Genomic DNA, 144,179 nt, shown 5'->3' with positions numbered 1-144,179 from the left:
ATATATTCTTGATACACATGCTTGAACACTCATGTGCATGGTATCTAACAAATCTTTCTTTTTATTCCTTCTTGCAGGATCTTACAAAGGATACTACTAGATGGAGCTCAATCAATAGAGATTTTGATATTTTTGCTCAAAATAATGAAGCAGTCACCTACATTTTTTGTTTATCAATTTCTTGAGAGACTTTATTTTAGTTTGTAATCATCAAATGAAATGAAAAGTATCCTTCTTATTAAGATTGTTGATCTTTTTCTTGTTCAAACCTTTCAATTGTGATTTATAGTTTTGTTAGCATGAGATTGTGCTTTTTTAGTTTGAAAAAAACTGTCAAAGATCCAAGTCTTTTTGGCTTTACTTAAGTTATTAATTGTGAAAGATCCAAGTCTTTTTTCTTTACTTAAGTTATTGATTGCCTATGTAATAGTCCTTAAAACAATATCGGATGGCTTTCTTGCTCCCATGTCTCACATTGGTCTTTAGGTAAGACAAGTGGTGACCTTGAAAGTATGGTCTCATATCTCGATCAAGTGAAGAGACATGAAGCTTAAATATCACTACTATGTATCTAGTGTTAAACTCCATCGAGACAAAGACTAGATAGCCAAATTGCAGTCGAGTTTAAGTGAAAAATCCATTTGAGCTAAGGTAAAACTTATAGTGCCTCATTTTTCTAGGATTCTACCCCATCAAGGAAGTTATAATCTAGCACAAACCAATTAAGACTCTTTTGGAGCCTAGATAGGACAATTCGTGGAACTTATGAAACTTATTATTGAGTTAGAGTCTAGTTTAGATAAGCAAAAGATCTTCAAACCAGCACTTGGTCTTACTATTCAATATTCAAAGTCCCTTGAGGCTAACAAATTACATACCCACTTGTAACCTAACTAATGAGTAATTATATAGATCTAAGCAAGTATATATAATGAGTCTTCAAACTAATAATCCAAGGGAAGAGAGTAGCAAGGTCCACTACTTGTCCAAGCTCAGCTCTAGACAACATAGAAAGATGCTAGTTCTACTAATTGTCTAATTATAGGCATGGAGAAATGATAGAAGGTTGACCACTTGTCCAACCTATCATCTCTAGTAAGATGGGAGGTTTGGCCTTAAGATTCACCATGTAACCAACCTATACATCATTGTATTATGAAGAGTAAAAAAGCAAAGCTCCACCACTTGTCCAAGCTAGTTCTAAAATCCACATGGAGATAAGCAAGCTCCACCATTTGTCGAATCTCTCTTCCATTAAAACATGAAAAAACTCATCTATGTTGTACAGGGGGACTTTTTTCCAAGGTCCACCACTTGTCCAAGCTAGGATCCCTAGTAGCACGAGTGGTTTGGTCTCAAGATACACCACTTGTACACTCTATGTCATTATATTAAGAAGAACTATGTATTAAGGTCCACCACTTGTCCAACCTATAAGGTTATATCTTAAATGGTATCCTTTCTCACCACTTGAAATGCCCATGATATGTTTTACACGGGGGTTTCATTCCAAGGTCCACCACTTGTCCAAGCTAACTCTATTCAAACATAGAGAGAAGCAAAGGTCCACCACTTGTCCAAGCTAACTCTATTCAAACATAGAGAGAAGCAAAGGTTCACCACTTGTCAAAGCTAGGCTCCGTTGAAGTATGGAGAGAAGTAACCTCCATCATTTTTCCAAGATAGGTGCCATTCAAACATGGAAAGAATCAAGATCTACCATGTCTCCGAGATTCTAGGCTCCATTGAAACACCCTAAAACCATGATATTTTGTACATGGGGTGTTTACATTCAAGGTCTACCACTTCTCTAACGTATTATACCTAGTAGCATGAGTGATTTGGTCTTAAGATTCACCACTTATCCACTCTATGTCATTATATTAAGAATAACTGGGTGTTAAGGTCCACCACTTGTCCAACCTATAAGGGTATATCTTAAATGGTATCCTTCACCACTTGTCAAGGTCCATCACCACTTTTCCAACCTATAAGGTTATATCTTGAATGATATTTTTCCTCATCACTTGTAATGTCCATGCTATGTTTTACAAAGGGGTTTTGTTCCAAGACCCACCACTTGTCCAAGCTAACTCCATTAAAACATAGAGAGAAGCAAAGGTCCACCACTTGTCCAAGATAGGCTCCATTGAAACATGGAGAGAAGGATGATCCACCATTTCTCCAAGATAGGTTCCATTGAAACATTGAGAGAAGCAATCTCCACCATGTCTCCAAGCTAGGCTCCATTGAAATACCCTAAACCCATAATTTTGTACATGAGGGGTTTACATTCAAGGTCCACCACTTGTCCAACCTATTATCCCTAGTAGCAAGAGTGGTTTGGTCTCAAGATTCACCACTTGTACACTCTATGTCATTATATTAAGAAGAAATATGTGTTAAAGTCCACCACTTGTCCAGCCTATAAGGTTATATTTTAAATAGTATCCTTTCTCACCACTTGAAATGCCCATGATATGTTTTACATGGGGGTTTCATTCCAAGGTCCACCACTTGTCCAAGCTAACTCTATTAAAACATATAGAGAAAGAAAGGTCCACCACTTGTCCAAGCTAGGCTCATTGAAACATGGAGAGAAGGAACCTCCACTGTTTCTCCTAGATAGGCTCCATTGAAACATGGAGAGAAATAAGCTCCACCATGTCTCCAAGTTGCTAGGCTCCATTGAAATACCCAATACCCATAATTTTTTGTACATGGGGGGTTTACATTCAAGGTTCACCACTTGTCCAACCTATTATCCCTAGTAGGTTTGGTCTCATGATTCACCACTTGTCCACTCTATGTCATTATATTAAGAGGAATTAGGTGTTAAGGTCCACCACTTGTCCAACCTATAATGTTATAGCTTGAATGGTATTTTTTCTCACCACTTGTAATGCCCATGACATGATTTACATGGGGGTTTTGTTCCAAGGTACACCACTTATCCAAGATAAATCTATTGAAACATAGAGAGAAACAAAGGTCCACCACTTTTCCAAGCTAGGCTGCATTGAAACATGGACCTTAATACCAAATTATTTCTAGTAGCATGAGTGATATTTTGTACATGGGGCGTTTACATTCAAGGTCCACCACTTGTCCAACCTATTTCCCTAGTAGGTTTGGTCCCAATTTCACCACTTATCCACTCTATGTCATTATATTAAGAATAATTGGGTATTAAGGTCCACCACTTGTCCAACCTATAAGGTTATATATTGAATGGTATTTTTTCTCACCACTTGTAATGCCCATGATATGTTTTACATGGGGTTTTTGTTCCAAGGTCCACCACTTTTCCAAGATAACTCTATTTAAACATAGAGAGAAACAAAGGTCCACCACTTGTCCAAGCTAGGCTCCATTGAAACATGGAGAGAATGATGCTGCACCATTTATCCAAGATAGGCTACATTGAAACATGGAGAGAAGCAAGCTTTACCATGTTTCCAAGCTAGGATCCATTGAAACACTCTAGGGGGTTTTATTTCAAGGCCCACCACTTGTTTAACCTATTATCCCTAGTAGCATGAGTGGTTTGGTTTCAAGATTCACCACTTGTACACTCTATGTCATTATATTGTGTTAAGGTCCACCACTTGTCCAACCTATAAGGTTATATCTTAAATGGTATCCTTTCTCGCCACTTGAAATGCCCATGATATGTTTTACATGGGAGTTTCATTCCAAGATCCACCACTTGTCCAAGCTAACCATATTCAAACATAGAGAGAAACAAAGGTCCACGACTTGTCCAAGCTAGGCTCCATTGAAACATGGAGAGAAGGAACCTCCACCATTTCTCCTAGATAGGCTCCATTAAAACATGGAGAGAAGTAAGTTCCACCATGTCTCCAAGATGCTAGGCTCCATTGAAATACGCAAAACCCATGATATTTTGTACATGGGTGATTTACATTCAAGGTCAACCATTTCTCCAACCTATTATCCCTAGTAGGTTTGGTCTCACAATTCACCACTTTTCCACTATATGTCATTATAATAAGAGGAATTGGGTGCTAAGGTCCACCACTTGTCCAGCCTATAAGGTTATACCTTGAATGGTATTTTTTCTCACCACTTGTAATGCCCATGACATGCTTTACATGGGGGTTTTGTTCCAAGGTTCACCACTTGTCCAAGCAAATTCTATTGAAACATAGAGAGAAACAAAGGTCCATCACTTTTGCAAGCTAGGCTCCATTGAAACATGGACCTTTTGGTCGCAAGATTCACCACTTGTCCACTCTATGTCATTATATTAATAATAATTGGGTGTTAAGGTCCACCACTTTTCCAACCTATAAGGTTATATATTGAATGGTATTTTTTCTCACCACTTGTAATGTCCATGATATGTTTTACATGGGGATTTTGTTCCAAGGTCCACCACTTGTCCAAGCTAAATCTGTTCAAACATAGAGAGAAACAAACATGCACCACTTGTCCAAGGTAGGCTCCATTGAAACATGGAGAGAATGATGCTCCACCATTTATCCAAGATAGACTCCATTGAAACATGGAGAGAAGTAAGCTCCACCATGTTTCCAAGATGCTAGAGTCCATTGAAATACCCAAAACCCCTGATACTTTGTACATGGGGGGTTTACATTCAAGGTCCACCACTTGTCCAACCTATTATCCCTAGTAGCATGAGTGGCTTGGTCTCAGGATTCACCACTTGTCCACTCTATATCATTATATTAAGAAAAATTGGGTTTCCATATCTAAATGGATCTTTGCTTGGATAAGTGGTAGACCTTGAGACCTAAATACCCATTCTACACTAGAGCATTGGTTAAGCCTTATACACTTCAAGCATACCTTTAACAACAAGTAGTAGTTATTAGTTGACTTAAGTCTAGTTGAACTCCATGGTATTGAGACTAAGAGAGAGTGTAGCATAAAAAAGAGTCAGGATTTTAATTTGACTTTCTTTCTATTAATGAGTAGATCATAGATGGATTTTGGTATCTAATAAAACCTTAGGGTAGACAATGTAAAAATCATGTCTATTGTTGTGTTTGCATTAAGTGTTCTTGTTCTTTAATTTCAGAACCATTACAGAAAAATGGATTAGCTATATGCTGGCATAAATTGAAGAAAACTATTGAATTACCCATCCAACCTCCTCCAAGACCTTGTCCAAGGAATGAATCACCTCCTTATCACCTACCACTTGCTTTCAAGGACATCAAAAGAGTACTTATCTTGGATCTAGAGGGGTTACTTCTCAAGACAGTTGAAATGAAACATGGAGATTCTATGCCATCTTGGGCTCAACACATGCAACTTGTGGAGGACAAAGATGAAGTTTATCATGTGGTGCGACCAGACGCACAAAGTTTTTTGGCTTTTTGTGCTGAATACTTTGAGCTATGGATATGGAGTTGCTATAACTTAACAAGGGTGCAACGCATCACACAAAAGTGTTTTCCTGAGCAGTATACCAAGTTCAAGGTGTTTATGAGTAACAAAAATTGCCAAAATCCAAATATCATGTTAGGATTTACAAGGGTTTATCACAAAAATTTGAGTGATATTTGGAAGATATTTGAGGATTTGGATGCAAACAATACCTTAATTTTTGATGACACTCCATATAGGGTGATGTGGAACATGCCAGGGACATATCTTATATTTCCAAAGATGTGGAGGCAAACTTCCGAGCAACTTCAAAACTTCTTGCAGAGAACCATAATTCCATGGTTGGTAGGATGGTTGTATGCAAGAGATAAGAGAGTCTATACATATAACACAATTGTAAATCAGTATAGTGATTCTGAGACAAATTATGTCCTTGGTGTGTACTTGTCAACACGAAAGCATTGAATAAATATGGCTATAAGATGCTTTTTTTATTCTAGTGTGTATCTTTCAACATTTGTATAATTTGATATAGTCTTTTTTTTTTATATAAAAGGTGTGTCAATTTTATGAACACTTGAATGGAGTGCACCCTACTCTAAGGGGACTTCAATGTACTATTGGAGTGCATCCTATTGTAAGGGGACTCTGATGTATTGCTAGAGTGCACCCAAATTTTTGGGGACTCATTTTTTATTTGATTGGGGCCTATGTTGGGTCATATAGTAAAAGAAATTCATTTTTTGTCAATTCATATCGAGGTTGCATTTATTTGGAACTATGAAAGAATTGATGTTTGATGTCAAAATAAAACTTGTAAGTGTGGATCAGAGAATTCATGGACTTTAAATATGTGAGAGGGATCTTTTTCTTGGGCACAAATGTTTGCTTCAAGAATTTTGTCATTACATACTTTATGTGAAAGAGTTTTAGAACCTAAAAGACTTTGAAAACAAAACTATGGAATCTAAGTGCATGTATTCTTGAATGGCTTGAAAGTTGATGTATACATGCATGTCGCCTTGATGAAGATTTAGATCTGACAAGATGGAAAGATATAATTCTTGGACGTTACCTTTGTCAATTTGGTAATAACATATTTAACTTTCTTTTAATATGGGTGGAAAATATATTATTATGTGCATTTGGAAAATATATTATTATGTGCATATTTAACTTTCTTTTAATATGGGTGGAAAATATATTATTATGTGCATTTGGAACCTAATTGCTTGACCTTCAAACCAAGACTCCTATGTTATTTTTTCATATACTTTTTTATACTGAATTAAGATTGTGGATGCAAGGTCCACCACTTGTTCAAGCTAGATCTAAGAAAGTATATATACTGAGTCTTCAAACTAGTAAACCAAGGGGAGAGAGAAGCAGGGTCCATCACTTGTCCAAGCTCATCTTTAGAAAACATAGAGAGATGTTATGTCTACTAATTGTCCAATATAGTCATGGAGAAATGATAGAAGGTTGATCCACTTGTCCAACCTATCATCTCTAGTAAAATGGGAGGTTTGGCCTTAAGATTCACCATGTAACCAACATATACTTCATTGTATTATGAAGAGTAGAAAAGAAAATCTCCACCACTTGTCTAAGGTAGTTCCAAAATCAACATGGAGAGAAGAAAGCTTCACCATTTGTCCAAGATAGGTTCCATTAAAACATGGAAAACCTCATATATGTTGTACATGGAAGCTTTTTTCCAAGGTCCACCACTTGTCCAAGCTAGGATCCATTAAAACATGGATAGAAACAAGGCTCCACAACTCGTCCAACCTTTATAGCTGCGAAGTGTACCGGTTGTCTAAACTAGGCATGGGAAAATAATAGAAGGTCCACCACTTATCCAATATATTATCTCTAATAGCATGGGAGGTTTGGTCTCAAGATTTAGGAATTGGATGACCTGTATTTCATTGTATTATGATGAATTTGGTTTTAAAGTCAACTACTTATCCAAGCTATAAGTTTATATCTTGAATGGTATTCCTTCCCATCACTTAGAAAACCAATGATATGTTGTACATGGGAGGGTTTGTTACAAGGTCCACCACTTGTCCAAGCTAGTTTCATTGAAACATGGATGAAGACAAGCTCCACCATTTGTTAAAGCTAGACTCCATTGAAATCTAGAAAATCCATTCTATGTTGTACATGGGGTTTTTGTTTTAAGGTCCAACACTTGTCCAAGCTAAGATCCATTGAAACATGGAGTAGAGAAACACTCCACCACTTGTCCAAGCTAGGCAACATTGATAGTAGTTGGTTTATTTTGAAGATCCACCACGTGTCTAAGCTAACTCTATTGAAACATAGAGAGAAGCAAAGGTCCACCAACTGTTCAAGCTAGGCTCCATTGAAACATGGACAGAAGCAAGCTCCACCATTTCTCCAAGATAGACTCCATTGAAACATGGAGAGAATCAAAGGTCCACCATTTCTCCAAGCCAAGATCTAGTTGTCCAACCTATAAGGTTATATCTCAAATGGTAATCTTTCTAATCACTTGGAATACCCATGATATGTTTTACATGGGGGTTTTGTTCCAAGATCACCACTTGTCCAAGCTAACTCTATTGAAACATAGAGAGAAGCAAAGGTCCACCACTTGTCCAAGCTAGTCTCCATTGAAACAAGGAGAGAAGCAAGATCCATCATTTCTCCAAGATAGGCTAGCATGGATAAGTGCACCTTGAAACCAACCTTCCTATGAGGCAATAGAGCATATGCTACATATTTTATGTATGCCCCATGCCTCAAATTAAGAAGTTATAGATTAGAAGTGGACCTTGCTTAAATGTCACATGCAATAAATTAAGGAAAAATAGCCAAGTGGATTGTATTCCTCAATGGATCCTTGCTTTCACAAGTTGTGAACCTTGAGTCACTTTTACATTAACTTGGACAAGTGGTGGACCTAGAAACCAAGCTCTCCATGTTGAGATAAGTTGTAGGTAGGACAGTAGAACATAGACAACGATAATGGATGCAATATACTCCTCTCCTAATAATCCAATTGATTGAAACCATGATATTTTAGTTGTTTTCATTGTGTATTGTATGTGCATAAAGTGGAATGAGACCTTAAGAAAACTCAAATTTTTGACAAAATCTCTATATTTTATACATGATATATTGAAAGTTGTCCAACCTGGGAATTGGGATTTTCCCACTTTACCTAATATGGTCTTATAAGGGAAACAATAACTGTCTGAACACTAACTGTTTGTACAAAAAAGAGACACAAAAGCGTGTCTGTGTCTCACAAAGCATATAGATGAAATCTGGTCCACTAATGACTAGGCGTCGCAACCTGCACATAGGACAACTCACAAAATTAGTATTGATATTACTTCACATATACTGACTTAATTAAATCAAATCACACATATTAACGTCTCACCTCAAGCGATCAGCGAGACTGTAAGGCCTCCCAGTCTACAGGCTCTCCTGAAGCTTCAAGATCATTCAGTACTTCATAGATACCTCTTCGATATCCATCTGACTCCTCCTCGCGTGATGGAGCTCAATGCATCGCAAGATTCTGTGTTTATACAAAAATCAAAGTAATAAGAATACATGATTCATCGCGTTTTAAAAAACGCCATAGTTAAGATTGGATTAGAAACTCACAAACTCATAGCGAAAGGTGTCGAAGCCTCCGCTGCCAAGATGAGATGTCCCCCTAGTCATCTGTCGTACCTACGCGGCCTCATGTTGCTGTCTGAACCGTGTGGCCGCTGTCCGCTCATCCTCCCTGATCTGCAGCCACGTCTCGTGTGGGATGCCCGAAGGCTTCGGCGAGCCGGTCCTGAAAGCCTTCCGAGCTGCATCTCGTCGATGTTTGATGGTGTCCCGTGCAACACCCTTGATCCACCGCGCCGAAACAACGGAAGAACCCGGAGCAGGCCGGTACTCTCTCAGGATGGTCTCCACTATGTAAGTGACTTTTTCCTTTTCTTGTTGATCCCAAAACGTCAGAATGCTGGTCGAAAATTGCAGCTCCACGAGCTGGCGAATCCGCTGTCGCATCTCAGTCCCGACTCTATCCATGTCAACAGAACCATCTCCCCATAGAGTATAGAGCTTGGAGGCACTAGGATCGTGTGCCCCCCCAAGGTGTCCGAGGTGTGCCGAGAGGTGTGCCTGGGTAAGACGGGGGTTGTTAGCGAGGAGGGGTCGAAGCATCTATGGACCCTCCTCCACAGCAACCACCACCTCCACCTGACAATCGCCGAGATCGGCGAGTGCCCTTGTGCTGCGGAGATGAGGACGTACCCGCCTCTGCCCCACCCCTAGGTGTCGAAGCGACCGTGATGGGAGAAGAAGGCGTCGTATGTCAATTTGTTGTGTTTTGAAATGCTTTCCATGCGACCACAGTGCCATGTATGTATGATACTTCCAGTCACATCCAATAGCCAGCTCTTCCTCTTCTAGAGATATGGGTTCTCCGATCTGTCGAGCTGCTCTCACTGTCTTGTCCAACCATGCCATTGTAGGGAATTCAGGTAGAGGAGCGAGATAGTCTGGCAAGGGTAAGCCTCTAGTCATTCGACTTCGCCTGAAATCCTGTCGCTCTAGATTGCATCTCTCTTTCTCTTCTTCGTACCTTTCAAGCCATTTTTGCATCGGCGCTGAATTTAGTACACAGAACTTCATGATCTTTTCTTGCATGGCCAGGTTCATTTTCTTTGGCACCCCTTGTCCTTGCGGCTCCTCTCCCACCAGTCTTGCATCCTCCTCATCGCTCCACAGTTGAGGCATTTTTGGGTCGAAAACGGATAGAAATTCGGTTGTCAATACAAGAGACTCTTGCACCAGCCATCCTTCTGCCATGCTCCCCTCTGGACGTGCTTTTTGGTGAACAAAGCCCTTAAGTGTTTTCATGAACCGCTCTAGAAAGAACATCCAACGGCTGTGGACTGTACCTGCCACTACAACCTCATCTACTACATGGAAGAGCAAGTGCATTTGGATAGTTAGGCAGCTCGTGGGTAGATACTTCTCAATCATGCAAACTGCCTCAATAGAGTTAGCCCTTACGATTGCAATAGATTCCTCCCGTATCTCCTTGGAAGAGATCCACCGCACTAGCTCTGAAATCTTGTATATGCAGGTCCGCACTTCCTCCATTAAACACCCCTTGATCGCAATTGGAAGAATGAATTGCAAGAACTTATGCTAGTCGTGCAATTTCAACCCTGACAGTTGAACGGTCACGAGTGAATGCTGTCTTGAGACATCGCATATATCTTGTTGGCATCCTGAACTCTGAAATCACCCTTTTCACTTGTTGCTCTTCGTTTTTTAGCAATACCCATGGCGCTCTTGGAAGTTTTGTTTGACCAGCTGCGTTGGTGAAAGGCCACAGCTCTGGCATCTTTCCAATTGACTGCAAATCATCTCGTGAAGCTCGATTGTCTTTCATTCCCATGATTGTCTTCTAGAGGAGCTCTCCCACATTCTTGAATATATGCATTGGATCCAGCAAATGGTTAATTAGTATATCACCCCAGTACGGCAACGTATGGAGAATGGACAAACGTTTCATTCCTGGAACAGGTTGCCCCTCATGTTGCTCCCATCGGCGACGCTACTCTTGTACATGCATAGGATGACATTCGACGCGACCAAGCTGGCCTTCGCGCAATTGATGGCCATCTGGAAGATAACGGTGGTGGCCTTGATAAATTGTCTTTCGAAGAGAGGTAGAATAGCGCACATCCAAAGACTACCCGCAAATTGGACATGCATTGTATCCCAAAGTTGTTAGTCCTGCATATATCAAAGCATGAATCAGGCCAAGGCAAAGGGCTTGCGAATAGCGAGAATTTTGTAAATCAATAACCATTACCAGAAGCTTCTCCGTATCCTGGCCAATCATGCATAGTCCACATAAGAAGTCCATGGATCCTTGCATGTTGTTGTCCTACTGGTTCAACCACATCTGCTATGTCGATCCCATGCCATAACTCCTAGAGCTCGTCAACTAGTGGAGCTAGATAAACATCCATGTTTTTTGCCTTGAACTTACCAGGTACAATCAAGCTTTAAATCAAATGACCCTTCTTGATAGCAAGCCACGGCGGGAGGTTGTAATTGATAAGGCACACAGGCCAAGTGCTCCATGACGAGCTTCTCAAGACAAATGGATTGACTCCATACATTGCCATGCCCAAACGCAAATTGTGTGGTTCACTCTTAAAATGTGGCCAGGTATCTTCAATGTGCCTCCAAGCCTTCGAATCAGTGGGCACCCTAAATGTTGAGTCAGTGGATCTATTCGTAGAATGCCACCGCATCAACTTTGCAATGGAACCACAACGAAACATGCTTTTTATCGTAGGAATAATAGGGAAATGCCGCAACACTTTAGCTGGCACTGTCTCGCCAACTGCATCTTGTTTGTAGCGCATTGCTCCGCACTTAGGACACGACAGACAATCTGCGAATTCATTGCGAAAAAGAATGCAATCATTTGGACATGCATGAATCTTGTTGTAGTCCAAGCCAACTGAGGTCAGAAGTTGCTTTGCGTCTGACCTGGAGGGGGGCATTTCATTGCCAGCCGGGAGAAGTTGCTCCCGCAATAACCTGTTTAAGCCACATTAAATTAAAAAGCTCTCTGAGCACATCACCGTTGCAATCGGAAAATCTCTTTTGTAAATTACGTACCTAAACAAAGCAGTGACGCTTGCATCTGACCACCCGTGTACTGACTGAAGATTCAAAAACGCCAGACAAGTACGAAGCACATATATTTTGGCACCTTCATAGATTGGTTGACGTGCCAACTTCCTCAACATGTCTTCAGGAGATAGGTGCATGGCTTCTGGTGCTGCTTAGTTCGCATTCTCCTCACTTGTCTGGAAGAAGGCATCCAGCATCTCCTCCATGCCGTCATCTTCTGTCTGTAAGCCCTTTTCTGCTGCCATCGTGGCTCTATATTGGTCGGACCTTCACACATAATCTTTTCTCTCTCTCTCTCTCTCTCTCTCTCTCTCTCTCTCTCTCTCTCTCTCTCTCTCTCTCTCTCTCTCTCTCTCTCTCAGATGTAGGTGCTATGTTGCAGAAATCAATGCCCGTTCCATAGGAGTCGTATCGCAGATTCTGTAAGGTTTCTCTAGCAAACTCTCCGTACTTGTGCACATGCTCATTACATATCCTACGCTTGCGCAGGATTTGATACTTGCAGAGCATGCAATATTTTCCTCCATGTTAGATGATGACGTTGCCATCTACAATGATTATGAATGTTGTTTTAATATATATATATATATACTCCTCACAATGTAAACTACCTCGCATTCTCTAGTCTTGCCCAATCTCCGTACACCTCGGTCGAGAGGTGTACGGAGATCAGGACCACTGGGTCAAAATCTCGTCTTTATTGGTCAAATCCTATATGGGTAGACACATACGTGCACTCCCAGGTGTACATGGCAATGCATGTAGCAGGAAAAACCCCTTTGCCTCTTTTAGTTCCATAGTTTCTTCTCTGTCTACGAACCCACCTGCCTCCATTCCGAGGTAGACTGTCAGAGAAAGCTTTCCAATGCCGCACTTGATGAATCATATATTAAAGGATGACCATTTTTGTAATGTTCCGTCTGTTTGCAATTTTTTGCACAGGTTTTTCCAAGGATATTATGCCCATTCTGGTGTTTTTTTCACCACATGCACAAGCCATGGAAGTTCTCAGCCCAATGAAAGTTTTCTACCTGATTATAAACCGGACGGGGCCTCCATGTTCAAGCCAGAAGATAATGTGGAGATGGATGAGCAACTTGAGAAAGATTCAGAAGCCTTGCATGGTTCTTGCTCAAAAAAGCGATCTCGATCTCTCTTTCTCTCTCGATCTCACTCTCGCTATCTCCCTTTCTCTCTCTCTCTCTCTCGATCTTGCTCTCGCTATCTCTCTTTCTCTCTCTATTTCCTTATTTTCCTATCTCTCTCTCTGTCTCGCTCTTCACTTCCCTACCTCTCTCTCTCTCTCTCTCTCTCTCTCTCTCTCTCTCTCTCTATATATATATATATATATATATATACATAACTCTCTTTCTCTCTCTCTCTCTCTCTCTCTCTATATATATATATATATATATAACTCTCTTTCTCTATCTCTCTAGCTATTTCCTATCTTTCTCTCTCTCTCTACTTACCTCTCTCTCTCTCTCTCTCTCTCTCTCTCTCTCTCTCTCTCTCTCTCTCTCTCTCTCTCTCTCTCTCTCTCTCTCTCTCTCTCGCTCTCTACTTCCCTATCTCTCTACTGATCGAATGAGCGATTGAGCTAGGGAGATCTAGACGTCCACGACTGCGGAGGACTACACAACATCGACAGAGGCTGCATCAGAGGATCTAGCTAGGTCACTTTGGCTCGACATGCATAACGCCCGGTCAAACTACTGACCATGGAGGAGATTGATGAGATCCGCCAGCGACAGCTGCTGAATCTCTTATGATCTACCTATCCCAGATAGCTGGTTTAGCCGTTTAGTCCATACCCAGCAGTTTAGGATTCCATAATATTTTATTTTGTCATCTTCTTACTCTAACTTTGTATCAGATCCATCACATTGTAACTTTCTTGTCTCATGTCTCATATGTCACTTTAATATGACATTTCATTTCATTTCTTTCTTTAATTATTTTTCTTTAATTTTAATTTCCTAAGCATACATTAATTCTCTATCTCTCTCTCTCTCTCTTTGATTACCTACACACACACACACACATTTCTCTCTCTCTCTCTCTCTCTCTCTCTCTTTCCTACACAGACACACACACACACTTCTCTCTCTCTCTTTCCTACACACACACATCTCTCTCTCTCTCTCAGAGTTATGGAAGGCGTTTCTGTAGCAGAATTTCCGAAGTGAATAGGTTCAACAAAATTGATTCTCATCTCCTATTTTACATACAATGTCTTCCGGCACTCGCAAGGGTTCTTCTTCTTCAACAAGGTCCACAACCATTGTGGAAAATGATCCAAAATCTCCTAAGTGTGGAGATAGCAACACAACCACCCAACCAACGACATCGGAAACCATGATCATGGCGTACTTGGTATCATTGCAAGAGACCGTAAACAAACAAGGCGAAGACTTACGAGCACTTGCAATGGAGAATGGCACACTAAGGGTACTTGTGGTTGAGAATGAGAATCTCAAGAGGACACTTGAGATGCAAACAACACGTTTGATGCAACTTGAAGAGGAAGTCAAGGAATGTAAACGCTCTCTTGTGGACTTGAATGCTTTGAAGGAGCGGATGAGCAAAGTAGAGCATGACCATGTATTGAAAGAGGAGAAATTTGACACTATGAGCCGGGATGTATGCGACATGAAAAATGTATGCACAAACAAGTCTTGGGCTGATGTATGTGGTAGCAATGTGGTTTGTAATTCCTCACTCATGCAAGCTATGGTTCAAACAAAGAATGTTGAGAATGTGGATGTGGAGGAGTTGAAGGAACGGGAGCGACGTTCCAAGAACATTGTTATTCGTGGAATTCCCGAAGAGAAGTTAGAGACACCTCCTTCTCTTGCCATTGTTATTGAAGATTTCTTCAAAACCCACTTTGGCATGTCCGGAGTTATGGTCTATGGAGCACATAGAGTGGGGAAGCAAGGAGCTCCTCGCTCGGGAGAACGGCCAATTGTATGCACCATGCCGGATGAGACCAAGCGAAAGATTATCCTTGATAATAGTTGGATCTATTTGAGGGATACAAAATGTTTTGTATGTGAAGATCGCACTATTAAGCAACAAAATATGCGTCGCAAGGCATATGAGGAAAAGAATAATAAAAACAAGGAGATCTCTCACGAAGAAAATGTGCCCAAGGAGGAGGCAAGTCTCTCAAGCAAATAGGGATGCGTGACCTATGAGACCGAGTTACAATTGAAAATATGCTTTTGGAATTGTAATGGATACCCATGGAATGCGGGGGTTGGCATTGATGAACTAACAAGCAAAGCCGATGTTGTACTTCTTGTTGAAACTTGGGAGCATGATACACAAAGGATTAACGGCTTGGAGGATTACAATGTACATTCATTGATGTGGTCAAAGAATCTCAAGCAACGAAGAGGACAAGGAGGGTTAGCATGTATGGTTAAGAAAGGATTGGAAGATTTTGTATCAATTGTGAAAGATGACAAGTACAAACGTTATGTATGGCTGAAAATTATGACACCAAAAAGAGCACCCATTTTTGTAGCCGGTTGCTACATTCCTCATCATGATTCTCCCTTTTATGCTTGCATGGATAGAGATCAACCATTTTCTGATTTAGAAGAGGACATTGCTTATTTCAAAGGTGAAGGTGATGTTATTGTATTTGGGGATATGAATGCTCGCACAAAAACATTGCAACATGATACTCAACAATTTGATATGCCATACATTTCAAGGGAGTTGGAGGAAGTTCACTTGTATGATCGTACTTCAATGGATGAGAAAGAGCCGGATCACTATGGAAAGTTACTTTTACACATGTGTAATAGCACGGGTATGCTCATTGCCAATGGTGTATCTTTGTGGAGTGGAACCAATGGATTTACATGTAGAAGACATAATGGGGATAGTGTGATTGACTATATGCTACTCTCTGAAGCCATCATGTATCGCACAAAGAGTTTTATGTTTGGTCAATGGACCCCGGAATCCGACCATCGCACCTTATGTATTGACCTTTCATGTGGAGAAGAAACTAAGCATGATAATCTCAGCCAAAGGAAAGAGAAGTTATCACTATGTATGGATTTCAAACGGGCACCAATGTACATTGAAATGGTTGAGCAAAAATTATGGATGACAAAGCTTCAATGTGATGCACCATTGGAAACTAAATGGGAAGCTTTCAAGAAAGCTATTTGTTCTTGTGCGGAAGAATGCTTTTCCATAAAGCATCTCCATGGTATCAACAAAGATAGATCACGCAAAAGGTGGTTTGATAAAGAATGTCAAGATGATCGAAAGTCCTTGATAAAGCTTGATGCAACTATGGACAAAGACAACTATCAAAGTCATTTGCATACATACAAGGCATTGATTCAAAAGAAGAGAAGAAGATGGGAAGTAAAGCAACAAGAATTTCAAGTCCAAGAAAAGGCACATGCATGTGGAAGATTTTGGAGAAACTTAAGAGGCAAGCGGGTTGAGAATTTTGGTAACTTGAGTCTAGTGGATATGTACACACATTGTAGGCAATTATATGAGCAAGAAAATACTGAAAAAATGCCATTTTATGGTTCACTCCCATGTATGCCATCTTTTTTTACTATTGAGGATGTATGCGGTGGGCTTGAAAAGTTGGCCACTCGCAAAGCGGGAGATCTTCAAGGTATCAAGCCGGAGATGATCAAATGGACGAGAGATTTTACCCATGAGTGGATGTGTGATATGTTCAACCTTGCACTTCAACATGGTATGCCTTATGATTGGAGTACTAATTGGGTTAAGCCTTTGCATAAAGGAGGGGATGTAAAGAATGTAAGAAACTACCGGACTATAATGATTGGGTCTCTTATGGCAAAGTTGTTTGGGTGCATAATGGAGATGAAATTGAGTGATTGGGCTGAAGAGAATGACAAGCGTGCAAAGGGACAAGCGGGTTTTCGTCGATGCCATAGCACCATTGATCATCTTGTCACTCTTCGTGTTCTCATGGAGGAAAGTCGGTTGAAAGGCAAGCGATTGTATTGTTGTTTTGTAGACTTTAAGAAAGCCTTTGATATGATTCCACGTAACAATTTGTGGAGAAGGATGGAAGAACTCCAAGTGCCAAGTGAGTTTATGCTTGCAGTTTCTCGAATCTATGAGAAGGTGATTTGTCAATTGCGCATGGGAAGAGAAATTTCAGAAATTTTTGTAAGCACTATTGGGGTTAAACAAGGATGTCCATTGTCACCAACTCTCTTTGGTCTATGCATCGATCAATTGGAACAAATGGTACTTGACTTTATGCAAGAAGAAGGCATTGAAGAGGTCACTATTTGCAATGCGGTAATCATGCTTTTGTTGTATGCGGATGATGTAGTGCTTCTAGCACACACTTTAGAAGATGCACAAAAGCTTATGGTTGTCCTTGAGAACTTTTGCTTGCATAGTGGGCTGATTGTAAATGAATCCAAAACAAAGGTTATGCTTGTGAAAACCAACCATAAGGAGAAGCCATGCATTGTGTACAACAACGAGACACTTGAAGTTGTTGAGAGCTTTAAGTACCTTGGCCTTGAGGTTCCATCCAATCACAAGTGGCATGAATGTGCTATGCGTCGTTTGGAAGCGGGAAAGAGAGCATATTATGCATTTGAGAACATGTGTAATGCAGGAAACATCAAGTGTTGGGTTCTCAAGAAGTATCTTTTTGATGCATTGGTGACACCGGTTCTTCTTTATGGAGTTGAAGTGTGGGGCGGGAGCATCTCAAAGTCTACTTGGAAAGAGTTTGAGAATGTCCAAAAGCGTTTTCTTACAAACTTTCTCCAAGTTAAGACACAAACACCATATATGCTCCTACTTCTTGAGTCGGGATCTCTTCCAATTGAGGTTATGGGCATGGAAAGGGTTGTGGAGTACATGATAAAGATGCGTCAAAACCCCTCACATCGACTTCCTACAATTGCATGGGAAGCAAGCAAAAAAGTTCAAAAGACGCATAAAAGCAAGATCTTGAGCACGGGATGGATGCAAGACATAAAGAAGTGGTTTGGGAGATGGGATGCATTACACTTGCTACATGATGCTTCAATTGACTCTCAAGTGAATGAAGCTTTTCTACAACGCCAATGTATTACGGCTTGGGAGAAATCCGGTGGGTCACGCTTCATACATTACACCACCTATATTGCCCCCAACTACAAAACCATGTTCTTCGCTGAGAGAGGAAACCGTACTCACACTTACATGCTTGAGCCTATTCCCTTGTCCGCGATACGCACTATCGCAGCAATTCGGCTTAGCTCCCATTTCCTTCGATGCGAGATAGGGCGTTGGGGCAATGGAGAAGAGTCAAATCGATTGTGCACATTATGCTCACTGCAAGTTCGAGAGTCTGAGTACCACACACTACTAGAGTGCTCAGCTTTTGATCACATCCGAACTTGCTTCTCTCACATTTTCAGCCATAACTTAGACCTACACACTTTCCTCTCCCAGCCAAAGTGTGGGCTCTCCATTGCGACTCTCATCACTACAATTTTGGAGCATCGAGAGTCACTCATCAGTCATACACATACTACATCACATGTAACTTTGGTCCCATAGGTCATATTTGACCTCCGAGGACGATAATAAAATCTATCTATCTATCTATCTCTCTCTCTTTCCTACACACACACACACACACACACACTGCTCTCTCTCTCTCTCTCTCTCTCTCTCTCTCTCTCTCTCTCTCTCTCTCTCTCTCTCTCTCTCTCTCTCTCTCTCTCTCTCTCTTTCCTACACACACACACACACGATGTAGAGAGAGAGAGAGAGGAGTTGGGGGGGGCATAATACCTGCGCAGCAGGTGGAGGCCAAGATTTGAGCAGAGCGCATGCGAAAATGGCTCTTGCTGCTCGCGGGTTTCGCTTTTTTCCCCCAAATTGTTTTGCGTCGCTATACGCGTCGATATACGCGTGGGAAATAAAGCCTTTCCACGTGTATATCGACGCACATTGCGACGTGTATATCGACGCCCGCTAATTTTGTCGATATACACACGTCGATATCTCCATGTAGTGTTGTAGTGACATCAAGGGAAAGCTGTATTGAAAATTTTGGCTGAAACAGAGGAAAAAATACATCCTACATGTAGGAGGTCTACAGGGTCATTTCTTGGACAAAATTAAACAGTGGACCTACCAGGAGGTTCTAATTGACTTAAGGGTTTCAAAACTTCTTCCAGAAGTGAAATTGGACTTTGTCTGACCTTTTGACAGAGCAAAGATGGAATTAAGACTTTACCTCTATACTGATAAACACTTGGGTGGTGTACAGTTCCAGATTAGTAGACCTAACCAAGAACATCCGAAGTGTATAGAGTACAGTAGTGTTTGAGGTTAACCCACCAGTTATATCAATCATTACTAAGACCACCTTAGTGGTTAAATGCTCTGATTCGATTGCCGAAATTAAGCTCTTGTGTACACGTGGTATATTCAACAGCGAGGCAAGAAGTTGAGCGGAAATTGATCCCTTGCCAGGTGAGTGGGTGGATTTGTGATAAATTGCATTGCTAAGTTTGATGAATTTAAGATCAAGAAGACAAATTCCTAGAGACCAAAAAGTGGCAGGTGATCAGTGTAGCTTAGTATCCATTGAAGAAAGTGTAACCCAGGCAAGGCTAGATCCATTAGCCCCAATCATTTAGGAAGGTAGTGATACTGACACTTCATTAGATAAGTCCTTCTTCATGATGGGTAGTCAACATCCAGGAGGTTTTTCCGATGAAGGACTAATGCTAGGAGGAAGTACCTCCCAAAACCCTTTGAACGATGCCAAGTTCACTATAATCTTCTTAGAAGGAACAAACTCTAAGGGAGCCCTAGTTTATTCTGTTAAGTATGGAGCCTGATTTACCCTTGTAATTTTCTATGGTAAAAGCGTACATTTGTAAGGCCCCCATTATGAGGAGAAGCCATCGTGCGTGAAGGAAAATCACTCATCGGAAACCAAAATTCACGGACAAGAATTAGGGGCAACTTTAAAGGCCGGAATATTCTTTTTTGCCAGAATATTATGGCCGGACAGCGGCCGGAAAGTGGTCGGAAAACAATCGGTTGGTTGGCCAGTGGCCGGTAGTCAATGGCCGATGGCCGGTGGCCGGTGGCGGAATTCAAAAGCGGACTTGTCTTCTCAAGGGCGGCCACACATGGGCGGATTGGAGGGTCCGATTTGGACTTATTCGCACAAGGGCGGCTACACATGGCTGTCTCTCATAAGAGAGGGAAGTCCTTTTGGCCTATAAAAGGAGGCCATTTCTATACACATTTCATAGTGTGAAGTTGATGCAACAAGGTGAGTGTGAGGTGGTGAGAGTGAAGCAAGGCGGGAGCTCCATTAAGGGCATAATCCCTTTGTAAACTACTTATTGTTTTGAAGTACTAAAGCCATTGAGTGGCTGCTTTCCCGTGGACGTAGCCCACATTGGGTGAACCATGTATATCGTGTGTACTCTCTCTCTCTCTCTCTCTCTCTCTCTCTCTACTCTATAATCTCGTGTATATAAATCTGTCCCTCCATTAAGTAATCTACTCAATTATCTATTTAGCTACGTCTTATTTCCTAACATATTCTACCTATCGGGGACGCAAGTGTATTTGTATAGAGGAAAGACCTTCTCAGAGACTGGAGATAATTCGAGTCTATGATGATGGAGATAGATTCCGAGATGAAAAGGGGAACCACTATCTGATAGTTAGTAGCCCTGAGGATTACAACAGATATAGAGATAATATGGCAAAAGGAAAAATGGTCTCAGAGGCTCAAGAGCCGCCTCCAAAAATAGATCGACCTGGAGCTCTTTTTATGTATGATAAAAAAACAACCAGGGTCTCTACCTATAATGAGAATGTGGAAATTTACAAGCATGAGAGTGAGGGAGTAGTCTCTTATTTTTGATGGAAATAACCCTACCCAAATGAATTAAGCAAAGACAAGGTTCTTTACTTGTTATCTTATGAAATTTCTATGGGGAAGGATATCATTTTTATTAACAGGTACGGGAGAGAATACAAACGAATTCTCCCAGAGGAGGTAGAAAAGGCAACAGTTCCCGCCTCCTAGATCATGTCGTCCCCGACATGACAATAGAGCTGCTTCTTCAGTGGAGGCTTTTACACATCTTCAGAAGAGACATATTGTGCATGCTTCGCTAGTAATGTAGGTCCGAATATTTCTGTATCGATGGTGAAGAAACCGGTGTAGAAGGCTTCTTCAAAGGCCTAGAGATGGTACGAGGGCAAAAACATTATTCGCTGGCTGATAAAGGGCATGTATCACCTCATGGGAAGGCTGAGCAGACAGTTCATATCACATATATATGTGTCTTGGAAGAAGAATATGTTGTTTGTTGCCTGTCTAGATTTAAAGGTTTCAAAAACTGCTAGAAGAGTTTTATAGATTTTCCTAATCATGATGCAAGAGAGGTCAGGCGAGCCAGTGAACAATTTAATGGTGCCCGTTAGGGTTTTCACCATGTATTGCTCACTCATTCTCTCGCCTGTCTTCAAGCCTAGCAGCTTTGGGTAGTTGAGCCACGTGGGGTGGCTTTTCTTCAGTAGCTCTTGTTCTTTCCAGGTCTGCATCCTTGGTAGAGGGCAAAAGCTACGGTTGTCCCAGATTCTTTTAGGCACCTCTACCAGATGAACTAAATACTATGGGTATTTAGTTAGCCATGCCTTTCTCCATTTAGGTTGAGAGTCCACAATAAGCTTAACTCCTTCTGGTTTGGAGATATCTTCTTTGTATAGTGGCACTATTGGCTCCTCTTTAATCCGCTTGTTTATTGTAGCAGCTTCATACTTGAGAAGAGGATATGGGAGAGAAGGTTGTAGCCATTCATGTCGAACGACATTTGCATCTAACTTCTGGATGGTCATAGACTTCAATACCCTATGCTCCCACTCCATTGCTTCTCTGGCCGTGTCTTTTATTGCCTCTTCTATTGCCTTTTGTAGATTTTCTTCTTCTTCTTGTGTCAGATCCCGGGGCTCTTGGGATGGTCCCACAAGAATGTCCTCTTGCATGGTAGTGTGCATTGGATCTGACACATTTTCTATGTCAATTCCTTCCATTGCTGCTAGCCCTGTGCTCAAGTGTGGCTCTTTAGTCTGCTGTTGGCCTTTCAGCTCATCTATCTGCTTCTGATATTCTTTCTTTTCCTGTTGAACTTGATCCCCCATGTTCACTAAGAGGTCGTTCAATTCTGCATTGGCTTTTTCAGCCTCTTCTAGCTTCCTCTTGGTGTCTTCATTTTTTGTTTGCATCCTCTTTAGATCCTCGTCCATCTTCTTTTTCAAGGCTTCTAGCTCATCTTTCATGGCCTTTTTCTCATCTTCCAGATGGCTTTGCATTACTAGGGAGCCCTCGGCCAGCATCAGTCTTTGTCTCTTCTCTAGTGTCAACTCTTTTTGGAGTTCCTTTATCTGTTCTTCATATATATCATTCTCTGAAGTAGTGCTAGTTGATGTAGCAGCTCTAACTCTGGCCGGAGATGCCCTTACCCTCTGGATGGTCTGATCTTTCACTTTCATTTGATCTTTTAGCTCTATAACTTCATCCTAGATTGCCTCATGCTCTAGCTCAGCTTTTTCCTTAACATTCCTCAAAGTTTCCACTTATTTGGACTCATCATCAAGCTCGAGGGTCAAGTTGTCCCTTTCCTTCTCTGCATCTATTAGTGATTTGCTGATTGTCTTGTACTCCTCCTCTGATCTTTGAAGCTTTTGTTCTGCTGCCTGACTCTGTCTTTCCATCTCTTGGCATCTTTTTAGTGCCGCTTCCAGATCAGCTTGCAGCTTGGCTTGCTTCTGTGTGTTCTCTTGGTCCTGCTTTTGCAGCGAGTCCACCTCAGCTTTGGTTTGAACTTCATTTGCTTTGATATTATCAATTTCAATCGCAGTGGCCATAGACCTTGCTCTGAGCCGAGTGAGTCTTTGTATTACTTCATCCCAATCATTGGTTTGTGGATGTAGATCCACTGTATCTGTGGCCATTTCGTTCAATTCCACCAATCGAGGGCTCCGCATATATTCTTTGGGTCTAGTGTTTGACAATTTAAACGCTGCATTAGATGCCTCTTCTTGAGAGTATCCCCAATAGCTAGTAGATCAAGAAATATTCTATAGTTTTTTTCTTCTGGATCTGGCTTCTCATCTTTTGGTTCAACTTCTGACTTCTGCTCTTCCTCTTTGTTCTTCTCTTCCTTGAAGTCTTGTTGCCCATCAGATTTGTCCAACTCCTCAGTTTGTTGGATTTGAGGAGGACTAAGAGGAGGTGGTGATGGTGGAGGGCTGGATTCTCGGCTTGATGGTGGAGTTGGTTGCTTCTTCTTGAAATCCCGATCCACCTTTGTTTTCCTCTCTCTTTCTTGGCCTTCCTGCTCTTCTAGCAGGCTGCCGTCTCACATCATCAACCTCTTCTTCGGTAAAAGATATATTTGGGATATTCTCTGCTGTAGCATTTAAGATATCAAAATTCTTGATATAATCTTCAAACCGATCCCTTTGAGTCCTTCGAGATGATCCAGACGTAGCCTCAAGTGATGGCTTCCATAACTCGCTCAGATCCCCTTTTAGCGCTCTCTCAGCTCTGAAACTTTCCATTAGTCTTTCTAGCCTTGCTGCTTTCTGTGACTTTGTTTCGTCTACTGGCACCTGTAGAGTTTCTTTCTTTCCCTTCTTGGGCTCTGGCAGCTCTTCTAGCAATGTCTCTAAACGACGCTTCAACCTTGTGGCTACCCTTGGAGCGTTAGGAGGCTCTTCTTCTTTGTCTTCCTTCAGCTTGAGCCAATCATTTTAGGAGGGAGGTAGAGGCCAATTTCCCTTAGCATGCAATGCTCCATAGATGACTTTGGTTATCAACTCACCAGGCACAATATAAGTGGTATTTTTGGTCCCCATCTTCACAAGGTTGTCGTGAATGTAAGCGGCATAGTTTATCTCCTCCGGTTTTCTCTTCTGCATCGCCCAGGTGAAAGTGGTGGCACATTAGGAAAATTTTGAACTCATTTTTGGGCCTTTTAAAAGTGCCACATCATCAAAGCTGTACAAAAGAAAGCAATCCGGTAGACCCCTCTAAATATTGCGTAGAACCCCATGATATGACCTATCATTGGAAAGTTCTTGAAAAATGGATTCTAAAGAGCCAAGGTCCAAAAAGTTTGGATGACTTCTATGAAAGTTATGCCATTTTTTTTCAATCAACCAAGTTTTGTTACCGTTACGGTAATCTAAAATCACCTTTTTTTAGATCTACATGAAGGCAATGTCCAATACATGCATGCTATATATCAATAGATAGCATTTGAAGAGTAGATTCTAAATATCCAACCTCCGACAAGTTTGGATCTTATTTGCAAAAAATTTACTGATCCCCACGTTTTGAAAGCTATGCCACATCAACAATTCTTACAAGGCCCATTTTTGAGTCCAAACTTTTCCTAATGATAGCTCCAAGTGGCATCTTGTATTTCTGTGGCCGCTTGGTACACATGTGGAAGCACTGGTTGTATAATTGGCTCATGATAGCCACACGTAGGATGTCTATTTTGTCTGATTTTGATGAAACTTGACAGGCTTGTGACCCTTGACCTATGCAAGATGGCTATGTACCTGGAATTAGGTTTGGACATCAAAAAGTGCAATTTTGAGCAGATTTAGGCTTTTGGCTCACAATTTGGGTAGGATGTCCTATATAGGTGGAAAATGATATTCAATTGGGTTGAAATTTGATATATAGGCTTCTTATACCATGTAAGGGACTCCCATGAAGTCAATTCCTGCACAGAAGGTCAATATGACACTAGAGACATGCTACGCGTAGGATGTCTACTTTCTCAGAATGACTTGATTTTGGTTCTGTGGGTAGCCTTTAGCATGTAGAACATGGCCCTGCTCTTAGATTTTGATTTGGATAAGCATTGGTGTTGTTAGGAGCATGTGTAGTGTTTTTAGGCTCATAAAAGTGCATCTTTGAGGTTTTGGGGGCCAAATGTGATGGGTCTAGCTTGAAATTTGATACATGATCTTTGTGAAGATGTTATTAAGATATCTGGAACTCAAAAACACCAGTTGGAGGTCAAAAAGGACATTTAGACATCCTACGTGTAGGATGTCTATTTCATAAATTTTCATATATGACCACACAGTTAGCTTGGCAATGTGCTAATGAGTATATTGAGCAAGTTTCATGTGATTTGGACTAGTTTTGGTAGGTCTATGACCCATTATTGCCTCTATGCCCTGACTTTCCATTTTTTGATGCATATGAGGTCAACTCTTGTCCAAATGTGATGAAACTTGATGGCTAGCATGTATAAGCTGTGTATGAGGTGAGATATTGAGTTTGGTGTCCAAACATGGCCTTGAGACATCCTACACGTAGGATGTCTCCTGATGAATTTTTTATGAGAAATGCTACTAGTATATGCCCCGAGCCCCCCTCAGTCCCCTTTAAACCCTATTTCAATAAAAAAGTCAAAAAGATAGATAGAAACTCCCTGTTTGGCTTTCAGAGCCTCTGAGTCATTTTCTAACCCTTGGAGTGCTTTTTGGCGATGAAATTTCTTGATGTTAGTCTCCATAGCTTCATGGTTCCTTGGGGATCCTTGCCATATGGTTTTGTTGGCTTTGGCTTCACCGGAGCTCCGTTTGGCAATTTGTCGCTCTGGAAGCGCCCATGGTTGCGTTTACATGTCGTCGATGACTTGTGGTAGTGTACCACCATAGGACTTGGTTGTTGATGGTCTAGGAAATCCGCACGTGAAGTTTGGTGGCAAACGGATATCTGGTTTGGCCATGAGAGCTAGTTGACACTTTGTGTGTCTGATGCCGTTTCTGAATCTTAGTCCCGCTTCTGGCTGCCTTATGGCCATGTGGGATATATAGCCTTGTAGAGCATGTCGAGATGCTTCTACCCATTAGTTTTGGTAGCATTTGGGCGACTTTCCACCGATTTACCACTTGGTGGCCTCTTGCAGGGCTCTAGAAGTTAGGGTTTTTTCCAATGGTTTTTTGCCGCCTTTGTGTATTCAAGAGTGGTCTCCTATGCTAGGGAAAACCCCCTATGAAGCCTTATTTCTTTTGGGTTAGCCGTTAGGTGGCCACCTCTACCTGTAGGTCTCTACTGCTCGTTTTCCGTGTGAACCCTACACTAGTTTTCGCGACAAAACATCAAACATACGCGAAAAGCTTAAGGTGTTGAGCCTACCTCTCATATCTGGAGCTTGGCAGGTGGTCATGCGCATCGTAGAAGCAGCTGGAAGTCCGGTTCGCTCTAGGTGGCAAGAGCTCTCTCTCAAGAAGGAAATAGTAGAAATGAGCTCTACGTGAAGTGAAAAAATCTTATAATGGGGGTCCCGAACCACTTTCTATGAAATTTGACATGTGCTCCCAACTTCTTGCAAGATGCGGTTTAGGCTTAAAAAGTTCTTGATTTGGACTCCGTTGCCCAGTTTTCGAGAAATTTGACGTTTCGGTCAAAATCTGGCCAAAACACGCCTTTCGCTCCATTCACATAATTGCACCCCCATTGTACCATAGGTTGTCCTATAGTCACTGATTATCCCCATATTTTTTGTTTCTCATTACGATCGTATTTCACTTGCTTTTTGTATTTTTGAAGTTTTTCTATCGATAATTAGTAAAATTTAAAAAAAAAGCAAAATAAACCCCAAAAATCCCCAAAAATCGTAATAACTCAAAACAATCACCGTAAAACACTATGTACACTCACATGCAATTTTTATAGCCAAAATTCTACGTTTTACCAATATTTTGCCCAAAAAAAGGCTATTTTTACATATATACACACACCTAGGGGCCTAATTTGGCGTTTGGCTCCATATACTTGTAGATTGGTGTTGTATAAGGGCATAAGTACTTAGGTTAGTCGAGAAAATTTTGCAATCAAACGAAAACCTTTCAATATAGTCAAAAAACATGCCCTTTTTTGCTCTTTTCACCTTCATTGGGTCCGCATTGAGAATGCCTCCCCCCCTCCTAGTCGAACTCCTCCTAGATGACAAGGTATTGCTTTGGGGTATATGCAGTGCATGGGTTAAAAATTGTGCTAATGTGCGGCCTTGTAAGGTGGCCCTATTTGATGCATACTTAGCCAATGCATGGAAAAATCAATGATGTGCGACAGAAGGGAATAAGCAAGATGCTTACTAGCATTCGACATCAAGGTTTTCTGTTTGTTGTTGATTGTTTACGGGTTTCCATGATGGATGTCCATATCATAGCCTTCAAGCATCAACATAAATATCAATACCAGGGAAGCAACTCGGATGAGGCATGGAAACTCACTAGGGTGTCAATCCTAACGAAGTGAACTCGAAGAAATGCAACTACTAACTCTACAAGCAAATCAAACGCACTAAAGCCAAGTAATCTGCCTATGTCCTTCTACACAGCTCTACAGCCATCACGCCTGTTTACCATGCAAAACATATCGGATTTGCACAAAACTTGAAGGGAAGCTACAGGGGACTATCAGGAGCATATCCTATCACTGTCAGAGCATGCTGGATGGGTACATGGATCACGATCGTTCATCTCAAAGTACCCAAAAAAATAAACGAATGATCCTAAAGGGTCGTTTTGGGGTCCCTAAAGCCTCTCCTAGGGTCAAAACAACATAAAATACGCATATAAACACTCAAAACAGCGATTTAAGGCCACAATGGTTGCGTTTGATACCTACACCGAATCTTGAATGCTTACACTTGAATGAAAGAGCAGAGTAAGAAGAAATAAATAAAACTGAATTTGGATTACCGTAGCCACAATAGTGATGATTACAAGTTGGAGCCAAGAGGTCACTCCCTGTGCGTACAACAATAGTCACTTATCTTCCAAAAAATAATCTCTCTTTCCCACTAACCTTAGTGTATTATATACCTAGGGCTTTCTAAAGTGGCCGGTGGCCAACTTCTCATGGATCTTTACATACATCATTGGAAAAATTACATCTTTGACTTAGCGTTGACATAGACGATTGTTATTAGGCTTTTATAGGGTTTTATGTATTCTCGACTCTAACTCTTACCCCAAATCTGACTGGGATGTGATTTACTTATCCTCCTCCTAAGTACAGAAATGAAAGAACATAAGAAAATTGAATCAAACAAAACAAATAGGATAAAAAATGGATGATGGATTAGTACTCAATCAATACAAAGAAATTTGAAGAGAAAAAATGCTTAAAGCAACCTCACTCACAACTTCTTATATCTCTCAAGAGTAGATCTAGCTAGTCCCCCGACCCTAGACTCCATTAAGCACTAAACCCCTGTCTAAATGATTCACTGAAATGTAAATGGAATAGAAATTATCTTTTCGAACAATAAGAAAACTCTGAATACGCACTCAGTCACTCATCACCTAAGATTCATTCCCCGGCAACGGCGCCAATGTTTGCGGGTCGCCGCGACGGACGTCCATAGCATAGCTCTCAAGCATCAACATAAATTTATCGATACAGGGGAAGCGACTTGGATGAGGCATGGAAACTCACTAGGGTGTCAATCCTAATGAAGTGAACTCGAAGAGATGCAACTACTAACTCTACAAGCAAATCGATCGCACTAAAGACAAGTAATCTGCCTATGTCCTTCTACACAGCTCTACAGTCCTCACGCCCGTTCACCATGCAAATCATATCGGAATCGCACTAAACTTGAAGGGAAGCTACAGGGGACTATCAGGAACATATCGTATCACTGTCACAGCATTCTGGAGAGGTACAACGATCGCGATTGTTCATCCCACAGTACGCAAAAACAGTAAATGAATGATCCTAAAGGGTCGTTTTTAGGTCCCTAAAGCCTCTCCTAGGGTCAAAACAACATAAAATACACATATAAACTCTCAAAACAACAATTTAAGGCCTAAACGGATGCGTTTGAAACCTTCACCGAATCTTGAATGCTTACACTTGAATGGAAGAGCAGAGTAAGAGGAACACAATGCAAGAAACAAAACTGAATTTGGATTACCGTAGCCACAGAAGCGATGATTACAAGTTGGAGCAAAGAGGTAGCTCTCTGTGCGTAACGCAGTAGTCCCTTATCTTCAAAAAATAATCCCCCCTTTCCCACTAACCTTAGTGTATTATATACCTAGGGCTTTCTAAAGTGGCCGGCGACCAACTTCTCATGGACCTTTACATACATCATTGGAAAAATTACATCTTTGACTCAGACTTGACATAGGCGATTGTCATTAGACTTTTACAGGGTTTGATGTATTAAACATCGGAAAAATAATGTGACCACATCAAAACTTTGGCCGGCTGACTCAACGGCGCCTTGTCTAGGTAGGCACTTGTATGTTGTTATCACCTCCAAACACTCCCCCTTCGTAGCTCATGTCGTCCCTTGACACGACCTTGTGCAGTCTTGTCATAGGGTTGTCTTTAGCTTTGTCTTCAAGGGAAGCCCGTTGTCGTTGATGACGCTCCCCCCTTCCTTGAGTGATGCATAGTTGTCATGTTGTTGATACATGATTTGAGCTTTGATTATCAAGGCAACGTTTCTTTTTGTTGTGCATTCGCCTCTTGGTTGTCAATCTTAGTTGCCGTAAAGATGGATGTTGAAGTGTTTGATCATGTAGAACTGATCCTCCTTGTGGCGTGGACTTCATGATTGATATTCATTCAAGGTCCATTGTTATTTGAGCTGTTTGCAATAGGTCACCAACGTTGAAGCACTGTGTGAGCTATTTTTGATTTTTGTGGATAGCTCGCTTGCTAAATTTCTCATTGCTTGATGTTGTAGGCCATTCTTTGACTTGCCATTGTTGGATGGAGCTTTGTTGTCCCCCTTGAAGATAAAAGATGCTCTTGATAAGCATATGGAGACCTGCTGTTTTTGCTCCAAGTTGTTGTTGATGGTTTTGGGTAGCCCTTTCCTTATTGTTGATGTAGAAGGAATATATATAAGAAGTTGATGATGAGGTCTAGATTAGGGTCTTAAAACCTGTATGACCAAAGGGAAAAAACCCGGTGGGAAAAAATTGCCTTTGGTATATGCTCTTATTGTGGTTGAACACTTGGAATTTGAGTACCTGTTCATGCAAGGTGAGTGCTTGGGAGAAATAAAGTAAGAGTGTGTAATGCGAGTGCCAATTATGGGACACTCTATATGCTTATGAGAAGTTTTCAAACAAAATCATGTAGTGTAAAAGATGGAGTTGATGGGTGCTTCAAGGAACAAATGTAGCACATGTGACATCAAAGGACATCTCAATAGCTTGCACGTTTCCAAGAAGGGTTTTCGATGTAGAAGCTTCTCCACTCATTCCTCACTATGCGTAGTGCGTGAGTGTCTTTTGGACTCTCTTCTTCACTTTACCAAACTTAAAATACATAGACTTGGACTCTTATGCTCACCTATACCAACATGAGTGACACAACATAAATATGCTCAACTCCTCCACCTTGAGCAGTACCTAGAATAGCTAAGACTCTTAGACCACATAGAATATTACTTGAAGCTTTGGGACTAATGCCTTGCTCCTTTAGTGGCTCAGCTGCCCGACTCTTGAATTTTATGCCATGTATTTTTAATGGCGACTTAGACTTACCTGTTCATGGCCTAAAACCCAATGCCATAAGTTCTTGAGATTAAGGCCTCTATCATTGCTTTGGTCTTTGAATGCCACCATTTTTTCGAGTAGGTTGGCATATTTTGGCTCCTCTTGACTTGCTTGTTGTATGTTGATACTTCTTTGCAAAACAAGTTTTTCAACTCTGATAGGGCTTGATGTAGCCGTTGCATTAATTTCCATGAGAAGCAATTGTCGAGATGTGTGGGTTCTCTGTGATTGAGTTTCCACTAGCAATTTTGGAACCCATCTTGTTTTGGGTCCTTGTGTGACCGTCTTTGGCATTTTATCTTCTTCTACAATTTGATGGACACAAGGCTTTGGTATCCAAACCTGATGATTTCCGTTGTAAAAGCCTTGCTTTTGTAGTAGAAGACGAGGGATCCATTTTGAGGTTGTTTCTCCCTTGGTCGTGCTTAGTCCCCATTGGCTCTTTGTTGTTTTTGATTGTCTTTGTGTGGGGTCCTTTGCTACTTGGTTGGTCTTAGTGGCTCTAGGTTGAGCAACTACTTTGGGTAACCATATTTGGGTGTTACCTTCATAGAATCCTTGTGCTTCAAGTAGCTTCACTGGAATCATCCGCTGATTCACCTGTTTGTGTTGGGTATCTTTGTTGAAGTCTGATTTCGGTACCCAAACTTTTCGCGTTGCCCGCTTGGAAGGTCTTTTTGTTTGCCTTTTGTTGGTGTTCTTTCGCTTCCCTGAGTATTTTTTATTCCATTGATAGCACGTCTTGTTCCTTGTAGAACTCGTTGGTTGAAGTGGGTAGGTCCAGGCTGTTACTTTAGGCTTTTTGGCCCAAACATTAGTGTTTCCTTGGAAGTAGCCTTGAATAGTGATTGACTCATTCGATGCTATCCACCCTGTCACCTTTTGTTGTTGTGGTTGAACCCGTGTTTCATGTATCCAAACTGGGTCTTTGACTTGGATGTGCTCTTTGGATACCAACACCTTCTTGACATACTTCGGCTTCTTCTCGATGATTTTCTGTGATGGAAACTTTGGTTGATAGAGTTTTTTCTTTGGTTTCCATTGCATTGTTGATGGTGTGGCTCTTGATGTAGAGGCTTCGTGGGAAATTTGATGGAAGCTTGAAGATAAAGTCGTCTGGCGAGGTTGATATACTGCAATGTTTACCTTTGCTTTACCTTTTTCCGCGATGGTTGGCGATTTCTTCTCTGCATGGATTTGAGAAGCTTCATGGAGTCTTACCGTTGTTGTTGTTGAAGCTTTTGATTGTTGTTGAAAGAAGATGTTCCTCCAGCTTTATGTCAGGACTAGACTCTCTTTGATATGATGGGAGTTGATTATGTGGAAAGTATCTTTATACTCCCCGATACTCAATTTGAGTACAGCTTCTGCCACTCCAAAGCTAGGAATCGGCATTTTTGAACTTGTGTAAATTGTTTCTTCTAGCTCATTGATTGGTGGCTTTCCCATCATGATCCACGTTCCATAAGTCATTAGATTCTTTGTTGCTTCTGGATCTATCACAGCTAAACATGTGATTTTGAGTCCTGTTTCTCCGCATATGCTGAATTTGATCACCCTAGGAGACAGTCGATCTTCTTCTCTGTCCTTGTTCTTGTCTTGATCTTTCACTTGTTGAAGATTTGTTGTTGAACTTAAGATCTTTTCTCCTTCATTTACTTTCATTTGCACTTTTTCTGGAGTCGGCTTCTTTGAAATAGCTTTTGTCGATTCTTCAGGTACGTCAATGATGACATATTCTCGTTGTTGCTCTGCTTTCTTCATGTGCACTTTGGAATCATGCTCCATGACGTAGCTATTTGTTTCACCTTTTCTGCCTTCACACTCACAAATCTCGTTAGCTTCCTTCAACACCTTTATCGTAAATACGGGAGTTATATCATACCCTTCCTCATCACAAAATTTAGTCGGGGTCACCTCATTCACACACACATCAAGAGTCGCCAGTATTGGTCCCATCCAAAGGGTTCAAATAATTGTTCTGGAAAGGGTTCTGGTATGTAAGCTTCATCGTTCATTGATCTTTCTAGGATGCAGTCCTCCTTCACTGAGCTTCCACACTTCGAAGCACCACACATCCAAAGTTCTTGTTTGGTTTGTAGCCACGCAGGTATCTCTTTCCCATTGACTATAGAAGAGTCAATTTCTTCTAATGGAGTTCTATTCACATCTCTATAGCTATGGTCTTTTATGCTTATTTTTGTGGTGATCTTTTTATGTCTCAAGTAGATATAGTCATAGACCCAATCTTGAACCATCTTAAGTTGACGCATGAAAGGCCTTCGTAAAATGATATCAAAATTGTTCCCTTTTCCAAAATCTACTATTGCAAATGTATGTTCATATTCAATTCCACAAGAAGTCACAATAATTTTCTCTAATATACCCAGAGTTTTTTCCGTGTATCCATCTGCAAGTTGCAGCTTCATTCTAGTTTTCCTAAGCGTTACTCTACCCCATTTTTTCCAAATGTCTTTTGTGGCTATGGCTACTCCAGCCCCACTATCAAGTATAGACGATGTTTTAACTCCTTTGTATTCCACAGGTAAGGTGGTGTTTCCTTCTTCTCCTTCACAATATTCCCCCACCTTGTTTATTGGCATAGGTTTAGCGTTTGCACTTTCTTGTTGAGTTTGGTTTGATTGTTCATTTGAGGGTAGATCTTGAAGAGGTATCTTTAATCCCATCTTCCCCAAATTGTTGCCTACTTCATCCCATACATGTGGTATAATCTTAAGGAGTTCAGATAGAGTAATGGTGCACTGTATTGGAGCTGACATCAACTCTTGTATACTCTTTGTATCCATCATCTTGGATATGGCTCTCCTCTGAGATGGCACCACTCTAGTCTCTGAGCCTGCCTCATGTTCTCCTATGTATGAGGGTAAGGTCTTTAAGGACTCTGGTTTGTTTTCAATTGAAACTTCCGTCCCTGCATCTCCATTTAGAGATTGAATGTCTCCCTGATAGAATTCATTCCCTGTATTGACCTCAATTATGGGTGCAGATTGGAAAGTCGCACTTCCATCTTTTGCACTTCTAATTGCTTCCCACAATTCATTTGGCCATGGCTCATCTATCTCTGGGATAGGTGCCATAAATTGTGATTTTGACCTTGTATCATTAGTGGTGTTGGCCACTACTCGATCATCTAGTTGAATTTCTAGGTTGTTGGTTTCTTGTGTTGCAGTCTTTGCTTGCACATCCTTTTGTGATTTTAGCTCAATGTTTCTTTGAGTTAATGTTTCAACAAGCTTTGTCTTAGGCATTTCAAATCCAACACTTTTTGGTTTTGTTTCTGGAGGTGAAATTGGTGCTTCAGGCTCCATCATTGCCTGTGTAGTTTTTACCAATTCCTTACACATTTTCAACCTCTTAGTCTCTACCTCAGCATGATGATATTTCATCCCTCGTTGCTCTAGGGTTTGGTTGGGTTTCAATCTAGCCTCATATGCTTCCAGAGCAGCGTCTAACGGCTCTAGGACTTTTTCTACCAACACAGATCCTCCGGAAGACGCCTTCCTTGGTTTCTTATCGCTCACCACCATTTTTTTTTTCCGTTCTTGTTTTAACTACTCCTTTGTCTCTTGTAGTGCAGTTTGATTTGTAATTACTTTTGCTTTAAATCTGTCTCTTTTGCCTTTCCAGGATTTTCTCCCAGTCCATACTGACACACTAGTTGTCTCCCCTTGTTTGGGTTGTTGATCTTTCTCCTCATTAGCTTGGTCCTCAGCATTTTCTTTTGCTTGGGCTCTCGTCACTACCTTCACAGGAATTTTGGGTTCTGCCTCTGATCCATTTGGAGAACGTAACACTCCCACAACATTCATTGTTGTTTTCCCCTGTTTGTTTGGGTGTAATGGACAATTTGGAACAATGTGTGTAATGGCACACTCCGAAAAATATCTAATTATCTCTACACGAGAACAATTCTTGGCCCAATGATTACCTCCACACTTGTAGCATGGTCCATCTTGTTGAGTCACTGGTGGCACAATTGATGGTTGTTCTTGCTTAGCCAGACTGGTCTTTGGTCTACGCTCTTGATTGGCTATGAGCATCAGAGTGTCCTCATTCAATGAATAGAGTTTTCTCATAGGCTCTTGCCCTAGCCTAGGTTGTGATACCTCAGCTCTTTGTGAAGCCCTTGATACAACCCTATTTTGAAATAATGGATAATTTGGTAAAGGCATTTGTTTTTCTATTTGATGTCCAAATAGTATCCCCCTCGTGTAGGTTTGATTATAGTAGCACTCACTCATCTCATGATTGGTCCATTTTTGCTCAATAGCACACAATTTTATTGGTTGTGCTACTTGCACTCCTAGCTCATCTAGGTTGGTCATTAATTGAGACATAACCAATTGCCTTGTGTTGTTTTCACTAGATGCTAAAGAAGCATTATCCATAGTGATCTTTGTATCACCAATTTCCTCGCCATAGGCTTTACAATTGTCAACTAGGTATAACGCTTCTCTCGTGACTTGTTGAAAGGAAATACATCCTTTTAAGTGAACTCTCGCGACTTGTTGAAAGGAAATACATCCTTTTAAGTGAAAATCTTTCTTGAGAGTTTCATTTTTCAAACCCTCTATGAAGAGAATTGATAATCTTTCATCCTGTGGTAACTCGCGTTCCGGACATCTCTCTATATATTGTTTAAAGCGTAGCGATGCTTCCTTTACTCTCTCATCTTCTTTTTGCTTGAATGCATAGATTTGGGACAATGTGTTATTGTTGATTCCCCTTTTAGAGAACTCCACAACAAATTCTTGCAACAGATGTTCAATGTTTGAGAAGGCATTTTTGTCCAACGGTTGGAACCAATTCAATGCTATCCCTTGCAAGGTTAAGCCAAATCCATCATACTGTGTATGAAAATAAAATACTTGTTCGGCTCTTAACACTTGTTTGAACAAGGATGCATGTACGTATGAATCCCTTAATCCATCATACTTCTTCTTGAAAAATTTGGCCAATTGATATAGTCTCATTAGTTTTGGTTCAACCATGTATCTTAGCGTGTTTGGGTCTCTCACAAAGACATCCCTCGTTCCTTCTTCTCGTCTTGGAGCAAATCCTGGTGGAATCCCGTTCGAGACATGTTTTGGAAATGTTGATAGATTTGTAAGTCTAATTGGTGGTCTCTTCGTTCCACTCAATGAGGTAGGAGCTACACTCCCGTGAATAGCTATTCTGAATGTTTGAGGTCCATTTGATTCCATAGTTTCAATGCTAGCTTCTTGCAAATCAGTCTCCAAAAACCTTGGTATGCTTACACTCGGTTGAAAGTAGTAAGCAGAGATTGGAGTACCCATGTCTGTTTATCTTTCTAGTTCAATTGGGCTGATAAGTTTGTACTCTTGTCCATACTTATCTACCATTAGAACTTGCACTCCCTAGTCATCTGTGTATGTGAAGGCATAGAGGTTTTTGTAGTTTGTCAACTCTTCAATGATGGAATTTAAACATCTATAGAAGTTGTTTTGATCCCCAATAAGTAACCTATAAAGGCCATCATAAGTGTAATATGTTAGAACTCTCGTGGCTTCATTGGTTTTGATGAACCTCACGTTGGGTTTGTTGATTAGAGGATGCTTCTTCTCTAAGTCTCTAGCAATTTCCACTTTTGCTCTTTCAAACTCCCGCATTTTAGTTGATTGGTTTGGCATCCAGTGAGCTACATGATCACTTGACAAATATCCATGAGCCCTGCCTTGAGGTTTGCCTTGATATGATTGATAAGCCTCATGGTCTTGTCTCAACCCTCTTGTTATAGGTGTTGCAGTATTTGTGGTTGTTTGTGTAGGTGTCATAGCTGTGAGTTGAGTGGGAAACCCTAATGATGGATGAGCTGTCATGATTAAGCCTTCCTCAATACTCTCAAGATGGTCCTTGATAAGAGGTTCTTGCCACTTGGCAATGGCACCAACTCCCATGTGTCGTTTGCTTCCAATGCAGCCATCTCTTCATTCATTGCATCATCCCAATGCACATTTCCAACTACATCCTCAAAACATGTGGGCTACACATCCTGTATCACCTTAGCCATGGTGATGCACTAGATACCCATCATAAGTCAATTTCTGAACTGGATTTTTGACTCTGTTAGATCTGCGCGGTCCTGGGTCACTCCTTTGCCCTCTAGCATCTTCTTGTACTTTCCTTACACCAGGTGTCCTGACAACCGGAATTCCAAATTCCTCATCAAGACTTTGTTCAGAACCATCTAAATCCATGTATATATTTGAAAAACCTGATGATGCATCAACCATAAAGGGAGGTTCATCAACCTTTTCCTTTCCTTTTCGTGATGCATTTCATGTACCTGCTGGTGGAGTAACCTGCGTACGTAGTCTACCATTCCATGGCTTCTCAACAGAGCCACAAGAAGAGGACTCTTGTGGTCCACTCAAAACCTATGACTGTTGCCTCACATTTTGTACAACCACATCATCTTTTAGATCAGCCCCTATTGTGCCATGTGCATTACTATACCAGCTGCTCATCGCATCAAAGATTACATCTCTGCTCACTCGTAATTCTCGTATAGTAGGATTGTAGCACCTGTACCCCTTTTGTTCAAAAGAATATCCCACAAGAATACATTTCTCTGCTTTAGGATCCAATTTCCTACGCAACTCATCTGGTACATGCACGTAAGCTATGCAGCCAAACACTTTCAAGTGTGCCAAATTAGGCTTTGTACCTGTAAACTTTTCCTCAGGTGTTTCATCATGCACCGTAGCTGTAGGTGTCCTGTTCATAATGTACAGAGCTGTATTTACAGCTTCAGCCCAGAAATGATGAGGCATGTTCTTCTCATTCATCAATGCACGTGCAACCTCTGCAATGTGCCTGTTTTTTCTTTCTGCGACCCCATTCTGTTGTGGAGTATATCTGCATGTAAACTGCCTGCATATACCATGCATTCATAGAAAATCTGAAAAATCATTGGAGAAGTACTCTTCCCCTCCATCTGACCTCAACGTCTTGATTTGCATATCTGTCTCCTTCTCAATCATGACTTTGAAGTCCTGAAAGTGACCAAACACTTCACTTTTGTTACGCATGAAGTAGACCCATACTTTCCTTGTATGATCATCAATGAAAAAGACATAATACCTGCAACCATGTATACTTGCAGTATCGGTTGGACCCCAAACATCTGTGTGCACCACCTCAAGTGGCTTTTTACATACATTGCGCTCATGTGGAAATGAGCCCTTTGACTGTTTTCGAAACTGGAATGTTGCACACACTTTATGCATACCATCCGCCTTGAATTTGGGCAAACCTTTTACAATCTGTTTTGATTGCATGCTGTGCAATCTCTTCTCATTGACATGGCCAATGCGTTTGTGCCAAATGTCAACATCAGCCACAACACCTGTGTCCTGTGCAAATAATGCAGCTTTTACCTCAAGCATGTCTACATTCAGCGTAAACATTCTGCCCACACATTTGCCCTCTGTGATAAGCTTATAGCCATTCTGGAAATCTTCTACATAACAGCCATTCGGATTGAAGCGAACCTGCAAACCCTGCTCAACCATTTGTCCAACAGAAACAAGATTCTTTGTAATGTTTGGGACATGAAGTACATCTGCTAAGTACTTTGATTTCCTACTCTTTGTATTTAGAGGTATGTCCCCTACATGATCAATGGGGTGAGCTGTGTCATCTCCTGTCTACACATAGCCTTACATATCTGGTTTGCGCATATCTCTAAACCACTCTCCACGAGACGTCATGTGAATAGAGACACCTGAATCCACATACAAAACATCATCTTGGGTGGAACTATCTGCAGTCACTGTATTCATTACATGTTGTATAACAAACATGTGCTTGCTTTTGCTGTCATCTGCATCTCTGCTAGTAGATGCATAGTTGCCCTGTGATCTCTTTCCACTTGCTTTTCCCTTTGGACAGTCACGTGACATGTGGCCTTTTTCACCACAAGTCCAACATTCTCTGCTATCTGCAGTATGTTGCTGCTTGCTTGATCCTGCACCACGACCTCTTTGATTCCCCCTGCCTTGAGACTGGTTTCCCCTGCCACTTGTATTGTTTTGATTTGATTGACCTTCTCGAGATTGGCCCCTGCAACCACTTGGGCCTCGACCACGACCTCTACCTCTGTTGGAGTTAGAATAGAAGGCATGTTCAGACCTATTTCTTCAACGAGAAGAAGATGTGTCAAGACCAGGGTTCTTCTCCTCAAGAATAAGCATAGAAATCAAATCTCGGAACACGGAGATGTCATCTCTTGTATTCATGGAAGACCTAAAATGTACATACTCATCTCCTGACCATCAAAGCATGCACGGACAATGTCATCGTCTTCAACTGAGACTTTAATAGATCCAAGAGCCTCAATGATACTCGACCTCCAATAATGTGTGTAAAAGTCCTTTGACCTTAGGTAAGCTAGGGCTGAGCTTGAGGTGGGAACCCGGCCCAAGCTCGAGGTGCTTGTCGTGCTTGAGGTGCTTGTCCTGCTTGAGGTGCTTGTCATGCTTGAGGTGCTTGATTAAGATGCTTGAGGTGCTTGACTGGCTCCATGCTTTAGGTGCTTGACTTGGTGCATGATTAAGGTGCTTGAGGTGCCTTGAGAAGCTTGCCTGAGATGCTTGTGGGAACATCCCCTACTTCAAGTGCTTAGTCATGCTTGAAGACTAAGGGGCTTGCTCATCCAAAGTCAAAAATATCCCTACAAGGTGGGGGGGATGAGAGAGAACACACACACACACAAGGGAAGCCCCAACTTGAAGAGAGAGCAAGGACAATTGTCAAGTTCCTCCCCATGTTGCCCTCATGGTGTGCCTGAAGCCTATTGGTTGGCCACCCAAGGGGTCCAATGATAATTTAGGATATTTAATTAATTTATTTTGCATTTATCAAGTCCTATATCTCAAAGGGGAAAGGGGGGACACTTGTCCCAAGGCTACCCATGTTGCTTGTAATGGCTCCTGCTTGTGATTGGCTAGGCCTGGAGGGGTCCAATGAGCTTCAAGCATGAGCTACAAGGGGGGGTCCACCCAAGCAAGCTAGGGGGGTTCTTAGGGGGTATAATCACCCACATACCCTCACAAACACTCTCATTGTGTACTACGCAAAGTGCAAGAGCTCCCTCTCCTTCTCCAAGCAAGTAGAGGTTGAGAGCCTACATCAACACTCTTGGCTATGGAGTGCAAATCCATCCAAGAGGATTGCTTCAATGCTTGAGCTTGTCATCTATTTCTTCTTCATTACTATGCTATTATGTATGCTAGCACAAGAGTTATGATAAGTGAGGAACTAGCTCTTTCTCGTATGAAATGTTTCTTCTTCCTCTTCCCTACCCTCATTCCCTGCTAGCTCTCTCCACCTTCGAAGGTGTTTGAGGTCTTGGGACTGAGGCTTGGTATAGTTAAAGCTTTCTTCAAGTTTAGGTTATGCTATGATGGTGATGCATGAAGCTTTCCATCTTCATTGCTTCACCTAGGTCACAAGGAACACAAAGAATGTATTGTAACAAGTCTCTCTTTATGGGAGAAATCATAATACAAATGCCTATTGGAGGGGGGACCGGCTCCACATAAATCCGGTCCTCAACTGTTGTCATGTTCTCTAAATTCTCTCTCTTGTAAAAGTATTGTCCATGCCAAGTTAACTAATTGCTATAATTATGTTGCTATCTTCAATTATGTCTACCCGCTATGCTGACAAAATCATTTCTTGAAAGTACTCTCTTTAAATTCCGCTACTCTCAAATTGAATAGGCAAATTCCATTACATTGGTATCAGAGCATTTGGTTTGTCTTTTCTTGCTTAATAAGAGAGGTCCTTAAGTAGCCTATAAATGGTTGATGTTGTTAATTATAATACAGTAAGTGGAACTGGGATCTAATATCGGTTTTGCTAAGCCCACTATGTGGGGGATGGTGCAGACCTCGGGAGCTTTGGACTTAATAATGGAGTCTTTTTAGACTTGCCTACGGCTTTACCATTATTGAGCCATAAGAAGTCCGAAAGGAGCTAGCCCTTGGCAACTCTGCTATGTTAGACCTACTCCTCTACTCTCTATAATTAACCACTTTGAGCCACGGGTGTAGATACTTAAGAGCCGATTTTCAAAGTCTAAGAGGAGTGGCAACTAAGGTTTGAACTGCCAAAGCATACACTAAGTATAAAAATAAATTTTGTGAACATGGATGACAATAATCAAGAGAGTAGAATGAACATTGATAGATTTGATTTTGCACATGAAGGTGCTAATGATGATGCTCCCATGTTTGTGAATTATCTCGTCGCTAGGTTGCAGCAAGCTATGGGAAACCCTACTTTGCAAGCCGAAGTTACTCAACAACTTCGTTCTTATGGAATTTCCCTTCCTCTCCCAGAGGAGAGAGTGCTTAGGAGGCCTCTTGAAGAGACCCCCAAAAGAAGACTCTCTCCCATTCGAGAGGAGGAATCCAAAGAGAAAGAAAGCAATGAAAGTCTAAGTTCTTCTGAAGAGGTGGCTCCACGAAGACGACGGTCTAGACGATTGCCTACTCCTCCCAAGAGGAAAAGAGCAACCTATAGTCCTTCTCCTCATCACTCTGAAAGGCAAGAGAGGAAACAAAGGAAGAAAAGGGCTAGGAAGAGGTCACCCTCTTCTCCTTCTTCTTCACCTTCCTCCTCTTCCGATGAAAGTTATGGCTATTCTCCTAGAGAATACAAGAGGGGAGGACATCTCAAATCATTTCGTGCATGGCGAAGGTCACAAAAGCTAAAGAAGTTCAAGGAGGGAGGAAAGAGTATCTCTTTTCTCACCTACGATGGCACCTTTGGTGCTACCGACAAAGTGTTGGCCTTCATCCAGCAATTTGATGCGGCCTTTGGGGACGAGGGCTTCACAGAGTCCTCCAAGCTACGCCATGTAGCTATGCACTTCCAAAAATCAGCTCGTCAATGGTGGGCTAGCCTTCGTGGCAATGGAGAAGCCCCAAAGACATGGAAAACTCTACAAGTTTCCATCATGAAGCAATTTCTTTCAAGCGATACTAAAGATAAAGTTCTTACCGAATGGCGCGGCTTGAAGCTTCTCTCTCATGAGTCTATCAGCAAGTATGTAGACAAGTTTTGGGATTTACATCTCAAAGCTACTGTCTTTCAAAAGATAGACTTTGCTGAGAAAAGACAGCAATTCTGGGAGGGATTACCTGAAGAGATGGCCAAATACATCAACTCTCAACGGTCTGTTACTATTACCGAAGTAATCCATCACACCATGGTTGCTTCACGCATCAATTTCCATCAAGGGGCTAGACGTAATGTCAAGCCCATGGAAAAAAAAGATAAAAATGATGCAAAGGGGAAATCCAATGCACAAAATAATTCCCAAGGCACTTCCAACAACAACAATAACAACAACAACAATCGGTCCAAGGAGAAGGGAGTTTACAAAGTTAAAAACAAACTCTCTCCTGAAGAGCTTGAAGCTTTTCGCAAGGACCATAAATGTTTCAAGTGTGGGGAGCAAGGACATGGCTATCGTTCTTGCCCCAAGAAGAATACTCGCAATGAGACTCCTAGGGCTTCCACCATCGAAGCTCCAAAAGAGGATGCTCATTGCAAAGGATCATCACTCTCCTATGCTTGAGGAAAGGTAAGAGAGCATGATGCCTTCATCTTGTTTGACCCTGGCTCTACTCTCAACTTCATATCAATAGAGTTGGCCACCAAGTTGGGCATTCAAGCTTTTGAGATGGGAGATATAGTAACTGCTGATGCAGCTTTCAAGGGACAACAAGCCTCCGTTACTCCCTTGATTGGGAAGTTGAGGCTTCATGTCCAAATCTATGTCGACAAAGAAGACTTCTTCATCTCTCCTCTCCAACATCAAGATGTTATCCTAGGGGCACCATGGTTTGATCGAATGGCTGGCAACATGAAGTTCCCTGAAAGGAGAATTTACTTCACCTACAGGGGAAAGAACATGTATATAGATGCTAGTGAGCGTGGTCGCACTATTCCACTTGTAAATCCTCTTTCTTTTGATAAATCAATGAAGAGCTCAGTTTCTGCGTACATGATTTATGTCAAAGAGTCTCTAAAAGCTAATAATGTTTCATTAAATGAAAATGATAGGAATCAAGAAGAGTTAGACTTGTGTACTTTTCTAAAAGGATTCCAAGATGTGTTCATCGATGATATCCCTATGGACCTACCTCCAAAACGAGGGGATGATGACCATCGTATTGAGCTCCTTCCAGGAAGCTCACCGCCTAACAAACCTCCTTATCGAGTCTCACAAGCTCAACAAGAGGAGATTATGAGGCAAGTACAAGAATTGGTAGACAAATGGATGGTGAGGCCTAGTTCCTCTCCCTTTTGTTCTCCAGTCCTTTTAGTGCAAAAGAAAGATGGTACATACTGTATGTGTGTGGACTATCGAGCACTAAACCATATCACTATCAAAAACAAATTTCCCGTGCCTCGGGTAGAAGATCTGTTTGATAAGCTACAAGGCTCTACCTACTTCAGTAGGATTGACCTTAAGAGTGGCTATCATCAAATAAGGATAGTGGATGAAGATATCCTAAAGACCGCGTTTCGCACAACATTTGGTGTTTACGAATATCTAGTCATGCCTTTTGGCTTGACTAATGCACCAGCTACTTTCAATCGTCTCATGGAGAAACTTTTTAGACCATATCGTAAATTCACTGGAGTGTTCTTTGATGATATCATCATCTACTCCAAATCTTTGGAGGAACATAAGCAACATCTCCAAGTGATTTTTCAAGCCTTGAGGGAAAAAAAACTTTTTCTCAACCAAAAGAAAAGTGAATTATTCCTTCAAGAGATTCAATATCTAGGTCATATTATCTCTCACAATGGTATTCGTATGGATCCATCAAAGTTAGAGGTAATAAAATCATGGCCTAACCCAAGGAATCTACATGAGCTAAGAAGCTTTATTGGTATGTGTGCATACTATAGACGCTTCATAGCAAAATTCTCTCAAGTAGCAAGACCACTACACGACTTAACAAAGAAGAACGTTAAGTTTGTATGGACTGCTAAGGAGAAAAATGCTTTTGAAAAACTCAAAGAGAAGCTTACTTCCCAACCAATCCTCGTGCTTCCGGATCTCTCAAAACCATTTGAGGTCCAATGTGATGCTCGTGGTGATTGCCTTGGAGCGGTTTTGCTTCAAGAAGGGCATGCCATAGCATATGAGAGCCGAAGGCTCAATAGTGATGAACGAGTCTTGGGCATTTATGAGAAAGAGCTTTTAGCTGTTCTACATGCCCTAGATACATGGAAGCACTACCTATTGGGGACTCCATTTATCCTACGAACCAACCACCAAAGTCTCAAGTATTTCATGACGCAAACCAAACTTTCCGACAAACAAATGAGGTGGGCAAATTTTCTTTCGCAATTTAATTTCCATATTGCTCACATAGCTGGTAAGCACAACCAAGTTGCCGATGCACTTTCACGACGACCAAAAGTTAATGCGGTGTTTATAGCTACTCACAATGATCTATCCTCTATGATAGATGAGTATGCTACTGACCCTGACTTTAGAGACATAATGTCAGCCCTTGCTTTGGGGAAGAAAGAGGAACCATTCACCTTGCAGGATGGTTATCTTCTCCACAGCAATAGGCTATGTGTTACCCATTCCCTTCGTGAGAAGGTTATGTATGAATCCCATGCTCCTCCATATGCAGAGCATAGAGGTATTCAACCTACTCTCCGAGGAGTAGAGACGTATTTCTATTGGCCTACCATGAAAGTGGACATACAAGAGTATGTTTCAAAATGTGTAGTATGCCAAAAGACCAAGTATGATAGAGGGAAGCAACCTGGATTACTCCAGCCATTGCCTATTGCAAATTCACCATGGGAGAGTATATCCATGGATTTCATCTTTGGATTACCCAAGTCTATCCATGGGAATACAGGAATATGGACAATAGTTGACAGGTTTAGCAAGCAAGCACATTTTATTCTTGTCAAAAAGACTATTAAGGCACGTCAAATGGCAACTCTCTTCATATCTCAGATTTTCAAGCACCATGGATTACCCACATTCATCGTGTCAGATAGAGATCCTAGAATGACTAGTAATTTCTGGAAAGGTCTCTTTGAAAATCTAGGAACGGATGGCCAAAGTGAGATAGCCAATCTTAGGATACTCAATCTACTCAAGACTTATGTTACCGAAGTAGATCAACGCTCACAATGGGAAAAGTATTTACCTCTAGTAGAGTATGCCTACAATAATACTGTACATACTTCTACGGGGAAAGCACCTTTCGAGATCATAGATGGAAGACCTAAAAGTCCCTTGCTACTCAAAGTACATGGGAAGATCTTCGCCGCCGATGAGTATAGCTGTGACCTACAAGAATATTTTCAAAAGATTAGGGAGGCTATAGACATCTCTCAACAAAGGCAAAAAGCTGCTGCTCATAAGCACAGAAGAGCCTTAATGTTCAAAGAAAATGATTGGGTCTTACTCAAGTTTCCTAAGGCTCGATTAAGGCAAACGACGGGCAAAAATCCTACGGGCCATCAAAAGTATTATGCTAAACTAGCAAAAAGATACTATGGTCCTTTCCAAATCTTGAAGCCCATCAATGAGACGGCTTATCAACTCAAGTTGCCCAACCATTGGCTTATACACAATGCCTTTCATGTAAGCCTACTTAAGCCCTACAAAGGAGAGCCACCACCTGAACCAATTATTGAAGACCCTCCCGAAGTTGAAGAACAAGAAGAGGTGCTACAACCCGAAGCTGTCCTTCGGCATGAAGACAAGGTACTACGACATGGTAAGATAATCCGACGGTATCTGATTAAGTTCAAAAATTATCCTTTTGAAGATGCTAAATGGATGCAAGGAGTACAACTTAAGGATAGTATGAACCTTGTCAATGCTTACAATGCTACATTAGACTAAGCAAATGTACAACTCTCTTTTAAATGACTCATGTTTTTGTCTTATAAGAATAATCCTCTTTTTAATTGTGCACAAATTTAACTAGTATGCATGCTTAGAATCATGTTTGTGATGACAACGTCACTCAAACACCAAGTAGAATTTGTCACTCTACTTTGGGAGAATGAAATGGACTAAAGAGCAGACATGCTTGCGGTAGCTATGTCTCCCAAGCACCAAATGGATTAGTCATCCATCTTTGAAAGATGTCGTAGGGTAAAAAAGGGATCCTCTACCCGCTAAGTACGATTGACTAATGACTAAGGCTTTATCTCTTCTACCTCATAGTCGAGGACGACTATGATTTCAAGAGAGAGGTAATGTCATAAAATCTAATATCTAACCAACCCAAATGATTTTCTCATATTAAATTGATCACTTAATGTGGGAGAATAAATGAGAACAAGTGTTAAGATATAGATATGTGCTTATAGATCTATCTCAACACGGGGCCAATAGTAAAGGGGCCCAAATGGGAGATGGTCTATCAAGAGCAAGGCTAACCAATGGAGCATAAGACCTTAGGGTTAGCTTCATTGAAGACCTCCAATAATGTGTGTAAAAGTCCTTTGACCTTAGGTAAGCTAGGGCTGAGCTTGAGGTGGGAACCCGGCCCAAGCTCGAGGTGCTTGTCGTGCTTGAGGTGCTTTTCCTGCTTGAGGTGCTTGTCATGCTTGAGGCGCTTGATTAAGATGCTTGAGGTGCTTGACTAGCTCCATGCTTGAGGTGCTTGACTTGGTGCATGAAGACCTCCAATAATGTGTGTAAAAGTCCTTTGACCTTAGGTAAGCTAGGGCTGAGCTTGAGGTGGGAACCCGGCCCAAGCTCGAGGTGCTTGTCGTGCTTGAGGTGCTTGTCCTGCTTGAGGTGCTTGTCATGCTTGAGGTACTTGATTAAGATGCTTGAGGTGCTTGACTGGCTCCATGCTTGAGGTGCTTGACTTGGTGCATGATTAAGGTGCTTGAGGTGCCTTGAGAAGCTTGCCTGAGATGCTTGTGGGAACATCCCCTACTTCAAGTGCTTAGTCATGCTTGAAGACTAAGGGGCTTGCTCATCCAAAGTCAAAAATATCCCTACAAGGTGGGGGGGATGAGAGAGAACACACACACACACACACAAGGGAAGCCCCAACTTGAAGAGAGAGCAAGGACAATTGTCAAGTTCCTCCCCATGTTGCCCTCATGGTGTGCCTGAAGCCTATTGGTTGGCCACCCAAGGGGTCCAATGATAATTTAGGATATTTAATTAATTTATTTTGCATTTATCAAGTCCTCTCTCTCAAAGGGGAAAGGGAGGACACTTGTCCCAAGGCTACCCATGTTGCTTGTAATGGCTCTTGCTTGTGATTGGCTAGGCCTGGAGGGGTCCAATGAGCTTCAAGCATGAGCTACAAGGGGGGGTCCACCCAAGCAAGCTAGGGGGGTTCTTAGGGGTGTTGAGATGTCGAGCTCTACACCTTGAGCTGGCATCCACTACGGGTCTTGGCCACTTACTGCATTTACTCACTGGCGCGTTAGGTGACCGACACGGAGGATCTCTGCCAGCGATTCTACAGCTGGACTACACTTATAGTGCTAGCCTAGTACGCTTCTAGCGAGTTCACACTTAGTGACCGCATGTACATATGTGCTACTTTTCAGCTTTAGCACTTAGTCATTTTGTACTCTCTTTTCTGTGAAGAAGAAGAAGAAGCTTTCCATCTCTGTGTGCTTTGTGCTTGCCTTGTGTAGCTCTCTTGCATCCTCATTCTTTACATGGTATCAGAGCCTGGTGCAGGCAAGAGAGGCTAACAGAGCAAGAGCATCACAATCCCTTTGTTCGCAGTATACAGAGATTTACTGTACAAGTACAGTGGTTGTGAAACGCTTGATTGTGGACACTCGTTGAGTGTAGAAAGCGTTACAGGAACCACGATAGCAGGTTCAACAGATTTGCAGGTTTTTGCAGATTGCAGCTATTTTGTCTTAGTGCTTCAAGATGTCTGACGGTTTCAGTCAGATTGTTACTGAGAAGCTTGAGAAAAATAACTACCCTGCATGGAAGTTCAGAATAACAAATTTTCTAAAAGGAAAAGGTTATTGGGACTATGTAGAAGGAGACAATGAAAAGGAACTAGAGATTCCCAAGGCAAATGCTACAGCAGAACAAAGGAAAGCTTTGAGGGACTGGCAACAAGGACAGAGCAAAGTGATGTATTGGCTGTCTATGAGCATCACAGATGGCATGATGGGCTATCTACAGGATGCTGAAACCCCCGCCATTGCATGGAGAAACTTAGGCAGAGTGTTCGAGGTGAACACCAAGGCCAGGAAGCTTCAACTAAAGTCGGAGCTAAATCAGGTTAAGAGGAACAACCTCTCAATCAATGATTATGCCTTGAAGATCAAGAGTATCATTGAGGCTCTTGGATCTATTAAAGTGTCAGTGGAAGACGATGACATTGTCCGTGCATGCTTGGATGGTCTAGGAGATGAGTATGTACATTTTAGGTCTTCCATGAATACAAGAGACGACATCCCCGTGTTCCAAGATTTGATTTCTATGCTTATTCTTGAGGAGAAGAACCTTGACACATGTTCTTCTCATGGCAGAAATAATTCTGAACAGGCCTTCTATTCTAACTCCAACAGAGGTAGAGGTAGAGGTCGTGGTCGAGGCCCAAGGGGTTGCAGGGGCCAATTTCTGGAAGGTCAATCAAATCAAAACAATACAGGTGGCAGGGGAAACCAGTCTCAAGGCAGGGGGAGTCAAAGAGGTCGTGGTGCAGGATCAAGCAGGCAGCAACATACTCCAGATAGTAGAGAATGTTGGACTTGTGGTGAAAGAGGTCACATGTCACGTGACTGTCCAAAGGGAAAAGCAAGTAGAAAGAGAGAACAGGGCAACTATGCATCTACTAGCAGAGATGCAGATGACAACAAAAACGAGCGCATGTTTGTTATGCAGCATGTAATGAATACAATGACTGCAGAGAATTCCACCCAAGATGATGTTTGGTATGTGGATTCAGGTGCCTCTAATCACATGACGTCTCGTGGAGAGTGGTTTAGAGATATGCGCAAACCAGATGTGTCAGGCTATGTGCAGACAGGAGATGATATAGCTCACCCCATTGCTCATGTAGGGGACATACCTCTAAATACAAAGAGTGGGAAATCAAAGTACTTAGCAGATGTACTTCATGTCCCAAAATTACAAAGAATCTTGTTTCTGTTGGACAAATGGTTGAGCAGGGTTTGCAGGTTCGCTTCAATCCAAATGGCTGTTATGTAGAAGATTTCCAGAATGGCTGTAAGCTGATCACAGAGGGCAAATGTGTGGGCAGAATGTTTACGCTGAATGTAGACATGCCTGAGGTAAAAGCTGCATTATTTGCACAGGGCACAGGTGTTGTGGCTGATGTTGACATTTGGCACAAACGTATTGGCCATGTCAATGAGCAGAGATTGCGCAGCATGCAATCAAAACAGATTGTAAAAGGTTTGCCCAAATTCAAGGTGGATGGTATGCATAACGTGTGTGCAGCATGCCAGTTTGGAAAACAGTCAAAGGGCTCATTTCCACATGAGCGCAATGTATGTAAAAGGCCACTTGAGGTGGTGCACACAGATGTTTGGGGTCCAACCGATACTGCAAGTATACATGGTTGCAGGTATTATGTCTCTTTCATTGATGACCATACAAGGAAAGTATGGGTCTACTTCATGCGTAACAAAAGTGAAGTGTTTGGTCACTTTCAAGACTTCAAAGTCATGATTGAGAAGGAGACAGATATGCAAATCAAGACATTGAGGTCAAATGGAGGGGGAGAGTACTTCTCCAATGATTTTTCAGATTTTCGCAGGCAGTTTACATGCAGATATACTCCACAGCAGAATGGGGTCGCAGAAAGGAAAAACAGGCACATTGCAGAGGTTGCACGTGCATTGATGAATGAGAAGAACATGCCTCATCATTTCTGGGCTGAAGCTGTAAATACAACTGTGTACATTATGAACAGGACACCTACAGCTGCGGTGCATGATGTAACACCTGAGGAAAAGTTTACAGGTACAAAGCCTGATTTGGCACACTTGAAAGTGTTTGGTTGCATAGCTTACGTGCATGTACCAGATGAGTTGCGTAGGAAATTGGATCCTAAAGCAGAGAAATGTATTCTTGTGGGATATTCCCTTGAACAAAAGGGGTACAGGTGCTACAATCCTACTACACGAGAATTACGAGTGAGCAGAGATGTAGTCTTTGATGAGATGAGCAGCTGGTACAGTAATGCACATGGCACTATTGGGGCTGATGTAAAAGATGATGTGGTTGTACAAAATGTGAGGCCACAGTCATAGGTTTTGAGTGGACCACAAGAGTCCTCTTCTCGTGGCTCTGTTGAGAAACTATGGAATGGTAGACTACGTACGTAGGTTACTCCACCAACAGGTACAGGGAATGTATCACGAAAAGGAAAGGAAAAGGTTGATGAACCTCCCTTTATGGTTGATGCATCATCAGGTTTTTCACATGTAGACATGGATTCAGATGGTTCTGAACAAAGTCTTGATGAGGAATTTGGAATTCCGGCTGTCAGGACACCTGGTGTAAGGAAAGTACAAGAAGATGCTAGAGGGCAAAGGAGTGACCAAGGACCGCGCAGATCTAATAGAGTCAGAAATCCAGTTCAGAAATTGACTTATGATGGGTATCTAGCGCATCACCAAGCCTACATGGCTAAGGTGATACAGGATTTGGAGCCCACATGTTTTGAGGATGCAGTTGGAAATGTGCATTGGGATGATGCAATGAATGAAGAGATGGCTGCATTGGAAGCAAATGACACATGGGAGTTGGTGCCATTGCCAAGTGGCAAGAAAGATATTGGCTGTAAATGGGTGTATAAAACCAAGCATAAGGCTGATGGTAACATTGAGCGTCACAAGGCAAGGCTAGTCGCAAAGGGTTATGCACAGACGTATGGCATAGACTATGAGGAGACCTTTGCTCCAATGGCAAAGATGACGACTGTGAGAGCTGTCATAGCAGTGGCTGCATCTAGAGGATGGATTATGCATCAAATGGATGTAAAGAATGCCTTCTTGAATGGTGAGTTGCAAGATGAAGTGTATATGGATCAGCCACCTGGTTATGTCGATCCAGGTTACCCAGATTATGTATGCAGACTTCTCAAAGCTTTGTATGGTTTGAAGCAAGGCTCTAGAGCATGGTATGACAGGATTGCCAAGTATCTTGTCAGTATTGGTTTTAGGAGAGCTCATGCTGATCATTCACTCTATGTACGTGAGAGTGATGTGGGGATTGTGGTCATTACCATATATGTAGATGACCTTATTATTGTTGGTGACAATGCTATGGAGATTGACCATGTGAAGGGTCTTCTCAAACAGGAGTTTGAAATGAAAGATTTGGGCGAGTTGCGCTACTTTCTTGGCATTGAGGTGATCAGGACTCCAGAGGGTGTATGGCTGTCACAGAGACAATATGCTTTGGACATGTTGTCAAAGTATGGTATGGCTGATTGTAAGCCGATTTCCATTCCCTTGGATGTGAATGCAAAGCTGAGTGCAGAGAAGGGTGATGTAGTTGAGGATGTCAATATGTACAGGAAGATGGTGGGTAGTCTAATCTACTTGACTATCACAAGGCCAGACTTGAGCTACACAGTAGTCTTGGAGAGTCAGTTCATGCAGCTTCCGAGGAAGCCACATTTGGATGGAGTACGACGCACACTTAGGTATGTGCAAGGGACTCTTGACTACGCATTGTTCTATGCAGCAGATGCACCATTAGCATTGTATGGGTATACAGATGCAGATTGGGCAGGTAGCATTGTTGATAGGAGATCTACGAGTGGCTTCATGTTCTCTTTTGGGAGTGCTGCTGTTACTTGGAGCAGCAAAAAGCAGCCTACGGTTGCTTTATCGAGCACAGAGGCCGAGTACAGAGGTGCAGCAGTTGCGGCGTGCGAGGTAGCTTGGCTACGCACATTACTTGAGGACTTGGGAGTGCAGGTGGACCAGCAGATTGTCATTCATTGTGACAACCTCAGCAGCATGCAGTTGGCTAGGAACCCAGTGTTCCATGCTAGGACCAAACACATAGAGGTCCATTACCACTACGTTCGAGAGCGAGTGTTGGCAAGCGACATCGACTTGGTCTACGTCAACACAGAGGAGCAGATAGCGGATATCTTTACCAAGGCCCTCGGAGCTGAGAAGCTTCGACGTTTCCGGACTATGCTTGGACTCTACGACATGCAGAGCTCGAGGGGGAGTGTTGAGATGTCGAGCTCTACACCTTGAGCTGGCATCCACTACGGGTCTTGGCCGCTTACTGCATTTACTCACTGGCGCGTTATGTGACCGACACGGAGGATCTCTGCCAGTGATTCTACAGCTGGACTACACTTATAGTGCCAGCCTAGTACGCTTCTAGCGAGTTCACACTTAGTGACCGCATGTACATATGTGCTACTTTTTAGCTTTAGCACTTAGTCATTTTGTACTCTCTTTTCTGTGAAGAAGAAGAAGAAGCTTTCCATCTCTGTGTGCTTTGTGCTTGCCTTGTGTAGCTCTCTTGCATCCTCATTCTTTACAAGGGGGTATAATCACCCACACACCCTCACAAACACTCTCATTGTGTACTATGCAAAGTGCAAGAGCTCCCTCTCCTTCTCCAAGCAAGTAGAGGTTGAGAGCCTACATCAACACTCTTGGCTATGGAGTGCAAATCCATCCAAGAGGATTGCTTCAATGCTTGATCTTGCCATCTATTTCTTCTTCATTACTATGCTATTATGTATGCTAGCACAAGAGTTATGATAAGTGAGGAACTAGCTCTTTCTCGTATGAAATGTTTCTTCTTCCTCTTCCCTACCCTCATTCCCTGCTAGCTCTCTCCACCTTCGAAGGTGTTTGAGGTCTTGGGACTGAGGCTTGGTATAGTTAAAGCTTTCTTCAAGTTTAGGTTATGCTATGATGGTGATGCATGAAGCTTTCCATCTTCATTGCTTCACCTAGGTCACAAGGAACACAAAGAATGTATTGTAACAAGTCTCTCTTTATGGGAGAAATCATAATACAAATGCCTATTGGAGGGGGGACCGGCTCCACATAAATCCGGTCCTCAACTGTTGTCATGTTCTCTAAATTCTCTCTCTTGCAAAAGTATTGTCCATGCCAAGTTAACTAATTGCTATAATTATGTTGCTATCTTCAATTATGTCTACCCGCTATGCTCACAAAATCATTTCTTGAAAGTACTCTCATTAAATTCCGCTACTCTCAAATTGAATAGGCAAATTCCATTACACAACACATTGGAGATCCGACTGCACCATTGATGTAGGCTCGAGGAGAGCTACGCGACAACGCCAAGCATTCCACGCGAGAAGAAGCTCACACGCCGACGCATCTACGAGCTATTTGTGTCTGTAAGTGTATCAAATGATGTCTGTTTTCTGTGTGCTAGTAGTCTATAGAATCGTGGTGACATAAGCTACGCATAGGTACTCATAAATTTCAGTTTCGGGCACTTTCAAAATTCTGCTCTGTCATCCTACGCGTTTTCTGCAGATGGGTTTAGAGTGAGGGTTTTGAGTGTAGAATCTTAGGGACAGGTGTATCCTAGTGAGGGGATGGTGTTCCTTAAGTTTGGTACCAATCTGGCATGATTAGGTGAGTTACCTTTCGTATGTGTGTATGTGGCTAGGTGGTGTAGTTGAGAGCAGTGAGGTTCTTGATTGTGGTATAGTTGGCCTTCCAGAGTGTTGTATGTGTAGGATGGTCTCAGCCTGACAAGCTAAAGAGATTTCCTCCGTGTACCTATCGTGTCATCTGTGTCCTCGATTGACATTATGTTGATCTAGGTAGTGTTTGCATGCACTTCATGGGTGTGTGAGTCACGACCGTCCAACATTGGCGCCGCTGCCGGGGACACAAAGACCTAAGTAGGTTTCCTACTAACACTTGTGTGATGGTTGCTTGATTTAGTTTCGGCTAAAGAAAGCATTTTTCTTAAGTGTATCCGGAAGAGGATATTCCGCGATCAAGTGGATAGCCAGGAAGCGTGTGTCTTGCCGACGGTTTGCAACTAGATAGGTTTAGTTAGGATCTGTGGATTAGAGTAGTTGTTGGTGGTCGAGTGATTTGTGAGTTGATAAAAGTGTTTACTAGTCCGTGTGTGGCAGTGAAGCGTTTTTCTACTCATAGATGCAAAACCCCATATGATTTGTAGGAGTAGCTTTAGGTAAGTGATCCGATTTTGATCTAGAGCTATTCAACACTGAATTATTTGCTAAAGTGCTTGATTGCATTCGAAATCACAGAAAAGTGTGCTTTTGAGGGTAAAAATGCATTAAACAAGCTTTTGTGGATGTTTTTGTATGACTGACTAATGTTGTGCATATAAAAGAGCATTTGCAAGGATTCTGTGAAGAAAACTTGCAATTATGTAAACATAGACATCCTACGCGTAGGATGTCTCAAGGAGGTTCTGGAGACCAAATTTGAAAATTCTGACTGCACTAGGGGGTTCAGAGGGTAGGTTTTACTCTAGTAACATATTGACTTGGGTGTTTTTGCCTATTTTTGTTGAGAAAAAGCCAAAAGGCAGAGTCAGAAAACATAAAATTTCAAGAAAGGCTTAATTGAGTGATTTTTGCATGTTTTTGCAATTGTGAAGAATACTTGCACTTGCTGATAGCATAAGGAAGCATCAGGGACACTTCAGTCTAAAAAAAATCAGAAGTAGACACCAGGTGTGAGGTCCCCACCCCATCGTATCAAACAACGGACCTGATGGTAAACCTGGTGGCCACTAGATCCATAGCGGAAGCAAACAAAATGGTTCAGGGTTCAACTAGCGGACGATCTCTCATCACAAAGTGAGTCGAGTTCGAGCCTACTAGCAACAAGATCTAGCTCCACCTCGCAGGGGAAGCGTACTTAACTATCTAGCGATCCTAAGACCCACCTTCCAAGAGGAGAGAAAGCCCGAGTGCCTTTTTCCCCATGTTTCAGAGGCACGTACTCTCGAGGATTCGCCGCTCTAGGGGCAATGAGTAATACCAATATCGAGTAAGCACTATGGGGACAGAGAGTTCCCGACCAATCGGGACCACCCATCTCGTAGGCATTGGCAACCCGAGCCAAGCCCCCACTTTCCACCCCCACACTCACACTTCCTCGTGTGACATAATTACTACCACAAAGGTTGTTCAACATAGATATTCCTTGTTTACTTCCGAATCACATGGTTCGTTAAAACAGCCCTTCAACCAGTATTGCAAACAACACCAAGACAGAATTCTAGTAAAAATTCTACTCAAACTTATTCATAAAAGTTCCAATGTTCTGGAGGTACAACATCCCCCCTCCAGCGAGAGTTCACTCCTCCCGTTGTCGCCTAGCTGCCCATATAACTAGGTATGTCCACCACATAGAAATCACGTCATGGACACTCCCACCACATAGAAAGAAAGACGTGGGTTCCCACCGCATAAAAAGCAAGTCGTGGGTATCCACCGCATAAAAAGCAAGTCGTGGATTCAAGATCCCTAACGAGGAACTCTGTCCCCTGTGATCAGTAGGGGGGTCAGGACTGATTCAACATTGGAAATAAAATGAACATATCGAGCTAAATTTTCCCTAGCAAACATTCTTTCCTCTTGCAAACAGCATACCCATCAATCATTTCTTTCCTACTTTACACTTAAATGTACTATGCATTCAATGCCGAGGTTTCTGTCGGATTTCTCCAACATGTTCGGGGATATGTTCATTCCTAACTAATCGTATGCAATGTTAATTAAACAACTTGAATAGAAATTGGGACCTACCTCTTCCATTTCTTCGTCAATAGCCAGTGAGATGGCCGGTATTTGCTCGTCCATGGGAGCCTTTCCTTTTCCGTTGACATTGCTTGTTCCCGCCTCGCGGTCGTGGGCTCCACCGAAGCGAGTTCTCTTAACCGGGGCCATTTTTCTCACTACTTAAATGATAGACTTGAAAAAAAAGAGCTAAGGTCCGAGAGTAACATGACAAACCAATCGGCAGATTAGATTTATTAAAGACTCCTCCTTATGCACGAGGTTAGATTTCTCCCTTTTTGCCCTAGCAATTTGAAGGGTAATTCTGTATCCACCCTATGGGAAACGACTCTAAGGTTAATTACTTGGCTTAGATGAGTAAGAAATTCAGAGTTTTTCTAATTGATTCACGAAAGATATGAAGTAAGCAAGCTCATTCATTTTCCTAGAGCAATATGAAGGTGCAGAGTGACCGCAGGCATGTGTGATGGAAAAACCTCCTTCTTATTGGACTAATGACGGATTAAAATTTTCAGCCTTAATCGCATCTAAAGGTGAGAGAAGATTAAGTGTAATTTAATTACAACTCTATTGAGTAGCGAAAGATTGAATTCTGACAAATCTACACTATTACTAGCTGACAATTTATTGACTGTACCGCCTAGAGAGAGAATATTTCCTAATCATGCATTAATCCTTGATTAAGGATGATGAATGGCTGAATAAATTAACTAAATGAATGATAATTATGTAATGAAGTATAGCTATGAAAATTTAGAGAGCAGTCATAGAGAATTATAGCTAAAAGTAGGCATAGTAGACAAGAATTATGAGTGGGTAATGATGAGATTAAGAAGAGCAGTAATTAAACCATAATTACCATGATTAGGGGCTGAGAATTCTCTTAAATTTCTAATGCAATGAATCCTTGAGATGGGAATTTCAGAAGCACCTCCCTCCTTGCTTCTCCTTCAAAAGCTGTGTGTGTGCCGGCATCACCTTCCCAGTGTGTAGGTGTGTGAGCATATGTGTGTGTGTGTGTGTGTGTGTGTGTGTGTAGGCCTTTAAATAGGCTCCTACAGGCTGAAAATCGATTTGTGTTGCTAATTGCATCTGGATGAGCACTCAGTCCTTGCATGGCAAGTCCAGTTGCCTACCCACCAAGTGTCCAGTTGGCTCAGTAAACTGACTCTCACACTGAGTTGCAGGCTTGGCAGCTTCCCCAAGACTCCCACAAAGCAAGAGGGCACCCCCTAGCTGCTAAAGCAGGTCTGGAGTGGGCTGGGACCTGTTCCCGCACAGCCTCGGGCCCCCGGTGCCTCCCGGACAATTTTGTGAAAAATTGGTTTTAGGCTAAAACGGGCCATAGGAGTCGGATTTTGATGCCGTAAATTTCTATACTAAGCTCTAACTAAGACGTACGGGTCTGAGTACCTGCCATATTTAGTAGCCCCCCCCCCCGGGGTCTGAAAATGCATTTTTTTCAAATTCGGGGTACGGGTGCAGATTTTCGAGATAGTCGAGAGTAGACGGTTCGGGTGACCAAAAACTTACTATTTTTAGAAATTTTTTACAAAAACTATTTTAATTCACATTTTGAAGCTTTATAACATTCTAAACATCATGGCACTGACAGAATCTGGAAAACTGCTAAAAATAGTAACTTATTCCATTGTATTCATTTCGTGGTACAAGGGGCTCTTGTGATCAGGTCAGAGACCTTACAACCTCCCCAACGTGAAAAATTTGAGATATCCTCATCTCAAGAATGAGTTTGGGTAATCTTTTAAGAGCGTCGATTCTTCCTCCCAAGTTGCATCTTCTTCAGGGTAATCCTTCCATTTTACTAGATGCTCCGTGATAGTTCTGTTGCGTAACTTTCTTTCCCTTGTTTCAAGTACATAGTCAGGTTGGAGCTTGAGAACTCCTTGTGTTGGCATGACTATCTGATCTGAGTGCAAGAATTGATCAGGATTGGGAATATAGGGTTTGAGTAAGCTGACATGGAATACATCATGAACCTTCAAGTTTGCAGGTAACTTTAGCTTGTAGGCCTGGTCATTTACAACCTTAACGATCTCAAATGGTCCACAATACCTTGGGCTTAGCTTCTTGTACCTGCCTAGCGATAAATTTCTTTTCTTAGGTCGGACTCGGAGAAAAACCTTGTCTCCTTCCTTGAAAGTTCTATATGTGCGGTTCTTATCTGCATAGTGCTTCTGCCTATCTTGAGTTGCCTGAATGTCTTGGCGAATGGCTCTAGTATGTGCTTCCATATCTTCTAACATCTTTCTAGAGGCTTCTACTCTGATGGTTGGATCTGAAAAGTTCAGTGGTGCTAAACAGTCCTGTCCATAAAGAGCTTTGAAAGGTGACATTCCAATGCTTCTGTGTTCGGAAGAGTTATAAGCATATTCTACCAAAGGTAGATATTGTAACCACTTCTTTGGTTCTTGCGAACAATAGGCTCTGAGAATGTCCTCAATGACTTGATTAACTCTCTCAGTTTGCCCATCTGTTTGTGGATGGTATGCTGTACTGAAAGCTAATTGTGACCCAATAGATTGGAAAAGAGAAGTCCAAAATTTTGATGTAAACTTGGCATCTCTATCACTGACAATACGCTTGGGTAGACCATGTAGCTTGAAAATCTCCTTGATGAATACCCGACTAATATCTGAAGCAATAAAGGTTGTCTTTACGGGTATTAGATGAGCCACTTTTGTGAGCATGTCAACAGCCACGAAAACAGAATCATAACCTCCTGTAGAAGGTAACCCTGTAACAAAATCTATATTGATGCATTCCCACTTCATCTAGGGTATATCAACAGGTTGAAGTTGCCCTGGTAATTTGATCGTTTCGGCCTTTATTCGTTGACAAGAAAGACATTGCCTCACATAGCGAAGTATGTCTCCTTTCATTCCAGACCAGAAATAACTCCTTCTGACGGTGTGAAGAGTTTTAGCATAGCCTGGGTGTCCGGATGGTGGGCTATCGTGTGCTTCATATAGAATGGCCTTCTTTAAAGCTGGGTCTCTGGGTACACAGAGTCTATGTCTGTAGTAAAGAAATCCTCCCATAAGAGAGTAATCTTTAGCTTCAGGCATCTTATTCTGCTGGACTAATGAAGCCATACGTTGGTACTCTGGATCTTCGAGGGATGCTTCTTTGATTCTATTCCAGATAGGGTTATTTGGAATAGAGATAGCTCCGAGAAACGATTTTCGGCTAAGACCATCTGCAACTGCATTTTCCTTCCCTGGTCTATACTTTATGTCAGGGTCATATTCCTGTAATAGCTCTATCCATCGCCGTTGTCGCATATTGAGAATGGGTTGAGTAAAAATCCACTTTAAACTCTTGTGGTCTATAACCAACTGAAACTTGCGTCCAAGAAGATAATGTCTCCATAACTTCAGTGCATGTATAACTGCTAAAAGTTCCAGATCATGAGTGGGATAGTTCTTCTCATGATCCCTCAACTTTCGCGAAGTATACGCCACCGGTCTTCCTTCTTGAGTAAGAACTCCGCCTAGAGCAGACTTACTAGCATCTGTCGCTACTTCAAATTCTTTACTGAAGTCTGGAAGCTTTAAAATAGGAGTTGAGACCAAGAATTATTTTAGCTTAGCAAAACTAGACTCGTGCTCAGTCTTCCAATCGATCCTCATTCCTTTCTTCAGGAGTTCCGTCAAAGGTGCAGCAATACGTGCATAATCCTTGACAAAAATCCTGTACCATCCCGTTATTCCAAGAAATCCCCTTACTTCGCTGACAGTGGATGGTTGAGGCCAGTCAACGATGTCCTTGACTTTGTCTGGGTCCACTGAAATCCCTTCAGCCGAAATGACAAATCCAAGATAGTTGACCTTTGGTGAGCAAAAAGTGCACTTGCTCTCTTTAGCGTAAAGCTGGTGTTCTTGAAGGAGATCAAGTACTTTGCGAACATGTTCCTTGTGATCTGTTTCATTCTTAGAATAGACTAGAATGTCATCAAAGAAAACCAAGACAAAGTCGTCCAGGTAAGGTTTGAAAATATCCTGCATGAGTCGATTGAAGCTTGCAGGAGCATTTTTTAGACCAAAAGACATTACTGTGAATTCGTAGTGTCCATACCTGGTGTTGAAAGCTGTCTTTGGAATATCTGATTCCTTGATCCTGACCTTAGATCAATCTTTGTAAATATTTCGGCACCGTGGAGCCTGTCCAAGAGTTCGTCGATCCTTGGAATTGGATACTTGTTCTTGACAGTTACCTGATTCAGCCCACGGTAGTCTATGCATAGCCTTAAGGTCCCATCCTTCTTCTTCTGAAAAAGAACTGGAGCACCCCAAGGAGAAGTACTGGGTCGAATGAATCCTTGCTCAATGAGTTGCCTAAGTTGTTCCTTGAGTTCAATAGCCTCTGGAAGTGACATTTTATAAGGTCTTTTTGAGATAGGTTCACACCCAGGAATAGTCTCAATCTCATGATCTACCTCTCTGTGTGGTGGAAGATTCGTAAGGTCTTCGGGGAATACGTCATCATACTCCCTCAGCCAGTCTGGTCGAAGTGAGGTATCTGATTGGTCCACCTTATTGAGTTTAACTGCATATATTTGCTGACCCTTCCTTAGTCCCTTCAAGAGTCTGTTGGCCTTAACTAGAATAGCCCTAGGTCTCCCATTTTCTCCCTGAATTAAGGCTTCATTACCCAAGTTATCCGTAAAGGTAAAATTTCCTTGTGCACAATGTATGTGGGCCCTATTTTGCTTTAGCCAGTCCATCCCTAGTATCCCATCAAAGAATCCTAAGGGTAAGGTTCGAGATTGGGCAGAAGTTGGGTGTCCCCCTAAATAGAAGTCAATTTTTCCTGCACAGTGTTGAGATACTACCTCCTTGCTGTTTTCTAACTCGACAACTAGCTTGCTTGACGGATACTTATCTAGCTTAAGCTTTCTCATGCATCTGGGTGAAACAAATGAAAGAGTACTGCCACAGTCTATAAGGAAGTTAACTTGTTCACCTCTGAGAGATCCTGGCGTATGAATGACTGCATATTGCTCGCAACCATTGGGATTGTCAATTGCAGCATGAAGGGTTGCTCTCTCCACTGCTTCATCACCCACAGTTGGTTGAACTACTGCGGCATTCACTCTGGCGGTAGCTCCACGCCCTCGCCCTCTGTTCATTCTTCTGCGTCCTCCTCTTCCATTAGCTTGGCCACGCCCACGGGTATTCAAGGGTATGGCATTGGCGTTGGTTGCATGAATGTTCCTGGGGCAATTGGATATGTAGTGTCCATGCTCGCCGCAACCATAGCATCGAACATCAGGGAACTCCATGGTTGTGGTGGTAGCCACAATAGGGCGCTGGTTATAGGTTTGGTTGGCTGGTCTGTTGTCCCAAGCAGTGTTCCTTGCCCTCTTTGCCCAATGATTCCTCCTATTCTGATTAGCCTTTTGTACTTCGAGAGCTAGAGGTTTAGCCCTCAACAAGGCATCCTGTAGTGTTGACGGCCTGAGAGCCTCCAGCAGAGTGTTCAAGGGGTCGATTAGTCCTTGACAAAACCTTGCCACCTGTTGTTCCAAGGTCATCTTAGGAGCATATCTCCGAAGAGTGACAAACTTTGCATAGTATTCTTCGACAGTTGAATTCAGCTGCCGAAGTGAAAAGAATTCATTCATTCTCAAGGTCCTATAGGCAGGTGGTAAATAACGCCCCATTATCGCAACTTTGATGTCTTCCCAAGATTGGGAAGATCCTTTAATGTCCAGGTCTCTGCAATGTTGCTTCCACCATATCTTGGCATCGCCAGTGAAGTGGAACATCGCAAGCATGGTCTGATTTACGGGTTGGGTTCCCGCAGCTTCAAAGTAATCGTCCATGGCTTCCATCCATACTTTCGTATCTCTCTTCACATTTGCCCCCTCGCCCTTAAAGATGGGAGGTTGGGCTTGTTTGAGGAGAAGCTTCTTCTCTTGCGTTGCCGAGTACAGAGGAACAGGCGGTACCTACATGGGTTATAGGAAATTCTTGATACCATTACTTGGATTTCAAAATAGACACGAGACTTTAAATAAAATTCAAGATTCTACTTTATCAAGAGACAGAGATTCAGAGACAAAAAGCACTTTATTGATGGAAATTTATTACAATCGAAACTCCTCAAGGTTTAGAATGACTGATGACCACTTATTACATGGCTTTATGGATTGCGTATAACATACACCTAGGAAATGGTATTGACATGATGCACTACTTCATTCGTGTAATAGTTCTTATACACATTCTTGAGGGGATAATAAACTAATATATCGGGCCGGAGTTCCGCTTTCAGTAATCCAAAGGTTTTGACTCGGTTTGCTGGAATCACATTGGTGACCTTCTCCAAGAGCCAGTCGTTGATGGTTTGGTTGGAGTTGCCAGAAACAGTTTGGTCCAATCGTGTGGGCACCAAGTAGAATATCTCTATCACTCTCAACTCTTCTCCCCAACGTATCTTCTTCAAGTTGGTAGCCAGGCACCCTAGCTTCCGAGCATTGATGTAGTAAACCCCTCCTGGAAATGTCCAATCAAGTTCCCATCCTTTGTCAATGCGAGTGGAGTGTGGCGTATAATCCTTCAACAGTATCTCCATGACATCTCGCCTGAACTGGTAAACAGGGGATCTTCGAGCTTGCTCATAAGTAAGCTCAAACACTTGGAACTTCCGAAATTCGAGCACGGGATCTTCCTGCAACACCAATGCAAGGAATTCGGATCAACTACCTATATACTTTCAGTTCCTTTTAAATGTTCAAACAATACGACTTTATTTTCCCAGCCTAACCTAGGCTCTTATACCAGGTGTGAGGTCCCCACCCCGTCGTATCAAACAACGGACCTGATGGTAAACCTGGTGGCCACTAGATCTATAGCGGAAGCAAACAAAATGGTTCAGGTTTGAACTAGCGGACGATCTCTCATCACAAAGTGAGTCGAGTTCGAGCCTACTAGCAACGAGATCTAGCTCCACCTCGCAGGGGAAGCGTACTTAACTATCTAGCGATCCTAAGACCCACCTTCCAAGAGGAAAGAAACCCTGAGTGCCTTTTTCCCCATGTTTCAGAGGCACGTACTCTCGAGGATTCGCCGCTCTAGGGGCAATGAGTAATACCAATATCGAGTAAGCACTATGGGGACAGAGAGTTCCCGACCAATCGGGACCACCCATCTCGTAGGCATTGGCAACCCGAGCCAAGCCCCCGATTTCCACCCCCACACTCACACTTCCTCGTGTGACATAATTACTACCACAAAGGTTGTTCAACATAGATATTCCTTGTTTACTTCCGAATCACATGGTTCGTTAAAACAGCCCTTCAACCAGTATTGCAAACAACACCAAGACAGAATTCTAGTAAAAATTCTACTCAAACTTATTCATAAAAGTTCCAATGTTCTGGAGGTACAACATCCCCCCTCCAGCGAGAGTTCACTCCTCCCGTTGTCGCCTAGCTGCCCATATAACTAGGTATGTCCACCGCATAGAAATCACGTCATGGACACTCCCACCGCATAGAAAGAAAGACGTGGGTTCCCACCGCATAAAAAGCAAGTCGTGGGTATCCACCGCATAAAAAGCAAGTCGTGGATTCAAGATCCCTAACGAAGAACTCTGCCCCCTGTGATCAGTAGGGGGGTCAGGACTGATTCAACATTGGAAATAAAATGAACATGTCGAGCTAAATTTTCCCTAGCAAACATTCTTTCCTCTTGCAAACAGCATACCCATCAATCATTTCTTTCCTACTTTATACTTAAATGTACTATGCATTCAATGCCGAGGTTTCTGTCGGATTTCTCCAACATGTTCGGGGATATGTTCATTCCTAACTAATCGTATGCAATGTTAATTAAACAACTTGAATAGAAATTGGGACCTACCTCTTCCATTTCTTCGTCAATAGCCAGTGAGATGGCCGGTATTTGCTCGTCCATGGGAGCCTTTCCTTTTCCGTTGACATTGCTTGTTCCCGCCTCGCGGTCGTGGGCTCCACCGAAGCGAGTTCTCTTAACCGGGGCCATTTTTCTCACTACTTAAATGATAGACTTGAAAAAAAAGAGCTAAGGTCCGAGAGTAACATGACAAACCAATCGGCAGATTAGATTTATTAAAGACTCCTCCTTATGCACGAGGTTAGATTTCTCCCTTTTTGCCCTAGCAATTTGAAGGGTAATTCTGTATCCACCCTATGGGAAACGACTCTAAGGTTAATTACTTGGCTTAGATGAGTAAGAAATTCAGAGTTTTTCTAATTGATTCACGAAAGATATGAAGTAAGCAAGCTCATTCATTTTCCTAGAGCAATATGAAGGTGCAGAGTGACCGCAGGCATGTGTGATGGAAAAACCTCCTTCTTATTGGACTAATGACGGATTAAAATTTTCAGCCTTAATCGCATCTAAAGGTGAGAGAATATTAAGTGTAATTTAATTACAACTCTATTGAGTAGCGAAAGATTGAATTCTGACAAATCTACACTATTACTAGCTGACAATTTATTGACTGTACCGCCTAGAGAGAGAATATTTCCTAATCATGCATTAATCCTTGATTAAGGATGATGAATGGCTGAATAAATTAACTAAATGAATGATAATTATGTAATGAAGTATAGCTATGAAAACTTAGAGAGCAGTTATAGAGAATTATAGCTAAAAGTAGGCATAGTAGACAAGAATTATGAGTGGATAATGATGAGATTAAGCAGAGCAGTAATTAAACCATAATTACCGTGATTAGGGGCTGAGAATCCTCTTAAATTTCTGATGCAATGCATCCTCGAGATGGGAATTTCGGCAGCACCTCCCTCCTTGCTTCTCCTTCAAAAGCTGTGTGTGTGCCGGCAGCACCTTCCCAGTGTGTAGGTGTGTGAGTATGCAATGTGTGTGTGTGAGCATATATGTGTGTGTGTGTGTGTGTGTGTAGGCCTTTAAATAGGCTCCTACAGGCTGAAAATTGATTTGGGTTGCTAATTGCATCTGGATGAGCACTCAGTCCTTGCATGGCAAGTCCAATTGCCTACCCACCAAGTGTCCAGTTGGCTCAGTAAACTGACTCTCACACTGAGTTGCAGGCTTGGCAGCTTCCCCAAGACTCCCACAAAGCAAGAGGGCGCCCCCTAGCTGCTAAACCAGGTCTGGAGTGGGCTGGGACCTATTCCCACACAGCCTCAGGCCCCCGGTGCCTCCCGGACAATTTTGTGAAAAATTGGTTTTAGGCTAAAACGGGCCATACGAGTCAGATTTTGATGCCGTAAATTGCTATACTAAACTCTAACTAAGACGTACGGGTCTGAGTACCTGCCATATTTAGTACCCCCCCCCCCCCCCCCCCCGGGGTCCGAAAATGCATTTTTTCCAAATTCGGGGTACGGGTGCAGATTTTCGAGACGGTCGAGACTGGACGGTTCGGGTGACCAAAAACTTACTATTTTTAGAAAATTTTCACAAAAATTATTTTAATTCACATTTTGAAGCTTTATAACATTCTAAACATCATGGCACTGACAGAATCTGGAAAACTGCTAAAAATAGTAACTTATTCCATTGTATTCATTTCGTGGTACAAGGGTGCTCTTGTGATCGGGTCAGAGACCTTACATCCTACGCGTAGGATGTCTACAGGGTGATCTGGTGGAAATTTTGAAATTCTGAGTCGACCAGTGTGTTCAAAAGGTAGGTTTTACCCTATTTTCACCTGGAAAGGGGAACTTGACCATATCTTGACAGGATAAGGCCAGATAGACTGAAATTGCCAGACATCCTACCCAAATTGTGCCCAAGGCATAATTTTTGAGACCAAACCATAGGGTGACTTCAAAGGCATGTTCTAAATGTTGTATTGAGTGCATGTGATCAATTTCATCTCATTTGGGTCAGTGAAAGTGAAGATTGAACAGACTTTAGCACTTTTGACTGAAAAAGGCTAGAATAGCTAGCTTTGGGGTCTTTTGACATCCAAATTAAAATCTAAGCATAGCATTGGGTTGCTGACATCAAGGGGAAGCTGTGGGACAAGTCTGGGGTCAAACAGGCCAGAAACACATCCTACGCATAGGATGTCTTCTGTGTGATTTTGAACTCTAAACGAAATTCTGAGCATACCACAGTAATCAGCACCTTAAGGAGAGTCTGTGGTTCAAATTTGGGGCAATTCTGAGCAGTTAGACATCCTACGTGTAGGATGTCTAATGCATAATTCTGAAACCAAAATTCTACTGTGATCATACCATGCTGTCATATAGCCTTAGATAAGCCTCCTAGGAAAATTTGGTCCAATTAGGAGTTGATTTGACTTGGGAATTCATCAGAACAGACATCAAGCTTTTGGAACAGATTCTTGAGCATTTGACCAACCTATAGGTGTCCGAATCAAAAAGTAAAAATAGCTGTTAGTTTAGCACATCAAGGGGAAGCTACAGTGCAAGTTTGGACAAAATCTGAGCAGTTAGACATCCTACGCGTAGGATGTCTCCAGCTTGATTTAGGACTCCAAACCAACTTATGAGCACACCACTGTGATCAACACATCAAGGAGAAGCTGGGGTGAAAATTTCAAGTCATTCTGAGCAAAAAAACATCCTACGCGTAGGATGTCTCAAGGCCATTTTTAGGTCCAAATGAAATTCTGAGCATACAGAAGTGTTCATAGTGTCACTGAGATCCCAAATCTTCTTTTAAATTTGAATTTGGACTCATTTTGACCAGTCTAAACTGCATTTCACTGTTTTGGCCATAACTTTCACAAACGGTATCGGATCGGAAAAGTTTTTATATCAAAACGTAGCCTGAGAGCGGCTCTACTTTGAAAAAAACATCGTTTAAGGCCTCAAAATTCATCTGCAAGTTAAGGGTGTCTAAAAGCGACAATTTGCGAGAATTGTGACGAAACGGTTGCGGTTTTGGACATAGTTTTGACTTTTCCCTAACCAAAGCACTTGAACACAGTGGACAGGCTACTTGAACCAAGCAAAATCTCTTAAGCCGAGCAATCATGTCTACCCTAGATTCAAACGTAGCTTACACAAGCTTGGAGATCCCGATAGAGGAATATCCTCCCACAATGGATCTTCCAAACTTACAATTGATAAAGACCCATATTGTTGAGAGAGTTTGGATGATTGGTCATGAGAGTGAAGGACTATATAGATACATTGACGACAATGAGGTCAATCTTTATAGGTGCTCAGATCCATACCTATAAGAGATAACGGACTACAAGCTCTTATATGTCTACACATACGGAGTCGACTGTCAATGGAGATCTATGGTTGTCGACAAGTATGGACGAGAATACAGAGTTGTAGAAAGCACAAATCCATAGACTGTACTAGAAAGAGGTGGATATTTGGTCAATGAAGGACCACAAATGCCTCCACCAAACACGAGAATTCCTATAGGAATTCCAAGAAGAGAGCCACCAGGATTCCCTTCAAGAGTGATAATGAGAGAAGGATTGGGAGAGTCACTGGTTAGACTTGTAGACAATCAATGAGTTAGACCATCCCAAGTCCAGAAATGGGTAAACAGAAAATACTCCAGAGATGAAGATCCGAGAGATCACGTAGCGGCTGTTAGAAGAGTGATTAGAGCAGAGGAAGTTTCAGATTTTGCGACACAGTTTGCAGGATTTGGATTGACTCTAGAAGATGATGCAGCTACATGGTTCGACTCGGTGGAAAAATGGGATTTTGAGACCCTAGATGAGCTGTTTGAGGAGTTTATTGAAGAATTCTCGCCAAAAGGCATTGCTCACAACACGGTCTCGTAAATCCATAGATTCAAACAGAACGAGGATGAATCAGTACGCAAAGCATCATTACGACTCAAGAGATATGTTAAGCTCTGTCCGAGAGCGGAATTACCTACGCAAGCACGACTGATGATGATCTTTATCTAGGGAATGAGAGATGAGGGCCTTCAGAAGGATCTGCATAGGATAAGGAGGATGATGCTAAACGAGTTGATCAAAGAAGCTCTTTATCTAGTGGATCATTGTGAGGCATACAAAGAAAAGGACTTAAAGAGTCAAGGAGATGACACATCCTCTCAGCACAGTGTTTCACAGATAAGTGAGTCCATTGCCAAGCCAACGGCACCTATTGATCAAGAAAAGTTTATCGACGACTTGGTCAAGAGGTTGATTCCTCTTGTAAGGTCTGATTCGGGAGAGCCGAAGTGGTGTGAAATTGAGAGAAAATGGACAAATCATACGGGGGAAAAGTGCTATTATAGCATGGAAAATGCTAGGGAGAGGTATGTAAAACCTATTCTTGAAGCACCTACTCCACCTAGATACATTACGGGGAATGCGCCAAGACCAGTAGGAGTTTTAAGCCCACAGCTTGTCTTAGGACAACAACCTCCGCTGCGAGGTGCTAGAATGCCGATAGACATGAGATACATGCCAATTATGGAAGCATCAAATAAACCAACACCAGTACCAGCTACAATGTGGTATAGCAACCAAAGTGAGTACTACCCTTCGGAGCAACAAAATGTTAGAGAAACACATGGAGTGGTGAGGCCGGTACAACCTCCACCTTCTGGGTTTCAGTCAAAAGAAAGAAGGTATGAAATGGATGAAAGGACATTGCAATTCATTGCAAATAGCGGATTATCTAGGTCGAATCTTTTCTTATAGCCAAGAGGAAATGCTAAAAGAATCTCCTCAACCAGAGACAGATTGTCACAAAAGTCGTGACAACCACTTGGTCAAACAATGTCCTCATACGGAGATCACTAAAGTAAATGCCTATTTTCTTGAGTGTGGCATCACTCACTTGATCCTCGATTGCCCGAAAAAACCAAACCAAATCAGGAAAATCACGACAAATGTATCAAGGATTGTTCAGCTCCCTAGTAGCTCAAAAAATGAAAATGTTGTACCAGTTCAAGTAGTTACGAGAGCACAAGCTCAAAAGAAATCTGATGAGAATCCAGAGACAAAGAACACAGAAAGTGACACGAGTCCAAAACCAGATGATGGACCAAAGACAGACGCACCTAGTCAGAAAACCAAGAGCAAACGAAATAGTTGGAAAGCGAGAAAGACTAGGATAAAAGCACGCAGGGAACGAGAGAAAAAATCCCTAGCTGAGAAGCTTACCAAAGATGAGGAGAAGATAAAACAACATGAAGAAAAGGAGGCACCTTATCTTACACAGATGGTTAAACCTCTAGAAGAACCATCCACGGATGAGAAACCCAGAAGTGCTAGGTCAGGAGGATCTGTGTTGGTAGAGAAGGTTAATGAGACATTAGATGCCCTCTTGAAAGCCTATGATGTGAGGCTCAAAAACAACCAAACCCAAGAACACAGGTGGATGACATATCCCTATGCGGAACTAGAAAAGCAAAGGTTTGAAATGTGCAAGAAAATGATTCAAACAGCCCAAGATTTACTAGAACCAACAGTTGCAAAACCTGAGGATGTGATTCGTGTCATGCCTACACAAGTAATCCCACCAAACCAGGAACTAAAAGAGCCAGATTCTAGTCATGAGCACATACCAAACCTCAAAGACCCAGCATTAGAACCAAGGATAGTACTGAATACCACGGATAACTCTTGCGATGGATTTCACCAAGCTATACCTGAGGATTGTAAAGAGATAGATGGTCTTGACGAATTGTGGAAACAAGTCAGAGAGGCCAATGAATCCGATGACCTAAGAAGACGAGTAGACAAGACTGGTGATGAACGAGGAGTGTTTCTACCGCCAATGGAGGAATTTGAGACTGGATCTCAAATGAATCTAGACGTGCCATCCTGTTGGGGCGACAAAGGATCTGTACAATCTATGGATAGTCAACCCCATTCGCTAAGAACACTACCGTCCTACATGGGAGAGTACGAGACCAAGTCAAATGTGGCTGCAGTCCCATCATAGAGACTGTCTCCCAACAAAGCCATCGATTCAAAGGGGCTAGTAGATATTCTATCTACCCCAGTCCCCTGTACAATAATGTTAGCCTAGTTGCTCAGAATAATACCAAACATGTGGGATAATGTGGGTAAATGTCTAGAGAAATTTAGTGTAAAAACCCCAATAACTCAAATTGAGGAAGGCATCAAAGAGCATGAAATGCCTCAACTAAATACTAGGCCAGTGCCATTAAACAAGGTAGGCGAGTATTACGAGGGAGAAGATGGAAACACCACCCTTCCTTTGGAATTCAATGGTGTAAAAACCATGGAAATCCTTGACAGTGGAGCTGGTGTGGCCATTGCAACCAAAGAGGTTTGGAAAAAGTGGGGAAAACCTGCCTTGATATCCACACGAATGACCTTGCAGCTTGCAGATGGACACAAGGAAAATCCCCTAGGACTGCTAGAAAAAGTACTTGTTACTTCTTGTCGCACTGAATATGAACACACTTTTGATGTTGTTGACTTTGGCAAGAAGAACAACTATGACATCATTCTGGGAAGACCGTTCATGCGACAATTGAAAATGGTCCAAGATTGGGGTTATGACCATATATACCTGAGACATATGGAAACCATAACAAAGATAAAGTTGAAGGACCATAGCTATAGGGATGTGACGAGAACACCGGTTGTTATAGGGGTTATCTAAAAGCATTGCAATTACATTATTCACCCACAACATCCATGAAACATGCAGATAACCTCCATAACAATGTTCAAAACACTTTCAGACTCATTCAGAATGTAAACAGAATTACAGGTAACACACAGGAAACATTCAAGGCATTAACCAACATCCTGCTTCATCTTCATCATCATTCCCGTGTTACAAAACAACATTTTGCCTCAACAAGGCGTCCAAAAATGAGGGTAGTTACAAACCAAAAGTCGTATCCCTTAAAAAATGCCTTTTAAAGTTTCAGACATCATTCAGAACTCTGATTAGTCCATCAGTTCCCTGAATACATCTTGATCACTACTTGACAGTTTACTGATTGCCCATTACATAAATATCCTTCTTTACTAACTTAACTAGGTAACTTGTGGTCAAGGTCCCCCCTTTTACACAGTCGACAACTCTCCATTTTGAATTCTGCTCAGATAATCAGAAATGGCATGTTCTTTTCCCGGTGTATGCACCACACTGTAATCAAATTCTTGAAGTAAAAGAATCCATCTCGCAAGTGTGCCCGACAACTGCGGTTTCTTCACCAAGTAAATCAAAGCTTGATGATCCACATGAAACATAACTTTGTTTGCAAGCAAATAATGGCGAAACTTCTTGAGAGCATAGACCATGCCCAAGCCTTCTCTTTTTGTAACTGCATAATTCCGTTCATCATCTGACAGCAGCCTGCTGGCATAATACACGGGTCTAAACCAACCTTTTTTGGATTCCTGCATCAATACTGCTCCAATAGCAATATGACTTGCATCCACAAAAATATGAAAAGTCTTCTCCCAATCAGGAGATATCAAAATTGGAGCAACCACTAACATCTTCTTCAACAATTAAAAAGCTCTCTGTTGATCAGGACCCCAATTGAATACTGCATCCTTCCTTGTTAATTGTGTAAGAGGAACACACACATAAGCCAAGTACCTGAGAAATCGGTTGTGCCACTTGACTTGCCCCAGGAATCTCATTAACTGCTTCAAATTTTTAGGAATTGGTGCCTTCAGGATAACTTCCACCTTCCTGGGATCAATTTCTATCCCTTCTTTTGAAACAATGTGTCCCAAAAGAATTCCAGAACCAACAGCAAATGCACATTTGTCAGGGTTAAGAGAAAGACGAGCTTCTCTACATTTCTCCAAACAAAGCCTCAAATGCTTCAAATGATCCTCTTTTTTGATAAAAACACTGAAATCATCCAGAAATACCTTCATAAAAGTTGCCAAGAAGGGTGCAAATACAGTCTGGACCCACTTCTGAAAGCTAGGTGGAGCATTCTTCAAACCAAACCCCATCACATTATAAGCAAAAACTCCCCATTGAGTAATAAATGTTGTCTTGTCCCTGTCTTCAGTTGCCATACGGATCTGATTGTAGCCACTGAAGCCATCCAAAAAACTATACATGTCATGTCCAGCCACTGAATCCAACATTGTATCGCAGTAAGGTAACGAAAAAGGATCTGTAATTGTTGCAGCATTCAATTTTCTCCAATCTACACAAACTCTGATCTTGCCATTCTTTTTCGGGACAGCCACAATAGGAGATAACCATGTCACTTTGTCAACTGGATATATGAATCCCACAGCAAGTAGCTTATCTATCTCCTCCTTCACTAGTTTTGCATAAGTCGGATTCAAACGATATCGCTGCTGAGTAATGGGTACTGCATCAGCCTTGAGATTGATTTTATGCTCACAAAATTCTGGATCAACTCCCTTCAGATCACTGTAATGCCATGCAAAAACATCCTTGTATTACGTCAATAAAACTTGCAGTTGACTGCGGAACTTCTGATCCAAATTCACACTCACTCTGACTATTTTTGGATCCATTTCTGTACCAAGGTTCATGTCTTTCAAATCATCTTGCTTTACCCTTGAGCTTTGGGACAAATAATGCTCAAAATCCTTTTCAGCTTTGATTTCTGCATGTTTGTTTTCCTCTTCCAGCTTCAGGGCAGTATCCGCCTTCTGACTGCTATCTGATTTCTTTCTGATTTTAACCTGTGGATCCCTGACATACTGCTCTGCGATATGCTGCACATCCACCTCAAAGATTGGAATAACTGATGCATTAATCCTCAAAAACTCCTGCTCTTCATCTTCCTCCACTTCAGTTGCCATATTAATACTCTCTGCATGTAACGGTCTGCAATTAGGTGGTAAAACTTCATTAGCCACCATCTTCATTCGAACTTTCTTATTTCCTTGCTTTAACACAATACTATCAGCTCCCCAATGTTGCTTCACTTTGGCCGCCCTTAGCCAAGGTCGTCCTAAAATCATAGGATAGCTTTGAGTCGATGCCTCAAACCTGAGCACCGCAAAATTAACAGGGAATTGAAGACCTCCTATCTCAATTCGCTTATTTCGAACAATTCCTAATGGCTGAACTCTCCGCTGATTTGCCATCTTTACTTGAAAAGGAGGCGGGTTCCATTTCACAATTCCAAGTTGCTTGCAAGTAGCTTCAGGTAGCACATTTACTCCTGATCCTCCATCAACAAGTACTCCAGACATAAAACATTGCTCCATAGTCACACCAATCACTGGCACTTTATAATCCACATTAGCAGGTTCATTAGAGATAACTTCAGCCTCTTGACTCAAAATTTCTTCTCCCCAAGCTTTCTTCTGCTCCATAGAGAATCCATACTCTTGAGCTAGCCTTTGCATAAACTGATGGGCAAAATTGGGAACCAAGCTTAATATTTGCCTCAAACTCAGTTGATTGGAGCATCCGTTAAAGTTTCAAAGAATTCATCTGTCAAAGTAATCGTCACCTTTGCAGGTACAGATTGGCTTTGTTCAGGAGCTTGACAAGAACCTGAATGTTGTCCAATCACATCTGTTTTTTGAACCGTGTCCGCTTGCTTTTGGACCTTGGGATCGCCTTGTTTTTGCTGTACCCTGTTAATTTCTTTCATCACTCCTTTTCTTACTTGATCCTATTCTCCCCAATTAATAGGGTATTTTTCCTTTCCTTTCTCACTCTGCTTTGTTGTCTCTCTTTTTACTCCCGATCTTGTCACCACCATTGACTCAGGTGCTTTATCCTTTTGGTCTGTATTATTTGCATTCACACACTTTGTACAGCCACATTGAAAATGATGAACATCATATACCTGACCTTCCCATGGAGTTTCTGCTTGCAGATTGCTATCAGAACTTCGTTTAGGTATTGCTTCATTCATCCATTTCTTTGATGTCCCCACATCCATTTCCTCCAAAATCACTGCATTCAGCTGCCCAGGAGGTTGTTGTGAAGGCTCCGCTTTACTGGGGTATCGAATAATTGGAATACCTCTTTCAGTACGATGTTTGCACCACAAAGAGCAATCAGGACCCTGTCTGTGCCCTGAAACTCCACAATAAGTACATGGAGAATTTGCATCAGTTGCCTGAAAATTATGATTTCCCTGATTCATCCAACTGCCTTGGTTTCAAAATCTTTGGTTTTGTCCTCTATTATTCCAGTTCCTGAAATTAACCGGACTTGGTTGATTGCCACCTGTGCCCACTTCATTCACTGCTGGTGCTTGCATTTTTTGCTTCAGATGCTCGGGTATCCGTCCTCTAAAATTAGGGTTATACCAACACCTATCATCCGAATGTCCAAATATCTGACAAATTGTACAATAAGGCCTTTCTGACATCCCCAACTTTGTCAAACCCATAGTTTTCAATTGGGCAGAAATCCGTCGATCAATTTCATCTTGTTTAGCATCAACTTTGTCCTTTCCTTTTCTTTTCTTTTCTTTATCTTTCTCCTTCTTGGAGTCCTTCTTCTTCTTTTTCTTCTTTAGCTCTGACCAATCATTGTCCTCATCATCAGAATCCTGTTCTGATTCTGACTCATCATCATTAGAGGAGTCATCTGTCTCATCCTCTTCCTGATCACTGTCTGAATCTGAATCATCCTTCTTGGATGTCTTATTTTTCTTATCTAGACTTTCGTATCTCCGCTCTGCTCGAGTAGTTGCTTCTACCAACTCATTAAAGTCATCTGTCGCTACAATTACTCCTCGTCCTGCCACCAAACTCTTTAGTTCAGAATTCAATCCACGACAGAAATAATCACCCATCTGTTCCCACGATGGTCTTTGAGCAGGAAGAAGTCGATTTTTTAGATTTCTGAATTTCTAAGGATAGTCTTCCACTAATAATTTTTTTTGCTTCATCTTTCTAATCTTAATTAGGACATCTTTAGGTGTCCTCTCAGTTCTGAATCGTGTCAGGAACCTGTTCTGCAGATTTGCATAATCCACAAATGCATTGATTCCATACTGCATAAACCACGTCATGGCCTTCCCTTCAAGGGTAGCAGCAAAATGCTCTTTTTTGGTATCATCATTGTGAAGTATCTCATACCCACTTGCTCTCCATCTCTGCTCAAACTGCCCAACATGGCTATCAGCATCCTGCTTGGATTTTTCGCTGAATTTAGCCTCCCCAATTCTTGGGTGTTGTGGTGGTTGAGCCATTGGGATCTGTGTTGGTACTTGTAGTTGATTAATTCGTTGCAACGGATCAAATGGTAAAAGAGTTCCTCCTTCGGGGAATAATTGCCTTCTCGGTAGTAGTACTTGACTGAAAGCCAATGCCCCAACAAATCGATGTAAAGGTGCTAAATCAGAGACCTCCTCTGGAATTTCATCAAGGTCCTCGGTGCCTCCTGAAGGTGTACTAACCAGGCTGTCAGGGGTGGGTATTTCCTCTTCCTCCTGATCTTCACCTGTGTCTTCTTCTTCAGCGACTTCCTTGACCTGAGTATTTTGTCTTCACGAACGTGTCCAATACGAATATTCTGGGGGCGTTGGACTGCTTTCTTTACTAGTCATCCATCAATTGCTTCTTAACACTTTTTCAGTCGCCTGATAACAATATTCTCCCGAATCTCATGATATTCTTTCACCAACTGTGGGTCTAAATAACTGCAGCGTAATCGCATTCTGCAGCCTCCAAAAGGTACCAGAAACTCAAGATAATGCTGAACTTTCAAACGAATAACCTGCTGCAATTCTGTCGGCAGTTTCCTGTAATATTCCTGCAGGAAGACATTGTTGTACTCCTCCTGTTCCTCCTCTGACGTCTGCCAATTTCAAAACTGATGCAGCAAGTCGCCTCGTTCGCTCTCTGACATGCCTCAGTGTCCCATTTGCGCACAACGAACAAGGTTTAGCCGGCGCTTCTTGCAGAAACACTGTTTGGGTACAATGCTTCAATGCAAGGTTTTGCAGGATCGCCAAGTGTTATAGGGGTTATTTAAAAGCATTGCAATTACATTCTTCACCCACAACATCCATGAAACATGCAGATAACCTCCATAACAATGTTCAAAACGCTTTCAGACTCATTCAGAATGTAAACAGAATTACAGGTAACACACAGGAAACATTCAAGACATTAACCAACATCCTGCTTCATCTTCATCATCATTCCCGTGTTACAGAAAAACATTTCTCCTCAACAAGGCGTCCAAAAATGAGGGTACTTAAAAACCAAAAGTCGCATCCCTTAAAACATGCCTTTTAAAGTTTCAGACATCAATCAGAACTCTGATTAGTCCATCAGTTCCCTGAATGCATCCTGATCACTACCTGATAGTTTACTGATTGCCCATTACATAAATATCCTTCTTTACTAACTTAACTAGGTAACTTGTGGTCAAGGTCCCCCCTTTTACACCGGTTGAGGAGTTTGATTCCGCCACAGTAGCAGGATCAGAACTTCCAACTTGGTTAAAGAACTGTGGATGTGTGGAGCTTCACAATGTGGTAGCTTGAAACGTGAGGAATGTATTCTAGAGCGGGTTATAGAGGATATGGGCTATATCATAGAACCATTTCCTCAAGAAGAGTTAGAGCCTTTTGGATGGGAACACATCTTGGCTACTCTGGACGTGTGCGCCGTGGAGGATGCTCCCACAACAAAGTTTTGTGATGAAAATGGCTATGATGTCGTTCCTTATTTTGCAGTGAGTGTAATCCAGGAAAATAAAGAGAACCAGACATCAACAAGATCTCGAAATAAGGAGCAAACAAAGAAATGTGGAGAATCAAAAGATGAAGAAGACGACGAGTTCTATGACTCTATAGAACACTTCGAGCTTCAAGAAGATCAACGACCCGGGAATCAATGTCATCGCTACACGAATAAAGTGCATCAAAAGTGGATTCCAAAGTCCTCGATGAAGACACAGCCACCACAAGAATCCTCATACATGGCTCCTAATAAGGATGCAAAGACTCAGCTAGGAGAAATACGACCAGAGCAATGAGCTAAAAATGCTCTAATCAATGGGCTAGAAAATTCCTCCAAGAAACTACCACCCAGAAGCAAACAGACAGTAACTTTCCACTACCAACCAAAAAATCAAGGGAAAGTACAAGAAGCCAACCTTGCTGAGGATAGTAGCGATAGTGATGAATCTTACGACATCCCCTATCATCAACTCAGGCCATCACTATCACCAACCCCTTCAACAACAACCATGACAGGTCAAAATAACAAGACAACAAGTCAAAGCCAAAAAGCTCAACAAATCTGGATACCAAAAAGACAGATCGGCCAAAAATAGATATGGATCAAGAAGACAAAGATCTCTAATGACAAATCACAAGATCCAACACCAAAACAAAAACAAGGAAAGCGTGCATGAACGGGTAAGAATATCACAAAGTCGCAAGCTTTCACAACTCAGGTTTGGGCTCCAATGAAGTTGATTCAAGCACGAAAAAGTCAGGAATTCATTTGGATTCCAAAACAACCACAGTATCAACTTTCAAAGCCTGAATCCCGTCCCCAACCAAGCATACAAGGGCTGAAGCAAAGACCACTGTCGACTCACACAACAAAAAGGTGGATCCCAAAGAAGTCTCTTCAAACACAAACGAAGCACGGGCAAGTATGGGTTCCCAAACGAGCGTCAGCAACAAAAGAGCCAATAATCGCAAAGAAATGGGTCCCAAAGAATAACAACAAAACTGCTGTCACTGCATCGCCGCTTGAATTCTTACAATTCTTCCTACGATTACAGTACAGTTAGAAGAGAGCAAGTCGCTTCAATCAAGCAAAGATACAGGAGCTTCAAAGACCATTACATTGCTTAGAATAGGAAGCCTCGCAACAAATGCCAATAAGCAAATTGCTTATACCCACATCTTGCACAACATAAATCTTTTCCATGCATTGACTGTGTATGCATAATAGGGCTACATTACGAGGCCTGCATAGGCACAACTTTTAATTGCCCAAGCACAACACATACCCTTTGCGATACCCTGTCGTAAAGGATGACTCCAAATAGGAAGGGGGGAGGCCTTCTGAATGCGAACCTAACAGTATGACTATTAGAGGGAAATGTTTTGTGAGATGCATTGAATTTTTGCGTTTTATTGTGATAATCTTTTGACGAAATTTAGAGTATATGCCCTCATAGTAGTGTTACACAGGAGTATGGGGACAAAATCCATATATGAGCCCCTAGGGACATGTGTATAGTGTACATAGCATTTAGATTTCTATTTGAATGATTTTTCTTTGTTAAGTTTTTTTTTAAGATTTTATTTGTTTATTATTAAGAAAAAATTTTAAAAAATCCATAATCCACATGAAGAAAAGACTGACGAGAGGCCTGAGCACTACAAAGAGAAGAAGGTACAAGAAAACGATGAAACTTCACGAAGTATGTCTCAGCAGCAGCAGCCACTAGAACAGCCGAAGAACTTGTCACAAAGCAGTGTCAACATGCAACTGACAAGTCATACAAGTCAGAGTCAAGTAGCTAAGCCACAAAATGAGTGAGGTGTTAGTCCCAAAGCTTCAAGTAATATTCTCTGTGGTCTAAGCGTCTTAGCTATTCTAGGTACTTCTCAAGCTGGAAGAGTTGAGCATATTTATGTTGTGTCGCTCATGCTGGTATAGGTGAGCAAAAGAGTCGAAGTCTAAGTACTTAAGTCTGGTGAAGTGAAGGAGAAGGTCCAAAAGACACTCACGTACTGAGCACAGTGAGATACGAGTGGAGAAACTTCTACATCGAAAACCCTTCTTGGAAAGGTGGAAGCTATTGAGACATCTTTTGATGTCACATGTGCTACATTTATTCCTCGAAACACCCATCATCTCCTTCTTTCACATTGCATGCTTTTGTTGACAAATTTCTCATATGCATATAGAGTGTCCCATAATTGACACTTGCATCAGGCACTCTTTCCGTGTTTCGCCCAAGCACTCACCTTTCATGAACATGTACTTCACATTCAACTGCTCAACTCCAATAAGAGCGTATACCAAAGGCATTTTTTTCCCACCGAGTTTTTTTCCCTTTGGTCATCCAGGTTTTAGACCCTAATCTAAAGACACCTATCACCATCCTCCTGTACATATTCCTTCTACATCAACAATAAGGAAATGCTACTCAAATCAATTGACAAATGAATTGGAGCACCAATTTCAGATCATAGCATACTTCTCCTCAATGGCGAGTCGAAGAATGGCCTACAATGACAAAGCTGCAGACAACACTAACAACATGATTACACAGGAACAAAGAAGTTACCAATGAAGAAGACCAGACACAAAAGTAATCAGAGGATCTCAAAAGATGAATGGTTACGATGATAGACGTCCGCTCTAATGGATCATAGTTCATGTTGTGGTTCGACAAAGATACAAGAAGTGCAACAGATGAAGCCAAAACAACAGCAAAGTGTTGACCGCTGGGTCAACAACACAACATAACTCAAGAACAAAGAAGTCCTTAATGACAAAGAGCAGACATAAGGGTAATCAGAGGATCTCAAAAGCTTGTCCTTGATAATGCACATTGAATGCTTGAACCTCAAATTAGAATAATTAAGTCTTGGATTCGGCCTGACAGACAGACTTTGCATTGGAGTGCAACTTGGCCTAAAGAAGTTAAGGGTTTAGCCATACAATTTCTACAAAATCCTTACAAAGTTTTCATTGGCTCACAAGATCAGAAAGCCAATCACTCAATTCTACAGATTGTAGAAGTTGTTTCTGAGAATCACAAATACTGCGAATTCACAGATTTGCTGGAGCAAATGATGGATGGAGCTTTCTCTATCCATGATGATAAGCGTCAAGTTAAACGACATTGGGTTCTTTTTGAATTTAGATCTGGCAGTAGACATATAATGACAGAAACAAATGCTGCAGCTTGGAGTGTGGATGTGAAAGACATAAAGTTCGTCATCAATTATGATTTTCCTGAATCATGTGAAGACTATGTACATCGGATTGGACGAACAAGACAAGCTACTGCAAAGGCTACAGTCTATACTTTCTTTACAACAACAAAATGACAGCAAAGACCACATCGCCATCGACAATCAGGTCATGTTGGGGACAACATGAATGCGGAAGGGGGGAATGTTGACCGCTGGGTCAACAACACAACATAACTCAAGTTTCGTACCAAAGTCTTATCTTTTGCGAGTTATGAAATGCTGCGGATTATGGCTATAAATGTCATTTGTAATGAGTAGTTATTCTAGTTTCAGAAGCCGGGGTGCAATGGCACTTCCAGATTGTAAATACAAAGCCATTTGACCCTTTCAACCCCATTTTTGGTTAAACCTAAGGTAGCCTTAGTATATAAGGTACCTAGGTCATTTTGTAAAGATACTTTTATCATAATCAAAACTTAGCGCTGCCGTCTACTGTGTGTGAGAGAGAAAGAGAGTGAGCGTGAGCTTCATCCTCTCGCTACGCCCGGCTCGCTCAACACATTGGAGATCCGACTGTACCATTGTTGTAGGCTCAAGGAGAGCTACGTGACAACACCAAGCATTCCACGTGAGAAGAAGTGCACACGCCGACGCATCTACGAGCTATTTGTGTCCGTAAGTGTATCAAACGATGTCTGTTTTCTACGTGCTAGTAGTCTATAGAATCGTGGAAACATAAGCTACGCATAGGTACTCATAAATTTCAGTTTCGGACACTTTCAAAATTTTGCTATGTCATCCTACGCATTTTCTGCAGATGGGTTTAGAGTGAGGGTTTTGAGTGTAGAAGCTTAGGGACAAGTGTATCCTAGTGAGGGGATGGTGTTCCTTAAGTTTCGTACCAATCTGGCATGATTAGATGAGTTACCTTTCGTATGTGTGTATGTGGCTAGGTGGTGAAGTTGAGAGCAGTGAGGTTCTTGATTGTTGTATAGTTGGCCTTCCAGAGTGTTGTATGTGTAGGATGGTCTCAGCCTGACAAGCTAAAGAGATTTCCTCCGTGTGCCTATCGTGTCATCTGTGTCCTCGATTGACATTATGTTGATCTAGGTAGTGTTTGCATGCACTTCATGGGTGTGTGAGTCGCTCCCGTCCAACAGGTACCTGTAACACTTTCTACATTCAACGAGTGTCCACAATCAAGCGTACATACAACCATTGTACTTGTACAATAAATCTATGTATACTGCACTTTGGAGACCTGTTCAACAGAAACTTGTACGAAAAACCCCAAAAAAACAAAATCGTTGCGCGGGGCGCCTTCGACATCTGGTACGTGGATTGCAAACGAAGAGATTGTGATGCTCTTGCTCTCTTAGCCTCTCTTGCTGCACCAGGCTTTGATACCATGTAAAGAATGAGGATGCAAGAGAGCTACACAAGACAAGCACAAAGCACACAGAGATGGAAAGTTTCTTCTTCTTCTTCGCTCAGAAAAGAGAGTACAAAATGACTAAGTGCTAAAGCTGAAAAGTAGCACATATGTACATGCGGTCAATAAGTGTGAACTCGCTAGAAGCGTACTAGGGTGGCACTATAAGTGTAGTCTAACTGTAGAATTGCTGGCAGAGATCCTCCGTGTCGGTCACCTAACGCGCCAGTGAGTAAATGCCGTAAGCGGCCAAGATCGGTAGTGGATGCCAGCTCAAGATGTAGAGCTTGACATCTCAACAAAAATCATAACACCTAGCTAGATAGCATAAACAATACTTCAAAAGAGAGAGAAATGAAGCAATTGACGACAGTTGAGGACCGGATTTGCATGGAGCTAGACCCCCCTCCAAAAGGCTTTGTATTATGGTTTCTCCCATCAAGAGAGACATTTTACAATACAATTCTTTGTGTTCCTTCAATACTAGCTAGTGCAATGAAGATGGAAACTTCATTCACTAAGAAAAACACTTATCAAACACAACATCAATTCCCTCATGGTCTCAGACCCAAGACATCACACACCTTTGAAGATGGTGAGAGCTATCCGAGTACCAGAGTAGATTGAGAGGAAGAAGGCGTATTCTTACGAGAAAGATGTACATATCCACACATAATCACTCATATTATCATAGCTTAGCTTATTAGCATGGTAGAGGAGGTGAGCATGCATTGAAGCTTGTCTGCTGGTTGGATTTGCATCACAAAGCCAAGAGTTGTTGGTGTAGGCATCCGTTCTCTCAAGCTTGGAGTAGGTGGTAAGCTTTCCATTAAAGCTTGAGAAGGAGAGAGTCTCTTCTTTGCTTCAAACATGAGATTGTGTGATTTTGTGTGTGATAATGCCTTGCAAAATTCACCCCCCCCCCTCTCTCTTGGTTGACCCCCCTTGGTAAATGCTCATGCTACAGCATTATTGGACCTCCCCTGGCCTAGCCAATGGAAATTAAGCAGCATAAGTGATAGCCTTATGACATGTGTCCCCCTTTCCCCTTTTGTGAGAGGTTTAGGTAATTAATAAATGCAACAAAAATCTCATTGGACCCCTTTGCCTCCTGGCCAATACGAATCAGGCAAGCCATTGGGCTGTTGAATGCTCATTGGTCCCCTTGGGAGACTATCCAATAGTCTTCTAGAGAGCTTAAGTCTTATTGAATATTTTATTAAGTGTTTTTAAATTAATAAAACTAGATTTACTCTAGCCTAATTCTCATTGGTCCACCTCCATGGCCATCCAATAGGATTTGAGTACACCTTGTGGGCATGTGGCCTAGGGAGCTGACATGTGTCCCTCTTTCCCCTTGTGTACAAATGAAGCTTGTGAGTGTGTGTGGGTGTTTCTCTCTCATCCCTACTTCTTGGGCTCGTCCCCTCCTATGTAGGGCTTGAAAAAGGCTTTTTGGGACACACTCAAAGCATCCAATTCCCCTAATGTTTGACCTTTGGACACAACCTTTGAATTTTGGAACCTTAGCATTTTGGAAGTCTTAATGGGTTGAAGCTTAAGGTCTTTTGAGACCATTGTTGCACATAGCTCTTTTGCAGATGGCCCCCCCTTTGGATCCCTACTGTGGCCGGTCTGCTAGCTTAACCAAAATTCTAGATTTTTCTCCCCTGGCACTTCCCCATATTAAATGATTAGTTTAACATGATAAAATCATTTAGGAGACTGAGATATTGATTATTATGACATTACCTCTCTCTTGAAATCATAGTCGTCATTGACTATGGGGTAGAGAAGATAAATCATATTCATTAGTCCTTTTTATAGCGGGTAGAGGATCCCCTATGTTACCCTACGACATCGTTCCAAAATGGATGACTATAACATTTGGTGCTTGAGAGCCTAAGCTGCCGCAAGCATGTCTGCACATTAGTCCTATCAGTCTTCCATAGTAGAGTGACAAGCTCTAGTTGGTGTTCAGGAGACGTCGTCTCCGCAAACTTGATCTAAACATGCATACTACTTAATTTTTGTGCACAATAAAGAAAAAGAGAGCCTTATAAGACAAAAACTTTGTTCATTTTAAACATTTGTACATTTTCTTACTCTAGGGAAGCATTATAAGCATTGACAAGGTTTAGGTTATCCTTTAATTGTATGCCCTGCATCCATCTAGCATCTTCAAAAGGATAATTCTTAAACTTAATAAGATCTTTTCAGATAGTCTTACCGCCTCTTAGTACCTTGTCTTCATGTCGAAGAATGGACTCGGGCTGCAGCACCTCTTCTTGGTCCTCAATCTCCGGTGGGTTTTCAATAGTTGGTTCTTGAGGTGGCTCTCCTTTCTAAGGCTTTAATAGGCTCACATGGAAAGCATTGTGTATGAGCCAATGATCGGGCAACTTGAGTTGATAGGCCATCTCATTGATTGGCCTAAGAATCTAGAAGGGAACATAGTACCTTTTTGCTAACTTAGCATAGTACTTTTGGTGTCCCGTAGGATTCTTGCCCGTGGTGTGCCTTAATTGAGCCTTGAGAAATTGAGTAAGACACAATCATTTGCTTTAAAGTCTTGGGCTCTTCTGTGCTTGTCAGCACTAGCCTTTTGCCTTTGTTGTGAGATAGAGATAGCATCCTTAATCTTTTGGAAATATTCTTGTAGGTCTCGACTGTACTCATCTGCAACAAAGATCTTCCCATGTACCTTAAGTAGAAAGGGAATTTTTGATCTTCCCTCAATTACCTCAAAAGGTTCTTTCCCAATGGAAGTATGTACAGTGTTATTGTAGGCATACTCCACTAAGGTTAAGTACTTCTCCCATTGGGATCTCTGATCTACTTCCATTACATAGGCTTTTAGTAGATCGAGAATTGTTAGGTTAGCTATTTCACTTTGGCCCTTCGTTTGCGGGTGATAGGCCGAAGAGAAGTCTAGCCTTGTTCCTAAATTCTCAAAGAGACCCTTCCAAAAATTATTATTCATTCTAGGATCTCTATCCGAGACTATGGACATTGGCAAGGCATGGTACTTGAAGATTTGTGAAATGAAGAGAGTTGCCATTTGATGGGCTTTGATAGTCTTTTTGACAGGTATAAAATGAGCTTGTTTAGTGAACCTGTCTACTATCGTTCATATTCCCGTATTCCCATGGATAGACTTAGGCAATCAAAAGATAAAATCCATGGATATGCTCTCCCATGGTGAATTAGGGATTGGCAAAGGTTTAAGCAATTCAGGTTGCTTCCCTCTATCAAACTTCGTCTTTTGGCATATCACACATTTAGAAACATACTCTTGTATGTTTGCTTTCATGGTAGGCCAATAGAAATATGTTTCAATCCCCTCTAGAGTAGACTGAATCCCTCTATGCCCTGCATAAGGAGGAGCATGAGATTCATACATTACTTTCTCACATAGTGAGCTAGTAACACATAGTCTATTGCCGTAGAGAAGATAACCATATTGTAAAGAAAATGGTTCCTCTTTCTTCCCTAGTGCAAGAGCTGAAATCACATCTCTAAAATCGAGATCAATAGCATACTCATCTATCATAGAAGATAGATCATTGTGAGTTACTATGGAAACCACATTCACTCTCGGCGGTCTTGAGAGTGCATTGGATACTTGATTATGCTTGCCAGCGATGTGAGCAATATGAAAATGAAATTGCAAAAGGAAATTTTCCCACCTCATTTGTTTGTTAGAGAGCTTGGTTGACGTCATGAAGTACTTAAGACTTTGGTGATCCATTCGCAGAATGAAAGGAGTCCCCAATAAACAGTGCTTCCATGAGTCTAAGGCATGTAGACCTACGAGGAGTTCCTTTTCATATATTCCTAGATCTTGCTCAATAGGGTCGAGCCTTCTACTTTCATATCCTATGGTGTGCCCTTCTTGAAGCAAAACAACTCCAAGGCAATCACCACAAGCATCGCATTGGACCTCAAATGGCTTTGAGAGATCCGGTAGTGTAACCACAGGTTGAGAGATAAGCTTTTCTTTAAGCTTTTTGAAAGCATTGTTCTCCTTGGCAGACCATGTGTACCTAACGTTTTTCTTTGTTAGGTCATGTAATGGTCCTGCTACTAGTGAGAACCTTTCTATGAAGCGTCTATAGTATGCGCACATACCTATAAAGCTTCTTAATTCATGAAGATTCCTTGGTTTAGGCCATCATTTTATTACCTCTAATTTTGATGGATCCATCTGGATGACATCTTGAGCGATAATGTGACCTAAATACTGAATCTCTTGTAAGAAAAATTCACTTTTCTTTTGATTAACATAAAGTTTATTCTCTCTTAGAACTTGAAATATTACCTAGATGTGTTGCTTGTGTTCGTCTAATGAATTAGAGTAGATGATGATATCATCAAAGAACACTCCAGTAAAGGTTCGGTGAGGCCTGGATAGCTTCTCCATTAAGCGGTTGAATGTGGCTGGTGCATTGGTCAGGCCAAAAGGCATGGCAATGTATTCGTAAAGACCAAACATAGTGCAAAATGTGGTCTTTACAATGTCTTGATCAACTATCCTTATTTGATGATAGACACTTTTTAGGTCAATCCTACTGAAGTAGGTGGACCCTTGTAGCTCATCAAATAGGTCTTCTACCCATGGAATGGAAACCCTATTTTTTATAGCGATCCTATTTAGTGCTCTATAGTCGACACACATACGATATGTGCCATCTTTCTTTTGCACTAGTAGCACAGGAGAACAAAATGGAGATGAGCTAGGCCTAACCATGCCCTTCTCAACTAACTCATGCACTTGCCGCATAATCTCCTCTTGTTGAGCTTGAGAAACTCTATAAGGAGGTCTGTTAGGTGGTGAACTTCCTAGAAGAAGTTCAATTGCATGGTCATCATTAATTCGTTTAGGAGGTAGCTCACAAGGGATGTCGTCAATAAAGACATCCTGAAACCCCTTGAGAAAATTGGATAACTCTAATTCCTTTTGATTGTGTATATTTTCTTTTGCTAAAACATTAGGTTCATTTTGAGAATCTTTAACAAAAATCATGTACACGGAAATAGAGCTCTTTATTGACTTGTTGAAAGCTTGTGTATGTACAATGGGTATAGTGTTACCCATTTCCTTAGCATCTATTTACATATCTTTTGCCATGAACTTAAAGGAGATTCTCCTTTCAAGGAATTTAACTGCATTGGCAGCCATGCGATCAAACCATGGTGCCCCTAGGATTACATGCTCATGCTTGAGAGCAGACATAAAGAAGTCCTCTTTCTCCACATAGCTTTGTACATGGAGACTCAATTTCCCGATTAAGGGAGTGACTGAAGCTTCTTGCCCCTTGAAAGCAACGTCTGCGGGTAGGACATCTCCCATCTCATAGGCTTGTATGCCTAGCTTGGTGGCCAACTCTATAGATGTAAAATTGTGAGTAGAACCAGGTCCAAAGAGAATAAAAGCATCATGTTCTCTTACCTTTACCCAAGCATGGCATAGAGGAGATCCTTTGTGGTGAATTTCCTTCTCTTGGATTTTGACCAAGGTAGCACTAGGAGGTTCTTGGCGGGTTCTCTTTTGGGGACAAGCACGGTACGCATGCCCTTGCTCGCCGCACTTGAAACACCAGTTATCCTTGAAATAACGCTCAAGCTCTTCAGAAGACAATTTATTTTTGCCTTTATAAACTCCCTTCTCTTTAGATTTGTTGGAGTTTCCCTTAGGAAACTTTTGGACATTGTTCTTCCCCTTAGGATCATTTGAACCCTTGTTTTCTGTGCGCTTAGAATTTCTTTTAGCCCCTGTTTGGATATTGATTCAAGAGGCCACCATAGTATGGTGTATAACCGTCGATATGGTGCGTGGCCTTTGGGAGTTGACATACTTCATGATTTCTTTAGTTAAGCTCGCACAAAATTGCTGCTTTTGCTCTCCAAAATCCAAATTTTTGAAGACAGTGGCTTTGAGTTGTAGGTCCCAAAACTTGTCTACATATTTGTGAATGGATTTGTAAGGGGGAGCTTTAAGCTTCGCCATTCAGTGAGTACTTTGTCTTTGGCATTGGTGGCCAAAAACTGCTTCATAATGGAAGCTCTTAAAGCTTTCCATGTTGGAGGAGCTTCACCGTTGGCCCGTAGGCTAGACCACCATTTCCTGGCAGACTTTTGAAAGTGCATAGCTACATGGCGTATCTTAGAGGACTCCGTGAAGCCCTCATCTCCAAACGCCTCATCGAATTGTCGGATAAAGGCCAAGACTTTGTCCGTAGCACCAAAAGTGCCATTGTAGGTAAGGAAAGAGATGCTATTACCTCCCTCTTGAAATTCTTGAGCTTGGATGACCTCTTCCCCGTGGAATAGGATTTCATATGGCCTCTTCTTTTTTATGGTTCAAAGGTTGCACCATCACTTTCTTTAGAAGATGAGGAGTTTGAGGAAGATGGAAAAGAGGGTGACCTCTTTCTCGCCTTTTTCTTGCCTTGATCTTCGTTGTCTTCACCATCACTTTCATAAGAGGAAGAGGATGAATAAAATGGAGAAGTGGGTGTCCTCTTTCTCTCCTTTCTTGCTTTTTGTCATCCCTCTTAGAAGTATGTTGTGGAGAAGTATGCAATGGTCTTCTCCATTTTGGAGGCGATGGAGAGCGTTTAGCCCGCCGTCTTCGTGGAGCCATCTCTGTCGAGGTGGCGGGAGACTCACTTCTTTCTCCTTCCTTCGGTGGAGGCTCTTGAGTTCTCCTTTGAGAAGGAGATGTGTCATCAAGTAGAAAATTTTTGAGCCCTTCATAGGGATCCTCTTCTTCTTCTGGAATCGAAGAGAGACCTCTTTTGGAAGTCTCGCAAGGAGGCTTCCTAGGTGCTCTCTCATCATGGTGGGGAGCTTGGAGAATCCCATGAGCACGAAGCTGCCATTGCACTTCACTTTGGAGGGATGGATTGCCCATGGCTTGTTGAAGCCTATATTCAAGATAGTTAACAAGCATGGGGACATCATTAGTAGCTTTCTCATTAGCAAAATCAAAGTTATCAACATTAATTTCACTCTCTTTACTATTGGCAACCATTCTAACAATTTTTAGGTGTACTTTGGCACTTCAAGCCCTTGTTGATACTCCTCTTTACCCCTTTAGAAAAAGCACTCAAGCTACTGTACCTGTGGAATTGAATACCATTAATTGCAAGGAATAGAAGAGAGTGTTGTTCAACACCAAAACAACACGAGCTCCTGTCAAGCTTCTAATAGCTCAATAGTGGTTAAGCCGTAGGCAAGCCTCGTAGGACTTCACTATTAAGACCATAGCTCTCGATGGTGATGCCCCGTTAACTGCACAAAGGCAGGCGAACTACAAGGATGAAAAATCCCTATTTTACTTACTCACATGCATTTAATAGTACCAACCATTTATAGCTAGCTTGAGGACCTCCCTTCTTGACCAAGAAAAGAGAAACCTTGTGCTCTAGTACCAATGTAACATTTAATGGTGTAGTAACTTGTGTATAGCAGAAAATAGCATGAACACATTGATCATTTTATTAGAATAGATTCCTAATGAGAATAACAAGAGTGCTTGGGTGGAGAGAGCAAAAAAAAGCATAAAACCTAGTTAGATAGCATGAACAATACTTCAAAAGAGAGAGAAATTAAGCAATTGACAATAGTTGAGGACTAGATTTGCATGGAGCCGTTCCCCCCTCCAAAAGGCTTTGTATTATGGTTTCTCCCATCAAGAGAGACATTTTACAATACAATTCTTTGTGTTCCTAATATCTAGTGCAATGAAGATGGAAACTTCATGCACTAAGAAAAACACTTATCAAACACAACATCAATTCCCTCACAGTCTCATACCCAAGACCTCACACACCTTCGAAGATGGTGAGAGCTAGCGGCGTACCAGAGTATATTGAGAGGAAGGAGTATTCTTACAAGAGAGATGTACATCTCCTCACATAATCACTCATATTAGCATAGCTTAGCTTAGTAATTATCATGGTAGAGGAGATGATCATGCATTGAAGCTTGCCTCTTGGTTGGATTTGCATCACAAAGCCAAGAGTTGTTGGTGTAGGCATCCCTTCTCAAGCTTGGAGTAGGTGGTAAGTGTTGAGCCAGTAGAGGATCACACCCACATTTTTGCTCACACCCATCATTTTATAACCATTGATTGTAATAAATGTCTTTCCGACATTAATTTTGATTTGAGCCATTCATTAAGTAACGGGACTCAATTGAGTTTCCAGCTTGTAATCCCGAAGTAATTTCACCTGTTGATGTAAATAATTAGAGATGTTCTCACCTCCAAGGCTGAGGTATATAAGCCAAAGTTTTGTAACCTAATAGAGTCTTATCTTCTTGCTACGCGAGCTACGGGGCCGCCATTGGAGAAGCGACACCGCCATTGTGTTAGCAACGGTGAGAGGTACGCACAGATACCAAGAGTGCGCGCTATCGGCTTCTATGTGTAGTAAGTTCCTACGAGCTTCGGTGTGAGTTTTCTTCCAACTCGTGTGTCGGAATAGAGCGTGCAGCATATCTATAGAACCACAACGAGTAGAGCTACACATTAGTACCATCGGGGTCAAGTTTCGGTCACCTGTATTTTTCGGCCTGTCTTCATGCGCGTTTGCCGCACGGAGTGGTTATAGGTTGATTTTGCAGTTCAAGTCTTTAGGGTGTTGTTCTTACCTAGTGTATAGACTTCCCCTTGAGTTTGAGATCGATTCAATGATTCTAGATCCTGTTTCGTATAGCATTCGTTTGTAGTACGGATTTCAGTCACTTGCGTATTTTAGAACTTAGATTTGATTTCCTTAGTAGTGATTGTCATTAGAAGGTCGAGTAGGTGATTTGACACCCACCTAGTTGTTTCCATGCACCTGCGGGTCAAGCTCCGTCCTCGTCTGACAAATTCTGTTGTTGGTTGAGTTCTCGCTATTTAGCTTCCGCTAGCGGCGTAACCGCCTTAACATTTGGTGCCGCTGCTAGGGACTATCTAACAAAGTGGGTCGAAGCAAAGGCAACTCAAAAAGCAGATGCCAGGACCAGGGCACAATTTCTATATGAATACGTCTTTGTACGATATGGATTGCCAATAGAAATTGTGAGTGATCGAGGCACACATTTCATAAATGAAGTGATAGAGATCCTTCTAGATGAATTCATGGTAATCCATAGGAAATCAGCCCCGTATCATCCACAAGCAAACGGACAAGCTGAAGCAACAAACAAAACCATATGCACGGTCCTTACGAAGATTGTATCTGAGTCGAGAACTGACTGGGACCAGAAGTTGCATTCAACATTATGGGCATATAGGGTAGCATATAAAACATCAATAGGAACGACCCCATATAACATGGTTTTTGAGCTAAATGCTATCTTACCAATAGAATTCTTGGTTTCAACATTAAGGGTGGCTAAGGACCTAGAGTGGACAGGGCACGAGCTTTCTGATAGAATAGATGACCTGGAAAAGGTAGACGAGCTTCGCCTAAAAGCAGTAGCTTCTATCTACGCTCAAAAAAGGCGACAAAAGGAATTTTTTGATAAGCATGTGCGGACTAAAGAGTTTAAGATTGGGGACTATGTCCTAGTTTACACTCTGAAACAGCATGCTAAGAAGCTTAAAAAGCGAGGGATAGGACCTCTGGTGATTAAAGATCTATCACCAAGTGGAGCCGTCAAGCTTGCTACATTAGACGGAGAAGAAATGCCCAATTGGATTAGTGGATGTAGAGTGAAAAAGTATCTTTTGCCGCTAACCCAAGACATGCTTTTCAAAATACATCAAGAAAAGCTGCGTGTCCAGAAAAAGAAAAAGATTGAGGAGGAACCGCAAGCCGAGGCGAAGGAAAGAATGGAGAAAAGAAGACTAGTGCGTCAGAAACAGCGCAATGAAGGAGCAATACGAATAAACGCAGTCAGTATAACAGAAATAGATAATGACAAAGAAGAACCCATCATTGAATGCAAAGTAGGAACCAACCAAATCAAAGCCAGAGCACTATTGGATTCAGGAGCTCAAGCTAACCTACTTTCACTCAGTTTGTATAGACAATTGACAAATGACACTAAACTACAAACTGCCAAGCAAGAGTTAAAGAGTTACTCTGAGAATTCAATCAAAACTGTCGGATGCACAGTTTTACATATACAGATTAACCAATATGTGTATCCTCATATGTTTTACGTGGTTGAAGACCAAGCTACACAACATCCATTATTGCTAGGACAACCATGGCAGAAGCAATATAATGCAATGATTGACTGGAGTTCTAATTCAGTGTTTATCAAATACGAAGGTGAAAGTCAATCAGTTAAGTTCACCAAAGGAGAAGAGCCAACTCCAAAGGACGAATCCAAAGACAAAGATAAACAACAACCAGAGAAAAAGAAGAAGCAATGGCAACCAAAAGTTTCTATACAACCGGATTACTCTTCGACGAGGAATTCTCAACAGTGGATAAGGAAGACAAGCAATAATATAACAGCTCAACCTTGGAAAAAAACGGAGTCAAAGTTGGTATGGAGACCAAAAAAGGCTGTGCCAGAGAACACAAAGGTGGAAAACAGAGTCTTCAATACCAGACAACAGAGTGATTCTAGACAATCAAGGACAGTGAAACAGATCTGGATTCCAAAGAAGTTCATGACGGCACAAAGCTATAGCAAGCAAATTTGGATCCCAAAGATTTGTAAACAGGAACTCCCTTCAATACAATCAACGGAAACTCCTAGGTATTTCAAGGCGAGGAAATCAACACACAGAACAAAGCAGGTTTGGGTCGCAAAGAGTTTGTGGCAAGCACAAGCAAAGCGGAAGCAGATTTGGATTGTGAAAAATGACAACAAGGTAACGAAGAATCCATCTACTGATTCTACTACCAAATTGCCAAAACCAACCCAAAACCCGACCACCAATCCTTCAATCAAACAAAGAGCAGCTTTGTTGGAAAGACTGTTGTATCGTCGCTCTACAATTGCATTGGAAACTTATGACCAAAACAACTACAATGCTTCACCCACAGACACTTCATAGTCGTCCGGGAGGACTCAGACTAGGAGGGGGGGAGGTATACAGGAGCTACAAAGCAGCTACAAGCGGGAAAAACAAAGAAAAACAAAAATTATATTACAAGGGCAGTGTCTTACATGATTTTGCAATTTTTTATGTTTGATTGCGGATATTGATAATATTTATGCCCTTATATACCTTGTTTTGCAACAAGAAGAGATCAAATGATGAATTTGGGTCTCTAGATGTGTAAATATCACTAAATAAGAGTGTTTTTGGAGCTAAAAAGTGGAAAAAAGTGGTAATCCAAGTCCAGAAATCACAAAGAAGTGTATATTCATATACACAGGGTTACCAACTATTTATCGTGTATGTTTGGAATTTTTTGGCTTCAATTTGCTATTTTCCTTTATTTTTTATGATTTTCTTAATAAAAATAAAAGAAAAATAAAAAAGCAGGTGAAATGGGATCGGAAAAAAGAAAAGAATAGACGGTCAAATTTGGTAACAAGTGATCCGGGAAGCCCGAAGTTAAGTATTTTTCACTTCACTATCAAGTTCATTTCCACTATTACCTTCTTGGAGAGAGCAAAGAGCACACAGGAGCATCCGACCTTCTACCGCCTTCTGCGACTACTACGAGAGCTCAGAGGACACCAGACATGAGAGGTAGACTCGTTGCCATAAGCTTTTGATGCTTATCGTTAACTTTTGTCGCGAAAACTCACCAAAACCAAGAAACAAGAGCAGACGGGGAATGGGGAGGAACGCTAGGTAGGGGCACAACCGCCTAACCAAACCTTGCAAGAACTTAGAGGTGGGTTACCCTAGTATAGGAGATGAGTTTCTAGCACTCAAAGCTCGAGAAAGAACGACTGGAAAAACCCTAGGTCAACAGAGCCTGCAAGAGGCAAACAGAAAAAAGTTGTCGGAACGACAAAAAACTTCTCAGGAAGCTTAACAACATCAAGGGCAATGCAACCATGGAGTATCTCCGGGTTTGGATCACCAAAAGTAGGTCGGAACAACCGATTCGGCGGCGGACACACAAAGCGTCATTTTGGCATAACGGCTAAAATTGACGACCAAATGACATGAAACTTCACAAGCAGCTTCAAATATACATGGATGACTTATGTTTGCAAGCAAAACCCAAAAGAAAGCTGATTCACTTACCGATGGTGAAAAAGACGCTTTCGGGCAACCAAATGGAGAAAGATGGAGAACGGGGAGCCAAAGTCAAGTTCAACCAAATAGGTGGCTTCACAACATATCCAATGAGCTGGAAATGCAACTCTCGAGAAGAAAAGTTGAAGAAATTCAACTCCAAGGCAAAAAGACGACTTCGGAGACTGAAATGCCTATAAGGGGGCTTTTTAGCTAAACTGATGACTTTTTAAGTTGAAAACTAGTTAGCAGGGCTTAGGGCACTAGCACAAAGCATTCTTTGCACAAAAAGACCAACATTTCAAGAAAAGACATCATACGCGTATGATGTCTCACAGCATGATTTTCACATCCATTTCAACATTTGAGTGCATAGCCTCATTCCACATGTTAATCACATCCTATGAACCAAGTATCATGAGAATTGGAGTTAGAAAACCCAAGGAAAACCAAAAAGATGCAAAGTAGGCCATAAAATTGATTTTTGGTCCTAATTTTGTCAAAATAACTCCAAACTCATTGAAACTTCGTAGGATTGTTGATTAACACATCTACAAGCTATCTAGAACCAAAAAGCACCATTTTGACACAAAAGACATCATACGCGTATGATGTCTATTTGCACTTACAGAGCCAAAAATGCTCATTTGTCATCATACATCCATTATATATATCTAATACATGCTACATATGAAGTCTGGAACCATTTGGTCAAGTGGATCACCCCGTTAGCCCCATTAAGAGAAAATCCTTCATACAAAGCCTATTTTTGTCCCAAATCCAACATATTCAAGTCCAAACCAAGATTTGAGTATAAACAGTCCTTCACTAGCACATGGAGAGTCCACAGAACCAATCCCATGAAAAATTGATGAAAAAGACATCATACGCGTATGATGTCTCCAGAGCCATTTTTAGTCCAAATTCTATCCAAACTTGATAAATCCACTGAATAAGCCTATCTAAAGCCAAAACCAAGCTTATAGAGAAAATTGGTCCAAAAATGCACTAAAAGACATCATACGCGTATGATGTCTCATTATGTGATTTTGGCACCTCAGGGCTTTAACCACCAAACAGAAGTGATCTACATGCCATTTGAAGGTGAACCACCAAGTTTTATCCAATTTGGATCATAAAATCCAATTCCCTTTCAAAATTTTGCCAAGAGCCTGAACTGGACTAAACTGGCCAAAACTTGACCAAATGGGATCCAAACTCAAATCCAAGCATATGATACTCATGTATACACTATCAGCTACAAGCACAACCAATATGAAGTCATTTTGACACAAAAGACATCATACGCGTATGATGTCTCCAGCATGATTTTGAGCCCAGTTTGCATATTTTTTCACCTACCCTGCATCCTTAGGCCCTGAATAGCTCATGTTTCAATTTTCAAGTCATTTGAATAGTTAAAAGCTTCATTTCGGCTTTCAGTACTAAAAAGACGCTAACTTATGAAATTGGAGTTATAGGATCCATGGATTCCGCTAAGTCATCGGCAACTAAGAGAAAAAGACCAACCATCAAGGATGCTCTTGCAGAAGCAGAACCTTTTGATATTCCAACAGAAACCCTCAAGCCAACCAAGACTTGGGTGGAGGAAGCAGTACTAGAAAAAGAGGGAATAAAGTTCTACCAGGGGACTTTCAGAGATCCTCAAGGGCAATCGGTCGATGTACCTATGATCCCACGAGAATTAGTGGATTATAGCAGGTCAGAGAACATCAGCAGGTACCTGGAAAGGGCAGACTTGCACAGATTCTTCACCTCGAGACCATCAGGTGTGGATACAAGAAGAGTGTACGAGTTGGCAACATCCATTCAGAAGGATGGGAAAGCCACATTGACAGCAATAGATGGAGAGAAAGTAGAGGTACAGATCACTCCACAGCTCATTGCAGATGCATTGAAGCTGAACAACAAAGGGAGCTCTGTTAGGGAAAGAAGGGAGGCTATAGAGGTTTATGGGTCCAAGAAACAGAATGCAACTTATGGAGATATGGCAGACCAAAGAGCGGCAACCCTTTGCCGACTGTACAACCAATTTCTCCATATTTGCAGTAAAAGACCGCAAAAGTATACGACACCGCCCCATGCCATTGCAACTACCATCACATGGGCATTGAAGAGCAATATGCCAAAAGAGGTGAATTACGCTCAATACATCCACGAGCAAGTAATCGCCATGCACAACGAGAAGCCAAAGTATATAGGAGGAGCTGAAGTTCTGACAAGAATAGCTTATGAAGCTATTGGAGCCAGAGATCAAGGGCCACGGGTTCCCTCCCAGAATGAGTGGCTTAGAGAAGCCGATGAGGAGGAAGAACAGCAAGAAGTATCCAAGAGGGCGTCCACAAGAGCACGCCGAAAACTAGAAATAGTTTCAGAACCTGAAGAGGCTGTGGACGAGCCGCTCAAGAAGAAAGCGAAGAAGAAGGCTGATCCCAAGCAAACCAAAAGTCAAAAATCCGCAAGAATGGAAAGGCTAGTGGAGCAGTTTAGAGCGGAAAGAGCTCTATAGGGGGACTTTGAAGAAATGTGGGTGCCAGACCCCACTAAAGTCGGAACCAGCTCAGCCAGGCCACATGTTGATCAATATGATCAATATATTAGAGCTTATGAGGAGTCGGAGGCCATACTGGAGCAGCAACCTGTCGAGCCTTATACTGAAGAGGAAGTACAGCTTTTAAAAGCTGAGCTGAAAAAGGACGACAAGGAGAAGAAGGAAGTAGATGAGTCTACTGAACTTCGAGAGAAAGACGGGCAAGCAAAAAAAGGGAAAGCCAAGATGACTGAGGACAATCAGCCCTCCTTTACTGATGTACCAAGCCCGAAGAAGACGGAAATTATTGTGGAGGAGACCACAATAGAAATAGAAACAGAAGTTATGGAAAAGCCGGAGGCCGGGACCAAGGAAAAGGAGATAGATCCAGTTCAGCAAAAGAAAGATGATTATGAGGATCTGGTAGCGATCGGATACAGTGAAGAAGAGGCCCTGGAGGCAGTTTATGAGATATCCCTACGAAAACAAGATGATCAGAAAGGGACGAAGGAAAAGACAAAGGGTACAATGGAGAGTGAAGAGAAAATGGACGAACAGAACATACTAGAAGAGCCGAAGCCATTGGAGGTGGTGGCAGAAAGAGCTGTCAAGTTGACAGATGAAGATGAAAAAGACATGCACATGGTGCATGAACTGCTCGGCAAGATTAAAGAAAGATCCAGAGCAAAGGAAGTAGCAATTGAGACAACAAAACAAAAGGAAGCAGAGTTGCAGAAGAAGTTAGAGAATGCTATGACTGAATCTGAAAGTCATAAAGCATCACTCTACGACGCAGAAAACGAGAGATACGGCTTGATACTCCAACTAGCCGAAGCTTCAAGAGAGGTAACAAGTTCACAGGAAGCAAAGGAGCGAATAGAAGATGAGCTGGAGGCAGCCAAGAATGAGCTCATTGAGCTAAGGGAAAGAGTCGAACTTCAAGAAAGGACAATCACAAGACTCAGGACCACCCTTAGAGCTAGCAGAGTAGGAACAGAACAAGAGGGAGCCCTCGTACCAGCTCTGGAAGATCAGATCAGAAGTTTGCAAAGAGAGCTAAGGTTAGAGCAAGTGCAAAGATTGCACATGGCGGAGGGATCATTGGCTGCATAGGAGAGGCTCACATCAGAAAACCAAACACTAAGGACAGAAAATGAGGCCCTCCGCAAACAGCTCCAAGACCTCCAAGAGCAACAAAGAAGAGAAACAGAGACACCACATGAAGAAGCAGGGGGAGCAGCCATAGAGCTACCAGAAACTGGAGAGGCAACCACAATTGAAGATCCAGCCCCAGTTCAAGAAGTGGCCTCAACTTCAGGAATCTCTGAAGAAGAAGAACAAAGGCTCCAGGACCAAATAGAAAAGTCAACAGAGGAAAGTGCCAAGGCGGAAATGGAATGGGAAAGGAGACTCCTCATCTCCATTAGACTTCAAGGTTTAAACACAAAAGTGCTCCATGAAGAGTGGATGCAACCCAGCCTGCCTTTCCCTCTGATGAAATTTGAAGTGATAAAGACGAAAAAGAGAATAGAGGAGGAGCAGTATGTCGCTCTTTACGAAGGCGACATCACAAAGGATGAACAATCAAAGAAGATTGTAGATTCTCAACCTAGATGGAGGAAAGGTTGGCTGAACAAATACCCAGCCTACCTCATCTACTTGGTAGAGGCTCCAAAGGAGATTCGGGAGGATGCAACCTTCTGCCCGGTGCCAAGAGTCAGAAACCGGAAAGAGCATGGCAGGATTGCAGAAAAGAAGCCAAATTGGCTTAATTATCCCAGGATGCCAGGACCAAAGGAAGGAGAGAGAATAGGTAAAGCCTACATGGTGAAAACCCTAACGGGCACCATCAAACTCTTTACTGGCTCTCCTGACCTTTCGTGTCAGATGCTAAAGAAAATCTGCAGGACTCTCTTAGCATGCATTGAAGTGTTCGCGCCAGATAAAGCCACAACCTCGAGTCTACTATCGACGGCCGACACAGTGACGGATATGATGTATGATCTTTCATTGCAGCCATCACCAAAGGTGTTACATCTCTTATACCAAAGAATTATGTTTTTGCCTAGCTTCCACATGCAAACATTCGAAGAAGCTTTCTACACCGGCTTTTTCACTCACGAAAGCAAAATATTCGGCCCAACCTTGACCATCGGCAACCTACGCTACGAATCACATTTGCAGATGCTCAAGATGACAGGACTCTATTGACCAAGCCTAAAAGTCATGTCAGGGACGACATGAACGCGGAGGGGGGGAGTGTTGAGCCAGCAGAGGATCACACCCATCATTTTGTAACCATTGATTGTAATAAATGTCTTTCCGACATTAATTTTGATTTGAGCCATTCATTAAGTAACGGGACTCAATTGAGTTTCCAGCTTGTAATCCCGAAGTAATTTCACCTGTTGATATAAATAATTAGAGATGTTCTCACCTCCAAGGCTGAGGTATATAAGCCAAAGTTTTGTAACCTAAAGGAGATTCAATTATTAATCAAAGTGAGTTTTTGAGCGCCATGACTGTGTCTGAGAGAGAGAGAGAGAGAGTCTTATCTTCTTGCTATGCGAGCTACGGGGCCGCCATTGGAGAAGCGACACCGCCATTGTGTTAGCAACGGTGAGAGCTACGCACAGATACCAAGAGTGCGCGCTATCGGCTTCTATGTGTGGTAAGTTCCTACGAGCTTCGGTGTGAGTTTTCTTCCAACTTGTGTGTCGGAATAGAGCGTGCAGCATATCTATAGAACCACAACGAGTAGAGCTACACATTAGTACCATCGGGGTCAAGTTTCGGTCACCTGTATTTTTCGGCCTGTCTTCATACGCGTTTTCCGCACGGAGTGGTTATAGGTTGATTTTGCAGTTCAAGTCTTTAGGGTGTTGTTCTTACCGAGTGTATAGACTTCCCCTTGAGTTTGAGATCGATTCAATGATTCTAGATCCTGTTTCGTATAGCATTCGTTCGTAGTACGGATTTCAGTCACTTGCGTATTTTAGAACTTAGATTTGATTTCCTTAGTAGTGATTGTCATTAGAAGGTCGAGTAGGTGATTTGACACCCACCTAGTTGTTTCCATGCGCCTGCGGGTCAAGCTCCGTCCTCGTCTGACAAATTCTGTTGTTGGTTGAGTTCTCGCTATTTAGCTTCCGCTAGCGGCGTAACCGCCTTAACAGTAAGTTTTCCATTAAAGCTTGAGAAGGAGAGAGTCTCTTCTTTTCTTCAAACATGAGATTGTGTGAGTTTGTGTGTGATAATGCCTTGCAAAATTCAGCCCCTCCTCTCTCTTGGTTGACCCCCCTTGGTAAATGCTCATGCTACAGCCCTATTGGACCTCCCCTGGCCTAGCCAATGGAAATTAAGCAACATAAGTGATAGCCTTATGACATGTGTCTCCCTTTCCCCTTTTGTGAGAGCTTTAGGTAATTAATAAATGCAACAAAACTCTCATTGGACCCCTTTTCCTCCTAGCCAATAGGAATCAGGCAAGCCATTGGGCTGCTGAATGCTCATTGGTCCCCTTGGGAGACTATCCAATAATCTTCTAGAGAGCTTAATTCTTATTGAATCTTTTATTAAATGTTTTTAAATTTAAAAAAACTAGATTTACTCTAGCCTAATTCTCATTGGTCCACCTCCATGGCCATCCAATAGGATTTGAGTACACCTTGTGGGCATTTGGCCTAGGGAGCTGACATGTGTCCCTCTTTCCCCTTGTGTGCAAATGAAGCTTGTGAGTGTGTGTGGGTGTTTCTGTCTCATCCCCTACTTCTTGGGCTCGCCCCCTCCTATGTAGGGCTTGACAAAGGCTTTTTGGGACACACTCAAAGCATCCAATTCCACTAATGTTTGACCTTTGGACACAACCTTTGAATTTTGGAACCTTAGCATTTTAGAAGTCTTAATGGGCTGAACCTTAGGGTCTTTTGAGACCATTGTTGCACATAGATCTTTTGAAGATGTCCCCCCCTTTGGATCCCTATTTTCCCTCCTTTGGATCCCTATTGTGGCTGGTCTACTAGCTTAACCACTATTCTAGCTTTTTCTCCCTTGGTACTTCCCCATATTAACTGATCAGTTTAACATGAGAAAATCATTTAGGAGAATTAGATATTGATTATTATGACATAAATATTGCCAAATTGATAGATTTCATGGCTTTAGAAGTTATAACCACTATCACATACAAACTATATGGAGACCTTGAGCTATTCTTAGCTCTTCGAGCTTTCCTCAATGGAGAACTGAAGGTCGGGCTACCACAGCTAGGGAGATGCCAATATGCCTTTTTTGACCACAACCGTGAAGTCAAATTCAAGTAGGATGATAATTTATTTTTCTATCCTACCTATATTGCATGGCTTATTCATCAAGTAGAGTAAGGCTTGATGGTCTACAAAAAAGACAACCTTGTTAGCTAACAAGTAGTGTCAAAATTTCTTTACTGAATACTGTGGTTGTATAGTTCTTTTTAGTGAGGCTTAACTGTCTACTAGTATAGGAGATGGGAAGATCCATTCTTTCTTCTCTCAGTTGGGCTAAGACAACCAATGGCATAGATTGAAGCATTGACATATACATGGAACACTTTGTTTTAGTTTGGAGCTTTTAGTATTGGTGCTGAGCTCAAAGCTTGCTTAAGCTTTTGGAAAGATTTCTCCCATTTATGAGTCCATTCAAAGTGAGTGATAAGGCTATATATGGGCCAAGAAATTACCGCATACATGTAGATAAATCTACAATAGTAACCACATTGCTCCATAAATTCTTGCACTTCTTTGACGATTGTTGGCCTAGCCATTTCCGCGATCACTACCACCTTTTTCATGTCTGTGGCTATACCATTTTTTGACATAAGATGTCCAAGAATTTTGCTTTGTTTGACCATAAAAATGCATTTTTCAGGATATAAGCAAATCCTATATAGATGGCATTTCTGAAAGACACATCGTAAATGTTTGAAATGACTTTCTCATATTGTGGAGTGCACACAAAGATCATCCATGTATACTTCTGAGAGATTTTGTAGATACTCCTTAAAATGGCTCATTAACCTTTTAAATGTTGTCGGTGCATTGGTCAATCCAAAAGGCATTACTCAAGAAGCAAAAATCTCCCACTCTGTGGTGAAGGCCGTTTTATGTTGGTCCTTGGGATCGATAGTCAATGGGTTGTATCCAGAGAGTAGTCTAAAAAGCTATAGGCTTCCCTATGAGTTACTCGTTCTATCACATGATTGGTGATGGGAAGAGGATAGTTATCACGTATGGTGCTGGAGTTTACCTTTTTGAGATTTATACACACTCTAACTTTTCCATTCTTTTAAAGGAACCACTACAATTGGTGATACCCAATCAATGTGTTCTATTTCATAGATAAACTCAGTCTCTTTGAATTTCTCTATCTCTTCCTTGATTTTCTTGGCAAAGGTCTCATTATAGGTGTATGGTCTTTATCTACTTGGATAAGCATCATCTCTCATAGGGATAGTGTGTTGGCACATGGCAAGACCCACCCCTTTGAGATATTTATAAAACCATACAAAAACATCCCTGTATTCTTTTAATGTTCTCGTAAGAATCTCCTCTTCTTCTTGCAATAGATCATTGGCTATGTATGCCAATTTTGGCTCTTCTCCAGGCTCGGCAAGGTCAATTCATTTGGCATTTTCTAGCCATTCATAGGACTTTCCCGGTTCTATTGCTTGTTGCAAGGGTTTCTCTACAATGATCTTGCGATCTTGTAAAGTGTATTTCTTATAATGCGTTTGTAACACTAATTTTTCCCGATATGTCACTATTTGATTCCATTTTTGTGGTCCATACTTCTTTCAAGGTTTGTTTTAGCTCTCTGTATTTTTCTTTTTGCTCCGTCTTGGTCATCAAAGGTTCTTTCCCATTTGATTTTATCTGGCTTAATCGACCTTGGTTTTGTTTCCTTTAGTATATTTGCATGATCTTGTAGTCTTCTTTTTGTTACTAAGATATTGCTGAGTTGGATATTTGCTATTGAGATATTGCTGAGTCTAATATTTGATTAGTTAGATTATTGCTGAGTTTGAATATTATTGGGTATGAAGTTGGAATGCTAATTGTGAATATTGCTGACTCTGAATATTACTAGGGGGATTCCTACTGAGTTAGATTTCTGTCGAGTAAGATTTCTTCTGAGTCAGATTATGATGATTCAAATACTATTGAATCAGATGTTGAGTTTGGTGCTCGCTAAGTCAAAACATTGCTGCATCTAAATATCACAAGAATCTCTCTCTCACACATGCTCTCAAATAGAGAATATATACTCACTCCATGATCAGACTCAACAAAATACACAGTCAGATAACTTCAGAGTCAGCAAGCAAAACATAGAGAAAAATCAAACAGATCAAAGAACACCATGGCTAAAGCTTCTCTCTCATTCACCTACTCAGAACTCGTCCAAATACAAGTACCAACTGATGGTTATAACTTTCCAACCCAAAAATGTTCTTGGCATAAAATATCAAACTCAACAAAATTCGACCTAGCAAAAATCGGACTCAACAAATATTTGGAGAGCAACATTCAGACATCAAATATTTAGACTCAACAAATATTTAGACTCAGCAATGTTCTGACTCAACCAACATCAAACTCAACATCTGATTCAGCAGTATCTGAATCAACATAATGTGACTCAGCAAAAATGTGACTCGGCAAAAATCTTACTCAGTAGGAATCCGACTCAGTAGGAATCCTACCTAGTAATATTCAAATTTAGTAATATTCTGAGTCAATAATATTTAGAGTTAGCATTCCAACTTTAGACCCAATAATACTCAGACTCAGTAATAATATAACTAACCAAATTTCAGACTCAACAATAATCAGAGTCAATAAATAATCAGACTTAGCAAATATTCGACTCAGCAATATCTCAATCAACACATGGCACGCCCCTGTGGTGGATTTCATAGAAATCTAACTCAGATCCACACATCCCTTGATCAAAGTCAACTGACTTATCCTATTTCCCAAAAATCCCTAGTTACCATATAGCATATATAGTGCATGGAACCTAATCCAAGATATAAAAATACACCATACATCACTATGACAAACTCAATGCTAGGATCTTCATATGAGCAAAGTGTAGTGCTTAGTACTTAAACCAAGGTACACAAAATACATCATAGAGAGAAACTAAACATCACTCAAACATTCCCCAAAGGATTACATCAATGTGCCAATTCATGAAGCTTTTGAGTACAAAGGTTAATGAGGTATATGTGAGCCAAAATAGATCATGGTGCCAAGGTTGAGAGAATATCATAAAGAGATACCCATCTCAAATCATACAAAATATACATGTAGAACCACAAAGAAACAAGCACATTGCAACTCCATGAGAAACGAGTAGACACCTATTCCATGAGCATTCTTCAACCTTGTTAGCAAAAGAATAGCTAAACATGGTCTTCTTCTCCATGTTGCATACATCTCCATCTCCTTTATGATCTTCAACCCCATTAAAATCATTAGCTTTGAGATAACATGCTTCAATGAGAGTAAAAGCATTACATTGTCAATAAAGATCAACATTACTTGACCATCAAACATCATAGCATGAAAAGCAAACAAGCTCCATCATGCTTCAAAAAACTCATTGTGTGGATAGATACACTCATCGCATCACATAATATATCATCAAGTAAAACTGTTGGGGGTTCCATCAATGCAATAGATCCAATGACCAACAAAATTGTCAATACGGAGGGATGAGCTACCTGGCTAGGGCATGGAAACACTCACACGGTTAGTGAGCTAATCGTGGCAAAACAAATGGTTAACTCTATGAGGTGATCTTCTTGGCCTATGGAGGAGCTAAGCTGCCAATGAAGGGAAATCTCCATATCCACTTTTCTTTACCACTAATCAACCCAATCACACACACTATGATTGCAAGACACACATAGCACTAATCCTATCATGCAACACACTAACCACAAGCACACACACATAGATCTATAGAGCACCACACTCCAATAAAACCTACACGCACACACAAGCATAAGAGGGCAATCACACAAGATTAGAGAGGGATTAACCACTAATTAGTTAAGATCTAGTTAATCTAAGCATCATAGGCAATCATAAGAAGTAAGAGAGAGGCATAGTGAAAGAGAATGAATCATTGATTAGTGTTAATCAAGTATCATGAGCAAGGAGAAGCTCAAGGACTCCATAGCAACACACCTCAAGAGCTCTCACCAAAGAGTGCTCTCAGAAAATGACTTGAGAACCCTAATTTCTTTTACACACTGTCTTATATACCTAGGGTAAAAATATGCAATGTCCGGCCTCCCAAGGCCTTTAGGGCTCACCCCTTACTGAATCCTCAACCTAGGCACAGTAAGTGACCTATTCTTTACAACTTGGAACTCCCATTGAGCCCGTAACACATTAAAATATTACAATGGCTTGAAATAAATCGGGAATTTACCATACATGACCATTTTGGGAAAACGTGGAAAATGTGTAACTCCAATCTTTACTACTTCTTTGCATTCATCCTCAATGTGCATTCATATGTCTTTGGTCTTTAGCAGCTTCTGTTAACTGACGTTGACTCAGTTAACATTCCCCCCTTCCTAAGTGCCCGTCCTTGGGCACCGTCAAAAATGTGCGTGGAGGCTATGGAAGGTTTTTGATTGGTTGTTGATGGGCTGATTGTCTTCATTGGTCATTGGATTTGTTGATAAGGTTCACTTTGTTGTAGCATCTTCATTGGTCTGAATATGTCTATTTTGTGAGAGATGATGTTGCATTTTTCCGTTGGAATAGCATAATGATGAGGCTGATGTTTATTTATGAAAAGTATATACAACGAAAGTAGAATGATGTGACAGACTTATTAGCATGAGAAATATTAATAAAGTACTGAAGGGATTATTTGTTGATAGATATGGAATTAAAAAGGCACCAAATATGAGAGGGTAGCATGATGGAGCATTGGTTTGCCTGTTGTAGTCCACTCGAGGTGCATAGGTGGAAGCAAAAAAGATTGTCTAATGCATATGTCCAATGATGGGACATCCTATATATGCATACACAAAAATGCATGGGAGACAATATGCTGTGTAAGAATGATCTTGAGGGGTTATTCAAAAAGATGGTGTATCTATAAAAGCATTTGACATGGCTTTGCAAGCTGGCACCCCTTTAAGAATGGTTTTCATTTTTGTTGACGAGGATATGTGCTCTCATCTCAATGTGCACAGTGCGTGAGGGTTGGACTCCACAACATTCCACCGATTGTAAGTTAATAGACTTCGACTCTTATGCTCATCTCATCTAGCATGAGCCACATGACTTTAGATATGCTCAACTCTTCGAGCTTGAGCGTAAGCCTAATAACTACGACTCTTAGCACAGAGTTTAATACGACTTGAAGCTTTGGGACTAATGCTTTGCTCATTTTATGGCTTAGCAACACGACTCAGACTATTCTAAAGAGTTTTTTTTGCACCTTGGCGACTTGACTTTTCACATTCTTGTGTGTACTACAAACATTTCTTCAGGTAAAAGTAAGCTTGAATCCTCAAAAAGAGGATTAGTGAAGGACCAAGTTGCCATTGAAGGTTTCTTTTGCCATACTTGTTTTATCATATTTGAATCTGCATTTGCGTTGGTTGGGTCGTCCTTATTTGACTGTGAAGACTCCATTATCTGTTTGACTTTCCAAATAGGCCTATTGATAGCAGTCTTTGATGATGTTGTAGGCCTCTGTTCACTATCGGCATTTGGCTTTTGACTTGGAGCATTGGAAGACTTAGGAATCCAAATCTCTTGATGACATTTGTATCTCCTTTGTTGACTTTTCCTAGCTGTAGGTCTTGTTAAGTTCTTGAGATCTACATGCAGGCTTGGTGTAGTTGCAGTTGGCTTGTGGTTGACTGGTAGCCAAATCTTTGTATAACTTGTATAAAATCCTTGTCCAAGAGGAAAATTCTTCGAGATACGTCCTTTTTCTGTATCCTCTTGAGAGTTGTGGTTGACTTTACCATCTTTCAATGTTGTTTTGTTGTATACCTGTTACTTAGATATCCTAGGGCATTGTCGAGGTTGATTCCTTGTGGGCCTTCTTTCCTGAGAGGGACTTGAAGTTACTTCATATGCCCTAAACTTTGGTTTTGGTACCCATATCTATCATAATAATCAATATCTAATTCTCCTAAATGATTTTCTCATATTAAACTGATCATTTACTGTGGGGAAGTGCTAGGGGAGAAAAAGCTAGAATATTGGTTAAGCTAGCAGACCGGCCACAATAGGGATCCAAAGGAGGGAAAATAGGGATCCAAAGGGGAGGCCATCTGCAAAACAGCCATGTGCAACAATGGGCTAAAAAGACCCTAAGGTTCAGCCCATTAAGACTTCCAAAATGCTAAGGTTCCAAAATTCAAAGGTTGTGTCCAAAGGTCAACCCTAGGGGAAATTTGGATGCTTTGTGTGTAACTAAAAATTCTTTGCATATCCCTACATGGGAGGGGGCGATCCCTTCTTCTAGTGGATGAGAGAGAAAGTCACACACACACACACACACACATAGGCTCCCTTTACACAAAGGGAATTAGGGACACATGTCAGCTCCCTAGCCCAGATGCCCACAAGGTGTGCCCAATTCCTATTGGATAGCCTTGGAGGTGGACCAATGAGAATTAGGCTAGATTAAATCTAGTTTAATTAATTTAAAAACACTTAATAAAAGAACCAAGGAGAATTAAGTCTCCTAGAAGACTATTAGACAGTCTCCCAAGGGGTCCAATGAGCATTCAGGAGCCCAATGGCTAGCCGTATTCCTATTGGCCAGGAGGCAAAGGGGTCCAATGAGAGTTTAGTTTAATTATTAAATTACCTAAAGCTCTCACAAAAGGGGAAAGGGGGACACATGTCAAAAGGCTATCACTTATGCTGCTTAATAGCCATTGGCTTGACTTGGAGAGGTCCAATGGGGAGCCTGCAAGAGCAAATAGGAAGAGGGCTCGCCCAAGAAAGAGAGAGGGGGCTGTTTTTTGCAAGGCATTATCACACACACACACACACAATCTCATGTGTGAAGAAAGAGAAGACTATCTCTTCGCAAGCTTTAATGGAGAGCTCATCACCTACTCCAAGCTTGTGAGATAGAAGCCTACATCGACACACTCTTGGCTTGTGGATGCAAATCCAACCAAGAGACAAGCTTCAATGCATGCTCATCTCCTCTACCAAGCTAATTACTAAGCTAAAGCTATGCTAATATGAGTGATTATGTGAGGAGATGTACATCTTTCTCGTAAGATACTCCTTCTTCCTTTCAATCTACTCTCATACCCTGCTAGATCTCACCATCTTCGAAGGTGTGTGAGGTCTTGGGTCTGAGAACGGGGATAATTAAAGTTGTGATTACTAAGTGTTTTGCTTAGTGCATGAAGCTTTCATCTTCATTGCACTAGCTAGTCTTGAAGGAACACAAATAATTGTATTGTACAATGTCTCTCTTGATGGGAGAAACCATAATACAAAGCCTTTTGGAGGGGGGACCGGCTCCATGCAAATCCGGTCCTCAACTGTTGTCAATAGCTTAATTTCTCTCTGTTTTGAAAGTATTGTTGATGCTATCTAACTAGGTGTTATGATTTTTGTTGCTCTCTCCACCCAAGCACTCTTGTAATTCTCATTAGGAATCTATTCTAATGAAATGCCCACTATTTTCATGCTAATTTCCGCTAGACATAAGTTTTTAGACTATTAAATGTTACATTGGTATCAGAGCACAAGGTTTCTCTTTTCTTGCTCAAGAAGGGAGGTCCTCAAGCTAGCTATAAATGGTTGCTATTATTAATTGCCTGTGAGTAAGTAGAATAGGGATTTTTCAACCTTGCAGTGCGCCTGCCTTTGTGCAGTTAACGGGGCATGACCATCGAGAGCTATGGTCTTAATAGTGGAATCCTATGGGGCTTGCCTACAGGTTAACCACTATTGAGCTATTAGAAGCTTGACAGGAACCGGTGTTGTTTTGGTGTCGAAAGACCCTCTCTTCTATTCCTTGCAATTAATGGTATTCAATTCCACAGGTACAGTAGCTTGAGTGCTTTTTCTAAAGGGGTAAAGAGGTGTAGCAACGAGGGCTTGAAGTGCCAAAGTACACCTAAAAAGTTTACACCTGAAACTTGTTAGAATGGCTGACAATAGTAAAGAGAGTGAAATTAATGTTGATAACTTTGATTTTGCTCATGAGCAAGCTACCAATGATGCTTCAATGCTTCTTAACTATCTTGTTTCTAGGCTTCAACAAGCCATGGGCAATCCCTCTCTCCAAAGTGAAGTACAACGACAGATCCGTGCTCATGGGATTCTCCAAGCTCATCAACATGACCAGAGAACACCTAGGAAGCCTCCTTGTGAGACTCCCAAAAGATGTCTCTCTCCGATTCGGGAAGAAGAAGAGAATCCCTACGAAGGGATCAAGAATTTACTTCTTGATGATGCATCTCCTTCCCAAAGGAGAACTCAAGATCCTCCATCGAAGGAATGAGAAAGAAGTGAGTCTCCCGCCACCTCGGCGGAGATGGCTCCACGAAGACGGAGGGCTAAACGCTCTCCATCACCACCAAAGCGGAGAAGACCATCACACTCTTCTCCATGCCATAATTCAAAGAGGGATGATAAAAATCAAGAGAAGAAAAAGGCGAGAAAGAGGACACCCTCTTCTCCATCTTCTTCATCCTCTTCCTCTCAAAGATCAAGACAAGAAAAAGGTGAGAAAGAGGTCACCCTCTTCTCCACCTTCTGAAGAAAGTGATGGTGCAACCTTTGAACCATAAAAAAGAAGAGGCCATAGGAAATCCTATGCCGCATAGAAGAGGTCATCCAAGCTGAAGGAATTCAAAGAGGGAGTGAATACCATCTCTTTCCTTACCTATGATGGTACCTTTGGTGCTATGGACAAAGTCTTGGCCTTTATCCAACAATTCGATGTGGCGTTTGGAGATGAGGGCTTCACGGAGTCCTCTAAGCTACGCCATGTAGCTATGCACTTTCAAAAGTCCGCCGCGCAATGGTGGTCTATCCTACGAGCCAACGGTGAAGCTCCACAAACATGGAAAGCTTTAAGAGCTTCCATTATGAAGAAGTTTTTGGCCACCGATGCCAAAGACAAAGTACTCACCGAATGGCGAAGCTTAAAGCTCTCTCCCAATGAATCCATCCACAAATATGTAGACAAGTTTTGGGACCTACAAATCAAAGCCACTGTCTTTAAAAAGTTGGATTTTGGAGAGCAAAAGCAACAATTTTGTGCGGGCTTAACCAAAGAAATGGCGGAGTATGTCAACTCCCAAAGGCCATGTACCATATCGGCGGTAATACACCACACTATGGTGGCCTCACGAATCAATTTCCAAACAGGGGCTAAAAGAAATAATAAACCCCCAGAAAACAAGGGTTCCAATGAGCCTAAGGGGAAGGACAATGTCCAAAAGTCTCCTAAGGGCAACTGTAATGGAATTGGCCTATTTAACTTGAGAATAGCGGAAATTAATGAGAGTACTTTTGAGAAATAACTTTGTGAGCATAACGGGTGAACATAATTGAAGATAGAAACATAATCATAGCAATTAGTTAACTTGGCATGAACAATACTTTTGCAAGAGAGAGAATTTAGAGAACATGACAACAGTTGAGGACCGGATTTATGTGGAGCCGGTCCCCCCTCCAATAGGCACTTGTATTATGATTTCTCCCATTAAGAGCGACTTGTTACAATATATTCTTTGTGTTCCTTGTGACCTAGGTGATGCAATGAAGATGGAAAGCTTCATGCATCACAAACATAACATAAACTTGAATAAAGCTTTAACTATCCCAAGCCTCAGTCCCAAGACCTCAAACACCTTCGAAGGTGGAGAGAGCTAGCAGGGAATGAGGGTAGGGAAGAGGAAGAGGAAACATTTCATAGAAGAAAGAATTAGTTCCTCACTTATCATACTCTTGTTGCTAGCATACATAATAGCATAGTAATGAAGAAGAAGGAGATGGCAAGCTTAAGCATTGAATCATGGCTCTTGGTTGGATTTGCACTCCATAGCCAAGAGTGTTGGTGTAGGCTCTCAACCTCTACTTGCTTGGAGAAGGAGAGGGAGCTCTTGCACTTTTCATAGCACACAATGAGAGTGTTTGTGAGTGTGTGTGGGTGAGTATACCCCCTAAGCATCCCCCTAGCTTGATTGGGTCGACCCCCCCTTGCAGCTCATGCTTTAAGCTCATTGGACCCCTCCATGCCTAGCCAATCATGACCAGGAGGCATTACAAGCAGTAGGGGTAGCCTTGAGACAAGTGTTCCCCCTTTTCCCTTTGAGAGAGAGGGCTAGATAAATGCTAAATCAATTAATTAAATCTCCTAAATTACTATTGGACCCCTTGGGTGGCCAACCAATAGGCTTCAGGCATCTCATGAAGGTAACATAGGTAGGGGCCTGACATGTGTCCCTACTGCCTCTTCAAGCTTGGGCCTTCCTTGTGTGTGTGAGTGTGTGTTCTCTCTCTAGCCCCTAGGAAAAGGGCTCACCCCCCTCTTTGTAGAGTTCCTTTTGCCTTTTGGTGCTCAAGCACCTTAGTCATCAAGCATGACTAAGCACTTGGACTAGGGGGTATTCCTACAAGCATCTCAGGCAAGCTTGTCAAAGCACCTTAAGTACCTTAATCATGTAGCAAGTCAAGCACCTCAAGCATGTAGCAGATCAAGCACCTCAAGCATGACAAGCACCTCAAGCATGACAAGCACCTCGAGCTTGGGCCGGGTTCCCGCCTCAAGCTCAGCCCTACCTTACCTAAGGTCAAAGGAATTTTACACACATTATTGGAGGTCTTTAATGAAGCTAACCCTAAGGTCTTATGCTCCATTGGTTAGCCTTGCTCTTTGATAAAGCATCTCTCATTTGGGCCCCTTTACCATTGGCCCCGCGTTGAGATAGATCTATAAGCACATATCTATATCTTAACACTTGTTCCCGCTTATTCTCCCACATTAAGTGATCAATTTAATATGAGAAAATCATTTGGGTTGGTTAGATATTAGATTTTATGACATTAACTCTCTCTTGAAATCATAGTCATCCTCGACTATGAGGTAGAAGAGATAAAGCCTTAGTCATTAGTCAATCTTACGTATCGGGTAGAGCATCCCTTTTTACCCTACGACATCTTTCCAAGATGGATGAATAATCCATTTGGTGCTTAGGAGACATAGCTGCCGCAAGCATGTCTGCTCTTTAGTCCATTTCATTCTCCCAAAGTAGAGTGACAAATTCTACTTGGTGTTTGAGAGACATCGTCATCACAAACATGATTCTAAGCATGCATACTAGTTAAATTTGTGCACAATTAAAAAGAGGACTAGTCTTATTTACAAAAACATGAGTCATTTAAAAGAAATTTGTACATTTGCTTACTCTAATGTAGCATTGTAAGCATTGACAAGGTTCATACTATCCTTAAGCTGTACTCCTTGCATCCATCTAACATCTTCAAAAGGATAATTTTTGAACTTAATAATATACCGTCGGATAATCTTACCATGTCCTACTACCTTGTCTTCATGCCAAAGGACAGCTTCGTGTTGTAGCACCTCTTCTTGGTCTTCAACTTTGGGAGGGTCTTCAATAATTGGTTCAGTTGGTGTCTCTCCTTTGTAGGGATTAAGTAGGCTTACATGAAAGGCATTGTGTATGAGCCAATGGTTGGGCAACTTGAGTTGATAAGCCGTCTCATTGATGGGCTTCAAGATTTGGAAAGGACCATAGTATCTTTTTGCTAGTTTAGCATAATACTTTTGATGGCCCGTAGGATTTTTGCCCGTCGTTTGCCTTAGCCGAGCCTTAGGAAACTTGAGTAAGACCCAATCATTTTCTTTGAACATTAAGGCTCTTCTGTGCTTATCAGCAGCAGCTTTTTGCCTTTGTTGAGAGATGGATATAGCCTCCCTAATCTTTTGAAAAGATTCTTGTAGGTCATGGCTATACTCATCGGAGGCAAAGATCTTCCCATGTACTTTGAGTAGCAAGGGACTTTTAGGTCTTCCCTCAATGATCTCAAAAGGTGCTTTCCCATAGAAGTATGTAAAGTATTATTGTAGGCATACTCTACAAGAGGTAAATACTTTTCCCATTGTGAACGTTGATCTACTTCGGTAACATAAGTCTTGAGTAGATCGAGTAGATCGAATATCGTAAGATTGGATATCTCACTTTGGCCATCCGTTTGTGGGTGATAGGCCGAAGAGAAATTCAATCTTGTTCCTAGATTTTCAAAGAGACCTTTCTAGAAATTACTGGTCATTCTAGGATCTCTATCTGACACGATGGATGTGGGTAATCTATGGTGCTTGAAAATCTGAGATATGAAGAGAGTTTCCATTTGATGTGCCTTAATAGTCTTTTTGACAGGAATAAAATGTGCTTTCTTGCTAAACCTGTCGACTATTGTCCATATTCCTGTATTCCCATGGATAGACTTGGGTAATCCAAAGATGAAATCCATGGATATACTCTCCCATGGTGAATTTTGAATAGGCAATGGCTGGAGTAATCCAGGTTGCTTCCCTCCATCATACTTGGTCTTTTGGCATACTACACATTTTGAAACATACTCTTGTATGTCCACTTTCATGGTAGGCCAATAGAAGTATGTCTCTACTCCTCGGAGAGTAGGTTGAATACCTCTATGCCTTGCATATGGAGGAGCATGGGATTCATACATAACTTTCTCACGAAGGGAATGGGTAACACATAGCGTATTTCCGTGGAGACGATAACCATCCTGCAAGGTGAATGGTTCCTCTTTCTTCCCCAAAACAAGGGCTGACATTATGTCTCTAAAGTCAGGGTTAGTAGCATACTCATCTATCATAGAAGATAGATCATTGTGAATAGCTATAGACACCGCATTAACTTTTGGTCGTCGTGAAAGTGCATCAGCAACTTGATTGTGCTTACCAGCTATGTGAGCAATATGGAAATTAAATTGCGAAAGAAAATTTTCCCACCTCACTTGTTTGTCGGAAAGCTTGGTTTGTGTCATGAAATACTTAAGACTTTGGTGGTCGGTTCGTAGGATAAATGGAGTCCCCAATAGGTAGTGCTTCCATGTGTCTAGGGCATGTAGAACAGCTAAAAGCTCTTTCTCATAAATGCCCAAGACTCGTTCATCAATATTGAGCCTTCGGCTCTCATATGCTATGGCATGCCCTTCTTGAAGAAAAACTGCTCCAAGGCAATCACCACCAGCATCACATTGGACCTCAAATGGCTTTGAGAGATCCGGAAGCACGAGAACTGGTTGGGAAGTAAGTTTCTCTTTGAGCTTTTCAAAAGCATTTTGCTCCTTATCAGTCCATACAAACTTAACGTTCTTCTTAGTTAAGTCGTGTAGTGGTCCTGCTACTTGAGAGAATTTTTCTATGAAGTGTCTATAGTATGCGCACATACCAACAAAGCTTCTTAGCTCATGTAGATTTCTTGGGTTAGGCCATGCTTTTATTACCTCTAACTTTGATGGATCCATTTGGATACCATCTTTAGAGATAATATGATAGGTATTGAATCTCTTGAAGGAAGAATTCGCTTTTCTTTTGGTTGAGATAAAGCTTGTTCTCACTCAATGCTTGAAAAATCACTTGTAGATGTTGCTTATGTTCCTCCAAATACTTGGAGTAGATGATGATATCATCAAAGAACACTCCAGTGAATTTACGATATGGTCTAAAAATTTTCTCCATCAAACGATTGAATGTAGCTGGTGCATTAGTCAAGCCAAAAGGCATGACTAGATATTCATAAAGACCAAACGTTGTGAGAAACGCGGTCTTTAAGATATCTTCATCCAATATCCTTATTTGATGATAGCCACTCTTAAGGTCAATCCTACTGAAGTAGGTAGAGCCTTGTAGCTTATCAAACAGATCCTCTACCCGAGGTACGGGAAATCTGTTTTTGATAGTGATATGGTTTAGTGCTCGATATCCACACACATATGGTATGCACCATCTTTCTTTTTCACTAAAAGGATTGGAGAACAAAAGGGAGAGGAACTAGGCCTCACCATCCCTTTGTCTACCAGCTCTTGTACTTGCCTCATGATCTCGTCTTGTTAAGCTTGTGAGACTCGATAAGGAGGCTTGTTAGGTGGTGAGCTTCCAGGAAGGAGCTCAATACGATGGTCATCATCTCCTCATTTTGGAGGTAAGTCCATAGGGATATCATTGATGAACACAAGCTAGTTGTACATCCTACGAGATGGGATATGTCCTACCCACCCGCAGACAGTGCCTTCAAGGGGCAAGAAGCTTCAGTCACTCCCTTAATCGGGAAATTGAGGCTTCTTGTCCAAGGCTATGTGGACAAAGAGGACTTCTTTATCTCTCCTCTCAAGCATGAGGATGTAATCCTAGGGGCACCATGGTTTGACCGCCTGGCTGCCGATGTTAAATTTCTTGCAAGGAGAATCTCTTTTAAGTTCAGGGAAAAAGACATGTATATAGATGCTAAGGAAATGGGTAACACTATCCCCATTGTACATACACCAGCTTTCAACAAGTCAATAAAGAGCTCTATTTCCGTGTACATGATTTTTGTTAAAGATTCTCAAAATAAACCTAATGCTTTAGCAAAAGAAAATAAAAGCAACCAAAAGGAATTAGAGTTATCCAATTTTCTCAAGGGGTTTCAAGATGTTTTTATTGACGACGTCCCTTGTGAGCTACCTCCTGAACGAGGTAATGATGACCATGCAATTGAACTTCTTCTAGGAAGTTCACTGTCTAACAAACCTCCTTATAGAGTTTCTCAAGCTCAACAAGAGGAGATATAGAGCACTAAATAGGATCACTATCAAAAATAGGGTTTCCATTCCATGGATAGAAGACCTATTTGATGAGCTACAAGGGTCCACCTACTTCAGTAGGATTGACCTAAAAAGTGGCTATCATCAAATAAGGATAGTTGATCGAGACATTGTAAAGACCGCATTTCGCACTATGTTTGGTCTTTACGAATACATTGTCATGCCTTTTGGCTTGACCAATGCACCGGCCACATTCAACCGCTTCATGGAGAAGCTGTTCCGGCCTCATCGAACCTTCACTGGAGTGTTCTTTGATGATATTATCATCTACTCTAATTCATTAGACGAACACAAGCAACACCTCCAGGTAATATTTCAAGTTTTGAGAGAGAATAAAGGCTTTATGTTAATCGAAAGAAAAGTGAATTTTTCTTGCAAGAGATTCAGTATTTAGGTCACATTATCTCTCAAGATGGCATCCAAATGGATCCATCAAAGTTGGAGGTAATAAAAGGATGGCCTAAACCAAGGAATCTTCATGAACTAAGAAGCTTTATAGGTATGTGTGCATACTAAAGACTCTTCATAGAAAAGTTCTCACAAATTGTGGGACCATTACATGACCTAACAAAGAAAAGTGTTAGGTACACATGGTCTGCTAAGGAGAACAATGCTTTCGAAAAGCTTATCTCTCAACCTGTGCTTACACTACCGGATCTCTCAAAACCATTTGAGGTCCAATGTGATGCTTGTGGTGATTGCCTTGGAGTTGTTTTACTCCAAGAAGGGCACGCCATAGGCTATGAGAGTCGAAGGCTCGACCCTGTTGAGCAAGCTCTAGGCATATATGAAAAGGAACTCCTTGCAGTTCTACATGCCTTAGACTCATGGAAGCACTATTTATTGGGGACTCCTTTCATTCTGCGAACGGATCACCAAAGTCTTAAGTACTTCATGACACATACCAAGCTTTCCAACAAACAAATGAGGTGGGAAAATTTCTTTTCGCAATTTCATTTTCATATTGCTCACATTGCTGGCAAGCATAATCAAGTAGTTGATTGTTGAGCCAGCAGAGGATCACACCCGCATTTTTGCTCACACCCATCATTTTGTAACCATTGATTGTAATAAATGTCTTTCCGACATTAATTTTGATTTGAGCCATTCATTAAGTAACGGGACTCAATTGAGTTTCCAGCCTGTAATCCCGACTTAATTTCACCTGCTGATGTAAATAATTAGAGATGTTCTCACCTCCAAGGCTGAGGTATATAAGCCAAAGTTTTGTAACCTAAGGGGATTCAATCATTAATCAAAAGGAGTTTTTGAGCGCCGTGACTGTGTCTGAGAGAGAGTGTGAGAGAGAGAGAGTCTTATCTACTTGCTACGCGAGCTACGGGGCCACCATTGGAGAAGCGACACCACCATTGTGTTAGCAACGGTGAGAGCTACGCAGAGATACCAAGAGTGCGCGCTATCGGCTTCTACGTGTGGTAAGTTCCTACGAGCTTTGGTGTGAGTTTTCTTCCAACTCGTGTGTCGGAATGGAGCGTGCAGCATATCTATAGAACCACAACGAGTAGAGCTACGCATTAGTACCATCGGGGTCAAGTTTCGGTCACCTGTATTTTTCGGCCTGTCTTCATACGCGTTTACCGCACGGAGTGGTTATAGGTTGATTTTGCAGTTCAAATCTTTAGGGTGTTGTTCTTACCTAGTGCATAGACTTCCCCTTGAGTTTGAGATCGATTCAATGATTCTAGATCCTGTTTCGTATAGCATTCGTTCGTAGTACGGATTTCAGTCACTTGCGTGTTTTAGAACTTAGATTTGATTTCCTTAGTAGTGATTGTCATTAGAAGGTCGAGTAGGTGATTTGACACCCACCTAGTTGTTTCCATGCGCCTGCGGGTCAAGCTCCGTCCTCGTCTGACAAATTCTGTTGTTGGTTGAGTTCTCGCTATTTAGCTTCCGCTAGCGGCGTAACCGCCTTAACATTTGGCGCCGCTACCGGGGATGAGAGCCCTAAGTAGGTGACCTTAGACTAATCCTACGAGGTGAGTCGTATAAACTACTTTGTATACTTTAGTTAGAAAAGATCTAGGAGTGGTGGACTCCGAAGGTCTCGAGAGATACTAGGAAGTGGGGTATTCCTGGGTCTTCCGCGTTGACAATATTTTTTAGTTTAGCTTAGATTAGATTGTTTTTGATGGTGTTTAAGTGGTTGTTGACATAAAAAGCATTTGCTATTCCTTGTGTGGTAGTAAATCTCTTTATATTTTCAATTGCAAAAAATCCATTTTATGATTAGAAGTAGCTTAGGTAGGGCGTGAGTTGATCCTGATCTAGAGCCATCAATTGGTGTTCTATTTGCTTGATGTGTTTGATTGCATGTTAGATCACTGAAAAAGTCTCTTTGGTAGTGAAATATGCAATAAACAAAGTTCAGAAAAATTTTCTGAGTAACTGATTGTTGCTGAGCACTTAAAAGAGCTATTGGAAGAGTTCTGTGCTAAAAAACTGGAAATCTGCAACTTTAGACATCATACGCGTATAATGTCTTAGGACCTAAACAGAGACTAAAATTGAAAATTTGACATTGCCAGAGTGTTTAGATGGGGGGTTTTACCCTAAGATCAACTTAAAACAAGAGCATTAACACTCAAACGAACCCAAAAAGACAAGTCGGAGTCCAAGAAACGCAAAGAATAGGAAATTTTGGATTCAAATCTTGTTTTTACATTCAAACCTGACAAAAACACTTGAAACTCAATTATAAACATTGGAGAAGGCTTAAAACCAAAAATAGTCAAAATCTGGGACAAAAGACATCATACGCGTATAATGTCTTTTGGCACTTCCACTGCTTATTTTTGAAATCTGACCTGACAAGATTGTTACAGGCACTGTAAGAGGCATAAATATCAAGTTTGGACCCAAATTGATGAAAAAGACATCATACGCGTATGATGTCTTTGACCTAATTTTGGACATATTTTGATACTTTGCTAACACAGATCCATTGTAATAGCTATCTAGAGGCTATATTTCAAGTTTCATCCCATTTGGATCACAATTGACCCAAAAAACAAGTCAAAAGCGGAAAATTGCCAAGAAAAGCCTGAACTAGCCATAACTTGCTCAAACAGAGTTCAAACTGAATTTTGTGAGTGAACAGAGCATAAAGGGGCCACTGAGAGTGAGCATAACCAAAATAGTCAAAATCTGTGAAAAAAGACATCATACGCGTATAATGTCTTTTTCAGCATAACAGTAACAAAATTCTCACTTGATGAAACAGAAGTTGTCCAACTGACAAGATTAAACAATTGACCAAGTATCAGTCAGTTTGGATCAATTCTGACCACAAAAACTGGGAAAACAAATTGCCGAGACGGAAAAGTTAAAGTCCTTTAGGGGAATTGATGAATTTGAGATCGGGCAGGAATCTCCGGAATAATCAACCAAAACAAGGGGAACCAGCAAGTGTCATATCAACCGAGGGAAGTGTAAACCAAAGTTGGGTGCAACCATTAGAGCCGATCTTTGAAGGAAGTGTCTCTGATACTTCTTCGGAGAGATCTTACGAGATTTTCACCGAAAACTTGGAACACTCGAACAGGAACAACAGAGAAAATATGGCAGCAGGATCATCAAACCCTTCCGCCACCATGAAGCTATTGTTCATAAAATACCAGTACGACAATGAGCAAGGTGCCAAGATCTACAAAGATGGAATGGACCGCTATTGTGTAAAGATAGAAGAAAGACCTAGTGAGTTCAAGGACTTAGTGCCTGTGAGCTATAGCGGAGATAGATATCTAGATGACGAGGGTACCATGTACTTGGTAGTCCTAAACCCTAACATTGTGGACAAGTGGGGATTGATGGGCACCAAAGCCAAAATAGATGAAGAACTCGAGGAGAAAGCACCAATAATGAACTTCCCTAATGCGAGGTTAAGAAGAGAGAATGAAACTACAAGGATCAACACTGATAACATCTATGTGGGGCTGTACAAATATAATAATGGAGAGCAAGATCTCTATTATAGATGTGAAGAACCCTACACCGGAGAGTTGACAGACCAAAAAAGACTCTATGTCTTTACCTACACAGAGGGATCGGAAGTGAAAATTGCCGCTTACGATAAGTATGGCAGGCAATACTCAACAATGGGCAAGAAAGAATTAGAAGGATATACATACTTTGGGGGACCACTACATCAGTATTATGTTACTTCTAGCTCACATAGACCAGCACCAACAACTGGAGTGCAAAACTCAATGACAACAGGAGGACAAAGAACTCAGGTTGCTGACTCTTTCAGTCAACCTTGGGACTCGAAGCTCGGACCAATGGGATCATTACATTCCAGAGAGTCAATGGAGACGAATCGAGGTAGTGCAGTTCCAATCCCCACCAATACCACTCCAGGTCCAAGGTTTGAAGCGGAACCATCACATTTACCTCCCAGTAGTAGATTCAGGGCAGAGGAACCGACAAGGGTAACCCATGAAGTCCATGATGCTAGAGAAAGCTTTAGCCGAGACACAGGAGCAATGAGATTGGTAGCAGATCATAGACGTATGAGACCATCTCAAGTAGCCAAGTGTATGCCAAGAAGTATGGTGGTTCAGGAGATCCGTATGCACATGTGTCACTCTTTAAGCAAGTCTTAAGAGCTGAGCAGATAACAGATTTCCATACACAATACGAGGGATTTGGTCTTACTCTAGAAGGTACTGCATTGACATGGTTTCAACCAATGAACATTGGGGGATTCCATGACATTGACCATTTGCTAAGAGAGTTTGCTGAGGAATTCTCAAAACGAGGGATTAAGCACAATACGGTCTCACAAATATATGCTTTTAAACAGAGAGAACACGAAAAAGTGAAGGAAGCTTCACTTCGCTTCAAACAATACATTGAGAGATGTCCAGTACGTGAACGACCACAAGATGACAGACTATCTGTTCTCTTTATTGAGGGACTGAGGAACGACACTCTCAAGAAGGACTTGCACTTGAAAGCTTGTACAAGTTTCGAGCAAGTAACGAGAGAGGCATTGTACTTAGTGGATAACTGTACGGTTTATGGAGAGGTGTCAGCGGATACAGATTTTGCATCCAGTAGCTCCTCCTCCGTAGCGAGCGAGACTACCACTAAAAAGAATGTTCAAACAACAACCATGCCAAATGTAGAGCAAATGATAGAAGATGCTCTAAAAAGGATGGCACCATACCAAAAACCATTGCCAAAAACACTGAAATGGTGTGCTATTGAACAAAAATGGACAAATCATCCAACAGAGGAGTGCTATTACAACAAAGGGTATGTAAGGGAGCGCCAGTATGCACCTCCTGCTCAATTAGCACCACCTCAGATACATCCAGTACCTCGATACCCAACGGGAAATGTACCAGGACCTATGGGGATAGAAAGACCGCAACCGGTATTGGGACAACAACCACCTTTACCAGGAGCAAGACCAGTGGGCATTAGATATGCACCAACCTTAGAGAATCAGGAAGAACAAGCCTTAGTGCCTGTTCAAGCCTATTACGAAGAATCGGGTGCACACATGTCTCCGACAGTTTATTACCCACCAGAAGAACCAAAACAACCAGAACCATGGGGCATGATGGGGAATGTTGGAATACCACAGTTACAAGTGCTTCTGATGAAGAGAGATACAATATGGACGCAAGAACCTTGATGTTCATAGCTCATGGAGGTTAACAGGACAAAGACCATCCTATCCACAAAGGACGAATCAAGCGGGACCAAGACCAGCACTAGGACCCTGTTACAAGTGTGGAGGTGACCATCTGATGAATGTTTGCCCACATACGGAAATCATTAGAATTAACGCTTATTGCACTGAGTGTGGGGTTACTCACTTCATTGAGGATTGTTCAAAGAATCCAAACAAAGTGCAAAAGACGACATTGAATATGTTAGAAACTATTCCTACCAGCAGTGGGTCTGAAAATGAAACTCTGATACCAACGCAAGTTGTTACTAGAGCTCAAGCTAAGAAAACCACTAGAGAACCTGAGAATGGAAAGTTAGCGACTGAAGTGGTTAGTCAAGGACCGCGGAGTCAGAAAAACACATGGAAAGCTAGAAAAGCACGCATGAAGTTGAGAAAAGAACGTGAAGACGCTATTCTAGCTGAGGAACTAAAGCAAACTAAAGCTAGATTAGAAAAACTTGAGAGTCAAAACGGGAAACGAGAGATGAGCCCGAAAAGAACGAAACAAAAGAGTATCAAAGAAACAACGAGCTTAAGCTCAGGGGGATCAGTGCTAGTCGACAAAGTACACGAACCATTGGACGCACTGATGAGAGCTTACGAAGCTAGGTTAAAGAACAACCAAACACAAGAACAGAGGTGGATGACATACCCAAACGCAGAATTGGAAAAGCAGAGACTTGAAATGTGCCAGAGAATGATCGAGACTGCACAAGCCTTATTAGAACCACCAAAAGAAACAATGAATTGTGGAAAGGAAAACCCAATTCAGCAAGAGACTATCGTTTCACGGGTAGCTGAAAAGACTCCCAGTGCACAAAAGCTTGAAGATACACAAAAGGATGACCGCATAGTATTGAACACAACCGATCAGGAGATAGAGAGTTTTCATCCAGTCATACAGAGGATTTACGGAAAAGATGAGGATTACAATGAATTTTGGAAACAAGTGAGAGAGGCAAACTTTGCAAACGAGCTAAGTTGCCAAGCTAATCAGACAAATTGGGAAAAGGACATCAGGAATCCTCCCATAGTGGAATTTGAGGCAGGATCTCAAGTGGACTTGGATCTGCAATCTTACTGGGGAGATGGGGGCTCTGTTAGAACAATGGAGAGCAAACCTCATTCACTGAAAACCTTACCTTCATACTTAGGAGAGTATGAAGCAAAATCCGAGATTAGAGCACTTCCCTCAAGAAAAATCTCATCAGAAAAAGTCATGGACTCGCAAGGATTGATAGAGATTTTGTCAACACCAGTGACATGCACTATCACTCTAGCTGAGCTTTTGAGGCTAAGACCACATATGTGGACCACTGTAGGAAAATGCTTGGAGAAATTCGGGATAAAAGATCCAACATCGAGATTGCAAGAGAGCATTGAGGAGCTGAGCAAGCCACAAAAGAACGCTAAGCCTGTACCCTTAAACAAGGTCGGAGAGTATTGCGAAGGTGAAGAGGGGAATACAACCTTACCAGTTGAATTCCAAGGAGTGAACACAATGGCAATACTAGACAGTGGAGCTGGGGTAGCCATAGCTACAAAAGAAATCTGGAAAAAATGGGGGAAACCAGCAATAAGGAAGACTAGGTTGAAACTCCAATTAGCAGATGGACACATGGAGAAACCTATGGGGTTATTAGAGAAAGTTGTAGTGACTTCTTGCGGCATTGAATACGAACATACTTTTGCTATTGTCGATTTTGGCAAGGAGAATAACTATGATATCATACTGGGAAGACCATTCATGAGACATTTGAAAATGGTCCAAGATTGGGGCTACGATCACATATATCTGAGAAATATGGAAACCACTACACGTGTGAACCTGAAAGACCATAGCTACAAAGATGTGAACCGAACACCGGTAGAGGAGTTTGATTCAGCTACTTTGGCGGGATCCGAATTTCCAGCTTGGTTAGGTAAACCCAAGGAGTTATGGATGTGTGGAGCTTCGAAATGTGGAAGTCTGAAACGAGAAGAATGTTTTTTAGAAAGGGCTATCGAAGACGAAACTTATATAGGAGAACCCTTTCCAGAGGACACGTTTGAACCATTAGAATGGACACACATTCTAGCAACCCTAGATGTTTGCGCAATCCCGGATGGTCCCACAACGAAATTTTGCGACAAGGACGGGTACGACGTGGTTCCGTATTTCATGTTGAGAACTGTGCTCGAAAAAGAAACTGAAAAGAACGATACACTGGAAAAGGAAGATGAAGAAGAGGTGTTTCACGACATTCCCAATCATCCAGAGTGGGGAAATGAAGCAGACAACGAGTCAACGGACAATTCAAGCGGAAACGAAGAAACTATAACGGATGTCCGATTTTATGATTTTCCGAACCAAACAAAACAACGCCAGAAACACTGTAGAGCAAAAAAAAAAACAAAAGGGGTTAGAACCAATCCGATGCCTAGAATAAGAGGAAAAAATCAATTCCTAATGCTAGTAAAGGCTGAAGATTGTGTTAAGGATAAGATTTCTGGAAGAATGAGAGGCAGTGATCAAAAGAGCTTACGAAAAGACAAAAGAGGCTCAAGAAATCAAGTTCAAAAGAATGGAACGAAAACTGAAACAGAAAAATCAGAAAAGAACAAGCGCAACAGAGAATACACGGAGTCCAAGTTAGAACGTAGAAACAAGTACAGAGAGCTCAAGAAAACTCTGAAAGAAGTTTGGACTACAGAAATTGAGAGTGAAGAGGACAAAAACGCCAAAATCAAGGAAAACATGGATGTTCCCTCTCACTATAGGAAATTCACAATAGAGGATAGGAAGGTGATATTAACCCCACCTATTCGAGAGAGGAAGGAGAACGAATCTTACGACGGACCGGAGGATGCAAAAAAAATTGATTTAGCAGCTCCAGGTGAGACGACTAGACCGGTATACATAGCCACAGATTTGTCTCCAGACGAGGAAGAGAGACTTTTGAGTCTTCTCAGAGAGTATAGGGATGTGTTTGCATGGTCTTATAAGGACTTAAAGGGAGTTGACCCATCGATATGCCAACACACAATCTCACTGAAACAAGACGCAAAGCCTAGCAGACAGAGACCATACACATATAATGATACGTTTGCTAAGCGAATCAAAGAAGAGATAGATAAGCTAATGGAAGCTGAATTCATATACGAGATTGAACACACCGATTGGGTATCTCCGATTGTGGTAGTACCTAAGAAGAACGGAAAACTCCGAGTGTGTGTCAACTTAAAGAAAGTGAATGCTGCAACAATCAGGGACAATTATCCCCTGCCGATAACTGATCATGTTCTAGAGCGTGTATCAGGGAAAACAGCATACTCCTTTCTTGATGGTTTTTCAGGATATAACCAGCTAGCCATAGCACTGGAAGATCAACATAAAACAGCTTTTGCAACGGAGTGGGGAATTTATGCTTATCGGGTTATGCCTTTTGGTCTAACCAATGCTCCCGCAACCTTCCAGAGGCTGATGATGCATGCTTTCAAAGCATACTTAAGGCTGTTTCTAGAAATCTACATGGATGACTTATGTGTACATTCTCTACTGAGAGATGAGCAGCTAGAACACCTAAGAAAAGTATTTGAGAAATGTAGGACATATCGCATTTGTCTCAATCCTGAGAAATGTGTGTTTATGGTCCGACAGGGCAGAATTCTGGGACATATTGTCTCACAAAACGGAATATCCACGGATTTAGAGAAGATAAAAGTTATAGTGGATATGCCTAGACCAACCAATGCGAAACAAGTACAGAGCTTTATGGGACATTGTGGATATTATAGACGATTCATTTACATGTACGCTATAATAGGCCAACCACTTTACAGGCTAATAGTGAACTTTGAATGGACAGAGGAATGTGAGGAATCATTCAAGAAATTGAAAGAGGCACTCATTACTGCTCCAGTCTTGAAATCACCAGATTGGGAGAAGATATTCCATGTGCACATAGATGCTTCTGCATATGCAATAGGATGCATTCTGGCTCAGCCAGAAGAAGGAAACATGGATTTTCCTATCTGTTACGCCAGTCGACAGCTCAACCATGCAGAGAAGAATTACACCACAACAGAGCGAGAGGGATTAGGAATGATCTATGCTGTGAAGAAATTTCGGCATTATCTTCTAGCCAACAAGTTTGTGTTTTTTACGGATCACCAAGCCTTGCTCTACCTAGTGAATAAACCATGCAATACCGGGAGAATAGTGAGATGGTTCATTATCTTACTGGAATTCGACTTCACGGTAGTAGTAAAGAAAGGAAAAACACATCTTAGAGCTGATCATCTTTTGCGATTAACGAATGGAGAAGACCCTATAGGAGTAGATGACGACATGCCAGACGCGTACTTGTTCAACATAGAAATGATACCTAAGTGGTCTCAAAATGTCGTTGACCTATTAACCTATGGAGGAGAGTTCGATAGAAGAGAATACAACCTGAAACATATTGCTATTCAGCAATCCAAGAATCTTCAATTGATTGCAGGAAGGTTGTATCAATTGGGAAATGATCATGTTTTACGACTATGCATCAACCCTGAGGAATATAATATATATCTGTGCGAAGCACATGTTCAGGAATGTGCATTTCATTGTTCAAGAAGGAACACATATAGGAATTTGTTACAATTGGGAGTCTATTGGCCAGGAATGAAAGAAAGCGTACATGAATATGTCACAGTATGTATTGTATGTTCATCAAAACCGCCAGCCGAGTATTCAACATTATATCAGATAATGATCGCTCCAGAATGGGGTCAGTATATTGTTGAATATCTCACAAATAGAACTTTCCCAGAAGGAACGTCAAAAGCTCGTCAGAAATCTGTAGAGACAGAAGCTAGAGATTACGCTTTAATAGGAAATCAACTCTATAAGAGAGGTAAAAACAACCAGCTTAGGATTTGCGCATCAGAGTCTGAGTATGTGATAATCCTGGAGCAAGCTCATGGAGGAGTAGGTGGAGGCCATTTCTCAGGTGATAAGACAGCAAAACTTGTCTTAGCCGCAGGAATATGGTGGCCAACATTACATATGGACGCTGAGGAATACGTTAAACGGTGTGATGACTGTCAGCGGACCAAAGTACCACTTAAAAGAGATGATATGCCGCTTAGACCAATGATGGGGGCAAGAGCTTTTGCAAAATGGGGGATTGATTATGTCGGACCCATTTCACCTCCTGCATATAAGACTCATGCACAATACATTATTGTGGCTACAGACTATCTAACAAAGTGGGTCGAAGCAAAGGCAACTCAAAAAGCAGATGCCAGGACCACGGCACAATTTCTATATGAATACGTCTTTGTACGATATGGATTGCCAATAGAAATTGTGAGTGATCGAGGCACACATTTCATAAATGAAGTGATAAAGATCCTTCTAGATGAATTCATGGTAATCCATAGGAAATCAGCCCCGTATCATCCACAAGCAAACGGACAAGCTGAAGCAATAAACAAAACCATATGCACGGTCCTTACGAAGATTGTATCTAAGTCGAGAACTGACTGGGACCAGAAGTTGCATTCAACATTATGGGCATATAGGGTAGCATATAAAACATCAATAGGAACGACCCCATATAACATGGTTTTTGGGCTAAATGCTATCTTGCCAATAGAATTCTTGATTTCAACCTTAAGGGTGGCTAAGGATCTAGAATGGACAGGGCACGAGCTCTCTGATAGATTAGATAACCTGGAAAATCTAGATGAGCTTCGCCTAAAAGCAGTAGCTTCCATCTACGCTCAAAAAAGGCGACAAAAGGAATTTTTTGATAAGCATGTGCGGACTAAAGAGTTTAAGGTTGGGGACTATGTCCTAGTTTACACTCTGAAACAACATGCTAAAAAGCTTAAAAAGCGAGGGATGGGACCTCTGGTGATTAAAGATCTATCACCAAGTGGAGCCGTCAAGCTTGCTACATTAGACGGAGAAGAAATGCCCAATTGGATTAGTGGATGCAGAGTGAAAAAGTATCTTTTGCCGCTAACCCAAGACATGCTTCTCAAAATACATCAAGAAAAGCTGCGTGTCCAGAAAAAGAAAAAGATTGAGGAGGAAGCGCAAGCCGAGGCGAAGGAAAGAATGGAGAAAAGAAGACTACTGCGTCAGAAACAGCGCAATGAAGGAGCAATACGAATAAACGCAGTCAGTATAACAGAAATGGGGAATGACAAAGAAGAACCCATCATTGAATGCAAAGTAGGGACCAACCAAATCAAAGCCAGAGCACTATTGGATTCAGGAGCTCAAGCTAACCTACTTTCACTCAGTTTGTATAGACAATTGACAAATGACACTAAACTACAAACTGCTAAGCAAGAGTTAAAGAGTTACTCTGAGAATTCAATCAAAACTGTCGGATGCACAGTTTTACATATACAGATTAACCAATATGTGTATCCTCATATGTTTTACGTGGTTGAAGACCAAGCTACACAACATCCATTATTGCTAGGACAACCATGGCAGAAGCAATACAATGCAATGATTGACTGGAGTTCTAAATCAGTGCTTATCAAATACGAAGGTGAAAGTCAATCAGTTAAGTTCACCAAAGGAGAAGAGCCAACTCCAAAGGACGAATCCAAAGACAAAGATAAACAACAACCAGAGAAAAAGAAGAAGATATGGCAACCAAAAGTTTCTATACAACCGGATTACTCTTCGACGAGGAATTCTCAACAGGGGATAAGGAAGACAAGCAATAATATAACAGCTCAATCTTGGAAAACAAAGGAGTCAAAGTTGGTATGGAGACCAAAAAAGGCTGTGCCAGAGAACAAAAAGGTGGAAAACAGAGTCTTCAATACCAGACAACAGAGTGATCCCCGACAATCAAGGACAGTGAAACAGATCTGGATTCCAAAGAAGGTCATGACGGCACAAAGCTACAGAACGCAAATTTGGATCCCAAAGATTTGTAAACAGGAACTCCCTTCAATACAATCAACGGAAACTCCTAGGTATTTCAAGGCGAGGAAATCAACACACAGAACAAAGCAGGTTTGGGTCGCAAAGAGTTTGTGGCAAGCACAAGCAAAGCGGAAGCAGATTTGGATTGTGAAAAAAGACAACAAGGTAACGAAGAATCCATCTACTGATTCTACTACCAAATTGCCAAAACCAACCCAAAACCCGACCACCAATCTTTCAATCAAACAAAGAGCAGCTTTATTGGAAAGAATGTTGTATCGTCGCTCTACAATTGCATTGGGAACTTATGACCAAAACAACTACAATGCTTCACCCACAGACACTTCATAGTCGTCCGGGAGGACTCAGACTAGGAGGGGGGGAGGTATACAGGAGCTACAAAGCAGCTACAAGCGGAACAAACAAAGAAAAACAAAAATTATATTACAAGGGCAGTGTCTTACATGATTTTGCAATTTTTTATGTTTTGATTGTGGATATTGATAATATTTATGCCCTTATATACCTTGTTTTGCAACAAGAAGAGATCAAATGATGAATTTGGGTCTCTAGATGTGTAAATATCACTAAATAAGAGTGTTTTTGGAGCTAAAAAGTGGTAATCCAAGTCCAAAAATCACAAAGAAGTGTATATTCATATACACAGGGTTACCAGCTATTTATCGTGTATGTTTGGAATTTTTTGGCTTCAATTTGCTATTTTCCTTTATTTTTTATGATTTTCTTAATAAAAATAAAAGAAAAATAAAAAAGCAGGTGAAATGAGATCGGAAAAAAGAAAAGAATAGACGGTGATGATCCTAATGACAAGGGCAACCCATGGTAAAAATGGGGTACAATTCTGAAAAAGTTGCGGAAAGCCCGAATGACAGAATTTTGGCAAAGTGGACAGATTTCTCAGAAACAGGTCAAACGGAGTCCAAATTGAGAAATTTTAAATCCTAAAGTGCATTTCACGACGAGATAGGAGCACATGTCAAATTTGGTAACAAGTGATCCGGGAAGCCCGAAGTTAAGTATTTTTCACTTCACTATCAAGCTCATTTCCACTATTACCTTCTTGGAGAGAGCAAAGAGCACACAGGAGCATCCGACCTTCTACCGCCTTCCACGACTGCTACGAGAGCTCAGAGGACACCAGACATGAGAGGTAGACTCGTTGCCATAAGCTTTTGATGCTTATCGTTAACTTTTGTCGCGAAAACTCACCAAAACCAAGAAACAAGAGCAGACGGGGAATGGGGAAGAACGCTAGGTAGGGGCACAACCGCCTAACCAAACCTTGCAAGAACTTAGAGGTGGGTTACCCTAACATAGAAGATGAGTTTCTAGCACTCAAAGCTCGAGAAAGAACGACTGGAAAAACCCTAGGTCAACAGAGCCTGCAAGAGGCAAACAGAAAAAAGTTATCGGAACGACACAAAACTTCTCAGGAAGCTTAACAACATCGAGGGCAATGCAACCATGGAGTATCTCCAGGTTTGGACCACCAAAAGTAGGTCGGAACAACCGATTCGGCTGTGGACACACAAAGCGTCATTTTGGCATAACGGCTAAAATTGACGACCAAATGACATGAAACTTCACAAGCAGTTTCAACTATACATGGATGACTTATGTTTGCAAGCAAAACCCAAAAGAAAGCTGATTCACTTACCGATGGTGAAAAAGACGCTTTCGGGCAACCAAATGGATAAAGATGGAAAACGTGGAGCCAAAGTCAAGTTCAACCAACTGGATGGCTTCACAACATATCCAATGAGCTGGAAATGCAACTCTCAAGAAGAAAAGTTGAAGAAATTCAACTCCAAGGCAAAAAGACGACTTCGAAGACTGAAATGCCTATAAGGGAGCTTTGTAGCTAAACTGATGACTTTTTAAGTTGAAAACTAGTTAGCAGGGCTTAGGGCACTAGCACAAAGCATTCTTTGCACAAAAAGACCAACATTTCAAGAAAAGACATCATACGCGTATGATGTCTCACAGCATGATTTTCACATTCATTTCAACATTTGAGTGCATAGTCTCATTCCACATGTTAATCACATTTCTATGAACCAAGTATCATGAGAATTGGAGTTAGAAAACCCAAGGAAAACCAAAAAGACGCAAAGTAGGCCATAAAATTGATTTTTGGTCCTAATTTTGTCAAAATAACTCCAAACTCCTTGAAACTTTGTAGGATTGTTGATTAACACATCTACAAGCTATCTGGAACCAAAAAGCACCATTTTGACACAAAAGACATCATACGCGTATGATGTCTATTTGCACTTACAGAGCCAAAAATGCTCATTTGTCATCATACATCCATTATATATATCTAATACATGCTACATATGAAGTTTGGAACCATTTGGTCAAGTGGATCACCCCATTAGCCCAATTAAAAGAAAATCCTTCATACAAAGCCTATTTTTGTCCCAAATCCAACATATTCAAGTCCAAACCAAGATTTGAGTATAAACAGTCCTTCACTAGCACATGGAGAGTCCACAGAACCAATCCCATGAAAAATTGATGAAAAAGACATCATACGCGTATGATGTCTCCAGAGCCATTTTTAGTCCAAATTCTATCCAAACTTGATAAATCCACTGAATAAGCCTATCTAAAGCCAAAACCAAGCTTATAGAGAAAATTGGTCCAAAAATGCACTAAAAGACATCATACGCGTATGATGTCTCACTATGTGATTTTGGCACCTCAGGGCTTCAACCACCAAACAGAAGTGTTCTACATGCCATTTGAAAGTAATCCACCAAGTTTTATCCAATTTGGATCATAAAATCCATTTCCCTTTCAAAATTTTGCCAAGAGCCTGAACTGGACTAAAACTGGCCAAAACTTGACCAAATGGGATCCAAACTCAAATCCAAGCATATGACACTCATGTATACACTATCAGCTACAAGCACAACCAATATGAAGTCATTCTGACACAAAAGACATCATACGCGTATGATGTCTCAAGCATGTTTTTGAGCCCAGTTTGCATATTTTTTCACCTACATTGTATCCTTAGGCCCTGAATAGCTCATGTTTCAATTTTAAAGTCATTTGAATAGTTAAAAGCTTCATTTCGGCTTTCAGTACTAAAAAGACGCTAACTTCTGAAATTGGAGTTACAGGATCCATGGATTCCGCTAAGTCATCGGCAACTAAGAGAAAAAGACCAACCATCAAGGATGCTCTTGCAGAGGCAGAACCTTTTGATATTCCAACAGAAACCCTCAAGCCAACCAAGACTTGGGTGGAGGAAGCAGTACTAGAAAAAGAAGGAATAAAGATCTACCAGGGGACTTTCAGAGATCCTCAAGGGCAATCGGTCGATGTACCTATGATCCCACGAGAATTAGTGGATTATAGCAGATCAGAGAACATAAGCAGATACCTGGAAAAGGCTGACTTACACAGGTTGTTCACCTCGAGACCATCAGGTGTAGACACAAGAAGAGTGTATGAGTTGGCAACATCCATTCAGAAGGATGGGAAAGCCACGTTGACAGCCATGGATGGAGAAACAGTTGAAGTACAGATCACTCCACAGCTCATTGCAGATGCATTGAAGCTGCACAACAAAGGGAGTTCTGTCAGAGAAAGAAGGGAGGCCATAGAGGTCTATGGATCAAAGAAACAAAATACAACCTACGGAGATATGGCAGATCAACGAGCGGCAACCCTTTGCCGGTTATACAACCAGTTTTTCCATGTGTGCAGTAAAAGACCGCAGAAGTATACTACACCACCCCATGCCATTGCGACAACCATCACATGGGCACTGAAGAGCAACGTGCCAAAAGAGGTGAATTATGCTCAATACATCCACGAGCAAGTAATCGCCATGCACAACCAGAAACCAAAGTACATAGGAGGAGGAGAAATCCTAACAAGAATAGCTTACGAAGCTATTGGAGCTAGAGATCAAGGGCCACAGATTCCCTCCCAGAATGAGTGGCTTAGAGAAGCCGATGAGGAGGAAGAACAGCAAGAAGTATCCAAGAGGGCGTCCACAAGAGCACGCCGAAAACTAGAAATAGTTTCAGAACCTGAAGAGGCCGTGGACGAGCCGCTCAAGAAGAAAGTGAAGAAGAAGGCCGATCCCAAGCAAACCAAAAGTCAAAAAGCCGCAAGAATGGAAAGGCTGGTGGAGCAGTTTAGAGCGGAAAGAGCTCTAAAGGGGGACTTCGAAGAAATGTGGGTGCCGGACCCCAGTAAAGTCGGAACCAGCTCAGCCAGGCCACATGTTGATCAATATGATCAATATATTAGAGCTTATGAGGAGTCGGAGGCCATACTGGAGCAGCAACCTGTCGAGCCTTATACTGAAGAGGAAGTACAGCTTTTAAAAGCTGAGCTGCAAAAGGACGACAAGGGGAAGAAGAAAGTGGATGAGTCTACTGAACCTCAAGAGAAAGACGAGCAAGCAAACAAAGGGAAAGCCAAGATGACTGAGGAAAATCAGCCCTCTTTTACTGTTGTACCAAGCCCGAAGAAGATGGAAATTATTGTGGAGGAGACCACAATAGAAATAGAAACAGAAGTTATGGAAAAGCCGGAGGCCGGGACCAAGGAAAAGGAGATAGATCCAGTTCAGCAAAAGAAAGATGTTTATGAGGATCTAGTAGCGATCGGATACAGTGAAGAAGAGGCCCTGGAGGCAGTTTATGGGATATCCCTACGGAAACAAGATGATCGGAAAGGGACGAAAGAAAAGACAAAGGGTACAATGGAGAGTGAAGAAAAAATGGACGAGCTGAAGCCATTGGAGGTGGTGGCAGAAAGAGTTGTCAAGTTGACAGATGAAGATGAAAAAGACATGCACATGGTGCATGAACTGCTCAGCAAGATTAAAGAAAGATCCAGAGCAAAGGAAGTAGCACTTGAGACAGCAAAACAAAAGGAAGTAGAGTTGCAGAAGAAGTTAGAGAATGCTATGACTGAATCTGAAAGTCATAAAGCATCACTCTACGACGCAGAAAATGAGAGAGACGGCTTGATACTCCAACTAGCCGAAGCTTCTAGAGAGGTAACAAGTTCACAGGAAGCAAAGGAGCGAATAGAAGATGAGCTGGAGGCAGCCAAGGATGAGCTCATTGAGCTGAGGGAAAGAGTCGAACTTCAAGAAAGGACAATCACGAGACTCAGGACCACCCCTAGAGCTAGCAGAGCAGGAACAGAACAAGAGGGAGCCCTCGTACCAGCTCTGGAAGAGCAGGTCAGAAGTTTGCAAAGAGAGCTGAGGTTAGAGCAAGTACAAAGATTGCACATGGCGGAGGGATCATTGGCTGCAGAGGAGAGACTTACATCAGAAAACCAAACACTAAGGACAGAAAATGAGGCCCTCCGCAAACAGCTCCAAGACCTCCAAGAGCAACAAAGAAGAGAAACAGAGACACCACAAGAAGAAGCAGGGGGAGCAGCCATAGAGCTACCAGAAACTGGAGAGGCAACCACAATCGAAGATCCAGCCCCAGTTCAAGAAGTGGCCTCGACTTCAGGAATCTCTGAAGAAGAAGAACAAAGGCTCCAGGACCAAATAGAAAAGTCAACAGAGGAAAGTGGCAAGGCGGAAATGGAATGGGAAAGGAAACTCCTCATCTCCATTAGACTTCAAGGTTTAGACACAAAAGTGCTCCACGAAGAGTGGATGCAACCCAGCCTGCCTTTCCCTCTGATGAAATTTGAAGTAATAAAGACGAAAAAGAGAATAGAAGAGGAGCAGTATGTCGCTCTTTATGAAGGCGACATCACAAAGGATGAACAATCAAAGAAGATTGTAGATTCTCAACCTAGATGGAGGAAAGGTTGGCTGAACAAATACCCAGCCTACCTCATCTACTTGGTAGAGGCTCCAAAGGAGATTCGGGAGGATGCAACCTTCTGCCCGGTGCCGAGAGTCAGAAACTGGAAAGAGCATGGCAGGATTGCAGAAAAGAAGCCAAATTGGCTTAATTATCCCAGGATGCCAGGACCAAAGGAAGGAGAGAGAATAGGTAAAGCCTACATGGTGAAAACCCTAACGGGCACCATCAAACTCTTTACTGGCTCTCCTGACCTTTCGTGTCAGATGCTAAAGAAAATTTGCAGGACTCTCTTAGCATGCATTGAAGTGTTCGCGCCAGATAAAGCCACGACCTCGAGTCTACTATCGACGGCCGACACAGTGACGGATATGATGTATGATCTTTCATTGCAACCATCACCAAAGGTGTTACATCTCTTGTACCAAAGAATTATGTTTTTGCCTAGCTTCCACATGCAAACATTCGAAGAAGCTTTCTACACCGGCTTTTTCACTCACGAAAGCAAAATATTCGGCCCAACCTTGACCATCGGCAACCTACGCTACGAATCACATTTGCAGATGCTCAAGACGACAGGACTCTATTGACCAAGCCTAAAAGTCATGTCAGGGACGACATGAACGCGGAGGGGGGGAGTGTTGAGCCAGCAGAGGATCACACCCGCATTTTTGCTCACACCCATCATTTTGTAACCATTGATTGTAATAAATGTCTTTCCGACATTAATTTTGATTTGAGCCATTCATTAAGTAACGGGACTCAATTGAGTTTCCAGCCTGTAATCCCGACTTAATTTCACCTGCTGATGTAAATAATTAGAGATGTTCTCACCTCCAAGGCTGAGGTATATAAGCCAAAGTTTTGTAACTCAAGGGGATTCAATCATTAATCAAAAGGAGTTTTTGAGCGCCGTGACTGTGTCTGAGAGAGAGTGTGAGAGAGAGAGAGTCTTATCTACTTGCTACGCGAGCTACGGGGCCACCATTGGAGAAGCGACACCACCATTGTGTTAGCAACGGTGAGAGCTACGCAGAGATACCAAGAGTGCGCGCTATCGGCTTCTACGTGTGGTAAGTTCCTACGAGCTTCGGTGTGAGTTTTCTTCCAACTCGTGTGTCGGAATGGAGCGTGCAGCATATCTATAGAACCACAACGAGTAGAGCTACGCATTAGTACCATCGGGGTCAAGTTTCGGTCACCTGTATTTTTCGGCCTGTCTTCATACGCGTTTACCGCACGGAGTGGTTATAGGTTGATTTTGCAGTTCAAATCTTTAGGGTGTTGTTTTTACCTAGTGCATAGACTTCCCCTTGAGTTTGAGATCGATTCAATGATTCTAGATCCTGTTTCGTATAGCATTCGTTCGTAGTACGGATTTCAGTCACTTGCGTGTTTTAGAACTTAGATTTGATTTCCTTGGTAGTGATTGTCATTAGAAGGTCGAGTAGGTGATTTGACACCCACCTAGTTGTTTCCATGCGCCTGCGGGTCAAGCTCCGTCCTCGTCTGACAAATTCTGTTGTTGGTTGAGTTCTCGCTATTTAGCTTCCACTAGCGGCGTAACCGCCTTAACACTGATGCACTCTCAAGATGGACGAGAGTGAATGCGGTTTCCATAGCAACTCACAATGATCTATCTTCAATGATAGATGAGTACGTTATTAATCCCGATTTTAGAGATGTGATTTCAGCACTTGCATTAGGGAAGAAAGAAGAACCATTTACTTTACAAGATGGTTATCTTCTTCATGGCAATAGACTATGCGTTTCTAACTCACTACGTGAGAAAGTAATGTATGAATCTCATGCTCCACCGTATGCGGGGCATAGAGGGATTCAGTCTACCTTAAAGGGAATTGAAACATATTTCTATTGGCCTACCATGAAAGTGAACATACAAGAGTACGTTTCTAAATGTGTGGTTTGCCAAAAGACAAAATTTGATAGAGGGAAGCAACTTGGATTGCTTCAACCCTTGCTAATCCCTAATTCACCATGGGAGAGCATATCCATGGATTTTATCTTTGGATTGCCTAAGTCTATCCATGGGAATACAGGAATATGGACGATAGTAGACACGTTCAGTAAACAAACTCATTTTATACCTGTCAAAAAGACTAACAAAGCCCATCAAATGGCAACCCTCTTTATTTCAAAAATTTTCAAGTACCATGGCTTGCCAATGTCTATAGTGTCGGATAAAGATCCTAGAATGACCAGTAATTTCTGGAAGGGTCTCTTTGAGAATTTAGGAACAAGGCTAAACTTCTCTTCGGCCTATCATCCACAAACGGATGGCCAAAGTGAAATAGATAACCTAACAATTCCCGATCTACTAAAAGCCTATGTAACGGAAGTAGATCAAAGATCCCAATGGGAGAAGTACTTACCCTTAGTGGAGTATGCTTACAATAACACTGTACATACTTCCACAGGAAAAGCACCTTTCGAGGTAATTGAGGGAAGATCAAAAAGTCCCTTGCTACTTAAGGCACATGGGAAGATCTTCGCTGCAGATGAGTATAGCTGAGAGCTACAAGAATATTTTCAAAAGATTAAGGATGCTATCTCTATCTCATAGCAAAGGCAAAAGGCTGCTGCTGACAAGCACCGAAGAGCCCAAGCCTCTAAAGAAAACGATTGGGTCTTGTTAAAGTTTCCCAAGGCTTGATTAAGGCACACAACAGGCAAGAATCCTACGGGCCACCAAAAGTACTATGCTAAACTAGCAAAAAGGTACTATGGTCCCTTCCAGATTCTTAGGCCAATCAATCTGATGGCCTATCAACTCAAGTCGCCCAATCATTGGCTCATACACAATGCTTTCCATGTGAGCCTATTAAAGCCTTACAAAGGAGATCCACCTCAAGAACCAACTATTGAAGACCCACCGGAGATCGAGGACCAAGAGGAGGTGCTGCAGCCCGCGTCCATTCTCCGACATGAAGACAAGGTATTAAGAGGCGGTAAGACTATCCGACGATATCTTATTAAGTTTAAGAATTATCCTTTTGAAGATGCTAGATGGATGCAAGGCATACAATTAAAGGATAACCTAAACCTTGTCAATGCTTACAATGCTTCCCAAGAGTAATCAAATGTACAAAATGTTAAAATGAACAAAGTTTTTTGTCTTATAAGACTCTCTTTTTCTTTATTCTGCACAAAAATGAAGTAGTATTCATGCTTAGATCAAGTTTGCGGAGACGACGTCTCCCAAACACCAAGTAGAGCTTGTCACTCTACTATGGAAAACTGATAGGACTAATGTGGAGACATGCTTGCGGCAGCCTCAGTCTCTCAAGTGCCAAATGGACTAGTCATCCATTATGGAATGATGTTGTAGGGTAACATAGGGATCCTCTACCCGCTAAGAAAAGGACTCATGAATATGCTTGATCTTCTCTACACCATAGTCGAGGACGACTATGATTTCAAGAGCGAGGTAATGTCATAATAATCAATATCTAATTCCCCTAAATGATTTTCTCATATTAAACTGATCATTTAATGTGGGGAAGTGCCAGGGGAGAAAAAGCTAGAATATTGGTTAAGCTAGCAGACCGGCCACAGTAGGGAGCCAAAGGAGGGAAAATAGGGATCCAAAAGAGGGGCCATCTGCAAAAGAGCCATGTGCAACAATGGGCTTAAAAGACCCTAAGGTTCAGCCCATTAAGACTTCCAAAATGCTAAGGTTCCAAAATTCAAAGGTTGTGTCCAAAGGTCAACCCTAGGGGAAATTGGATGCTTTGTGTGTAACTAAAAAGTCTTTGCATATCCCTACATGGGAGGGGGCGAGCCCTTCTTCTAGGGGATGAGAGAGAAAGTCACACACACACACACAGAGGCTCCCTTTACACAAAGGGAATTAGGGACACATGTCAACTCCCTAGCCCAGATGCCCACAAGGTGTGCCCAATTCCTATTGGATGGCCATGGAGGTGGACCAATGAGAATTAGGCTAGAGTAAATCTAGTTTAATTAATTTAAAAACACTTAATAAAAGAACCAACGAGAATTAAGTCTCCTAGAAGACTATTGGACAGTCTCCCAAGGGGTCCAATGAGCATTCAGGAGCCCAATGGCTAGCCTGATTCCTATTGGACAAGAGGCAAAGGGTTCCAATGAGAGTTTATTTTAATTATTAAATTACCTGAAGCTCTCACAAAAGGGGAAAGGGGGACACATGTCAGAAGGCTATCACTTATGCTGCTTAATAGCCATTGGCTTGACTTGGGGAGGTCCAATGGGGAGCCTGCAAGAGCAAATAGGAAGAGGGCTCGCCCAAGAAAGAGAGAGGGGGCTGTTTTTTGCAAGGCATTATCACACACACACACACACAATCTCATGTGTGAAGAAAGAGAAGACTATCTCTTCGCAAGCTTTAATGGAGAGCTCATCACCTACTCCAAGCTTGTGAGATAGAAGCCTACATCGACACACTCTTGGCTTGTGGATGCAAATCCAACCAAGAGACAAGCTTCAATGCATGCTCATCTCCTCTACCAAGCTAATTACTAAGCTAAAGCTATGCTAATATGAGTGATTATGTGAGGAGATGTACATCTTTCTCGTAAGACACTCCTTCTTCCTTTCAATCTACTCTCATACCCTGCTAGATCTCACCATCTTCGAAGGTGTGTGAGGTCTTGGGTCTGAGAACGGGGATAATTAAAGTTGTGATTACTAAGTGTTTTGCTTAGTGCATGAAGCTTTCATCTTCATTGCACTAGCTAGTCTTGAAGGAACACAAATAATTGTATTGTACAATGTCTCTCTTGATGGGAGAAACCATAATACAAAGCCTTTTGGAGGGGGGACCGGCTCCATACAAATCCGGTCCTCAATTGTTGTCAATAGCTTAATTTTTCTCTCTTTTGAAAGTATTGTTGATGCTATCTAACTAGGTGTTATGCTTTTTGTTTCTCTCTCCACCCAAGCACTCTTGTAATTCTCATTGGGAATCTATTCTAATGAAATGCCCACTATGTTCATGCTAATTTCCGCTACACATAAGTTTTTAGACCATTAAATGTTACAATATCTGTATGTTACCTCCATAGTACTCCTATTCTTCAAAACTCCATTATGATGCTATCCATCCCATGTGTTTGTTTTTTTGTGTTGATATCCCATCTTTAATCCAAACCAGATCATTGACTTTGATTAAACTACTTTCAACAAACACTTGCTTGACTTTCCTTTGGTTTCTTGAGTACTTTGGCTGAAGTATCTTTTCTTTTCAGGGTGTCTCTTTAGAGATTTCAGTTGGGTCAGCAACAATCGACTTGAATTTTTGAAAGCCTGACTTGCTAGAAGTATCTAATCCATGAGGGTTATTTGATGCAAAGGCATATGATGTCACACCTTCTTTTCTAATTGGTGGAAGTTCCACTTTAGCTTTACCCTTGTCTACAAGATTTGTGTTTGATCCTTGTGACTTCTGCAACTCAGAATCTGACATTTTTGGTTCTATTGAAGATCTTTGTCATGCTTTTTCCATGGTCTCATCTTGATTTAACTGTGTCTCTATGGAAGGTGGATTGATTCTGTTTTGAAATTTGACTTACATGAGCTCATTCAACTGGCATAAGTGATTTATCTTTGGACTTCCTGTTGATTCTTGGTTGTATGCAACCTTGTTCTTCTTAACTTCTAGCTTTGTTGGCATTCTTTGCTCTGTTTGATCTGCACTTTCTATTGCCTGATTTGATTTAAGATATTTTGAAGTTCTGTTTGATGGAGATGAATCATCTTCAATAAGATTTTCTTTGGCATCAGTCTCCATTTTCATTGTGCTTGTGGAACTTATGCTGTCGTCCGTAAGTGAGCAGTCTTGATCTCCATTCTTTGTTGTCTGTGATGACTCCTTCATGTTTGAATTGTGTATCTCTAACATCTTCTGAGCCATTTGCCTTCGCATTATGATGTCTTCTAGCATATCCTTTGCTGTGATCACATGGAACTGAGCTATGATGATCTGTGAACTTACTTCAATGGTGATGGAGATGATTCACCAGCATTCTGCTTGTTTGTTTCCAGATATGCTCACAAATATAGGAGCATCTTCCAGTTGTGGTTGGCCACATCTTTTCCAAGTTGCGAAATGACATGAGGTTCTTGTCTAGCTGACAATCTAGCTTTACTTCTATTGACAACTTTTCTTCATTTTCACCAACAATGTTACACTTGATTGTCCTACAATTTGTGTCTGAATGGACTTCTTTTGCTATGAAAACATCCTTTGGTTGAGCTTTATTTGCATTTTCTTTGCTTTGACCACCTGCTTCAATCAATGTTGACTCCATTGGCTGTAATACTACACCTTTTTGCAATTGTTGAGCACTATCTACTTGCATCTGAGTAACCTTTGATCTCAGAAGATCCATTGTACTTTCTGGCAGAATCTGTCTCTTCGGAGGAGATTTTGGTGGTGACTGTTTGGCGGCTAAGTCAACAATGGCCAAACGGACCAGTCAAAGATGCTATTTACTATTATTAGTAAATGCTAACGAGGCCAGATGATGCAAATGCGAAGTAAAGATGAAGATGAAGCAAATACAAGCAACAGATGCAGAGAAGAGTTGGAATTGATGACTATCTATGGAGTTACGGTCACAATTGACTGCCACTTAAGGTTTAGGATTTTCCATCAAATGACCGCAAATGCGGGTTGTAATTATGTTTTGGGCTCATGAAGAGTTCCAAGTTGTAAACATTGAGCTATATTTAGATCCTGGGCAGTGTAGATAGCAGATTAAGTGAGTTTGGCCATTTGAGTGCTCGACCACTTCTAAATAGCCTAGAGAGTATATAACTCAAAACACACAATGTGAAAGGGGATTCTTACTCACTTGAGATAAGCTTTGTGAAGAAGGAGATGGCTATGGAGTTCTTGAGCTTCCTACGCGCGTGCATGGACGATTCGGCCTCATGCCAATAGCTAAACTCTAACCTCTTCTCTCTCATTTTCTCATGGTGTAATCAATGCTTGATTAATCAAAGATTAGTGGATGATTTGTTGATTAATTTATCTCTTTTTTCATATTTCCCTCTTGTTTAAGCATGCTACTAAGTGTGTGTAGTCTTGTGTACAGTGTTGGTGCCCGGTGTGGTCATTCTATGCTATTCTATGCTCGTTGTGTGCTTGATTAGAGTCGGATTAGTGATTGATTAGAGAGTAGTGCATGATTAAGCTTGTGTGTGAGAGATTAGGCCGAATGGTAGAGTAAGTAGTGTGCTTACTCCTTGTAGCAACATCTTACCCGCTCCGTAGCTTTCTTTGTGTGTAGGTTTCACCTTCTAATCCTCCATTTGGCACGCACAAGCCACTTGTGTGTTTCCATGCCCTAGCCGGATCCTACTCCTCGGATTGACATTATGTTGATGTCCTCCCTATGCTAGGATGACGTTCTAACATTGGCGCCGCTGCGGGGGACCGATTGCCTAAGCTAGAGGTGCCATTGGTGTGATTAGGAGACACTGATTTCCCTAATTTTTTGTTAATTTTGTTAGTTTTTAGATTAGGTGTGTTGATTAATTGAGTGGTTTTTAGTGTGATTAGTGCTTGGGTTAGCATTGATTATGCTTAGAACATCACAAAATAACCCACACACATCATTAGTTCTTGATTTTGATCACTGATATTGACCATCAAATTCACTAATTTTCACTAATTTCCCTAACTTGGATGCTAATTTCCCATTGATTGATAATTGTTTTTTGTGCTACACACAAGTAGAAAGTGATTTGGGTGTATGGAAAACATGCCTATGTGATCCACACACTCATATCCTACTCTATTTGTGCACAAATCGTAGCCGAAATCACCTATTCACTAATTTTCACTAATTACATTCACTAATTAGTTGGGCATTTTGCAAAGTGCTGATTTGGATTGATTATTTGATGCATGTCCATGATGATTATGTGTTTACATTCATGCTAAACGATGCTACACATTGATAATTTTGTTGGTTGTGTGTAGGTGATTTTACGGGATCGACACACACACACACACACACACACACACTAGTGTGTTGGGCACTAATCAAGTGCTTAATCACTGAGTTTGTGGCTAATTAAGGTTCTGAAATTAATGCTAATTTTCTGACTTTATGTGCAGGTTTGGTTCATGAACCATGTGCATTCATAAAATGCAAAACTAGGTGCGGTTTATGCCCGCTTGTGTGTAGGCGGAAGTGCCTAATTTGGGGCTGATTTGGAGTCCAAGTTGCTTATGAGAAGCATGTGATTGCTTATGGTCGTCAATGAGCTATGGCTATGTTTTTCTAATTCCATTGTGATGCCGAAATGCTGTCGAAATTCGGTCAAATTTGGTTATGTATGCTTATGTGCATGATTTAATGCAAAAAGTGTGTTAATGATTGATTAAATTTGAGATTTGGATGCTCGAATTGATGTTTAATTGATGCAAAATGTTGTTTCGAGTGCAATTAGTCATCGTGCAAGAGAGGGTGATTTTTGTGCTCATTTAAGCACAGTTTCGAGACGATTTGTGTGCTTAGAGCATGATGTTTTGTGCGATTTTGATTAAGTAAGTGATCAATTTTTTTGTTTCGATTGATTGATTGCGAATGTGTAGGTCATGGGCTGATCTAGAATTTTTGAGAATTTTTTGGTAATTTTTGCTAATTTTTACTCAAATGTGCTAATTATGCTCACAAAGCTGATAAATCGCCTAATTCGAGTGAATTGTGGAGTGCTAGGGATTTTTTTTTTGTTTTTGAGTGTTTTTGCGTGCTAGTTTAAATTTTTTTACATTTTTAGGTTTTTGTTTGATAAGATTTGATTTTGAATTTTATATTTGTGTATTTTATTATTTGGTGTGTTTCTCTATTTTTGTTTCTATTTTGTGATTGTTTTTTGTTTTTTTTTAAAATTATTTTTGTGTGTTTTTTAGTAATTTTGTGCATGTTTGATTTTTTGAGTGTTTTTTTTTTGTGTTTTTTATTTATTATTGGTGCTCATTTTGGTATTTTGTAAGTGTTTTTTGATTATTTGGGTATTTTATAAATTTATTATTGTAAGTGTTTCTGAATTTTTGTGATTCTTTGAATTATTGTATGATTCTTGGAATTTTTTAATGTGTTTTTGTATTTATTTTTTGTGTGATTTTTTTAATTTAATTGTGTGATTTTTTGTTATTTAAAAAAAAAAACTCACCTTCCTTCTCCTCCAGCGTTGACCGAAGCCGGCTGCCCGGCTGAAGTGACGCCGTGATTCACGCTCAACAAGAACCTCCTACGCGCGTGTGCTCCCTGCCAAGTCTTCCTACGCGCGTGTGCTCCCTACCGATGGGACATCCTACGCTTGATCCGCCCAAGTTCTCCTATGCTTTGCCGGCTCGAGACCTCCTACGCATTCGTTGCAGCGCCTAGTCTTCCTACGGACTCGTGCTCCCGGCCCTGCAGCCCCACAGTTGGCGACCCCACCTGTCATAAACGAGCACGCCCTACTCTCGGCAACGACCTGCAGCGTTGGCGACGCCTTTAAACTCACACACACGCTGCATCTCCTGTGCCGTATCCTGGAGTCTGCGTCGCCTGACTTTGCGCTGCCATAAACAAGCCATTTTTTGCATATGGCCCACCTGCCATAAACGCGCACACCCACACACACACGTTGCGTACTCTATATATCCGCTGCCTGCAAACGACGCACCCAACACACACACACACACCTCTTCCCTGTATCCCGCCTAGTCACGCGCCTTAGTGCCCCAACCCCGCCAAAACGTTGCTGGCCCACCCCGCCTTGCTCTAGGTCCGTTGCCCGCCTGGCTTGGCCCACACTAACACACCCACAGTTGGCGACCCACCGCCTTGGTCCCGCCTTGGCTGCCGACGTCGACCCCACACAACACACACACTTATATACACGCGCTCTATGAGTGAAGGGGGCTCTTGACACATAAATTAGACCTAGTATCTACAACACCTAGGTTTCCACTGAGATTTGACGAGCCCACATCGACATACTCCATTGCTTTGATAGCACACACTTGAGTAATTGAAAAAAGCGTTTGGTATTTGGACCTATAGCACACGTTGACGATGGCCTATTACACACATTCACCTTACAATTGAGATTGTCGGCAATGTACTATGAGCACAAGTGAGCACGTGGCCACAATTGAGACGAGGTGAAGTGTAGAGAGCATTCCACTGAGAGTAATTGTGAGAACATATCTTGCAATTCTGTGACCTTCTACATTGAGCATACCCTCATTGCACATAGAGCAGGTGAGATAGATTGATGACTGTGATTGCCGATTATCCTAGAGATCTCATTGACACGTCCGAGATCATTTTGAATTACTCTTTTGCGACATTGGATTTGAGCCATTAGTTAGTGAGCGCCATTGAGACATTGTTGAATATTGAGATTCACATTGATATCACTAGACCTACGACATTGAGCACCTAGGAGAGGGGCTAGTGAGTCACTAATTGGCGATACCGGCTAATTCACAAAAGAACCTAATGGAAGATTGTTTGGGATCGGTGTACATGAAGCTCAAACCAGGTAGTGAGTTGGACATAATAAAATTGCACAGACAAGATCTTCCACAGGTTAGCAGTTGTCGAGTCACTGTGCACTTGATAAAGTCAAAATACAAGGACAAAAACTGTAGCAATCTCTATAGAGATATGGAGGGTAGATGGTACAAAGCAGAAACACCTCAGCAAGCGACGGAAGAGCCAGATCAATGCTTCAGACCTCATGAATATGGTTCAAAATTGGGATACAATTACATGTCGACAAGTGGTAATACTTACTGCTTCGTAATGAGCTTACCTTTAGCTTCCAATGCAGATATAGTGGTAGTTCAGAACAGAGAAATCACTCAAGAGACGGGGCCTAATATAATCAATCTGCCAAAAAATGAAGACACAGTCAGCAGAAAGGAATTCCTTGATGCTATGTGTAAACGACAGTTGCCTTCAACCATTTTAGAAGTCAACAAGCAACCTGAATCAATATCCCTTCATTAGATCCACGAAACAAGATGGAAAGATCCAATTTATGTAGATTCTGATGGACAAAGATGGATTCAAGTCACGCGGGTAAGGACATTTTGCGAGTCGGTACCTAGGACACTATGGGCAACGTGCATTGAGGACAGGAGCTATGATATAGATGGAAGATGCTATGAATTAGATCTTATTGCAGATAAATTCTTGGAAAGAGCTGCAGCTTTCATCTTGTCACCTTCAAATCCACAAGACCAAATTGAGCAACGGACACATGATGAAATGATCTCTAACCAGGTACCGAACACTACACATGCACCACAAAATGT

Source organism: Adiantum capillus-veneris, chromosome 17 (genome assembly GCF_014529385.1).
Source record: "Adiantum capillus-veneris isolate H3 chromosome 17, ASM1452938v2, whole genome shotgun sequence".
NCBI lineage: Eukaryota > Viridiplantae > Streptophyta > Polypodiopsida > Polypodiales > Pteridaceae > Adiantum > Adiantum capillus-veneris.
This window is presented reverse-complemented; position numbering follows the sequence as displayed.